Source organism: Perca flavescens, chromosome 17 (genome assembly GCF_004354835.1).
Source record: "Perca flavescens isolate YP-PL-M2 chromosome 17, PFLA_1.0, whole genome shotgun sequence".
NCBI classification, from domain to species: Eukaryota; Metazoa; Chordata; class Actinopteri; order Perciformes; family Percidae; genus Perca; species Perca flavescens.
Genome location: NC_041347.1, coordinates 15,896,775 through 16,031,526, shown reverse-complemented (window position 1 = coordinate 16,031,526; position 134,752 = coordinate 15,896,775). Strand labels below are relative to the sequence as shown.

Here is a 134,752-nt window from a genome sequence, read left to right as displayed (position 1 = left end):
GACATCTTTGACGCAGAAGGGGCCGTCCGCAAACACTGCAGTGACGTGAGCAGTCACAACTTTCAGAGATTCATCTGTGGACACTGCCCCCAGAAGTTCTTTAAAGAGTCCACCGTACGTAGACACTGTACGAATGAGCACAACGGGCAGATAAAGAGCTTTCACTTCTGCGGCCTCTGCGACAGCATGCAGTTTGAATCTGAGGGCGAGTTCTTGGAACACTACAAGAGTCTTCACAGTAAGGACTACTACTGTATGGATGATGTTGAAGTTGTTCAGCCTGCTGTTGCTGAAAGCACCAGTCAGCGTATATGCCCATGCATGGGTTCAGAAAAGAGCAAAGAGGAGATGAAAGCTACATATACACAATGCATGAGGAATCTGTCCGCTGAAGGAAAATGTCAGTATGTGTGCGCCCCTTGCAGCGTATCTGTGCCTTCCTTTGCACAGATGAAGACTCACGTCCACACAAAGCACGCAGCCTTGAACCTGGACAAGACCTTTGACGTGGAATGCAAAGCTTGCCAGGAGAGTTTCTCGGGTGTTCCAAGTTTCCATAAACACTATCACTCTCGACACTGTACACTGGAACCTTGCATGAGCTCCAGGACCTGTAGTAAAGACATGAAAGCACAAGCCACCACTGTAAAAGTACTCAATGCTGTGGAGATCACACCAGACACTAATGGTAAGTCAGTTGCAATCTTTGACATTTATTATCTACATTTGCATGCAGCATGTAATCCTGTTTTTATATATTGTCATTTCAGAGATTGAAGATGAAACACTGGTGAAGTTTCTGAACATGGGTCAGTCCAACAAAGAGAGTGAAGCATGTGAAAGTAAGCAATAAACGATACATAACCACTGTCACTTACGCCACATAAGAGAAGAGATAAGCAAGCAAAATGCACGGTGTAGCTATAGTTTACATACTGTATATGCAAGTTATATTACGTCACATTTTTGTACTTTGATTGACTTAAAGTATGTCAGCTGCTCATTTATTGTGATCTATTACAGATGTATCGGATGACGAGATGAACCATGAACCGTCTTTGAATGCTGCAGAAGAAGAGAGAGAGTCAGCAGGTATGTGTTTATGTGGCTGAGCACGTAATCCTTGTTTCCCCTGAGAGAAGTGTATAACTCACTGACGACTGAGTCTACCGTATGTTCCTTTGTGTAGCAGCGAAATATCCACACAAAGCTGGACAAATCCAACCTTTAAGGACACAAATTTTCTTTGTGAATGAATAATGTATCGTCAATAAATAAATGTTCTTCCTTAAAATACAGGGGGCATATGTATTGACACCCCTTTGTTAAATTTCCATAGAAGCAGGCAGATTTTTTTTTTTTTTTTTTTAAAGGCCAGTTATTTCATGGATCCAGGATACTATGAAATAACCTAAAAATAATTTGGGAATTTAATATAGGGGTGTACTTACTTATGCCCCCTGTATTTTAAGGAAGAACATTTATTTATTTACGATACATTATTCATTCACAAAGAAAATTTGTGTTCTCAAAGGTTGGATTTTTCCTAATTCTTTAATTAAGGCATTAAGATCAATTTCCAAAAGATGATATATATATTTTTTTTTTTTATTCCTCTTTTTAGTCAACTTTAGCATGGGTTCCTATACTCATGAGCAGCACTGTAGCTTAGTTGGTAGAGCCTGCGGCCATATATAGAGGTTTACTCCTCGACGCAGCGGGCACGGGTTTGACTCCGACCTGCGGCCCTTTGCTGCATGTCATTCCCCCTAGAGCTTAGATCAGGCCCAAAAAATCAAGCCCGTGCACGTTGTGTTCGAGCCCGGCCCGACACGTTAACTGTAATTATGAGCCTGATTTAAACCTGACAATTTTTTAATACGTGGGCCGTTATAACTGACGTTCTCAACTAGAATTCTGAGTTGTTTGAACTACAGAAATCTGTTTAGAATTATCTTAATGAATAATGCAACAAGAACGAAGCATGTAAAAAAAGAAAATTGTTTATTCAGAATGGAATGGATCCGAATGAAGAAACGTAAAAAAAATAAAAAACTTGACCCTCGCTCCCTCAGCCGAATAGTGTGGGAAACAGATCAAGGCAGCAACATAATCAAAGCCCTGGAACCATATAGGAGACTTTTTTTTTGTCTCGATCACCTAATTAATACTATCCTTCGCCCCGGTCTGCATGCTGACGCACTGGCCAACAACAGTGCTACAGATGGGGGAGACACGATGTAGCACAGTTTACCTCACACTCAAGTCAGTGCAGGACATATACCCAGAGCTACAGGAGAAGCTGGAGAGGCATAGCTTTCTCTTCCAAATTAGGCTAATAAAGTCATGACTAAAAAAACAAACAAAATGCTTGATCAAGGGCCCGGCCCGGCCCGAGGATAGCGGCAGAAATTATCGGTCCGGGCTTGGGCAGAGAATCTAAACTCTAATTCCCCCCCTCTCTCCCCTTTCATGTCTTCAGCTGTCCTGTCAGATAAAGGCCTAAAAATGCCCCCCCAAAAAATCTTTAAATAGACTAAACTAGAGTGAATAAGTTTAGTTTTTGTAGTGACATGTATGTGAATGTGGAGCTGTTAAAAGATACAGTAGATAAAAAGCAATAAAATGAAATGCAAACAATTATTAGGTTCATATCATATCATCTAGCATAGTTATGATGTTGCAATTTGCAGTTTTATTTGGACATACTGGGGCCTGTTTCACAAAAGCAGAATATAAATCCAGGATAACTGATAAAGCGAGGCTTGACCTAGTCTAATCTGTGCATCCTGGCTTGGTGCGTTTCACGAAGGTCGAGCCAGGCTGAGGAGGAGCGACTAGGTCGAGCCAGGCTGAACTAATTCAGATAGATGCGCGTCCACGGATTTCCTCATAAGACCGCGAGGTCCAGCACAGATTTACTGATGCCAAAATGGAGAATACGCATTGTAGATAGGCTACTTTATACAGAGTGAGCAGCAGCTTCTTGTGGAAGTAGGATGACGTGAAACACATTATTTGTATAAAAAGAAAAGAAAAACGGCCGCTGTAATGAAACCGCGAGAGAAAGCGTAGCAGATGATCACGGACCGACTGAATTCGTAATTGTAGCCTAAATAACTGACCACGGCAGTGAATTGAAGCCATCATAATCCTACCATTCAAGGATTAGGCTACTAATCATTTGCACAAATTAATAGTTGTACTCTTTGCCTTAAAAGTAAGTAGAAGATAAGATTATTCAGGAAATTTACCATGAAGATCAATTTTCTACAACGCTAGAATATGATGCGTAAATATGTCTTTCACTCTACTCCTCTCCCTCTCTTTCATGGGCTAAAATATAAATGTCATATTAACTTCCACTGCTCGCTTTTAATGCAAAGTGCACAACTGTTCGTTTTTGCAAATGACAGTGACTCATTGAATGGTTTCAATTAAGAGCAGTAGTTCATAAATGTATATTTTTAGATATATCATTCAGTCTGTCCGCTATTATATGCCACACTTTTTCTCACGTTTTTTTTGAATGAATGGAACAGAGTATATTCATCAGTTATACCCCCCCAGCAAAATATAAGGTCAAAAACCATTGGGGTGTCCTCTCCCTGTTGTTACATGAATGTACAGTAGCATACATCACTATATAGTTACTGGTCCAGTGAACTAAGACTATCATTTGGGAGGATACAAATAGGATATGTTCTTAAAATTGTACAATCCTCCCAAATTATAGTCCCAGTTTACTGGACAACACAAATTGTGTGCTAAGAATGCGAAATACAATGCACATGGAAGCGGAACAAACATGATCCTTATTGTCAAAGAATTAAAAAAAAAATGAATCAACTAAAACAATTCAAGGTGCATTGTTCAACTATAGAAACACATGTACAGCATTGTGTGTATTGCCCTTAGTATCACTTCATTTAAAACACATTTGATTTTTTTTTTTATTTCATGCAGCAATATAACGGTAGCAATGAAAAAATAATGGTCACAACTTTAAATAATTAAATGAACAGCAATATGTACCTGTTGTATTTTAATCCAGGCTGATAACAATAGGGTAAAAACACTGCTGGGTGATCAGAAAAGGCTCCAGGATTAAATAAATCCTGGCTGTTAGCCTGGTCGGGAGCAGGCTAGCTGCACAGAATAAATCTCCATGGTGATTTATGTGCCTCCGCTTTCGTGAAACCGAGTCAAGGCTAAATTCATCCAGGATAACTGGAAAATCCCGGCTTAATCCCTTATCTTGGTTTTGTGAAACAGGCCCCTGGAACTTTAATAATAATAATATTATTATTAATAATAATAATAATAATAATTCCGTCTGCTTCTTTTTTACAGAGTTGGAAGAAGCTCTTAAACGAAGTCTTCTGGAGTTTTGAGGACGTGATGTGAACAGTTTTTTTGTGACACAGTACATTGAAATTATATTGAGATGTTTTGAACGAGGTATTTGTGTTTAGAATCTATTAAATAAATATTAGTTGCTATTTTACTTTTTCTGTGTTTAAGTTATTTTGTTATTGTATCAATAAATGATTACATAATATAGGGCATTTCCATCATGGGGAACTGCCCATATTATACTGCAGTTGGCAGAAAGTTGGTTTGTGGTTGTGGATTTATGTCCTCTGTTGTGAAGAAACATTTGTATAGATGGCATCGATGACACAGCAAAATGCCGAAGCTGAACTTGTGACCACTGTGCTAACTCGATCTCCAATTGCAATCTCTATTTTCATGGCAGACTTCAAATCTAGTGTATTGTATGCACTGTAAAGAGCAGAGCCAACCCTTGTATGTGTAACAGTTTCAGTCTCACCTCAACGTCTGTCTTTACGTCATAGGCTATAAGACCATAAAGTAGAAAGAGTGGAAGTCCTGTTTAACAGAAGCTACAATTCTGGCAACAGCTCTTTGGGCTCCATTAGTTTCCTCATGTTGTCTTCAAAATCATTAGAAGGTGACTGACCAATTCCTTTTAAAGTGGAGTCCCACTACAGATTAGCATTCATGTGTATTTTTTAATGTTACTGCCTTTGTAATTAGGATCTACAAATATATTTTCCGAATAAGTTTCTTTTACTTTTTCTTCTCACCATTTTTGTCACTTGTCCATTGCATACTTTGTGATTATTGCAAGCTGAGGACAGATGTGTGGCACTAAAGAGTTATAACACCCTAAAACATTAACCACAATTAACACTCACACACACAGGTGCACATAGCCACATATATACAGTACAACATACAATAGCCTGTTTTTTTTTTCTGTTCATTTCCATCATTATGCTGCTCTCATGCCATGTGCCTTTGCCCTTTTATCTTATTTGCCAGTTTTGTCAAAAATTAACCAGTTAAAATAAAAACAATTCCCAGCCAGGGTTCCCAGAATTCTAATGAGTACCCATTTTCTAAATCTTTAAGAAAACCTCACCTACGGATATTTGTTAAATGTAGAAATAGCAAAACCCTAATATTTACGCATCTGAAAATGTGTATGAACTAAATTTGCTTCTTGCCGGGACCCGCTGGAGCTTCTCAGAGACCTGTAGGGGTCCACGGACCCGACATTGGCAACCACTGTTAAATTCTCGGGAACCTTCTGTGAGGACTGAGCTAAAGGAAGTTGCAGTCCATGTTAGGAAATGTTCTCCCTGGGGCGCTGCTCCAGTCAGCTGGACAGCTTAGTTGATCGCACACAGGATTTCTCTCCGGGACGGATCATAATAATCAGCATAATTCACCATCATGGCTCAAGCTAAAATACAGGCGAAAACCAACGAAGCTACGTGCAGCAAGTTCAGCAGGACGCTGTCCATGGCAGATCGCTCCGGACAACTCCTGGAAAGTTTGGATCAGCTGGAGATGAGGTACGGTTCAGTAGCAGGCCGTACCATGTGCGTTACAGTGCACTTGAGTTTTTTTTTTTAGGGAATTCCGTTACTGCTCTCAAATTTTATAATTAGGCTAAATAATAGCCTATAAATGCAATCTTAACTAAAAGAGCGCAAACGGATGCAGCCAATCGCGTCTAATTCAAATGGTTTGAAAAAAAAAAATACAATACCCTAGGTGGGTATCTAAATTAGTAGGATAATACAAGTTAATATTCCTATCCCTTTACAACAGCTCGTTATTTTTCCAGAGAAAGGATGTGGTTTTAAATGGGTGGCAGTGGTCAGCCTTTGTTGTCTGTCTGTCAGGGTGGAGACTTTACGCGAAACAGCATCGGCCATGGAGCATGAAAGGGAGTGCATCCTGGAACTGATCCAGTCCATACAGAACGGCCAGGAACTGCGAAACATCTGTCCTGGTGAGACACAATTTGACTGTGTTTTTAACATTGACATATAGTCAAGGTAGACTCTGTAACAGCTTTTTTTTTCTGTAAAGTTACAGAAAAAGCTATTAAAGAGTCTACCTTGTTTGACTGTATAGTTCTTAATAATGTGCTTTTGATCCACTTTTAATCCATGTTTGCAGCTGCTCTGATTTCACTGTAACATTGTGATGCGATGAGGTGATGCTTTGAATGCTACATTGCAGTTGGGTGGTGTTGTTCAAGAAGCTCAGGGGATTTAAGAAGGAGCAAGGCAACGGGATAGTTGTTGCATCCCAGCCAAGGGAAGAGAGATAGAGTTTGTTTCCCTACCAAACCTGATATTAGAGGATATACACAAAGGGTTAATACATTCCAATTATCATACACTATTTCCTCCTCATCTCCAATATTAAGTCCACCTTACATCAATACACTTGGACATTACATGAACACTGTGTACTCTGATACAATGCAGTGACCCTGTCATAAATGCCACCCTTTTGACTTTATAATGTATATGCATCAATTGTGTGGAGGCTGTAGATTGCACTGTTGTATTTCCCCCTGCTGAACAAAATAAATAATACAATATAACATTTACGTCTTGCTTTGTCAGCTGCATTAAAAAAAACAAAAAAAACAATGTCATCTAATTCCAAAACACCTTTCTGTCTGAAAAATTAACTTTATGTTCCTTGTTGGATTACATTGCATCAAATTTGGGCTAGAGCCACAATGCATTAATACAAACACATTCACATGATGTCTTTGGATGTTGGAGGAGGCTGGAACACAAACATGGGAACTCCACACAGTAGAGACAAGGGCAAGGAGTTGGAACCAGAATATTTGTGCCATGAGGTGACACTGAGCCAATGTCTTACACTACAGGTGTTCTTATTATTGTGTCCACCACTGTATAGACAGTGAATTATGCTCTTTAAAGATGCAACACTTTTTTCTCGTTTTGTATTGTCTAGGGGAGAGAGAAGAGTTAAGTTTAACGGCAAACCGTCTAATGGGCCGGACGCTGTCTGTGGAGATCAGGGTTGGCACAATCAGAAACTCTCAGCAGGAGGAGGCGCTGCACAAGGCCACATCTGTAATCGATGAAATAGTGAAAAAGTTGCTGGATGACATGGACAGTGGGCGGCAGCAGCTGCGGGCCCTGCACGCGGCCTGTGTAACCGAGGCCCCGCCCGTCCCCATCGACCAGAAGTTTCAGGCCATAGTCATCAGCTGTGCTCTGGAGGACCAGAAGAACATCAAGCGGAGGCTGGAGACTTTGTTGAGGAATGTTGAAAATGCTGAAAAGAACATCAAGATTATGGATCACCAAAAACTGGAGGGCCCAAAAGCGAACGGCTGTCAATAAGACCCGTCACCCAAACACAAAATGTCTTTAATGCCACTAACCTCACCAAGAACTGTCGTATTCCTGTACTAACTTTAGGAGGGACTCTATATGTAGCAGCAAGACCAGTCTCTATGGGAAGATTACAATGATGCTGACCCTTAGGGCCAAGAATACAGTAAAGCACAACAGAAGAAATATTACAGTGACTTTTGGGCATAATCAAGTTTTACCTTCAAATTGTTGTAATTTACACCGACTTACTTAATATGGATTGCTAATGTAGATACAGAGTACACGTGCATGTGTTCACATATGCACTTCAGACAGAAAACGATTGCGTGGCGTAGTGCTGCTCCATTGGATGTTTGGTCACAGTTTATTGTTAAATCCAGTTCTTGACTAACAATTAATCTATTGATGAAGTATCTTTTTTTCTGATAGCCTCACCTTTTAAATCAGACACTTGGTAATGATTTTAGATGTGTATTCACTACCTCCTTGTGTGAAGGCAACACCAATCACATTAAGCTGTGGATTTTAGTTCATTTTTGCACAAAGCAGGTTTGATGTCAGATTAAGTGTCACAAAATAAATAAATAAAAACACATTGTCTAATAAGTGTTAAGGAGATAAGTCTTCTATTAAGGATGGCCTATTGCCGTATGACATAAACATAGTCGATGAAGCAGGTACCTTTATTTTATTCAGGTTGGTCTTAATCCTGTTGGTATGAAATATATTTAAATGAGACCTAGCCATAACAATTGTTGACTTTATGAAGTTATAGACAAGGCAACGTTCACTGTGCTGTACATAGTTATGCTAGTCAGCTATAAACATTAGTAAGTTCGACAATAACATCTTAACTCAAGGTCTACTTACTAGCTTTTTCAGGAGCTTTCAACATCTATTGGCTTTTGTCCGGTTAACTTGTTCTGACCAATGACAGCTAAGCAAACATGTTTTAATGTAAAGCCTGACTTACAGGATTGTATTGGCAGAGCAATATTGTCATTTGAAATTACACACTGGATGCTCAAGAAAAAGGTAGTTTTATTCATGTCAAATAATAACCATCAACCCCCCCAAAAAAAAAAACATAACATCAAGTGCACAGTTGTGAGCCACACTTAATGTTGTGATACATGTTTTTTACTGTTAAAAACAAAACTCCAACAATAAGTGTTGTTTTTGTCAGAAAGCATACATACGTTGGTTTGTCTATTTAAATGTGTGAAATCGATGTATGAAGTCCGGTGTGGAAAAAGTAGAGTAACAGTTAAGACACAAAGATTATTACAACACCTGAGTGACAGCACATAAGTATGGTTAGTTTTAACTTATGGTTCTTTAAGATTATATGCCATCTTAATGATAAAGTGCACTAAATCCATTCAGTCAAAATGCTAAAGTAAGCACAATGTTACAAATGAGAGAACGCTCGTGAAATAATTATTTACAGATTTACTGTGCAGGCAATTTTAAACAAACAGCAAGATACGGGGTTAAAAAACTGCTTACTGGGGGGTCAATAGGGCGAGAATGTAAACAAGGACAAGGCATTGTGGAAACAAGGCGTGCATGCATTACAGTTATGCTACACTTCAAAAAAAGCACACAACCAAATGAGAAAGCTGAAATGTGACACAAGCTTAGTACCAATAGTAGAACTGGAACATATTTAAGCACCTTTTGGTATTTTCACAGCAGTCCCATCTGAACATCATTGAGAATAAAGTTCATTTAAATCTAGGAAAAGCTTCTAATAGAAATCTGGGACCAGTTAAATAACTTTTAGAAAAGACTAAAATGTGCATGCACATGTATTCCCAGATGTCTTATGTGATGTATTCTAATTACATGTAAAATACTGGGGTTGTAACTTTTGAATAAGGAAATGTTAATAACTTCAGATAGACTTTTCCTTATCGCCACATATCTGTTTGTGCTTAATAAACCGGGGTCTCTCAAATAATTAGTTTTGGAAAAACAAATGTAAAAAGGCTTGATGCAGACAAGGCAGTAATACACATTTCACAGCTAGCTGTGTTGAAGACTGAGCATTAGTTAGGGAGATCTTTTTAGAGTACCTTCACGTACTAAGAAGAAACTGAATTTTCTTGCATATTCAGACACAACAAAGCAAAAACATCCCGTCCTAATGGTCAGCTCTTTGTATCTTCAGAGAGCCAGGGTGTGCATTCTGCTTAAGGCTCCAAACCATATTGACAGATGCTACTGACATATGAATGGTATTTAAAAAAATAGAAACTGATTAGATACTATAGAAGCCAAACCAAGAAATAAAAACCAAAATTTTGCACCATGTTTAGTTTAGTGAAATGTTAGAAATATAGTCCCATCAGCGCAACTTCAGAACGTTAGCATGTGTCAGATTTAACGTCCCTCTCGCTCCCAATGGCCTTTCGCTGGCTCGATCCGAGCCACTCTGTGTTTCCCGTTTGCAGAGCCAGGGCTGTGTACGAACACTGGAATTTTTGTATCATCGCACACGCAGAACGGACAGCATGCAGATCGTGAGGAGATATTTGCTGAATTTGACAAAAAGTGTATTGGATTAGAACAACAGACTCCACTTTTAAAGAAAAGCACCGTTAAATATGTAAAATGTAACAACTGCAATCAAAAACATAGTGCTATAACTGACTGAGACTTCATGTTTTAGATCGCAAAGTCCTAAACTTTGTGAAAGTCTTAATTAACAAATCCGTAAATAAGTGGAGTGTAAGCAGACACATAGAGTACTATTCTGGGTCGAAAGTTGTTTGTGTCTTATTTGGTTATACATAAAATCACATTCTATTAATTTCATTTAACACGATATCACTGCAGTGTTAATATTTAACTACAGCTCAGAAAGTGAAAACACTTAAGTGAAAATATCACTCAACACTGTTGTGATTCGTACAAAAATACTTCTGCACAGAGAATTACCTCTGGATTCGATAGTGTTTCGTCCACAATAAACAGTATAGTTTGAACCATATTATGCTGAGAGAAAAATATGGAACAAAATGATCTGTGTATCTTCTACAATACATGCAAAGATATTGCACAATTTTAATGTCAAACAAATCGGTGACTGTAAAAATCATATATAGGAGTTTTCACAGAGCAAGGGTGCAACCTTTGCTGTTACATATTTGTTCCCTTATATTTGATAAGAGGACTGTGTTTCAAGTCATATCTAAGCAGCACACATGTACTGTAGCTGCAGCTGTTGCTGTTACTTAAGGCAACCCACAAAGACAGGTTTTGTGTGCAGATCATTGATGGAGATCCAAGGCTGAATCAAAGAAAATCCAACCATCAATGTGGGGAAACGACTTAGGATACAGGTTAAACATTAGGTTATTAAAGTAGTATAGGGTAGTATTTCCCAGTCTGTTTGGGCTTTGGTCTCTAAATGTGGCTACCTCCACAAAATACAACAATGACCAATTTGAAACAATAGTCAGTCACTAAAGCTAAAGGATTTTTATCTAGAGTAGGCTGCAGCTTCCAAAAGGATTTTTACTCTTCTTGGTCCTTTGTTTGTTAGGTCGCAAAGTGATGACTTCTCTTCCGTTGCTGGAGCTCTGGTTGCAGACGTTACTACTTGTGGTATTAAAAACACCTTTGGGGGGGAAAAAAAACAAACAAAAACATATTATGAGTAATGTCACCATACTGAAGAATACAAATTTAAATGCAACATAAAAAAAAAAGATGTACAAAAAGCCTCCTCACCTATTTTATTGCTTGTTGTATGGAGTACCTCGGTCTCCTCCGCCGTTTGCTGTTTGAGTCGCTGAAGATACTTCTCAGCTAAGTACTTAAAAACTGAAAAGAGAGCAGAAATGTTACGATAGTAAGACCCAGAATGAGACTGTTGCACTTGCATTAGACCAGTGGTCCAAATGTTGAACAACCCACCCTCGTTGACATTTAGGTCCTCTTTTACTGAAGCTCGATAAAATCTCAGCTTGAGTCTTTTAGCCAAAGCTTCTGCCTCCTCGCTACAATCCAAGTAAAGGAAATACAAGTCACAGTCATTAGCATTTGGCCTTAACATTCAACTGGTTCACTGTTCCAGTGTCATTTTTGCATGAAAGAAACAACTACTTACTTTTTTATAAGGGTCTCTTCCAGGAGGTCAATTTTGTTCTGCACTAGAACTGTGGGAATGTCTCCGACCTCTGCCTCCACCTTCTCCCTCCAGCTGTCAATAGCCTGAAACGACTCCCTGTCTGTGGTAGAGAAGACTAGCACACATGCCTGGGCGCCTGGAATGCAAGGCAACACACCAACAGTTCATGTTTTTAAGCTGTTCATTCTTTTAAAAATGACCTCAAAATGATACATAATTCATACTCCTCGACGAGGACTTGAAAACACTGGCTCCACTTCGGGAACAGCCCCACTGGAGATTCACTTTTGGTTCAAAAACATGTTGGCAGTGCTGTGTGTGCCGGTGCATGTGCTTTGGTTCAATGCTGTGTCGCCAGTAAACCATAAAATCTGTGACAAATCTAAACTTAACCTCGGTGGTCAGGGGAGGTCAGTTACCCAAAGCAGCAGTGTTATATTTGTCACGGTGGTGTTGGTGGTGGTGGTGGTGGTGGTGGTGGTGGGGGGGTCTTACCACGGTAGTAGGCCTTAGTAATAGCATCAAACTCCTCCTGTCCAGCGGTGTCCCACAGCATTAGTCGGACCTCTTCGTCATTTACACTACAACAATGAGCAGGTCATGAGTATAACGCAAAATATCGGCTAGAATTGACAGAGGAACGTAAACGCCTGTGGTACAAGTTGCTTACAGTATCTGCCTTTCCAGGAAGTCCACTCCAATGGTCTTTTTGTAGTCCTTAGTGAAGATGCCCTTGCAGTAGCGTTGGATCATACTGGACTTCCCGACGGCTCCATTTCCCACCACGACCGCCTTGATGGCCACTTCCATGTCCTCCTCCAACATGGCGCCGACGCCGGGCTGGTTTACTCAGTTCCCCTCTGCCTGGGTAGCTTCAGTGATGTGACACAAACACATACACCTGAAAGTGTCAAAATAAACTAAACATCACATGTATGAAACATGTTTAAGATACAATAAGTGAAATACATCCAGCAGAAACAGCAACCTGGGGGTAACTCAAATGTTCTCCTGCGATTCAACACATGCTGATCTAGTTTACATTCAAAGCGCTGGTGTCAGCGGCAGTTCTCTATCCAGTAGGTCAGCCAATGCGCTCCACTTTAAGTTGGAGTAGAATGGTTAGGTTAGACCTAGAAGTTGGTTTACTGTACCAAGGATTAGAATTATCATCAGACCTTTATTCAAAATTTGGGGATTCAAATCAATTAACGGTCTGCCCTCTGTTAGTAAAAACTATACTTAATGCTACTTTAATTTTCTATTAAAATCCAATAAAATAAATATAACTAAAAATACTAAGCTGTGAATATGAAATAGTTCCTATCCACTAATCTGATTTATAATAACTGATATTTGACATATCAATATTACAGATTACATTTGAATGCATCCTAGCATGGGGTTTTCCCCACCTAATAATAGTTTTAATTCAATTGGTTAGATACAGGTAGTAAGTAGTCAACTTTTATTCAATGACATATTATCACACAAAACAGTCAGATCTGGCAGTAATATAAAAACCTATTTCTTGTTGTGTACAACCAAAACTTTAGAAGATACAGACACCTTTATATAACAAGTTACTAGGGCTGCAACGGTTTGTTATTTATTGTTTTTTTTTTTATTATTAGTCATCTTTTTGTATGTGTCAAACATAATGGATCCCAAAATCCCAGAGATTAGCAATTACTTATTACGTTTGGCCAACAGTCAAAAGCATCCATTTTCATTTGTTGTTTGTCAAATTCAAAATTGAATTACCCTCAGCGCCACTTGTTACCACATAATTTAATTAGGGAAGGAGAGCACTCCGGTAAAGTGATTTCTACACAATATCTGGAATTTTCCTTTAAACTGTTACGGGTGCTCGAATTGAACTAACATTTTACAAGGAACGTGTTTGCAGAGACAGAGCAATGTGTTTATTCTTCCATTAGCACTGAGAGCAGCAGACTCCACATAGCAACTGGGTATTCCACAGATACATGCGAGTAGCTGCTGAGTGATATGCTAAACAACATATTGTGGGAAAGCTGTTCCCAGTGGATACTGACAACCTACTGTGTGACTGTGGTGTCCAACAGCCTGTCTCGATTTGAGTCACAATGTGTATTGCAGTCAACGATATTATTCATCAACTCTAATTCAGCTGTATGACGCAGCAGTTGTTATAACATGCAGGCAAAACATGGCTTAAAATAGACAGCCTGCTCTTTATTTGTACACTTATTAAATTACGTGAATTTTCAAATGAGTTTACAGCTAAATGTAAATTTGGGATTAGATTTCACCTCAGCAATCTCTTAAATTGATCCAACTCATGTTAAGTGAAGATTCTAGACCTCCTTTCTTTCAAGTTTTATTCACAAATAAAGTTACACATTTGCAGTTCTCTCATCTGTCAGTGTAATGATTTCTCAATGCGTTGTTTATATTAGTTTTAGGGTCACATAAACTGAGTCATTGTGGGGGGTTATGAAGCTGGTTATGCACTTTCAATAGGCTGTTGCTTTGTGTCCCCACCTGTAGACCACAGGACAACATTATATCTATATTTGGAGAAGAGTTGACCAATGGTCTTAGAAAGTCTGCTCACACACAATGACAAATGATCATGCTGTCAACATCAATAATAGGGTTGGGCAATTCATTAGTAATGGCCATTATTTATCACTGTGATCACGTTTCATATCTTGAATATTCTAAACAAAGTGTGGTTCAATCTGAAAATATCAAAAATAAACAAGTGATTTTCCTGCACAGACAACTATCTTATCTTTATTGCGGGTCTTGGTTAAGCTATCATGGTATTTTTCTACCAACCAACGAGACAATTACCCCATTCGTACTATACATATTTTTATTTCATTACAGAGAATCTGAAATGTATAGGCAACACATATGTTTACATAGCATGTTAGCAGGGTATCCTATGCATTACAAAGCACATATAAATTAACTTTCATAAGTATGTAGAAGATAATACACCTCCCATCCTGGGCAGTGAGTCATCTTTACAGACTCACCATTACTTAAATCTGGCCTCGAGGCGGGGCGCTGTTAAAGCAAATATTTTAGGGCACGAAGAGAATACAAATATTATAATGCCATACAATGTAACTTACGTTACTCATTTTTTGTTAAAGTTTGCTGTTGCTGTGGTGGCATTTCCAAAGTTTTCGAGTGGAATTAAGTATTTAACTAGTCAACTTTTAATTCTGCTTTATTTCCTCAAATCAAAATCCTTTGCCTTGGTCAAGTTATAACCTGTTGAACACCTGGCAGGAGGATCTTCAGGGACCATGCAGCTGCGTTAGAGCTGACTGAAGGATTGACTCACTGTGCTGGTGAGGAAGGATGTAAAGCTAGCAAACCCAATATAGTTGGCAATTTCTTACCTGTAAAATCCCGTTTCAACTCATCCAGTGTCCGTCAACATTAGCTAGATGAGCTAACCAGCCAGCGTATCCACAATCACATATCTACAGCCTCCCTCTGCTCTTCTCTGCGGCAAGAGGAGACGCTAGTGACTCCGGTAGTAAAGGTTATCGTTACCTAGCTAGCTAACGTAAGGTTAGCTACACTTTTTTCCAGAGAAAAGAACCTTCTGCTCCGCCTGGTAACGTAAATGATATCTAACGTTAGCTAATGACTGCACAAATCGAATGTTCTCCGCTTCAAAACGAAAGGTAACGTTTAATTAACGTCGACAATAGGCTTAATACCAACGGCTTTATGAGTACAATCTGTGACATTTAGCTAGCTACTTGATGAAAATGCATTGCTATCAATCCGCGAGCCTTCGTCTCAGCTAACTACGTTGCGCATACTAACCAGGCAACTGGCTAGCTCCTTAATGTACTTTACTGTCTATGGCTAGCTCGCTAATGTTTGTTGCTAAGCAGCGGACACTTCTTCTACTATTTCTTGATGTGTTTTGGCGAAAAACGAAATATCGCCTCCAAGTGGTTTGAAGTGTTGATCGGCACCATCGGGACTCTAAATTATTTAAATTAAAATATTGCCATGCGTACATTGCATTTTAATGTCTTAAATTAGATATAGCTACTGTAGTTTTAACTATTGTACTGTTAGGTATCTATATCAAGCTCCTGGTGTTTTTTTTAACCTGGAATCTTAATCTGAAATGTAACTAGCAACTATTGATTTTTTAAGTATAGTGGAGTATATAGTATAATAATTCTCTCTGAAATATAATAGAGAATCTATCAATATTTGCATAGTAGAGGTGGGGGTGAAATCATTGGGTGAAATCTGCATTTTAGTTTATGGGTAAACCACGTGTTCTGGGTGCGTTTGTTATGTAGTACAGATGCCCCCGACATTTCGTGTTGCCACCCACGTCCACGTCGAAAAAAGAAGATACACATTACACAATATGTAAACCATTTTTTATTTTAAATCTCGGCTACATGACTAGTTGATAATTATCATACAACATTGTTGGAAGTCTTCTCTTGTCTTATATTACCATATAAGTCAGTCACCATGGACGGGTCGTGCGGAACAACGAAACGAGCGCCCACATATTACGACACGGTTTCTCTTCCTGGGATGGCTAAAATCGTCATCATTTACCCGCGTTAGTTGAACAACCCACTTTGTTTGGCGGGATTGAGCAGAAAAGAGGCAAATCCATCGTTTAATCGGTATGCAATACAACATTAAAATGTCGTTCCAGCATTTGCCGTATGTCGTGTGATAAATTGCTGAGATTATTTTAGTCGTTCGTCTTCGACCCTATTTCCACGGTAGTTCACTGTATGTAACGTTAGCTTCCACCACGAAGACGTTGAAATGTGTTGTTGTTGACTAACATTAACATTAAGTTAACGCTAGAGATACAGTATAGTTAACGTTAGCTTTAGCGAAACTGTTATAAGCTAAGTTAAGTTTCGCGGTGACAGCTGGTGTTATGTGAAGAGCGATACAACTTATTTTATTAGGGCTGTAGGACCCATTGTAGGAACGTGATCGTTAGACCCACTGTAACGTAACGTCGTTAACGCTAATAACGTTACATCTCTAGCAAGTGTCACCAGGTTAACGTTAGTTCAGTTGTCTCTCTAGTGGGTCACTGTTGCCTTGCTAAGTTTTGTATCTCTTCTGGAACCATTTTCATAATAGACCTTAACGTTACCGAGTTTAGTAAAGGCAGCTTTCTAGCAAAATTATTGCAGATAAAAAACACATTTTGACAGGGAGAAAGTGATTTCTTCACACTATCATTATGTATAGATTACCGGTAGCTTACAGTTGGACTATGATTTGTGCTTTTGGAACACATTTGTATTTCTCTGTCCAAGGGCACAAGTATATGATGACACATCTGCACATGTTTGAATTACACAACGCTATTAACAGAGGTTAGGCAGTGATTTAATTTAATGATTTTGATTTGTAAAGAGAATTGCAGCATCCTTTTGATTTTTCAGACCACCTATGGTCAGTTGACTCACTAATTTTTGACAAGGGGTACCTTATATATTAAGTCTTTAATATATACTTTTTATTTATTACAGAAAATATAGCTTGATCTGTTTATAAGCTAAAATAAAGCACAGACAGTGCATTGGAGAAGATGCAACTTCCTTTTCATGAACTTGCACACAACTCACACTGGTCGCGCCAAATACAGTATACCAGCATGGTGACTACTAGTAGCCTATTATCTGGTGATACATTATTGTTCTATTATTGAAAACCTTCTTGTGTTCCCCTACCATCAGGAAATATGCAGTTTTCTAGCAGAAGAAAGAAGTACAACACCAACTCTCAGACAGAGCTCTACCTACATCCTCTGCAGTTCTATGGCCAGCCTCCTCTTGAAAACATCTCTCTCTCTGAGTTTGAGGCATTTGCTGTGGACAGACTGAAATGTAAGTCCTGGTTCTCATGACAGTGTAATTATATTTTAATCCTGACATTTTCTTTAAAGGTCCCATGGCATGAAAATGTCACTTTATGAGGTTTTTTAACATTAATATGAGTTCCCCCAGCCTGCCTATGGACCCCCAGTGGCTAGAAATGGCGATAGGTATAAACAGAGTCCTGGGTATCCTGCTCTGCCTTTGAGAAAATGAAAGCTCAGATGGTCCGATCTGGAAGGTTACCTCCCCTTTCTCTGCTTTGCTCGCCCAGAGAATTTGGCCCACCCATGAGAGAGAGACATCATGGCTTTCAAACGAGCAAAGTGGCAGTTGGTCAAGTGAGCTGCGTGCTGCAGCGTGACATCTGCTGCAGCGCTAATTATGAAATGCCAGGTGGAATGTCTGGGACTTGTCTTCTGAAAATCTAGGCAACCCTTATATAATCAATGTTTTATGGAAATCTATAGGGCTGGTCCTAATACCATTTTTTGAGCTTCGAAGCTTCGGTAGTAATGAGCATCGAATATTCGAAGCTTCGGAGAGAGGGGGCTGAACATATTATCTCTAATAATGGCAGGAATCTCTGTGTCTGTTTGTTTGCATTTTGATTATTTTGAGAACCTTTCATCCAAACGACTTCACAAGGGAGTGCAGTGTCGTATTTGGTGCGATATAGATAGACAGGCCAGACGCGTTCAGAATTAATAAACTTTTAACTTCTCAAGGATCACCGTCTCGTCAACGGGACACTTTGTGACTGGGGCGTCGCTGTAACCTCGATAAAACTTCCACTCATGAGCGTTTTATAACTTTAAAGCATTACATCTTTAAAATATACAGCCATGTACACAACTGTTACAAAGTAAAAGAAAATAAAACAATTTAGCCGTAATCTGCGCAGCCGAGAGTGCATGCATACCTGTTGTCGTTGTCCTTTCAGCAACAAAGTGGTATTTTGACCAAAACTTGATTTTCATAAATCCCCAAGAGTCCAAGGAAATGTAATATCCAAGCTTTATATTCCAAAACGATCTCTTCGCCTCACAATGTTGAAGTTTCTGGCCGAATCACAACAGAAAAACGCGAAACAAACGTTTTCCATTTCCGCACTTGTTATCGCCGCTAACTTCTCTGCCCAGTGGGCGTCATCGTGTACCGACAGTATCTTCTTCTTCTTCTTTGTAGTTTATTGGCGGTTGGCAAACCAACTTAAATGTGCATTACCGCCACCAACTGGACTGGAGTGTGAACGAGAGATAAATGCAGAAAATAAATAAACCAAAATAAAATTAAAAAAAAAATTTGAATACCAACCCACCAAACGAATATTCAAATATTTGGGTCCAGCCCTAGAAATCTATTATACAAACTAACAAAATATGCTTAAGTAAACCATTGAATGATTTCTAAACCATTACGTTATCGAAATCCATGCTGTGCCTGTTGAGGATGTGTAAGAGGCTGCAAACGGGAATAATCACTCAAAGTTAACCAAATACAAATACGCCTTATAAACCGGTCACACAACTTGCACTGAGCTGTTTTATTGTCCGGTCTTTCAAAATGCTCCCAAACAAAGCTGGCCGCAGACATCATTAACAGAGTTAGGTAGCCCAGCTGTGTACTAGTGCATACTGCGTAACAAACTTCTTCTTCTTCTTCTTTAATGAATGAATGTATTGAGCCTGTGTAATGATTTAGGGAGCCTGTATTACCGTAGCTACCGTCGCCTGCATCAACGTTACCGTATGATGATAATAGACATGTACTCCTTGCCTTTTTTTATTTTATTTTATTTCCCGTTTCCCGTCATAACATTTCCCGGGAAACGGGAAATGGTTTTAATCAGATTTCCCGGGAATCCCGTTTCCCGGGATTAAACCCTAATAGCTACATGCACAGGAATTGCACATACTAAGGAAAGCTCATTGTGGGACTCGCTCTAGTGGCTGTAATTCTGCACCAAGGCTGAATTTCGGGAAAGAGACTTCAGATACAGTATTAGGGGACCACTAAGGCCTATATAAAAGCATCCAAAGAGCACCATGTCATGGGACCTTTAATCAGTCTTGTCTCTGCTGTTGTAAAATACATTTGTAATGCATTTTTAAAAAAAGGCCTGATATTTACAATGTCTTCTTTTAACGCCATTGCAGTGTTGAAGACAATTGAGAATTTGGGAGTGAGCTATGTGAAACTGTCAGAGCAGTACAAAAAGAAACTGGAGTCTGAGTCTAAAGCCCTGAACTTTCTTTACAGACCAGATGCTGTGAGTATTTTTAGCTTGACACACATCAGAGTTTTACAAACAAGGTCAAATTGACTTGTTAGCATTTTGAGACTGTCAAATTATTTAGTAATGAAAAAGAATGTCATTTAAAAATACTGTACTTCCTGTAACCTTTTTTAAGGATGACCGAAAATCTAGTGGACCAACTGAATACGAGAAACGAAGAAAGGACCATATCTCCCACTTCATTCTCAGACTCGCCTACTGCCAAACGTAAGTCTGTTGTTTTTGTAGAATGTTTGTTGTCAAATAAAAAAAATGCTATGCAACTGATTAAATGTTTGCTTCCAATGGCATCTTAAAGGGAGGATCTGAGACGGTGGTTTATACAACAGGAAGTTGATCTTTTCCGATACCGCTTCAATGAGCTGCATCCAAAACAAAAGCTTGAATTTCTTCACAGAAATAATCTGCAATATGACACTGTAAGTTTATTTTTGTTTAAATATTTTGAAAGCCTACTTTCTACTTTATTTAGATAAATACTGTAACTCAAAGGGTTCATTCTTGCATAAAAAAAAAACTAAAGTATTTTTGTTTTGTTACCCGAGGCTTACTTACACCTCCGGGACTCTTATTGGTTATCCACATCTGTGAATCTAAAGTAGTTTGGACTGATTTGAATGTGCATTTCTATACAACCTTCAAAGTTGAACCAGACTGTGTTTAGACACTAAAAGTAATGAGCACAGCTTAGGTTTTATATCAGCAGAAATGATATCCATTGATGTTATAAATGACAAATACTGTACAGTACTTGTCTCCCCTGACTTTGTAGGGTCCTGTAGTAATTGTAGAATGATTGACAAATAAGACTGACTAAGAAGCTGACACAGAAACTCATTTATTAGTCACTATTAGGAAAGGAAAACCACAAAACAGGGCAGGGAAAGTATCATTTGTGCTCAGTTGTATTTTCACTAGATGGAGCTGTTTGATCACTGTAACAGCACCCATGGATGTTAAGGGTTTCCTTGAAAGGTGATGAAAAAGTTTCAATGTTGAGATTTTTTAGTTTGGTAGAATTTTTCTTTGTGAACAAATTATATTTCAAATGTGATACATGTACATACATGCTATTATTTTTAACAGTCACAGTAATCCTAATCAAATGTGAATAGCAACAGTGTGTTTAGTTTCTTTTTGACTTTGAAGTGCTTCTTTAGACCCACTTAAGAGCACTGTGGCAGGTTTTCATAAAATGGAGGTGAATACTTTCAATAACTCACTATTTCATAATTCATCCACGCATAATGTGTCAAGCAAGGGTGAAAATGGTGTATTCATCTGATAAATGATGTTTGGTTTCCATGAACCTCAGCCTTCAATGTAATGGCACATTTCTGTCTGTCCAGCGCTTCTCTGAAATTCATCATTCTCATCAATAACTTTAGATCAGTGTCGAGGAGAAGAAGGCTCTGCAGGATAAACTTGTCAACTCCAGTTACGCCGTCAGTGGAATCACTGTGGAGGATCAGGACTTCTACAAAGTGAGTTTCTCATTACTCTCTCCATTGAGACCACTAAGAATGTTAAATGCTTATGTCTCCATAAAACACATTTTTATATGCAGTATTATTCTACAAATTATATTCCTTTAACTCTCACATAGTGAATTAAGAAGCAAGCCATCTAGACATAGAACCATTAACCCTGTTCTGTATTCTAAATGTCAGAGCTTTAATAAAGAAATGACAGTATAAACATGAATATGTTAACAGACAATGTTATTTTGTAAAAATCACCCTCCTCACTGTAATTATCTTTAAAGTAATTCTGCCATTTACTATCAAAAGCTCCAGTGTTTACCCCATGAGTCCATTATTAGGCTACTTGGTCAATTTGATGTAATTTTGAGTTGTTGCTCAGTTTGACAAAGAAGTATGGATTTCCATGTTAAAGGAGCACTCCACCAGTTTAACACATGAAGACATGGTTACTCGTCGTTATGAGGGGAACTACGCAGCCTTTGTAAACTTTAGACGGAGAACTCCTAATTTGAAAGAATACCCTTATGATGTTTACCAATCAGGGAAGGCCTAACAAAAGATGCTTATGGGAAATGTAAGATCCAGTGGGTTTGGAGATTGACCCATACTAAGGACTAAAAGTCAGAATAGCTTGGGCTCTGCTGCTTTAATTTTGACTATTCCTTTTTTAAATCTGTCTTTTGTGAGTCTCCCAGCTTTATGGAAGTGCAATGCTAAATTACTGCAGTACCCTTTTAAGACCATTACAAACTAATGTATAACAGGTTCGATGATAACTTGGATAAATGAACCCTCGGTCTACATAATTTGGGTCCCATTCAGACGTGTCTTTAAGATATCAGCCGCTGCTACATGTAACAACTCAGATCACACACTTTGCAATCTTCCACAATGACCTATAGTGTCAAATAAGATGGGTAGAATTGACCCTAAAACCTATCCTTTTGACAAATGTAATTGGGTTTGCTTTGGTTTGTAGTAACTTCTGCCCTTTTGTCCAATGTTAGAATTTGACTAATTAACACTCAAGCTGTCTCATGTGTGTCACCTGTACTGTGTAATCCTAACATGCCCAAAAGTATCAGTCAAGCAGGGCAGTGAATTGCCTGTAAAACACTGAGTTGTCTGCTTAGATCTATTTGTTTTCTTTAGCTACCATGCCCTATTGCCTATATTTTGTCAGATGGAGACAGATCATCTTATGATATGAAATAAACGTGTAAATATCAACTTATTGGAGAATTCATCTTCTCCCAAATGTAGAATTTCCCCTCTGCAGTATCTTCTTGTGCCTTCTAAAGAACATAGTTACAGTATGTTGAATCACTAAATATTCACATAGTGGAGAAATCTCTTAAATCAGTGTAGATGGACAGCCCAAAAAATAATTGGCTGATTGACAGATCACCTTTACATCCTTTCATAGCTGAATGGCTTTAAGTCTACAGTTGTCTGTTCTCAAATGTGGAAAGGAAAGGGGAAAATGTCATGGCCAGCTGCTTGACTTTAAATTTTTTGTTGCTGACATTCTTGTTTGTTGAGAGAATGTAAATCGTCACACTCCCAAGTGTACGTCCTCGTAACATAGCCAAAATTACGAAAGTGTTGGCCTAACAGTCACTATGCATGCAAACGAAATATTAACATCTATATCTTTTTGAATGCATTAATTATTCAAAATGTTTTTTACTTTCCAACTCTTGTTTTATTTTAAAGGTTCCATTTCAAGATGCCCTGGATCTAGTGCGAACAAGGAAAGTGTACCTCAAAGCAGGCTACGTATTCATCCCTCACCAGGACATTGTCACCATTGTTCTCAACGATTTCCGCACAAGGCTATCTAAAGCTCTCGCAGTAAGTGTTCCCAGCTCTTCACTGTTTTATAAAAATGAATAATGAGTTATGTAATGCTACAGAAAGCTCAAGATGAATGAGAATTTCTATTTGAAACATGACAAGTACTTCTCTGCAGTTCATGGTAAAAGCATGTAGCACAAATTCCCCTTTATATATAGTATGTGTATGTACAGGGCTGTACATCAATAATAGAATACAACACCAACAAGTCTAACCTAAATAATCAACACCTTTCTGACACAATTAGAAACGCACAACACAGCTTCCTTTGCATTATATTGTTTTTATGTCCCCACCCATTATATGTAGTTTATGTAAATATATGTTGTGTATACAGAAAGTCTGGTTCTGTAAGGAAAATTATGAAATTGTGAACATGGTTGTTCCCTTCAGTGCCCTGAGGAAAACTGGAGAAATGCAGGGTTCAAATGAGTGGAATAAGTATGCACACATGACATAAAATGTCTGGGGGGGGAAGACTGGAGACAGCTAGTATGATTGTGCTCATTATCCCTACGGCCATGATGTTTTTCAAAGGCTGTGGAAGGGGGTCTGTGAAGGCGCAATATCGGCATGTTTATGCATTGCGCTGAATGCCCTGAGGGACATGGTGTTTTGGGGTCCAGAGGCATTCTTTTTAATACATGTGATGAGACAACTAAGATTCAGTTACATAGTGGTGAGGGTTCCTGACTAGGGAACAGGCACAAGCATGCTCAACAACCATAGTATACTCAGCAACAAAAGAAACGTCCTGTCACTTTCAACTGCTTTTATATTTTAAGCAAACTTAACCTTAAAAGATTTACATTACATGTCATTTAGCTGACGCTTTTATCCAAAGCAACTTACAATTGCTATATATGTCAGAGGTTGCACGCCTCTGGAGCAACTAGAGGTTAAGTGTCTTACTCAACAATTTTCACAGACATGTAATATATAACAGAAATGGAATAATGTGTCCCTGAACAAAGGGGGGCTCCAAATCAAAAGTAGCCCTCAGTATCTGTGTGGCCCACACACCTGTGGACTGCAGTGCATCTCCTCCTCATGTACAGCATCAGACTGGCCAGTTATTGCGGTTGTTGTTGCCATCCTGTACCTGTCCCGCAGGTGTGATATTCGGATGTACCGATCCTATGCAGGTGTTGTTACACGTGGTCTGCCACTGCGAGGACGATCAGCTGTGACCCTGGGCGTCTTTCTTTTCGTGTTTTTCAGAGTCAGTAGAAAGGTCTCTTAACTGTGACCTTAATTGCCTACCGCCCTTAAGCTGTTTTTGTCTTTTCGACTGTTCAACAGGTGCATGTTCATTAATTGTTTATGGTTCATTGAACAAGCATGGAAAACATTGTTTAAACCTTTTACAATGAAGATCTCTAAAGTTATTTAGATTTTTACAAAAGTATCTTTTAAAATACAGTGTCCTGGTGTTTCTTTTTTGCTGAGTTTATATGGTTTATGAATAGACTTTTCTATTAATGAGGTGCAAGAAATCTACAATATAGGTGACTCACAGCCACAGAGAAGAAATGATTTACATATGCCAATGTAAAGACCTGCAAATCATTACTTTTCTGATTGGAATCTCAACACCCTAATCTACATAAATTTATGTAGATTGTATGTGGTATCAGCCATCAATATGTGTCAATTCTATTCCTCAAGTAATCGTCCAAGCTTTACGATTTTTATTGTGATGCAGAGTAGTGATAATAGATGGATACAGTTTCCTCAATCTGATCCATGTTGCGTTCAAAATCAAGATAAGAAATAGGAAGTATACATAGGGCTCTGAAGAAAACGTCATGCGTGAAAATACTTTTGAATTTGTATAGTATAGTGGAGGAGATATGGGATTGATATTTGGGGAAAATTGTATGAATCTTTTTTTTTTACCAATTTACCTAAATATTCTCTCTTTATGCGGAACTGCTGACGGCGACTACATAATATCTGTTTCCAGCAAAACCGCGAAAGCAGTTAATACAGACAATAAATGTTAGATACTTTTTTACAAATGAAATAAATGTCAGACTGACTGACGTGATGTGCATTCTTCTTAGAAAACAATTTGTTTTTAGAGAGTTTTCATAATATATAGTCTCTAGATGTGTATTCTTCTTAGAAAACAATTTGTTTTTAGAGAGTTTTCATAATATATAGTCTCTAGATGTGTATTATTCAACTTTTGTATTTGTTAAAGGAGGAAAAGGAAATCGCAATATTATCGAATCGCAATAAATAAAATATCGCAATACAAATCATATCATCATATCGTCCCAGCCCTAATTGATATGAGGGATCAGCGTTTGCATAATTGCGTCCATCTTCTGCTGAAAATGGGCCCGTAGTTTTTGGTTGTTACACAGCCGTAATTATTAGACCTGATCACTCTGATAAGATGGCTGCCATCATGCGTCCTGCTTTAGTTTGCTTTTTCCAACTAAAACACATTCTGTCAAGAGATACTAGTTGCAGTTCCTTTCCAAAGCAGCTGTTTGAGTCGACCTTAGAACTGGCAGTTCGTTGCTTTTGTTCATAGAAAAATAATTTGGCAGTTTGAACAAAAGTTTATTTTCGTTCAGTGGTTTTGCCCCTTGCGTGTAGCAAAAATAGTATAAATTATAGATGTTTTCCCCTTGACATCACCCATAGGTTTCCAAAGAGCAGAGTGGGGAGCTCCCTTTGGCTCTGGCCGTCGCCATATTGGCCGTGCCTAATGTTGGCTGTTCCAAAAATGGGCAAAGAGGTAGAGCTGGACGGCGCCTGGTTGAATGAATTCTACAGTATATGATCGCCTCCTGTGACAGCAGGCCACCTGTCACTCAAAGCGGAACACCCTTAATTATTCATAAAGTTTACATTGAAGGGGGAACTCCGCTATAGAGACCAAAATCAGTTCTTTTTTTAAAATTTTAGGAGTTCATTTTTTTTGGGGGGGGGATTTTCCCTTTTTTCTATACAGTGACAGTGGATAGACTGGAAATGGGGAGAGAGATGGGGCACGACACGCAGCATAGGGCAACAGGTCGGATTTGAACCCGCGCCACTGCAGGACTCAGTCAACATTGGGCAAACGCTCTTACTGGGTGAGCTAGAGGCCACCACCCAGGCTGTAAACATGTTTAATTCTGCTGTAAAGTTGGGCATTTGTTGGATTGACTCCCTTTTTCAGAGCCAGTCTCATGTGGCCACTCGATGAACTGCAGTTTTGGGCACTTCTGCAGTGTACAGTGTAGTCGCCTGTGTTCATGGCAAAGGGTGGGCTTTGTTTAGCCAGTAATCTAAAATGCCTTTTTGGCAAATTGGAGAACTCCTCTAAATCTCACTACTGGCCCACTGGAATGTGCTTAATTAACAGATTTACACAATAGTGATTTCTGAGAGTAGTTTTCATGTAGTTTACTAAACTCAGAATGCATGCAGAGTCACTTAACACCAAATTGCCAAATCATGATTGGGCACTAGATTGTGTGTTGTCGAGGTAGTTTAGAAAGTTATTGCCTCTGTATTATTGTTGGCATAGTAGGCCACATGCACTTAAATTGCTTAAACATGTCCTGCATCATGGGACAGGCAAGACAATCTTTTCCAAATGACAAAAGGGGAAAAACAAATAAAAAGAGCAACTTGGTCCAGTTCCGCCATTCTCCCATTTTCTGATAATTATCCGGACCACTAACTGTTGGAATGGAATGATGCTCCAAAACTATTTTTCTTGAAACTGTGCCATTGTGACTGTTTCTGCGTTACTATTATGGTTATTCTCTTCCACTGGGGATGACAAGGGGACATCGCAGAAAATGTGACATTAAAAAGGCATGAAATTGAAAGCTCCAGTTATTGGTTTGATGTTCAAATGAACATCAAACAACCGATATATAATATATTAAGCTATTTGTTGTGTACGTGTAAGTCCTTGAAATGTTTTAGACTGTGGACTCTTGCTTGTTTGCTGATTTAAGTAATGTTCATGTAGCAATTAGACTAAGTAAAGCTTTTTGTTTGGGAGGGATGTGCATACTGTCAGACTCATAGCTAAAAAAGTTCACATCTAGCTGATCTATATGTGTTCAGACTGAGACAGGATGTCAAAACCAAATGTCAGGAGTAGAGGGCGGGTTGTAAGGAATAACCTAACAGTTGTTTTATATGCTACTGATGTTTTAAGATGGTGTCACTATGTGTGAGATGTATGATCATTTGCTCCAGTCAGAAAATGGTAGCCTGTTTTACAGCTAAGGGAATTTTAACATTATCACTTTAAAGGCCCCTCGCTTTCTAGTACCGCCGTCAATTATTCAGTTACATTTCATATTTAAAGTTTAAGTAAAAATTCTTTAAATGAACTCAAATGCAGTTTATTTAACTTGCTTAAATTACTAAGCGGTGGCCTTGTCTTTTATTTACCGTTCTGTGTAGTACTTAATATTTGCACTTAACTTGTGATATTAATCTGTAGTGACCGACACGATTTACCATTACTCATGTGATGTTGATCTCATCTGCAGTTGACAGCCCGCTCACTACCAGCAGTGCATTCTGATGAACGGCTCCAACCGCTCCTTAACCACCTCAGGTAAGCAGCAGCAGCAGCAGCAGCAGCAGGATTAATAACGTTGCTGCCACTTTGCCAGAACTCCGTTGAAAAAGAGATTTAGCACGATTGATCTTTGGCACCAAAGAACATTGGGGGCTTGTGGCTGGTCTGAGTAAACCCAATCTGTCCCTGTAGATAAGTCCAGATGTTTTGGGAACTTGGGGTGCCTGACTGTGTGTGTGTATCATCATATCCCTATTGTTAAAGTTACTCAGTCTTGAAGTAATTGGGACTATATGCAACTTGTGCACTGTTTCTCCTACAAGATCTCATGCACTGTACTGTATCTCTGTATTGGGGATACTAGGGCCATGTTTTCCCCCAGTAGTTATATTTGGGATAAATTACTTAATTGATTTATAATAACTGTAGGTTTTGTACAAAGGTGCATTTCAATGGTGATAATAATGGATTAAACAGCTCCGTATGCACACTGCATAAACAAAATTCCATATGGTTTGGATACATACTTTCTGTTTAGCAACTGATCAGAGCCAGTGATGTGTGTGCAAATGGTTTTCCATGAAACCGGAATGGTGCTGTAAAAGCTGTTGCTTATCATGATTTGTTAGAGGGTTAGGTCTCACCCAAAATGCAATCCTGCTGCTTCATCTAAGTACTTCACTAAAACTGCATCTTCTTTTATCAGTCCTCCATTGCAATATTTTAAATTGTACACATCTGTAAAATAAAAAAGCACCTAAGTTGTCCATAAAGTTATCATGTTTGATCAACCAATAGAACTGCCGCTATCTCACCATTGAAAATTAATTTCAATCAGCACCAACACGGGTTTGCATTAAATAGTGGCTTAATAGCAGCAGCGTTCATTTCAGCTTCAGTAGCAAAGGAGAGCAGCTCAGAACCCAATGAGGGTGTTTATCTTACTTTAGATAAAAGCAAAAACATGAATATAGGGGTGTAAGAAGTCGTGTTGCCTGATTGTTGATGGGGATTAGTGGGCAGGTTGTTGAGATTAGTGGGCAGGCCACTAATCTCTATGGTAGGGGGAACAATGTGATGTAAAGCACTGCTATACAGGACTTAATGGTTTGCCAAAGTCATTGACTTAAAATCTACTGATAGGAGCTTAGCAGTTAACTTTTTTTTTTGGCATGAGGTTACAGTGTTTTATATTTACTTTTATTTTAAATGATGGTTTCCAGTCTTTAGTGTCATGTCTTATTTTCTTTCAAAAAAAAACAAATAGTATCAGATTTCATGGCAGCCCTGACTGCTTCTAAAATTGTATTAACATTGCTTATTTGTCACAGTCCTGATATGTTTTTAAATATTTTTCTTATTTTAGTCATGCCTATGTGGGACAGGATTACAGCATCCAGAAGAATGTTGGAAAAATCTCCCTGGAACAAATTGATTCAGTAAGTTGCATTGACCATCTACTCTTTAAATGTCAAGTTCAAGGTGCCATTTTGCCTGGAAATGGCTGGTGTAAAAGGGGGAGAAATGAGGTTTGTATATTTATATCTGGTGGCCCAGAGCTAGAATGAATAAAGTCTATTTAGTGCAACTTCAGTTTTTGATCAGTCAGGTCACATTATGTAACATGTGCACCATAGAAAAGGAAGATATGAAATAAAATATAAGAAGAAAAATCAAGCGAGAATAAAAACATTTACAGGTACAGGTAAATTATAGTAGTCCATATCTGCATATTGGCTCATTAACTGTTGTCTGACGCCAGCTTTCAGGGAAGTCATTCCCACTCTGCATGAGGCAGCTCCACCAGTCCCTCAGAGAGAACCACCATCTCCGCCATGGTGGTCGCATGCAGTACGGCCTGTTCCTCAAAGGCATCGGCCTCTCTCTGGAGCAAGCACTGCAGTTCTGGAGGTCTGAGTTCATAAGAGGCAAAGTGGATGCAGACAAGGTAATGTTGACATGAATTCTTTTATATTTATATTTATATATATATATATATATATATATATATATATATATATATATATATATATATATATATATATATATATATATATATATATCTCTATCTCACACAACCTATTTTAAACCTTTTTAAAGTTACATTTGTTGTAAATCCAAACTCAATTTTCTTTTAACTGTTGATGTGGGCTGTCCTCTCACCCAAATGCCACTGCAACTTTTAGTAAGAGGAGGTGTTTATGGGATGTATTGTTATATTAATCCAACATTTCTTTATTGGTATTTTTGCACAGAATTACAGTGCAACAGCGTGAGGAAGTTCTGTGCTATTGTACCAGCCCCACCCACCCCATAACCCCTCTCACCATACAGTCATACATTTACGTAATTTAGTACATATTTGCAAAACATTTTGTCCTTTTAAACTTAAAGTGAATAGTGCTGACAAATATATATGCATACATACAAACACAGGCACACATTAAAACAAAGAGGGTGATAAATGATTAATGAAATGGTATTTTTTATAATAAAATCATAACTAAATGTTCGATAAAAGAACTGCATCACAATTATGCAATAACCCAGTGACATTGCCGGATGCCACTGTTTTTACTTTACATTATTTTCAAAATTGTATTGTTCTTTTTGACTTTTACCAAATAGTTTGTTGTAAAAGGTCATTTGGTTTTAAAGGCTTTTCCAAATGTTATACAACCTGATACAATACCCAGAGAGTTTTTTTTGTTCATTTTTTGAAAGATTATCCTCTAACGCCAGATTCAATATAGGACAGCGGTCTTCATCTCTGAATGCCTCTCCAGAGTGCTATTCAACACTTAAATGGGTGTTGCTGTTTGATTGGTGATGAAGTGACCCCATCAAGGCTGTATTGATAATAATAAAGTTAACTGTGTTGAGGCAAATGAAGACTTTAAGTGGTTGTGGGTTCAGATATTTTGTCTCTCAATAGAAGACAGAGACACAGGAAAGACATTGAAATGAGTTCTGCGTGAAGAGAACCACTACTCTTTATGCGAATAAGAGACAACTGTGTCAGCAGCCTCCACATGATGGAACCGTTTGGACAGAACAGACAGAATTTCATGCTGTGTATTCTTGTTGTAATGCTTTAAATATTAATGTATTTAAAATGAGCCTGGACTAGTTCTGACATGTTGTTAACATTCCAAAGTGTCGGATTGCTGCAGAAATGTTGTTACAGTGTGTCTGACTTATTCAATAAGAAATTGCATCAACATTTATAAGGATAGATGTCTGAACCATGTACTCAAGCTAAGCTGTCAAGAAAATAACTGCCTGTAAATGGATAACTGCTCGGATTGTATTGATTTGCTTTTACAGATAGGACTGTACAGCATACACTAAAGATTGTTAGACCGTCGCTGTATGCCTCGCCTCAAGGCTGGCCTTTCTAAGTGAGATACAGAGGATTCAAACTTCACTGTTTTAGGAATTTTTTGACGAGATGATATCATGTCTCTTACTAGATGCACTCTAAAGTCAATTCAAGTGAGTTAACTTTATTCTGTGCTATGGTCTATCGAAGTAAAAACTAAATTTAAATATTTAAAAAAACATCTTAAAGTTACAATTTATGGATTTTCACTAGAGCTTAAGAAATTAGTCAATTGACAGAAGATTCATCTGCAACTATTTTGATAATCTTTTAAGCATTTTTTTTCTGACATTTTTTTTTAACCAAACGAATAATAGATTGTGATAATAATCAATATGCCTCGCTCTCCCAAAAAAATTCCAGTGATTTTGTTCTCAAAGTTTCCCTGAATATAAATATGGGCAAATCACACAATATTTAAACCATCTTCAAGTTCATAATCATAAAAACATATTCTAAGATGTTCTCCACTTGCTTCTTTATTTTAATGATTACTGAATTTAAATAAACATGTTTACAAATACTGCTCCAGCTTGGACCAGCATGCTCTGATTGCACTGACACAATGAGAGACCTTTCAGCCATGTAAGCTGTTTTTATAATTATGTTATATTTTGTAACTTAACAGATACTGTCCATCTGACCTCAACTGATAACTACCGCTTAATCTCACACATAAGTGTGTTCCGTTTTTTTGGGTGTTCGTCAAACGATTCAGTATTAACCGGGTGCAAGGTGAGTGCCAAGTAATCATTAAATTAGAGTTAAAAAAAAAACGTGTGCGGCTATCTGGCACAGTACTGCGTGTGGTGAGCCTTTATCCCCGAGGCATGTTGTCTTTCGATAATGATTCGTAGTAGTAGTAGATCACATGGCTGGCATGTCACTTCATGTAGTCTTTCCAGTCTGGGGACATGTGTTGCATCAGCCAGACAAAGCGTCCTAGCATGTTGCGGAGAGATCTTGAGCCCCTGTTTCCTGCTGGTGCCACAGTTTCAGTTATAATGAGAAGTTGCATCAAAGAATTCGGACCAGACTTTGATGCAAAAAGATAAACAGAGAGTCCTTCTTGTTTTTTTTCTGCTGTTCAAAAATCGCCTGTAAGGTTTTTCATCTTCATCACCTTTTGTGCAGCTTTGTCACGGGCACCCGTTAAAGCATGTTTTTAGACTAAAAAATGAGGTGTCTGTCTATCCTTCCTCCAGTCTCTCCTGCCCTTGTATCTCTGCTATTGGCTCTCAGTAAGAGCCTCATGGCAACTACAGTACACTGTGTCCATTTCTAAAGGTGGCTTGGTTCCCATGTACACGCTTCCAGAGAAAGTGTGATGGGCTGTGCACAAAGCCCAGCTCTTGTTGCACAGCAGAAGCAGCAGAATGGTGCTGGCCAGATCACAGCTCTCACAATGATGTATGTGTTGAAGTCAGGGACTGCACTTTGTGGCATGCTGCACAAAGCCCGCTCATTAGTATGCGACTGGCACCGAGGAAAAAGATGGGAGGCAGCGATGCCAAGAGGGAGGCCTGGAGGACAAGGCAATGTAATGTTAGACTAGAGGGAGTGAGAAAATTGATGAAATCAACTTGATCTATCCATTTTTATTGCCATAGAAGTTAGCCTATTCATTTGAAGGAGGGTCTATTTGAACCACATTTTAGTGTGTTGTATTGCCTTGGGGGGTGGGACTGCTTTTGAACTGCTTGTTTTACAGATGTTAACTTCAGGTTAATTAATTTCCACCAACTGACACCATTTTTTCACATTATAGTTTTGATTCGCTCTGGGGTCTTTCCCAACAAAGGTTAGACTTTCATTAGATGACTTTATATTAACTGGTCGTAAAGTTTGGTTCCAAATGTACACCATGTTATTTTTTTATGGTTTCTTTCAACACATTTAAAAGTAGTTGCCAGCTCATTCTGCAACCCTGTATACAAATATATCCTGATTCTTTTCTTCACTTTTGTCTTGAACATACCTGCAAACTATTCGCTTTTCGGCGAAAATCGCTGTTTTGAATGGGAAAATGTCATCCACGTGAATCGTGTAGAGACAAAGAGTTTTTATTTTGGGGGGGTCCAAGACCCAGAGCTAACACGGCACCGGTGCCTTAACGACCGTTCTCTACCGGACCAAAAAGCAACGCGGATTTCGGTGCCTTATTTAGGTGCTACTTAAATGGTGCTACTTAAATGTCACCTTTTTCAGACCTCCTGAGTTTGCAGGTATGCTTGAAGCGATGTAAGCGAGACTATTTTGTGTTTAGTTTTTTGTGCTTTTTTCCTTTTCATAAAGATTATAATGTACAAGACAACAATGTTAACTAGATACTGTAGTAGGGACATTCTTTTATTAGGATTTAGGGAACTCCTACTAAGGCCTTGTGTCATTTATCTTCATAGTGAGTGGCTTGAAGAATGGTGCTACTATTTGAACAACCTGACGTTCATGATCCCAAACCTTAAATAAACAGAATGTCGACCAATACGTTACGTTATCTGATATAAATTATTTGAAAATAAAAAGTCTAAAAAATTGCAGTGCTGATGCCAAATATAAAAGTTGTAGTGGCATTTGCTTTCAGTGAGAAATACACACTAAGACCAGGCTGATACATAGCTGATCACAGATACTATATCGACATCGCTGAATGTGTAGGCTGACTAGTAACAGAAATTTCAGGACAGACAAAGAGCACTGATGTTTTTGCAGTCTTTCTGTAATTATGTGACAACAGGTACAACTTATAAAACAAAACTAAATTATTAGAATTTTAACAAAAAAAGTTTTCAATGGCATAAAGATCTTTTACTCTTTGAGATGCAATGTGCAGCTTTTAGGGTTTGCAGCAGGCTTGTCACACTGTTATAGAGACTTTGCAGTTCTAATTTGTCTCCATTGGCTCTTAGTTTAAAATTCTGCTTGTGCATTATGTGTAAATGACCTTTTCAAAAGCCTATCAACAGCTTCGCTTGTTACCTTGTGCACACTTGGAAGTGTTTTATAGTCCCGTACCTTTTTTTATTGTTTTTAGGTTCTGAAAAGCCTGCAGTACAGATTTGAAATGGGAAGTATTTTAATGGTATTACATATACAAGGAATTGGAGCTGCAGGCACATCAGTCACTATGGACTGAGCCTAAGAAGCCATGCCAAGTTTACACACATGCACGCACACACGTACGTAATCCCTTTGATTGTGTCCTATTTCTCTGTCTCCATCGCCGCAGGTTTTTGTGAATGTGTCCTAGAGTGTGGGGGGATGTTCCAGTGATGTAGCCCCAAGAGCCAAAATGTGAACTAGAAGAGCTGTGGCTCTGCTCCTTTAATGCAGCTTTTGTGCTTGTGTTTAGACTTCTGAATTCTCTCCGTTTGGAGGTCAGCCGTGTTAAGAGTATATGCAGGATGATCTGAAGTGTGGGCTGAAGTGTGGGAACACAGTTGGTGATTAAAAGGAAGACTGGAAATGTATTATATTTAGAAGAGTTGCGTTTTATGTGTAACAAATAGGACTGCAAGCTGCTTTGTACAACTATCTGATGCCAAGGGGGATCTGAATACTGTTTTTGAGGACAAATCAAATGTTTTTAGAAAATGGCAAGTCGAAAAAATGCTCAATCAGATCTGCTGTTTGTGGTTGATCCCAGCATTTAAGAAAGAGTTGACGTATAATCTTTTGGTCTTGTGAAGTTATATCTTTAATCACCATCTCACCTAGAAGAAGTGAAAGTTTAATATCCTATCATTTCTAAGTCTTAGCATCACTTTTTTTTAGCCAACCTAGGATCTTTTTATGTCCTAATTATTTCACATAATACATATTAAACACACTTTAGTGCCAGTGGAGTTCCAAGATCCGTTTTTTTAATAGAGTAGGGGGGTCTTAAATCAGGAAACAGCCTCCTGAATCCTTCGAAGCTCTACATAATTAATATTTGATTTATTCTACTTGAAGATTTTTATGGATTTGTGAATTGCTGCTGCAGCTTGTCACATTAGCAAGCTCAAGGGTTTTATTGCAACATTAATGTGTTATGATGGGAGCAGTCATGATTGTGTTCTGCCACTGTCGAAGCACACTGTATGCATTTTTACTGTTTACGGTTTTTAGAGGCTGGGTTCCAGTAAATCATTTTTAATAGTGTCACATGAACTATGTACACATAAAAGGAGTTCACTGTGAAGATTGTGTAGAAGGACCCTGATTTAAAAAAAAATTTTGGGTTCGGAACAAGCTGGACAGAAGATGGTGTGAACATTTGCAGACTTCTGGCACTGTATAGTTTTATTGATTCAGTCACTTGTGACCTTGGCATTGATGTGTTGCTTTTTTAGAGATCATATAAAGATTTTTCCAGCTATTAAATCCGTAGTTCACATAGTTTAATTGAATTCAAGTCTGGTGGTTCCCAACCAAAGGGTCCACCCCTCTGATGGGTCACAAAATAAATCCGAGTCGTGACGTGGAAAAGGAAAGACAACTGAAGTTCTGAAATCTGTTTCTATTTTTTTGGACCTTTCTCTAGTCTTTGCTTATGTTGAGAAATAATGGATTATTGTATCTCTTTGGGCCTCAGAAAGTTGATTAAATTGATCACCAGAGATGTTTAGATTGGAAATATCTCTTTGGTGAAAGTGATACCAATTTAAGGACATCTGAAATGTGACAAGGAGCTGCAACTTTACACTGCTTTTTTGTAATTTATATACATTATACATATATTTCTATAGCTATAATGTCCATATACATTTAGTTTTTTTTTTAGGTAGGAATAGTGGACACATTGTACGGAATAGCGGTGCATTGTATTGGGAGTTACTACACGTATTCTTTTATTTAAAAATATTTTTCATATTTTATCAAAGTACTCTGCCAGACAAAGGGCAAAAGCAATGAGAAGTAAAGATGGCCATTCAACGAAATCCATAATTCGGCTATCTCGAGTGTGACGACATCTCTACAGCAGGTTCTCTCTAATAGCTCTATATTTCATTGAGGAAAACACCCTGTCAAAACTGACATGATGTATGCAATGTCTCTTTTCACCCCAACCTTGTCCCTCTTACACTCTCATCCTCACTAATGCCTTCTCTTTCTCTTCCCCTTTCTCTCTCTCTCTCTCTCTCTCTCTCTCTCTCTCTCTCTAGTTTGACAAAGCATATGCCTACAGCGTCCGCCACATGTTTGGCAAAGAAGGCAAGCGAACAGACTACACCCCCTACAGTTGCATGAAGGTGATTTTATCAAACCCACCCAGCCAAGGCGACCATCATGGTGAGTTGATGGCTATTGGAAGAAGCCATTACCCATGAGATGAGCCACTCAACTGCCATTATCAGGCTTTGTACTTTGCTTGGAAATAGTGACACAACTGACTGTGGACATTGGGCCTCATTCACCAATATCTTCCTAAGTTTTCTCTTAAATATGTTCTTAAAGTCCCTAAGAAAACTCTACGTTGGATTCATGACGTGTTATTAAACAGCAGAATTGTTCGCACCTGTGTTCTTAGGATTGAGGAATCCCACGTCTTCGTAATTGAAAGCGTGTGCCAGTTGTTCCCAATTAGCATAAGAAAACGTCCCGCAAATTCCCATATTAGGACATGACACTTCCTGTGCACTTCCTGGGAAGCGCTGAGATGGTTGTCGGAGTCGCAGATGACTTGTACATTGCAGTGTTGTACTGAATCTCAGTACTTAAGTAAAAGTACAAATAACCACAGACCTATTTACTTTAGTAAAAGTAGAAGTATCACAATGACAACCCTACTTAAGTAAAAAGTACTTGATTTTAAATGTACTTTAAATATTAAAAGTACTTTCATAACGAGTTATTCTCTTAATCTTATTTGCATATTACCATTTTAAATGGGTAATATGTCCACTACCACAAACAAGGCCTGGCTTTTGAAAAAAGTTCCTATCCTAACCAGCATAAAATGGAAAAATGTTGTTGAAATCGGAATGTGGTTGGTTTTATTCATGGATTTATTTAAAGATGGTTTTATTTTCTATAACCATGGAAGCGTAAACAAATAAAGTGTGTGAAGCAGTGGGAATGGGGAGGCAATGTGAAGAGGTCCAGCCAAATAAATAAGATATGAACGCGTCTTACGCACCCTGGCGTAGGAGTAAATGACGCTATGTAGAGAAATAGATAGCAACTATGATTTAAAAAAAAAAAAAAGGGAATAATAAAAAACTAACATTTTCACTTTTACCGGAGGCTGTATTAGCCCGGGCTCTGGAGCGCCGGAGCCAGCTTGGAAGCCGATGAAGGTTCGGCGGTGCCCCATATCTATGGCAACCAAACTTCACTGGTGAGACAAACGTGTGACGGTCAAGAAGACGGTTTGGCAGGAAAAACTGATCAGAAAATGTAACTGAACGTTTTATAAATGTAGTGGAGTAGAAAATATAACATGAATATAGATAATTGCTGCAAAATGTAACGAAGTAAAAGTCAAAAGTATGCACTATTGATTCTACTTAAGTAAAGTACAGATACGTGAAAAATGTACTTAAGTACAGTAACAAAGTATTTGAACTTCATTACATTCCACCACTGCATTTTGGCCCTATAAATGGCGCAATCAATCACCAAATAACGCAGGATTTAATCATTTTAATTGCTGATGCAAATTGCAGTGTTTGTTTCTTTGCATACTATTTTATGTTTGTTTTCACTCAAATGTGTGTAAGAGTGCTCTTGAGTGTTTGTAGATTTTGTTCTTAGCTAAGAACAAATCCAAGATAAGAAAACATTAGTGAATGTCAGAATCTACTTAAACAGTGCGTAAGTGGGGTTTAAGAACACATTTCTTCGTAAGAACAGTTGGTGAATGAGGCCCAGAGCTATTACCAAAATCTCTGCATATATAGTTTTCACATGCTGAGTATTTCAGTCTCCTCCCATCAGTGAAACATGTAACATGCTATATTAATTGGTAATTTTTATATCCATTAAAAAAACAAAAACATTTTGTGTTTGTAGGATGTCCTTTCCGTCACAGTGAGTCAGAGCTGTTGAAGCAGAAGCTTCAGTTCTACAAGGTGTCTCCCAGTGGGATCAGTCAGGTGGGTGCCGTCCTGTCTACAGTAGGCCTCTCAAACAGCCTTCTAGCAATCGTTATCTGCCTCTAACTGGGGACATTTCTCCCCTGATCTCGTGGAACTCAGCAAATATAAATTTGATTTTCTCAGTGGGTTGTAAAATCTGTGTAGAATAAAACATTCATTCAGACAGCTGGCAAATGGTACCACTCACCCGGCCAGCAGTTGGTCTGAGAAGTCGAGTCTTACGAACGTTTCATTTACAATATCTACATATAGCAAAAACGCAGGAATATACAGGACATTCTATATCTCAGGATAAGTGAAACGTTGACCTGCTGCTGTCAAAGCTGCTAGATGAAAAGTCAGGATCACCAAAGTGATTAGGATTAATCTATGAACGTCTCTACAGAATGCATGTCAATCTTCGAAATTGAATACCCAATGAAAGAATAGTCGAATATTTGGGTCCAGCCCTAATTCCATTAAACCAAAATAATTAAAACTGCATTGTCTGGCAGAAACTAAGAAACAGCTCCTCACTGATCTAATACCTGCCCCGGCGTTGAGCATGCTTGTGGCAGTATCACGCTGGAGGCTGCTTTCGGGAATAGAGGGGAATAATGAAGGAGCCAAATACAGGCAGAGTCCTCAGAGAGGTCTCTCTTATGGCGCTTACCCACTGCTAGCAGCAGCTCTACTCTGCTCGGCTCAACTTGGCCTCGTTGCCGCTGCAGGAAACTGCCGTGACCTAACACCTCACGCACACAGAACATCAAAGGTGTGTTGTTTTTGACTCTCGGCATGTGGCTGTTGCCACAGCCAGAAGACACATTTTGTTTCAAAAGAAGTTGGAGGCAGCAAAAAAAAAAACCGCTGGCTAAACTATTTAAAAACGGCGTGTTTGTTCAGGACACCCCCGTCTGTCGCTAGCAATGATGACGCGGTGATTAGTGACAATTCTCTCCGACCAATCAGTAGTCTGCAGGTTTTCACGTCACCTTTTGGTATCGCCTCAGCTCGCTTGGAACCTCGAAGGAGGTGATACTAAAAAACAAAAAGTACATGTTGGCTAGTACCAGGTACTTTTTTTTTTTTTTCATAATGGAAAACCAAAAAAGTTGAGTCAAGTCGAGCAGGTACCATGTAATGGAAAAAAAACGCCATCAGTGAGTGCTGAAGACCTTGGATTTCTTTTTTAGCAGGTCAGTCACCCTGAGTCACGCTAACACTGCAGTGCTTTTAGCACAAGAATGTGAAAGCTCTTATGTGACCCAGCCAAAGACTGGGGTTCAAAATATCTGCTTACATCTTCTCTTTTCAACTTTGCAGAGCTTTAGAAAACAGAAAGTAAAAAATAAATAGAAAATCCCAGAATTGAGATGCAGCCTACCAGAAGGTGTAATCATTGCCAACGGTTATTCTACAAAGAGTTGACTCAGGGCATGAATATTAAAATTAGCCCAAATAAGCCTGTGTTCTGTTTTCATTGCATTTGCAAATATCTCCTTAAGGATGTATTCACTGCTGTCATTATGATTCATGAGGAATGTTTGTGTAGGTAGTTGACTGAAAGCCAATTAAAACAATTTTGAATATGGGGCTGCAACAACATAAAATGTTGACAATATCTTCTGTCAATGTACTGTGTCAGTATCTATGGTTTAACAGTGTAACAAAAGAGTCCCATTTGAACCTTAGCTGCCATCTTCTCTTTTTCTATCCTCTAACCTTTTTTGTTGCAGATCCTGGAGCTGGTTAAAGGGATGCACTATCAGCTGGCGTGCCAGAAGTACTTTGAGCTGACACACAATGTAAGTGCAGATTTAATTTGAAGCGGGGTGTAATTGCCCATGTCAGGGGCAGGGCTTTGGTCCTTGCATCTCATGCATGAAGGCTCAGGAGAAACCCAGAACTGTCATCCCCTCCATCATTAGCTGGCTGTCATAGGAACTTAATTTCTATTTACTTATTTACTTTATTATAGCATTTTCATCTATTTTGTCCCCTGTGGATACTTATTTCATTTAATCTGTTTTAGTTTGGATGCTTGAGTCATCATCCCTTTCAGTCACACTCAAAGTCCTGGTTTTAGAGAAAAGCAGAGATTGAAAAAGAGATCTTAAACTTTTTTTGGGACTTTAAATACATGAGATTCAGCTTAGTTGACAGTTTAGTTGTTGACAAAGGTCTGCTTTTTACATGGCATTACATGTTTACTGTAATAAGTGTACTGAAATACACTTATTTGCTTTCTTGCTGAGAGTTGGATGAGAAGAATCCATTCAACCATATGTCTGTACACTAAGTATGAAGCTAGATGACGATTAGATTAGCATAGCATGAAGACTAAAAATGGTACAAAACAAAACTATATTGCCAGTACCTCTAAAGGTCACTAAATAACCAGTGGCGATTTCTTTAAGACTGCAAGGGAAGCTCAGCTTCCCCTAAAATGTCTAAAATTTAAATGGTCAAATATGTACTATTGTGTTAACATTTTATTGACTAAAATGCGTTTAGAATACGTTCATCTCGAAGACGAGTTGGTTCAGAATTGGCTGACTCGATTTCCTTCTCATACATTCCCGTAGCGTCTCAGTGCGTTTCCCCGTTGAAGCCTAGCGTCCGTTGACTTCAATGGGGCTGCTCTGAGCAGTTTTTTTCAGCGCTTCGAAACTAGACGGTCATTGGATAAATGCTGCGATTATGTCCCGCCCACGGACGCTCGGCGTCTCTGGGGGTCAATGGAGCAGTGGGCTGGGCTTCTGCGTGATGATCGGAGGGTCTGTCGAAGGACTGTATCTCCTTTTGATTGACAGCGATATATATATATATATATATATATATATATATATATATATATAAAAGACGAACTGCTGCAACCTGTTTCTTGGTATTTGCCTGGCGAAATTGCTAGCCAATTTTCATCATTTCATTCAATTATACACCACATTCCTTGTTTCAGTTTAACCTAATTCCCACATTTCCTCCTTCGAGTTTAATATCGTTTTGTTAGATCGTTTGTTCATTCATTCATTCATACAGTAGGCTAGGCTAGTGTTGTAGGGGTGAGCTAGCCAGCTAGCAAACTGCACACGTTGGCAGACACTGCTAATATTGTCGACCTGATTTTGGCGAAGCCATTTGAAAGTCTTCCTTATGAGGAGAAACTTAGAATTAAACAGCAGGGTTAGATCAACACTTAAGATTGATTTAGTGCAAAAGACAGGGCAAAGTAACAGGTCTGTTCAGCTCTCCTGGTATGACAAAGTTAGCTGGCTGTGCTGTGACAAAGAATATGTACTGCTGGCCATTCCTCTTGATGAAACCTTCCCATGGATATTATAAACTATTATAATAATTTATATTATGTATTATTATTATATAATTAAATTATTGCATTACTATTTTTATATATATATATATATATATATATATATATATATATATATATATATTATATTATATTATAATATTAACATAAATAAATGGGCAATTTGTGTGATGTAAGCCAAAAATGAGCTTCCCCCCTTTGAATGACCAGCAGCCGCCACTGTAAATAACACATTGTGTCTCATTCCTTTCATTCATACACAAACCTAAATGTAAAAATGACAAGTTGTGGTTTTAAAGGAAGTTAAGGAGCTAAATTAAGCTATTCCACTCCTGGCTCCAGCTTTAACGTACATACCAACTTTCAACAAGAAAGCGAATAAGCTTTTTCACAAAATGTCAAACTTTTCCTTTTAATTCCTTTTAACCCTACTGTGGGAAATACACAGTTTTAATCCTGGGCTACATGGCTTGCTTGTTATTGACTTTGAATGAATTTGCTTCACAGGACAATTTATACACATAAAATTCAGATTCTTATGGGGCTACTAGGTGACAAAAAAAAGATTTAACAGAAGTGTGACGTGTATTGTTATGTATTGTGTGTATTGATCAATAACCCTTTCAGCCCCATGCAGATACATTAAAATAAAAAATGTTAAGCTGTAAAACACCCACATAGTAATTATTACGTCAACATTTCTTAGAAAAATCTTTTCTTCGCGCTAGTTGTTCAACAGCAAAGTGAAATGTCTCCTTACCGACTTTGATATGGCACATGGGAGACGCTGAGACTGTTGTGTACAAATCTATCATTGTAATATGAACAGTTTGGAAAATCACAATTACATGAATGCTTAAAAATGATGGAAAAGGTCTTAGGAAGAGCATTTGAGAAAGAGCTCGAACTTCATCTGTTAATTGATCCATAGGTTTTAACTCACCATGAGTGATTTTTGACATTTAATTTCCTGAAAGGGCATTTCATCTTTTCACTGAATTAGCTCGCTAATTTAGCCATGAAAGCCCGCTGTCCTCATAATTGTTAATAAATTAGTGAATTGTTAGTAAATTAGCAAACCATTCCACATCCTCCCCAATGAAGCAGCTGTTTCATGGCCATCTCGTAAAAGGTGGCATAACATTGAATCAATCCGTATGCTACCAACCTGCCACTTCTGTGAAAGCTGCCACTGCTGTTCTTATTTCTCTTCTCCTTCCTCACCTGTGTTTTCTGTGTTTTGTTGGGCAGATCGAGGATGCCAATTTCTCGCTCAATCACCCCAACCAGTACTTTATAGAGAGCCAGAAAGTTTTGGGGGGAGGCAAGGACATGAAGCGAGAGATGGACATCCCACAGAAGTCGCAAGAAAACTCTGCCACCAAAGGACCCAGCACAGCTCCAGAGGCAGCAGCTAACGCGCCCGAGGAACTGGCCGAGATGACTGAGGAACTAGACTCTTTCTTTCAAGATGCCTGATTTTTTTTATCTAAATATACGGAGGTTGGGGGTGGTATATATTCTAACTTGAATAGAGTATTTTAAAAGTCCCTGTACATGACGTTAAGAATTCAAGTTGCATATCAGTAATTTCTCCACAACTTGTTAGTCTGTTCTCAACAGAGCAGACTTTTAGTTAGCTACGACTGGACATTATTCAAACTTCAACATCAGACCAAAGCAGAGTTTTCTACCTTAAAATTCTTTATGTTAGTGACACGCTGTCATTAATTTAACTGTTTAGGTCAAGTGTCAGAGTAGTCGGTTATTCTTTCCTTGTTTTCACTCTGGGCACTGAAACTGGCTTTTCTGAGTTCAGACCAGTGTTTTGGCAGGGACGTGGTTGTGGGGGTGATGACTAGAACATTTCCCAGCTGTCTCAGAAACAATGTCATTGTATTTGCTGGCAGGAGTGTGGATGAATGGTGGCAGGGGGATGGATGAAAATAAACAATTTTCACAGTTGTATTATGCTGCCTTGGAATATTGCCTCATAGTGCACAATGCAATTTATTCAAAGCATACGTGGTCAGGAGATATTTCCTCTTTTCTCGAACTTCTTTCTGCAATAATTTGTGAAAGGTGGTTGCTATCTGAGAGTCGGGAACCTTTTCACTGGTGTGGCATCACAGGCTGCTCCTCTGATCACAGTTCTTTGAGGTACTGTCCAGTTGTGTGCTCTTATCTCTACTCTTTCTATAAGATTACTAACTTTAGATCCAATTGGAGGCACTGAACAGGCATCCCTGAATTACATGAATACAGATGTGTTTTCCAGGAGGCCAAGGGAAATATTGAATGTATGAATGAAATGCCCTTTCTGTAATTTAATGATTGTGAATTTTAAATCAAATTTTATCTCCCCAAGGGTGTCAAAAGTTTAAAAAAAAAAAAAAAAAAAAATCATCGGACTTGTCATTTGCTCTGCAGGCTTTTCTGTTTGAAGTCTTTTTGACACTCACCCCACAGTTCATCACTGTCTCATGCTTGTAACGTCAGAGCAGAAACACGGCCTGCACCAGAGCTGCACGTAGCTGGAATTAAATTAGGTCTTAAAATCCAAGCATGGTGCTCGACACAGAGAGGATTTATCCAGTATAATAAGGCAACTGGATAACCGTGCGCAGCCGGGCGGCTGTCAGCAAGACATCCTTGATGTTTAATATATAATTGTGCATGACTATGTTTGACAAAGCTGGCACTTTCTTAGACTGTGGGCAGGCAGTTGACTATGACGGTGTTTATCTCCTCCGAATGGATTTACGATCATTAGTCATGAACTTGCTTGCTTTCATCATGCTTTCTTCCCGTGCTAATTACATGGGCGAGATAGGTGTTCTGGGGATGGTGCATTATAGGAAAGGGCAAGAAATGTATTCCAAGACCAAACCGCAACATTTGTTCCATGAGCTTCATATGGAAGCTGACATACAGGGTGAGTCTGTATTCAGGGATGTGCTGTGTAGCTGGAGGGAAGCTTTGTAAATGTGTTGCAATCTGGAGCTAGTAAATGCTGCAAGCATAACATCAAGTTCATTTGCATTGCATCCAAAAACGGGTAATATCAATTCCAATATAAAAAAACATTGAATACTCAACATTGACTCCATTGTACATTTCTAGTCCCAGCATGATGTTTTTCTTTATCCTCTTTCTAATATAATTTCACCCAGGGGACAACGTGTGCAGCAGTTTGAGTCGTTATTCAGTATGCCCCACCAGAAGCGGCTCTGGTTAATTTGCGGGATTTGGTACATTGTTTTTTCCTTATTCCTAAAGGATTAGATAACATCCCATAACGCATACTTGTACATCTCCCCTTCAAGCTTTATAAAAATGAGCACAATTTATGTGGTAACTGTCTCCTTCCTCATTTCAGATCTCATAAAGGTTGTGCAGTCATAATGGAGTATTAGCGTTTCAGTGGGAGGAAGAGCAGATTATTTTTGGATCTTGTCAAATTAGCTGCACTGCAGTCACAAACTTTATCCTCACTGCGCTGGAATCACTGCCACACTTGGGAGGAACTTTTTTTTTCTTTTCAAGGTAATCAAAAGTTTGAGCAGATCTGCAGCAAAGCCTGATGGAGGTTAAATTAGTAACAACCTCTAGAGTTAAACTGGAGTTTGGAGCACATTGCTTAGTTTTTGTGGAGGAATTCAAATTATGTATATGGGAATATCTCATCTCTTGAAGCAAAAGCTAATTTTAGATGTAAATGTTGATGTGATCACAGGCATCAAAGTTAAGATGTGAATTGGCAGTATAGGCATTTGATATTTGTATGTGCTTGGAAGCACCAGAGAACAAAATAACACCCCAAATCCTAGAAAAGGTGATTTCTTTTTTTCATAATATGGGCACTTTATGGTTCTAGTTATTTTGTTTCACTTCGTTTCACTGTCAAAGTAGTATTTAAAGGTAATGGCAAGGGGGTGAAACTTTGTTTCTTCATTCTCCAGATTCACCGAAATGTCATGCATGATTATATTTCCCTCTACAAGCCAAAGTCCCATTGGGATGTATTAAACACACAGTATGTTTACTTTGCTTGCAAAGAAAGCAGGGCAACTATTTGACAGTGGAAAACATAGCTCTTATCTGCTAACAACAGCCTGAAGATTGTATTTGGAAAATGATGTAAAATAACAAAAACGTGGCCTTGCCACACGAACAATCGGAAATGTATTTTTCACTTTTAACAATTTCAATTTCCCCTGAGCACTCCCATGACTCACTAGAAATTGTGACAAATGTATTAAATAAATTGTCCAGGGATATTACTTTGCAAAGGTCAAGACTGATAATGGAAATTATATTTCATATTTCTAAGCACTTCTTTGTTTCCACCATTTATATTTAATTTCCTCTTTATAATGGCAATCAACTACAGCAACATGGCATTTTATTGTGTCCCAAACATCTGAAATCCATTACTTAAAAGCATGTAGATGCATTAGGAAAGTTAACACTGTATTCACGGTACTTAATTTGGTGCTCTTACTTTCTTTAATTAATTATCTGATTAATATTACTATAATTGTTGACTTAATGCATCATTTGTTGGTGTATAAAATAAACCAAATGAAAAGTCATGCAGTACCTTTTATTTACCTTCTTGTTCTTGGCCATATTAACTAATTGTTGGGTTTATTTGACTTGCTTTTGTGATGTGGAAGGAAAACCAATACAAACGGAAGGTGAACATGCAAACTCTAAGTTGCTGGGAATTTTTGTTTTGTTCTTGCTGTTAGGCAACAGTGATGCTGCCTTTGGCTTAAAATATAAAAGTGAATTTAGCAGGAAAGTCAGTCACTACAATTCAGAGAAACCGTCTTAGCCTGTGTCCTTCCTACCAGTTGGCATCGTTCCATTGTTCTAAATCTGGAGATCTACGAGTGTCTATTACTGTCTCTTGACGATGTTGTTTGGTATTGACTGTAACAGCAGATGGAAGCATCGATTACACTCCCATCAGCATTTTGTCCGATTCGTGTGAAACCTGGCAGTTGTTATGATGCCGAACGTTAACCCTCATGTCTTTGGGTCAAATTTGACCCGTTTTTAAAGTTTCTGTAGCAGAAATTTGGATTTCTTTCAACTAAACGGATGGTTCCATGAAAATGTACGGATCAGTTCACTACTATCACTGACTTATGGGTGTTTTATTCAATTTTATAGCATTATTCTGACTAAACTTTGACAGTCTGTGATTATCCATCAACATCCTCTGATCTTAAATATTAGTCAAAATAATTCATACTTTCTGCTTTTTTTAACTCAAAAGTTAGATATAATTTCATAGGCTATATAAGGTTTTGCGACCAGAAATTCCAAAAATAGTGGTAATAAGTTAGTGTACAGTGGTGGTAGTGGGGGGCGGTGAAAGCACAGAAAACATCGAACAATGCTACAAAAATGTTGAAAAAAAAAGTTTTAAAAAACCCAAAATAAGTGATAAAAACGTCAAAGATGTCAAAAAAAAGTGTTCCATTTTCAATGTTGACCCGGAAGGACAACACAAGGGTTAAATTAAAAAGAAATCTGTCTGTTTTGTCAGACAATACATTTATCTTCAAGTCCTCTCTCCAAACACAAAATGATCCAGGAGATGTGACCACCCTGGAAAATGGAGGCAAACGTCCTGCAGCTGTATGTAAACTCCTGATTATTCCCCCTGGCTCCTGTGCTTAACTTTGCTCACAAACCCTTCACTCTCTCACCTGCAGCCATGCTGTCGCTTCATGTTACACTTTATGGTGGACGAAACCTGTAGAGGACAATTATGTGCTAAAAACATCCCTGCTCCTGCTTTGCTTTGGTAAACAGGTTTTATTTCTGCGCCACAAAGTTGTTGTTTTTTTAGCCTTCTTCACATCGTTGTGGATCAAACTGCTTTGAAAATTGCAACAATGCAATCAAATTAAGGATTACATTCTTACAGGGTAGGGTTAACATTATTTTACCTCGGCATAGTTAAATAAAAAAATAAAAAAAGATTGCATCTCCCTAAATTAATCACTCATATAATGCACCACTTGGCGAGCATGCTAAGAGACCAAAATCAAACACACCCACAACACGCCTTTTGCTGGCTCTAGCTAAATGCTAACATTCTCATGGTGGATCCTACAGCAGTTACTTCTGCGTTCTCTGAGAAACTTTAACCTTCAGTAAGGTGTGTGAGGACTGTCTGGTGTTTGGGACTATAGGCTAATGTCTGATGTGACTGAAGAGCCTCATTCAGTTCAAAATAATTGAAAACGTTGAAGAGCACAGTGGGACAGAGAGGCTGAGCGGACGAGCAAAGGAGTTGAACTTGGAGCAGATTGTGGAGGACTCCACGGTGAACAAGACTCACATAAAGCCATTCATACAGGTGAGTAAAAAGACACTCATTAAACTCTCTCCAAATGAGAGGGTCAACAACCAGTGCGCACGCTACGCAGTGTGTAAAAACTGTGCACTCTCCTTTGCTTTAAAGTGCTCATATTATGCTCATTTCAGTAGTTAGTTAAGGACTGCTAGCTAGACAGTTGCAGAGTATGAGGGCGTGAAACGCTAGCAGCTAGGTGAGCATTATAATGTGCGTTACAAACGGCGTTACTAACAGCGTTATTTTTTCAGTAACGGAGTAATCTAATTAATTACTTTTCCCCTCGTTGCAACGCCGTTATCGTTACTGAGAATGTAAAGTGGCGCGTTACTACAATTTGGTTGAATGAAGCACGAGGTGAAGGTGTCAGGCTTTGGCTGCACACCAGCTGCCTGGAGAAAGCAGGGGGGGGATGATGACACCGTTGCAAATGCGATGATGATTGGCTGGGTGGGCGGATGCCCTGCTCATGCTGTCTCACTGCACGCTCTGACTACCACTAAACACAAGACAGTGACAGTGGCGACGAGCCAGGGAAATTCAAAGGTAGCGTTCTCGAACTGGAATTACCGGCACTACTTCCCGCTCATTGAAATTAAAGGCAAGAATGTTTATGTAACATGCACGCTATGCCCAGGAAAAAAGACTTTATCCACGTCTGCCTCAAGCAACTCAAATCTTATGAAGCATCTCACATCAACACATGCTAACACGACACTTGTTGCTGCTGCTAACCCAAAGCAATGCTCGATTTTTCGGGTCAGCAACATATTTGACGTTAAAGATGTTATAGAACGTAATAGCGTTATAGAACATAGAAAATAACGTCACAGTTACTAGTAACTCAATTACTTTTTGGGAGAAGTAATTTGTGACTGTAACTAATTACTTTTTTAAAGTAAGATGACCAACACTGGTTACAAAGTGACTCACGGTCGTCACGGAAGTAAATGCTGGACTACAATAGACCGGTTTGAGCAGTTTGTGAACAGGGTTTTCTGTTGGAGATGGTAAGTCCCTTTGGGTGGACTTTGGGCTTTTTTTTAACTTTGTAAACCTATAACATGCACAAAAAAGATATATAACACAATAAAGGAAAGGGAAAAAGCCAAAAAGCACAATATGAGCACTTTTTTATATGTGTGTTTGCGGCTGCAGTCATTGTGGAGTTTATATTGTTTATACATCTCTGTGTTGTCTGCTTTGGTGATGTTTTATTCTGCTTTTAATTCTATAAGAAATGTCCGACTACCTATGGGTCTCAATGATTGTTGCACCCACCGCAGTGTCCATAGACTTTTTATTTATTGTTGGTTATTTTTGTTTTATTTAAATAGTTTTGTCTCTTTTCTGGTTTATTCTAGTGAGGCTACACTGTGGAAGGCAGTTGTATATTTCTAACTGATAATCAGTTGTATGCTCAGGCTGCAAAGTGCCCTTCTATTAAAAAAAAAAATGTATTCTTGGTTTGGGCTCTTATTGCTGAAGTTCTGCTAGTGAATAGGTTGACATTTAATGCAATTTATTTGTATTTAATTGTACAGTAGTATCATAAATCACCATACCTAACTTACAATTTTAACACAGTTTACTCAGAGTACATTTTGACCTACTTTTTACTTTTTTTCTAAGTATACTTTTACACAAGTACTTTTATTTTTGTAAAATGTCTTTAAAGTAATAGTACTTTTACTTGAGTACAATATGCTTGTACTCTTTCCATCTACAAGTTGTAGCTTACAGTGTCTACAAGACTCCAGGAAGTGACTGCGCCCAGCCAAGAAATAGTCCAGCACATAACCCCCCTCCCCCCCCACCACCACCAGCTGTTCCCGCTGTTTTCAGTCTTTGTGCTAAACTAAGCGAACCAGCTGCTGGCTGTTTCTTCATATTTAACTGATAGATATGAGAGGTATATCGATCATCTCATTTAGACTCTCAGCCATAATGCAAATAACCGTATTTCCCAAAATGTTTAACACTTCCTTTAATAGTACAGCAGATTAGTAAAAAAATCGTTCACTTTGGTATACAAGCATGAAATTTGGCACAGATACTCTCTAAGGGCCACTATTTTGGAAAAAGGCATTGGCCACTCAAAAATTCAATATGGCTGCCATTTTTCAAGATGGCCGCCATTGCTATTCAATGCTTCAAGCAGTTATCCAAGCATAAAATTTGATACAAATACTCGCTAAAGGACATGTTAATGGAAATAGATGCTTGTCCCTCAAAAATTCAAAATGGCCGCCATTTTTAAAGATGGCCACCGTTCCTGTCTAATATTAATTATTTCAATTGTTCATATGGTGATGCAATTATAAAATTAGGCAGCAATACTCTTCAAAGAACACTCTTTTGGAAAAAGGTATGTGCCACTCAAAAATTAAGAGAGTATTTTCACAAAATGTTATGCCTACATCACTGTTTGAACGATTGACATAATGAGCATTTGACAGAAATAGCGGCTATCTTGAAAAAATGGCCGCCATGTTGAATTTTTGGGTGGCCAATGCCTTTTTCCCAAAAAGTGATCCTTAGAGAGTATCTGTGCCAAATTTCATGCTTCTATACCAATTTGAACGATTCTCTTGAAATATGCCATTAATCTGCTGTACTATAAGTAAAAACACAGAATATCTGTTAGGAGCCGATCTATTCAGATTTGTCCCTCGTGTGTGCAACTTTGTTGATTATATTTATGGCTGCCTCTCTGATGATGATTCATCTATAATTAATTGTGGTTTAACGTAACACTCAGTAACAGACTAGAATGCAAATGCAACGTTGGCATTTAAAGGCTACTCCACAGAGAAAAAAGTCTTCTCACTTCTTCTCACTACCAGTTAAGTGGATTCAGTCACACATATTAAAAACAAGTCTGCAGCAGCGTGACACATCAAAGGGGAAGTGGAAAGCAAAGCCCCTTGTTAATGGAGGGAATTGTGGAAGCGAGGACTGTGCGATGTTGGGGGGGACATAATGGCCCTGACAATCAACCAGCTGAGTGCCTGTCCTTTTTTCCCTGCAGGGAGTGTCAGTGGAGACAGAGCGCTGGAGCTTGTTGATGGTTCAGTGTGTCAGCTCGGAACAGACAGGAGATAAGAATTCGAAAGTGAAGTGTTTAGGAAGCAATCCCTTAGATTTCCTCTTTGACGTTGATAAATTGATGAGCCGGAGCTCTCAGCGATCCACCAGATTGCACCCTTGAGAATGATGGATATAAAATAAGTGTTTTCCCCCTTTGTATTTTCAATGTTGACACCCTCCTAAAGAGGTACATCTTGGTACATACTAGCCAGATAAAAGGCTGTGAAAGTGCATTTGGTCTCACACCCACCATTCCAATTGGAAGCCAACATTTAGATAAATAATGTCCCTGATATTTTTTGTTTAGAGCTCATGAGTTGCTATTACTAGTACAGAGCCAGAGCGTGTAGCTATAGTTTTATACAGTCCATGGTGTAGCTGCTTCAATTGTCATCTCTGAAAACTGTTATCAGGCAAATTCTGCCAAATGCAATAACAAATGAATGCAAATCTTGTAGGCATGACCATTAAACATGCCTAGTGACAAAAAGAATATCATAAAATTAAATGTCAGTGTTTTGTTTAAATGCATCATTTTCGTAGCTTTTCTGCTTTTGTTCTTTCAAAAGCACTGGATTTATTATTGTGACAACAAACCTTTATTTGGGCCCTTCAAGTTGACACAAATTATTTGCTCCATTAAATCACACCTGTCATGGAACAAATAAAAAAGAAATAATTTTAGAAATGATGTGTGTGAGAGGGAGAGCGGGGGAGAACAGGGAGCTCACCTCTCTCTCACGGCTGCATTGGTTAATCTCTTTCTTGTGGTTCATAGCTTCAGCAGCTTCAGGAGCTGGGGCTTTTCAATACGGGCATACATTTTTCATCTTCACAGGGTCTCCAGCAGCACTCACTATAGAAAACTGCAGTTTTCCCAAGCCCCATAATTGTCTCTAGTTTGATATCTTAGCTGTGGTAGGCCGCACATGTGTGCACATTTGAGCCAGCAACTTCTGATCGAGCTGCAAAAAGACTTATTTTTGTTTTCAGAATTACATCAGTGGGACCCTGCAGCATAATGTCAACACCTCACAGGGCTTTAAACGGTATACACACTGACTGATGACTCATTCTGTTTTTTTTTTAATCTTGTTTCATATAGGGTTGCGCCCTTGAGCAACATAATCTTTTTTGGCCTCAGCCCTTACGCGGAGGATGAAAATTTGTACAACACAATCAAATCAGGCAACAAGAGACCTGCAAAATTGACATTTTAAAATAATCTATCAATGTATTGCATTTACATTAAAACATTTCCTTTTAAATGCCTATTAACATTGTCTACCCATTCACACAAGGAAGGACTTTAAGAAGTGTTAATTAGAAGATGTCAGAGTGGCTCTGTACGCCGTTCTTGCATAGTTGGTTTTTATCCGATCCTGAAAATGACGCGGACTACTTTCACTTGAGACAAAGCGCTAATACAGCCCCACGGGTTGCCACACTGATAAGGTGAGGTCAATGTAAGCTCGTAATCGACTTCAACAGCTTACTGCAGCAACCCTTTGGGCATTTTATCAAAGAAACAAAGCAGCAGTGGAGTGATGAATCAGTAATGTCTGAACTGTGGCGGTGGAGTGTTGTTGCTGTTACTGATGCTGTAGAAGAATTTTAGCTGCTGTGGAGCCCCAAAACTGACAACATTTAGACAAGTCAGAAATATAGCTGAATAGATAAATAAATAATATTGTTTATTAAATAATTTAAATGGAGTGTAAAAAGAAACGCTTGTACTTTTCCTTTAACTTAAAATATTGGTTTAAAAAAAAAAGCAAGAAGTGTTTAATTTGTTTCCCTTTCCCTATTGCCAATCACTTATGGAAATTAAGGCTCAATTCATTTTACACTTCAGTTTATCTTTTTTAGCTAATTTTATTTTAATTTTTTTGGTGGTCTCCACACATTTCATCATTTGTAAACTGCCACTGTATCACTGCGACACTGTATGAATTCTTTTAACATAGCTAAAGCATTCTAGTCAGCAAGCAAAGGCTAATAAAGTTGGCTAGCTAATGTTACTTATGGGGACATCTGTACATTTTCCCGGCACTATGTTGAGTGTTTTAATAAACCGGTTACTCTTATCTCTGACTCGTAAGTGGAACATTACAGTGAGCGTGTGTATTCAGAACTGTGAATAAATGGATAGCCAAATCCAAAGTTATACAGAGCAATGGACATTGGTTCATTTTTAGCTCAGAAAACGCATCTGAAACAAGTTCAGCTGTAAGCCCCTGGGGCGTAGTTTTGTCACTACAGAAATGAGTACATTATTTTGACCGTGTGTGTGTATGTTTCTGACTCTTCTGCTTTTATGATCAGCTTCATGAGAGCTGCAACGATGATTGTGTAAACCCCGGCCTCCTGGCTGGTATTTGAAATGCTGTGTGGTAGGCTAATCAGAGTTTTATGGTGGTGTTGTATCGTAACATTATTGAAAACAAAAACGAAAAAAAAAACATGAATCAATCCCTCTCAGAGCTATTGCTCTAGTGCAGGTGCTTCTTGTGCATACTATGAAATAGAATTCTACTGGTGCCACTCTCCTAATTGCATGCTGCGTGTTAGGGCCTATGTTAGCATAGAGTGTCCTTTTTATTATATGTGAAAAGCATGTGCAAAGTGTCCTCTGCAGAGATGAGACAGGTCCAAGTAGTTTCACTTGTTCTGCAGTAAAGGGTTCCGTATAGAAAATGCAGACTCTTGTCATATGCTCATCATTAAAGTACCCGGGGACAAAATACTCAAACATGACTGCAATCAATGGATGAATCAATAGCCCATTGTTTTGATGTGGGCTAGACAGATGACTTTGCCCTCTGAGGTTATAGTTGCTGTAGGTCTGTTTGTCATCCAGAGTGAAATCAACAACTGTGTATCATTTCCTTAGCTGTGAAAAAAATATACAATCTAGGCAAAACAAAAAGGTTTCATTGGGGACGTCCGTGACAGCTACATCACAGTCTTGCCTGTCAGAGGCATTTATCTGACATAGCATCTGGCACTGTAACACATGGGAGTATGTACAGCGGAAAAGAGCTGACAGACGAGAGGTACTGTCATCTTTTACAACAATCTTAGATGTAGTTTGTAAAGCCGATTAGACTTTTGGATTTCCATGATTGGAATACCTCACCTCAAATGAAGTTTACAATGTGAAACAGTATGTACGAAGTTCAGTCGGTTGTATACTGAGGCTGTAACAAGCCGTAGTGAAGGAGACAGAAAAGCATACAGAATGTGAGAGGGTCCATCTAACAGTAAAGAACTGCTGCGGGGCATAGTTGTGTCAATAAAGTAATGACAAATTCAAAAACAACCTGCAGATAAAATTAAAGAACAAATGTCACAATTGTATCCATACATTTACAGTTTTAGACCAGAGCTTTTTGTGTTCTATTATGTGTAGTTTAGAAATGAATGACACTTCCTCTATAATCATAAAGTAGATTTTCAAAACAAGTCCGCTGCGTAAGTGCTGTTTTATGTTTTGTCCATAATAAATTGCTTACATTTAAATAGATAGTCAATACTTTGTCAATGGCTAATAATTGTTTTCTAAACCATAGACATTATTTGGATGGCTAGTATGGTTGCAACTAATGCGGATAATAGTTAATGATTTATAATACATCTAGTAACATTGATTTGGCCCCATTAAATCTTTTTCTATCTAGATGATTATTTGTGCACTGATAATAGCTATTTATATGTTTATAAATGCAAAGTAGAAAGTATTTATTAACTATGAACACAGTATTATAATCATCAGTTGCAACTTTATGATAACTGTCCAAATAATGTTTGACGGTCGACAAACGATTTCTTAAAGGTTTAAAAAAAAATTGTAATCATTAACAAATACTTAATACAAGTGCAATGATGAACTGTTGTATTAACAAATATAACACAACTAAATATAACATTCCAATAATTATTAAACATTATTAGGCCTTTATAATTTCTTTGTTTGTTAACAGAAAAATAACTATCAAACCAAGTTTAAATAACTATCAATTCACCATTTATTAGTGGTGGTTATTATAAAGTGCTACCAAATTATGTATAGTCAATATTTTACAGACTAGGGACAGCATCACATAAATGACCTTTGGTATTGGATGAGGGTAAATAACAGACTATATGTAGCACTAATATCACACTAAATCTGATCAGGATTTAGTGTCTGATCCTGTTTTAGATTTGGTGGAAAATAATAAGCTTTGGATTTTCTACCATCATTAGCATGGATTATGTGGCATATAAAGACCTTATCCTGTTTACTTCTGCCTTTTGTGGTCTTCAGAAGCTCAATTGCCAAGGAAATATTATGTTTATTCATAAATAGATAGTTGTAATCTGAATATGGAGATGTATTTAGCAGCTTGTATCTGCATTATGCATGAAAACACTTTCAATGGGAAGAGACTCAGACTCCAGTGTTTGAAGACATTATTCAGGGAGATTAGGTTTACTTTTCCTTGAGAGAGACTCATGCAAACTCACACCTTGAGCCGAAGCAGTTATGATAATGGATGTCGATTTTGTCTTTTCAGGTGGAATATTGTCTTTCTTATTAGGGATATGGACATGTTTAAAAAACAAAAAACAGGCTTAACCAAACAAGCTCTATATTTGTGAAGACATTTTGTATAATACGTGACTTCATCAGTAGAAAACATAGTTAGCCCAGTTCACTTGCTGCTTAGTTTATCCACAGGCACAAAGCAACACAACAAGTCAAAACTCATCCTCTCTCCAAAAATAGCTATAATGAGCTGGAGGGGGCTGGCTTTTGTGCAAAAGGGAGCTAAGATCATGTACGTATAGTAGTCTGTCTACAGTAGCACACAACTTTTCAAAACTGCAGCTCAAGCTATCCTCACCCTCTGTCACCTGGCTTAGATCCCAGCCTGCTGTCGCAACAAGAAAATCATCAAAACACATCAAGGACTCTGACTCTGCACACCATTTCATCACAAGGGCTATGCCGGTAAAGAGGCCCTTTTAGACTCGGGTGATTATAAGCCCTCGTTTTCTATTCTGGCTCATCAACCAGCTGTCTAAACAGAGCTGAGTTTGCTCAGGTACCCATCCCTGGCACAGGGAAATGCTTTGTGTTGGAGTTATAACCATGCACTGTTTTGCATCATTGAACATGTCTGGGTACTCGCCTAGATCCTGACCCACTTTGGTGTCTTTGTGTTTGCAATATTTAGATCAAGTGGTATCGAGGAAGATAAATGCTGTGCTGTCTGACAGGCTGTGTGGAGTGTACGTCATGGAACAAATTAATTAAACAAATGCCAGAATCAGGGGTGGATGTTTTGATGAAATGAGTCTGCTAAACAATTGAGCATATTCTTGAAATCCCTTTCCACCCAAAAAAGATAAGCGATGGATGATCTTCTGCATCAAATGTGACTCGTGGGCCCTGCAAGCTGTTCAAGTTGAACATGTTGCGAGAAGCTGAGATGTGCCTATGAGGCTATCGATTTATTAATATGACCAAACAAATTCAGAAAAAAAGACATTCATGAACATTTATTCGGACAGTGGGGTGCTTGTATTGCTTCTATCAATCTCAAGTGTTAATTACTGTGCACCATATGTAGAGCTGCAGACGGCACCATTCATTATGACTGCCACTCAGAAAATGACACGAGGTGTGAGCTGTGTCTGGCTGCTGTAGTGTATATTCCGGCGGCACTGATGGGTTGGGCTCGTTAAATAGCTTTGACAGTTGGCCACAACGCCAGCAGTGGGCTCGACTTGCTTAATGAACTAACATGTTCATGTTGGCAGAACTAAGTGAACCATTTATTAGAGCGCTGGGAACGGACACAGGGTGCACTCAGGTTGGTAATGACAGCAGCCGCCAGATGACAACATGGCTGAAATAAGGCGCACTCATGTTGAGATTTGCTTATAAGTTCGTTTTTTTACTTTAGGCCATAACACAAAATAGTGTTATGATAAAATTGGACAGAAGTGACACATTTCTAAAATCAGAAGCAAGTGTTTTTTTTTCTGCTGCAAGGGTGTGGATTTTGGTTGAAATAAAAATGTGTTAACCTGAAGACATTTTTACATGTAAAACAAATTTAACACTTAGGTCCTTTTAGCACAAGTAAAAAAAAAATTGTCCACCAGAAATGTGGCTCGTCTCGTTGTTGTCTTTCGTATCACTCACCAACCTGCAACACAAAAAATAAAAAGAGAAACACACTATACTTAAAGGCAAAAGGAGTGGGAGCAAAATAAATGCATATATTTAATAGGGAGACATACATATATATATATACACAAATATATATATATATATATACACACAAAAAACGTGTAAAAACAACAATTGGGAGTTTTATGGATGGCTATGACTATTTCTTGACTATTCTCTATGATAAGCTAAGCTAACTGTCTCCTGGCAGGAGCTTCAAATTTTAAGGTCAGATATAATATTAGAATGGTATCAATTTTCTCATCTAACTCTTAGCAAGAAAGCAAGTAGGTCCAAAATGTCGAGCTATACAATAATCTGTAGAATTATTCCAGCCTGGTCGCGAAGAATTCCGTGAAATGATCACGAATTGTTAACAGCGCATTGTGTGGTGGTGGCATGGAATGTGTGACAAGTCTGTGTGGCCACCACGGAAAACAATGCCAGTGTGAAGTCAATGAAAAGATGACGAAGCATTAGGAGCGACTACGGTAGCGAGTACTATGTAAAGCCGAAGTCGCTTTCTTCTTTTCCGTCCCGTTGTTGTCGCGTGTCACGGAACCGTAAGCCCACCCGTGACCTTTTTCTTAACTTAAGGGGCCGTGTTTATTTAACGGAATTCTTCCGTGGGCCCATCACGGAATGTTTTGCGATTCCATGAAACTGCCACAGATTTTGAGTTAAGGGGCCGTGCTCATTTCACGGAATTCTGTGAGATCAGGTTGAATTATTCATGTGACAGGCATGTTGTCATCTGTCGGAATTGATTCTGAGGATGTATGACAAATGACACTGTGTCCTTGTGCAGCAGTTTGTATACGCAGCAAGCTTTTTAGCCCAGAGTCTGACATTTTGGCTGGGTGTGCAGCAAATGCAGTACAGAAATTCCCCTCGATCCACCACCGGCTGTCTCTTTATGAATCCCCCAGTTATAATCTGTCAACACACGTCTGACATCCAGAGTGATGTTCTGTATGGAGATGCAGCTTTCAGCCAGAGACAATCAGCTTGTCCTTGAGATGGAGATGGAGGAAGATAGACCTCCTCACTCTCACCTCAACCTTTTGAAATGAGCTTTTATTGTCTTGTTAAGAACAAATAGGTGCAATTATTCTAGAAAATAAGGCTAAGCTGAGAGTTGGCAACCATCACTTATTTGTTCACACAGCCGTTGGCTAAATTAGCGAGTACAGCGTGTTGCATATCTTAGGATGTTTGTCTCTCTTTCAGCCAGTCTGAACCCACAAGCAGATGGTATCATTACATGACTGCAGAATGAGTTGGTGTCAACTTGAGTATAACCTCTACTTTCAATCAGGGTGCGAACTACGGGGGCGCTAGAGGGAGCTGGGCTCCCCTGAAAACGTGATTTGTGAAATTTTGGGGGTCTCTAAAAATATTGACAATGTGTCATTTTGACGTGCAATTTCAGTTTTGTGTAATATGATCATCGTGGATTATTATGTGTAAAACTGCAAAAATATCATTCATGTCAGCGATTTGAATTCACTTTACTATAGTATACATACTATATACTATACTATACATGCTATTCTTGTTATGAGCATCAAGGCGTGGTGGCGCAGCAGTGCAAATTCAACTCATGTTTAGTGCATGTTAACTCAAAGATTCGTAGAAAAAATATAAACATGGAGGCCATTAATCGGCGCGCAAAGTCCTTGAAATCCATTCTGCAGTAAGCATCATATAGCCATGGCAAAAAGAAAACAAGGCAGTTTAATTCATTTTGGTTTTACTAAGAAATTGTGCAGCGATGACGTTAATAGCACGACTAATTCACCTGTTGCAAGCCCTGTTAGTTAGCACACCTCCCCCCGGGGTGACAACGCAAGGAGAAGCTGAAGAAATAATGTCCTCTCTGGCTGAAGATGATCCTAACCCCTCTTGCCTCTCTCTCCCGTTAAATTGGAACAGCCAGCAGTGGCGAGACTGCAAGAGCTGATATACATGGCTGTTTGTTAAGGAATGGAAGCTGGGGTGCGTTGCTAAGGTCTAATTGAACGGAGGAATTATGGTATTCTTCGGTAGCCTGAGTAACTTTAACCATTGTTCATGTGAAATCTCTTAAGACAGCCCAATGCATTGTTTATAGACTATTTGTGGCTGTTTGCAGTTTGACCTATCTATTCCTGTATAAAGTATAATAGGGTAAATCCTTTAGTGCATACACTTGTAGCTGTTATGTATCTTTGTAAGTCATTGTAAGTCGCAAGCGCACAACCCCCATGTGGAAAAAAGCGGGCTCCCCCGAAGGCCACGGTATAGTTCGAACACTGCTTTCAATCGTATATATATATATATATATATATCATTACTAAGTCAGTGACAACACTAGGAAAGTAAGATTTAGACCTATTCATCTAACTTGAGTTTAAGTAGAACGCTAGAGCCAGTCTAGCTGTTTCCTCCTGTTTCCAGTCTTTCTGCTGAGCTAAACTATCGGCTGCTGGCTGTAGCTTCATAGCTACAGTACTATATAGACACAAGAGCGGTTTAAGGTTTAACCTGTGTGAAAAAGCTTTGTTAACAGTAGAGATGTTCCAATACCGATACTGCCTAAAACGATGGTATCGGGAAGTACTGGAGTTTATACACCGATCCGATACCACGTAATAAAGCCCTAAAGAAAATCTACGTTGAAGTAGTTTATTTATGTTCTTTTTACATTATAACTGACATAATAAAATAATAAAAGAAAGTTCTGTGGCATTCATTGTTTGTGTTTGTTCATGTTTCACAAAGAGTTTAACCTGTACCAGACCGACAACGAAATAATATCACATACTACTATCCACATACAGGGATAGTAGTATACAGTTGTTAAAACATAATGAAATATATGACACACTGGTATCGGATCGGTACTCGGTATTGGCCGATACGCAAGTTCAGGTATCAGAATCGGTATCGGAAGCAAAAAATGGTATTGGGCCATCTCTAGTTAACATTGGGATGTGAAACATGACCAAATAGAAGCTATTAAGACATTTAGGTGGTCCAAAAGAAGAAAAGGAAGTTTTTGTTGTGTTGTAAAAAGTCTTGTATTTATTTGGCTCCACTGGACTGGGTAGTAAACATGCTGAAGCAGAGCTCTCAAGCATATTCACAAAAACAGTAAGAGTCAGACAGCTTTTTTTAAATGCAGAGCAAATCAATTGGAAATACATAGACACATATTTATTGCATGTATGTTCACAGTGAAAAGTAACAGCTGATACACAATCAACTCCTCACCTGTGAGTCATTTGTCTTTGCCATCATGTTTCATGTTCCATCACCGTTCCTCTCATCTCTGTGTGTAACACATAAAAGTTAACACAAACAGATTGAATCTTTATTTTATTTTTTTACACAGGAACAGATGCATTAAACAGTGAGTTTTCACTAAAAAAGACTAATGTGTATTATATTAAGAGGGCTGTGGCTGCATAAACATGGTTGCCAAAGGAGATAAACTTGGCAAACCAAAAAACAGCTGCCAGTTTTTTTATTGCGCCCGAGGCTGCAGCCCGACTGCCTAATGGACAAGAATCACTGTGGATGCATGTGTGGACTAATGTCAAATAGATGTGAAGACAGCTGCAAAGTCTTCGGGCACCTTAGACTCCATTATTTGTGCAAAACAAGAAATACGTACAATGAGTAATGGATTTTTTTTGTGTGTGTAATCCTTTTTGTAATCTGAATGTGCGAGTTTTATCAGTGGCATAAACTTTAAGAAACGCATTAACACCCGTAGCAGGCTTTGGGATTTTGGGCTCTTGGCTGGTTTCGAGCTGGCAGCAGGCTTGTTATGAAAATGGATCTGAGAGCACTTCTGGCAAAGGCTGCACGAACATCACTGGTATACACAGAGTATCCAGCAGCACTGATCACTTCCAACTCATAGGTGCAAATAAACACCAGAGTTGGTTTTAGGAAAGGACGGGGACAGGTTGAAAATAGGGAAGTATTCAATTATTTAATTATTGTTTATTTATAACAGAACTGGTCTTGGGTTTAATCAACAATCATCCCTGAATGACATGAATCTCCAGTTATTTTCCTTGAGCATGTTTTCTTCATATTTATTTTGTAAACAGCTCATTGCTGATTTACAATCATGTATCCTGAGAAAACAGCCTTTACTAAATATATTGCATGACAATGTGATCTTTTTTTGTGCATCTTTTTGCATTAGGTTGACACAGCAATTCTTCATGTAACCTCAACAACTAATCATTTTCCAAACTCAGTACTAAGGGAAAGTGTAGGCAGCTTTATAGTTAGATGCTTTATGTTGAATGACTTATATACGTACCAAGCTACTTTCCTGACTGATGAAATACCCGAACATGTCTGATGACTGAGTACAATCTTCACTCCTCTGGGAGCAGATTCCTGTGCCTTCTGCTCTAGAAAGAAGCACAAGTAGAAAATGCTATTTTCCAGAAAAGCAAAGGGAGCATGATGTAAGCCGTGTTACAGTACTGCAGAGTTAGACTGTCTGATAATTGTACAATACAACTGAACAGCACAGTTTGAATGCAGTATTTGTTTGAAGTTTTGATGAAAGTTCCTTCATTAAATCTACAGTTTTGTTCAGACAAAACCAGATTGTTTCTCTTGAACTTGTTCATTAATTAAAGTTATTTTGCAGAAAGGAATCTCTTCTGTTTTAGTTCCTCTTCTGACACATCCATCCATCAATCCATCCATCTTCATCCGCTTATACGGGTCGGGTTGCGGGGGGCATCAGCTCCCTTTCCTGAGCTACATTAACCAGCTCTGACTGGGGGATCCCGAGGCGTTCCCAAGCCAGGTCGGAGATATAATCCCTCCACCTAGTCCTGGGTCTTCCCCGAGGCCTCCTCCTAGCTGGACGTGCCTAGAACACCTCCCTAAGGAGGCGCCCAGGGGGCATCCTTGCCAGATGCCCAAACCACCTCAACTGGCTCCTTTCAACGCAAAGGAGCAGCGGCTCTACTCCGAGCTCCTCACGGATGACTGAGCTTCTCACCCTATCTCTAAGGGAGACGCCAGCCACCCTCCTGAGGAAACCCATTTCGGTTGCTTGTACCCTGAGACACATGAAACTGTAAAATGTTAATGTTTGCGACTGACTATTGGCTGACCTTTTGTTCTGTATTTCAGTGAAGCCTGCTCTAACAACAAAATCCTAAGCTCTAGATTTGTAAGCATGCATTCTACATTTTCATTTTAATAAGGCTATTATGATAAAAAAAAGATCAGAAGCTATTTAAAATTGAATTGTTTGAAAAGAAATAACTTTAGCTCTGAAAGTTGTCTTGCATAGCCCAAATCATTATATTAATATGCTTTGCAGTCATGACTACAGCACATTAAGAGTGATGACAATTTGGTGTCAATGTGGTAAAAATCAACAAATTTGTTATATTACAGTGGAATTAAAATCATTTTAAGAAACATCATATGTTTGTACTTATTGCAGTCTCACATGAGAAGTCTATCTTTTAACAAATAACACCAATAAAACAGCTATTAGTGCTGTATCTTGCACTTCTGGGTCAGCTTTGTTCATAACTCGTGTTATGCATTAACAGCACAAGTGTGCAATTAAGGTGTTATGCCTGTGAATACATTTTCAAAAAGTATTGCACCTTTAAGAACACTTCAGAAGAAGAGCATGAATTATGAATAGGCCAGCAGGTATCTGTCCATGGGGATTAAGTGTAGCTGTATTAGCACTGCTGTAAAACACAGGTTGGAGTAAAAAATACACACAAATAAGATGTATTGCAGAAACAGCAGAAAGAAAAGATGCAAATAAGTGGTGCAGAAGAAAAAAAAAGACACTTGTTTGAAAGAAAAGATGGTATATACTAATAGGTCATGTAGGAACAGTAGCCTAGAATTTTTGTTCACTAAATTAGTTCTTCAGTTTGGTTTTCTACATGTATAATTAGTCTTAAAGTCTACCCAACCACATTTCATACCAGCCTCATATTGTCACTACTCTGCTGTTCTACTAATCAGATGATTAATTATTTCTAATCATACTGCCGTTTTAGTTTTTTTTTTTTTTATCCTCTTTGTTCCCATTATTTTAATTGCATGTCTGTGCTTCATTGTGTTTTTAATAAGATGTCAGAGTTATAAAAGCTGTGTACTGTAACACTTGTAGTTGATGTAAATGAGCTTTAATGGTGGATTCATGAGAATGGGCAGCGAGGTGGAAATTATATTTCAATCTATTGACAGTGTGCACACAGTGAGACTCAAGGAAATAGTACTTGTAATCACAAAACCTAAGTGGACAAGTTCAGTTGTAAAGTATGATTTAGTATTAAAACAAATTCTTACTCATTAACTGTTTTCGCAAAAAAGTATTTGCTAATTAGTTGTAAAAAAAATCAACCAAGGAGGCCAAATGAGCTAAACCTGCTGCAGTTTTGTGAACTATGTCAAATTAAATGTTTAAAAGTAATTGATTTCAACATGCCTGACAACAAGTGTAGCTTGCATACAATGTTACAGGGTAACAACATATCTGGTGAATATTTCCACTCACCTGTTACATTCGTCTCTGTTTTGACCAAATCGCACAGTACTGTGTTTCCTCAGCTATAGAGAAAAACAAAACAATATGATAAGGAATGTGTCACATCCATGTATCATTAATAATAAACATGTGTAGACTGACAGACTGCATGCAATGTAATATTTATGCAATACATAGCACAGAACAATCATTACATTCCATCACTGTGAAAAAAGTAAACCAATTCAAGGTGGTATAAATATCATGACATTTTATGTGAAGTGTTGGAAATGTTTGGAATTTATTTATATCACTGATGTGATGTTTAGTGTGCCGGACATTATTATAGCGTCTTTTATTATTATTTCTTTTATCACAGTTTAGCTGAATTCCTTATGGACTGTTTAGTTAGTGATATGAAGGGATTTTATTTGGGGTTAAAAAGGGCAGGTTTACTTTTTTTAAGTGGAAGCTAGCATTTGCATTATTATTAGGGTTACCTGCTTAGTGTTTAGTCTTCCTTTCAGTCCCGTGATCTACACTCTTAATGAGGGCCAGGCTTCAGGTGTACTAATCACAAAAGAGAATTCAAATCGCTAAAATGGACTTCAGCTTTGATGTTTAAAGCACGGAAAATTACAGTGCATGTACAGCTTTCTCAGGTTAAATGACAGAAATGAAAAAGGAGGTTAGCAGAGACATTGATGAGTCGCAGATAAAAGACACAGCACACTGAGTGCATACTATCAGACGGTGAATACCAAGATCTACATCCTGTATGGCCCATTATGCTTTTTCACGAGCCAGCTTCAAACACCGAGCGTATTATTATGATAATATATGAGGACTTCTTACCTCTTTTAACTCCATATCATTCTCAGAGTCAAACAGTATCTGTTTAATGATGTAAAACTTCACAGAATGGATTGAGGAAAGACATTTATTAATTCCAAATAAGAAGGTGATCAAAGATTCAAGGACGATTGTGCAGGAATATAAATTATTTAACAAATGAGTCATTTGGGACAGGTTGGTGGGCTTTCTTTATGAAACGAGTTAGCTGTTACCTGAAAGCAGATATTAATGTTAACAAACTGCAGGAAAATTACCAATTTTTATCTCCATATCCTCCTATTTAGAGAGTCTTACACACTGTGTTGAGGTTTATGTTGTTTTTATTAAATGCTTTATGTACAAATACAGATTACACACAGAACAAAGCACGCATTATAAATGACACACTGTACATTGTTCATTGCTTTCAACCCAAGCACAAAAAAGTATTTTGCATGATAACGATCTCACATCTTGTATCATTTAAAGTCACAATATAACTTAGGCTAACTTTAGTCTGTGGTAACAACTCAGTTTTACCATGAAGTCATCAGGTTCATATGGCAATCAGTTATAGGGAAACTTGAGGTTTGATTTAGATTTATGAACATTAAGAAATGTCATTTAGTCAGTTGGCATTCAGGTCTTCAATTCTGGAAAAGGTTAGGTTTCCATCTGTTGCCTTTAATGGAGTGGATCGGGTCATTTGTGTTCAGAGCAGCGTGTGGTTCTCTGTCTGTTACCATAATAATGATGTTAGCAAATGATGCAACACGTTAAAGCCACAGTTGGAATCAAACAGGAAGTGAAGCGTCTGCAGACACAACACAGACCTGCAGACGTGTCAAGAGACTACCACAAAACTGCTCTTGATTTTTTTTTTTATTGATTTGTCTTGAATCTCACAAGTTTTGCCATAAGGTGTAAGTCTGGAAAATATCCACTTAAACCACACTGAGCCCACAGCCAGACCAATCAGTGAACTGTGGAGAAAGGTGATGGAGGTTGAAAAAGCTCATTTTAAATTTGAATTCACATTTTCACCATGGCTCTGGCTGGTTCAAGGTCCCATGGCATGAAAATGTCACTTTATGAGGTTTTTTAACATTAATATGAGTTCCCCCAGCCTGCCTATGGTCCCCCAGTGGCTAGAAATGGTGATAGGTGTAAACCGAGCCCTGGGTATCCTGCTCTGCCTTTGAGAAAATGAAAGCTCAGATGGGCCAATCTGGAATGTTCCATTTATGACGTCATAAGGGGAAAGGTTACCTCCCCTTTCTCTGCTTTGCCCGCCCAGAGAATTTGGCCCACCCATGAGAAAGAGAGAGACATCATGGCTTGCAAACAAGCGAAACATGGCAGTTGGTCAAGGCCACACCCCTACCCTCCACCTTGCCCCCCCCCCCCCCCCCCTCTCCTTCTTAATAGCATTTAAAGCTACAGACACAGAAATGGCATGTCCTAAAGAAAGCTCATTGTGGGAATGGCTCTAGTGGCTGTAATTCTGCACCAAGGCTGAATTTCAGGAAAGAGTCTTCAGATACAGTACTAGGGGACCACAAGGTCTTTATAAAAGCATCCAAAGAACACCATGTCATGGGACCTTTAAAGACTCATCCCAGACATAGTTGAAGATAGGATTGAGTCGAATGCTCTCAACGCATTGTTTGGTGTGTCCTCCTTTGTACCTTCCCTATCAAAATCTAATTGAGATGTTATTGCCTTTGTCACCTCATTAGCGAGAAGACTAATTTTAACTAAATGGAAATTAAGAACCCCCCCCTTGTCATGCACGCTGGTTGGTGGATGTCCTTTATTTCCTTCAATTAGAACAAATTAGACTTTCTACAAGGAGTTCTTCTCAACAATTTTGGAAGGTATGGGGCCAATTTCTTTCTATATTTTGAGAATATAGTTTCTCACATATTCCTGACTAAGACTAGATTGGCCTACACCTGGCAATATGTCCTATTTTGTACTCTGTTAGGGTGACTATCTATTGTAGTGTTTTGCTGAATTTGTATCCTGTGTATGTGTCTGTATTTTTGTATTGAATCCTTATTACTGACTGTGGGGGGTTGTTGTGTTTTGGGTTGCTTTGATTTGTTGTTTATTTTATTTTGTTTATGTAGGCAAAAAAGGAAAGTTGTTTTTACACATATATTTTTCAACTGCTTTTGTATTGCTGTTTTGAAATTAATAAACAAACCTGGAAAAAAAAGAATCATCCTGCCTGAAAAGTCATCTTGGGTGACCCACAATGAGCTAAACCAGGTTTGTGCGCTGTTTTCTTATACCATGAAAAATTAGGAAAAACTATCAATATGTTTGTTTTAATAAATATTAAAGAAACGTAGTAGTATCTCTCTACTTTTCACCCTTACAGGTACTAGGGAATTGGTTGAAGATCAGGGGCAACTTATAATATTTTCACATATCATGTCATATGTCATAGTGGAAGACAACGGGATGTCTTGCAATGTCATGACAAAAAGACAAGGGTGTCAGAATCCTGGTCTGACAACTTGGACCCTGTGTTCGATGACACTGAACCATGGGAACATAGAAATTATGACTCTCTGATTGTCTAATCTGAGCATCTCGAAAGGCAAAATTATTGTTATCCTGGCAATACAGGCGTTGGCTAGTAAACCACGATAAACACTGCAATAAAGGCAATGAATGGAAAGTAATTTGTTAAAATGCTTTTTTTTTTTTTTGGAGTTGGAATGAAGTGCCTTTCTGTATATGGATGAGCGTGGATGGTCTCTTTTCATCTCCTCTCCTGAATGAATAACACAATTGGAATACTGCAATAGTTAAGTTTGTGGATTTATGGGCTTTATGGGGTTATTTTTATTTAATTTTCTGAAGAAGACAAACAAAAAAGCAATTTTTACAACAATTTATGAGGAATTTAAAAAAAAGTATATAAAAAGTTTGAAATTGGAGGTCACATATCTGGAGCACCTTCAGTATCTACCATAGGGATGTTTTCTGTAGCCCCCTCTTGTCAGCCGTAAAACTGGGGCTTTGAGATTGGGACGGGTGGTCGCCCACTCCTCCTCTGCAAAAACAGTTAAACACACATTGTAGAAAGCTGCTGCATTCACTGTGCACAAAATCAAACTGGAAGCTCGGGTCTGGTATACTTTCCTCTCACAACACATTTAACAAAGACAAGAAAATTCAAGCGAGCAAATTCTACTATAAAGGCTTCCTCCACAGAAAATTAATTCCATAAGCACTTTGCCCTCTGTTGGACCAATACGGAATTCTGACTGTCAGCAGCTCCTTCCTTAGAGCCAAATTGCATAAAGATGGCCACCACAGCTGCATGCCACATTGCACTGCTTCCAAATAAGAAAGTGTTTATGGAGCAGAAAATCAAATCATTGCCCCCTTGGTTTTTGGTTTGGTCCGACCTCAACACACCAGTGCACAATTCATTGTGCTGAAAATGAATGAGCCTGCAAACCCGCTGTGGCAACCAGCTTATTGCTGCATGTTTTCATGCAAAAACCTTGTAACTCCACTTTTGGTGATTTTAACATTTTTGCTTAAATTAAAGCTTTACATGTTTGAGAAAATATAAATAATCTTTTGCTTAGGAAACCTAAAACATCATTTGGAGGAATGTTGGTGTTTCTGAGATAGAAGATTGTTTGGTTACACTTTACTTGAAGGTATCTACATAACAGTGACGTGACACTGTCATGAACATGTCATAAACATAAACAAGTCATAAACGTTTATGACATAACGCTTCTTTTAGTAAGTGTCATTCGATTTTTGTCATGACAAGTTAGGGTTAGAGTTAGGGTTCATGTGTCATGACTGTGTCTTACTTGAAGGTATCTACATAAGAGTGACATGACAGTGTCATTCATGACACTGTCATGTCACTCTTATGTAGATACCTTCAAGTAAAGTGTTACCAATTGTTTTTATCTGACAGCAGTGTTGTGTGCACAGTGGAGGTTACTAAGCCAATAGTAGCAGCTTTCCTGGAATAAGCCCACGGGGCACAAATCCAAAAGGCTAAACACTCCACCTTTACAATGGACATCAGTTAGCCCCCTGAGCTTCCATTGGCACATTTACTGTTCTAGTCAAAAGCAGCCCATAGCCAGGGAGGTAGAAGTGGTGGTGTACGCAGGAGCGGCCCCCTGGGTGAGGACTGGGCTTTTCCCTTTGTTTCTCTGCTTTGCAACATGTTTTAAATATCAGTGCAGCAGCATCCAGGATTGTGTGGCCAAGACTTTTTTTCTTGTCAGGAATGAGTTTAATAGGGTCCAAGGATGCTTCTTAAAAAAGTAAAAAAATGATACACTACAAATGACTACAAATTTGACTAATTACATTTAACCAAAGATAGAAATTACTGTTGTGAAATGTTACTGGCTTAAAGTCAGTTACAAGGATAGCACTGGAAAAACACTTCAGGAGAACAGTTGTTATTGAACATGGTTTGCAGATATTGCTATAATTACTGTATACTGATGTTACTAGATATTGTAAAAACAAAAAAAAAAATAACAACTGAAAAGCCGGAACCAGTGAATGTTTGGCATTTTTGTTTATAAAAGATAAATGATAAATCAAGTAGCCAAATAATTTCCTGTGGATCGACTTATCAAATAATTAACTTATTGTTTAAGGTCTAAAGTGTGACTATGACCATTGCACTTTTGCTACATTAAACAACTGACAGTGTGAGCAAGTAGAGAGAGAAGGGACGACACACGAAAAAGATGTCTCATATTTGGATCGATGTTCAGCTCACAAAAACAGTTCTGCTGTGAACAAAATAAGCGGTACTTACCATAGTTGTTGTAGGATTCATCACTGGTTCCATGTCCATATTCATAATATTCTGAGATGCTAAAACAGACAGAGCGGAAACATCAGTCAAAACATAGAACAACACGCAGTGTTTGTTAACAATTTTCTGAAATAAGAAAAGATGGTAATGTTTTGTTCAGTTAAAAAATATCTATAGTACCATAGGTTGGCACCATTTATAATTTTCTTATTATCAACAATAATATATATATATATATATATATATATATAGTATATATTTACTATAAAAGGCTACTAATTTCCTGGAACAGTGGGGCACTGGAGTTTTTAGCAAACGTGTTTTACTTAAACAGGTGTAAATAGTGCATGTGTTGGGGACTATTTTCAGCTGCGGATTAATACACATTACACATACTCTAGTGAGTATTTACCTCAGCAGGATGGCGTATGTGGCATTAACTACAGTGCCCATGTTCCTCACTGATGTGTTTTTAATTGGACGGCAGTGGAGCTCTATTGCACAGAGGACTTATATAGAATATTTAGGATATATCAGGTTTTGGACCTACAGACAATACTTGTTAGTAGGAAAAATCCATTGTTTTTGTTTTATTGGTTTAATTATTTAATGGGATTTGTTAACAATAAGAAAAATATCTGATAGTATCAGTTATCCCTTATCAATTTAAAGATACAAGGAGCTAATTCATGGTTCAGGCTAAATGCTCTGCGTAAACAAAGCAAGTTAAGTGGAGGTCTTAATAATGAACAATATGTAATGCTGAAACGTACAGCAGTGATGCCCCATAAATAGACAGCTGGTCACAGTGGACCTTCCACATGCTGTATTGTAAGTAACAATAGACAGGATTTACATGTGTATGTAAACATCACCTCTTTGACTGATTGCTGTAGTTATCGTCATAGGCTTCGTAACTCTCGTCATCATATTCTCCACCATACCCATCATCGTAGCCCTGCGAGGAAACACGCAGTTAGCATTAAAGTCAACTTGTCTCCTCGTCACTATCCTGTCTGACTGGTTAGAGGTGAATATAAAAACAATCAATACTTGGCTCCACAGGCAAAGTCCATTACTTTGTGTCCATAATAAGAGAGGCAAAAGAAAAAAATCATGTCCAACAGAGACTATTGATTAAGGCTTGCAGGGGAGCATGTCTCACTAGTGAAGCCTAATAGACACCTTCTGAGTCTAAAACGGCAACATGGATCTCAAGCCAGCAAGCAACTATTGTCATGTTCAATAACAATAAAATGCCTAAACAGCATGCAGCAAACAGTAAAGATTTCCTAATTGTGTAGTTGTATAAAGGCTTTGCAAAATGTCTTTCCTCCATCATCATTTCCTCCTGTAAGTATTGGTAACCAGTGCCACATAAAAAAAATAAATAAAAGAACCCATTCTCTGCAGCTGTAAAGCAAGAAAAACACCTATACACTACATTACTCTTGTTTGTATATTTATCATAAGCACATTGACATGAGCACTGTTATTCTCTCCCAAAAAAAGACGAAAGATCCTCTGTTGTTTTTGATGAGGAAACTGTCATTATCAGTATTGCATTGTAATGTAATTATCTACAATACATGACAATAAGCTGTCAACATGCAGTTTATTTTCTTGTCAAAGGAACAGAATCCCGTTAGTGACGGTTTACATCCACAGAGGACTCAACTAAGGTTTTGGAACAATTTAAGTAAACATTATAACTCGTTTAGAAGAAGAAACGACAGCGGGGCTGGCTAAGAAGCTTCTAATATCAAGTACTTTAATATTAAATTGACTGCTGTGGCATGTAAACATCTCACTTCTTTCACTTTGGTGTGTTGTCACCTGCATAAATTCACATAATATCACCAGGATCATCAGCTCTTTGCCATGTATTAGACACTAAGAAGGTTGCTGCTCCTTTTCATCAATTTTATTTTCTTTATTACTGGTAGAAATGCACTGATTACAATTTTCTAGGCCAATTACAATTTCAGATTTTTTACGACTTTATGACATTTCATAAACAGCTGATTGAGCGGCAGCGCGCCGCTGCTGCATGCGTATAGCGGAAACCCTGCATGTGTACGTGTGGTGCTGATTATGCGGGATGTAAATCATGCGGAGCCCAAGTGAATTTGACTGGCATAAAATCGGCATATGTCAGACTGACCGGCAGGTCGCCGGTCATGGCCGATGACATGAAAATCGGCCAATTCCAGTCACCAGCCGGTCAATCGGTGCATCTCTAATTACTGGTGAACTCAAGGGTGTCCTCTTCACTGGGGACAGGGTGGACATGTCCCCCTCACTTTTCAAGATCTTATTTTTGTCCATGTCACTTTAACAGTTTCAGTTGATTCACTCCTAAAATCTCCCTAAACAGACAGATATCTTTTTACAGGTCAGACAGCAGAGGAGTTGATACGCTTAACAGAGTTGCGTTCAATTAAGAATCAGCAACTAAGGTTTTTTTAAAGACTATTTTTTGGGGGGTTTTTTCCCTTTATTTGTGACATTGGATAGACAGGAAAGGTGGGAGGGAGATGGGGGATGACACGCAGCAAAGGGCCGCAGGTCGGACTTGAAACCGGGCTGCTGCCTACATGGGGCGCACGCTCTTACTGTGTGAGCTAGAGGTCGCCCCAGCAACTAAGGTTTTGAGCAGAAATTAGTGCTCTTGGGCTTTATGCCCTGACTGGAGTTTTTTTCAGAGCTAAAAAATAATGTATTCTATGTTTTTATTCATAGTTAATACTCTCCTAAAAATATTGTAGAATTGAACATTAATCAAAGATAAAGCACTAAAAGACACATACTTGTAGTATAAAGATGGAACATTATTTATCATTAAAAAAACATCATCAGGTCTCTAACAAGGAAACTAGAATGTGTTATTAGTTAGTTCAATAATGAAGTAGCGATGTACAAAACATTTGTAATTTCCATCTATTTTTGCATACTGCTGTCATTATTATGGAAAGCACGATAACCAATTCCATCATCATTTGTTAGACACTACAGTAGATTGATATAAATGCAGGAAACAGCAAACACCTCTGACTTCATGCGGTTCCCTTCTGAAACCAAACCTATGCTCTTGTGTACACTGATCTGTCTGAAGAAAGTACTCCACATAATATTCTGTTAAATGGTTTATTCATGACAGTGGGGATAATAAATCTCAGCGGAAAGGGCAAAGGTGCACGTAAACAGCTTAACCTGAATAACACCTTAACTGGAGTCGGGCCAAAGTGTGTGAAGGACAGTAAACTTAGCTATTGTCTGCTATTGTAATTGTTGGATTATTTATTGGCGTTTAAAGTGCTTATGTTTCTTATTCATCATTATCTAATCTCTTCTAATCCTTTCCAAGCTTGCTATTTCAAATCAAGCTCTACCATGATGCATACAAGTGTTCAGTTCCTTTTAGAGATGGAATACATTTTAAATCAGCAGAATGAAATGTGTTGATAGCTTCAAGCTGGTTAATGCCAGACGTGGCCTCAACTGTGCATTATTCCTGTCTGTCTGTAACAATAGAGTAATATCATCTTGCTTTAGGTGTGGCTGCTTTTGTTAATGCTTTGTGACACCAAAGCCGACACATCAGTGCGAAGGACATCAAGTGCAGCAACACAAAACAAATTACATTTAAGGTACTTGTACACACACTCTCCTTCTCCTGTCGGGTAACGCTGATTCAAACAGCTCTGATTCCTGTGTGGCTTTATTTGTGTGAACATGAATTTGACTAAATTAAAGTTAGGGATTATGTTAGGGATTAAGTTGTTCAGGGGATCCAATTCTTCTCCCTTTCTTGCATGAGTCTTTGCCCACAAAGGCCGAGTCAGAGACCTGCCTATCTCAGTAATTGACTGTTCCCATATGACAAATTGCCCCACACTGGACTGTGAATGTAAAGTGATCGGTGGATTAATTTCAGTCAAATGTGTTATAAAAATAAACCTTCAGTCATGATAAAGAATTACAGAAATGAGAAGTCACGTAAAACTTGATTTCTTTGCAGTATATTTATTAAAAGGGTGATTTTTATCACTGAACTGTAATAATATTTGTGCTGCCTTCAGACATAAAAAAAATTTCAGTATTGTTCCAAGCAGTCACATCCACCGCTGCACACACACCTGGCCAAATGGGTGGCTCATTTTCTATAACGACCTAGCCAGTTTTCCTTGAAAAACAGTATATTCATAATCGTTTCTGCTATTTTGCATGTGCAATGCGTGTGCTACTGCAGTGACATAACTGTGACATCCACTCCCAATTTAGTCTTTAAGTGGTGCATGATTGAGCGTAAGACTTTTGAAGCAGACTTTTTGTTTTGCATCCATTTTTTTTAAAATATTTATTTATATTAATATTTCAAATTAACTATAGATGTATGTGTTTAGAATTGTGTGATAACATGAGCTATCTCCATCACAACCAAGCATATCCACTGACGAAGACAATGCGGTTGAAAGCTCTGGAAAAAGCTAAGTCATGTTTTTTTGGGGTCTATACATGCGTGTTTCTAGATGACAGGATTCACATACAAAGCTATGACTATTTGTTTATTTATTCATTCTTTAAATAATCTAAAAGGGACAATGCAGATAAGCGTTGTTAGGGAGAAGCAATGCAACACATGTAATGCATAATGAAGCCTTTAATTCAGTGTCAGCTCAAAGAAAACAACAAATTCTTCATTACACTCTGAATATATCTGCTGACCTGAGTATTAGTTTGACCCCCACCTTGCTGCATTCAGATTCACTAAGGTGCTATGTGTAAATTGTCCGTCCCCTAATTAATGATGCTTGATTCCTCGAGTTTGACTCTCATCTGTAAAAATAATTAACACTGGTCCTTTTTAAACGAGGCAGAAGAAATAAATCAAATGTTAACACAAGGGTGGAGAGTCCTCGCTCAGTGTAATTAGGACAGCAAGAACCTAAAGGCCCTTAGCACTGTGCTTCATTATCAATTGACAACCTGTATGTCCACTGACAGTGACTGATCTTCATAGGGAGCTGCCTGTGAATGCCTCTCCACACTGCAGAATGGGGAGGAAAATGAGATTTGCAGCCTTTTGTCTCAGTGAATAGATGCTGCTCTTCACTGCTTTCTACCTGTGCAAATGTAATCAGCATGCACCTTTTGTCGGTTACACACTTAAAGTAAGACTTTTGAATATATTTCCTCAACGTGTGTCATGGTCAAATTTGAGATAATGGTAATTTCTCCACTTGATATAATTTAGATTGATCCTTGATTACTTTGAAGAATAGTGACAGTAAACATAATGTATGTCATATCGGCTGAACAGAGACTCAACAACTAAATAAACAGACAAGTATTTGTCAGTCTTCAGATGGTATTGTAGTACTTTGTGTGCTTGTTTAGCATTAAATGTAACTGCATATGTCTGCTTCTTCATCACACAGGGCTTCAGTCCCTGATGATACAACTGAGACCATTATACATTCTACCTGAGTTTTTCTTCTATTAAACAATCGAGTGGAAGTGTGTGTCATACATCTGTTTTAATAAACAGGAGAGGTCTGCATGAAGAATTTCCATAATTAATCTAACAAATGTGAACTCAGCAGTGTATCTGAACCCATTGTTAAAAGCAATTAGATGTGCATAAAGGTGGCCTGAGAAACCGCTCTCCTTGAAGAAATATACAAAATCTCATGTATCTTTTATGTTCATGAAATAGATGATATGGGGAGAACGTTTCCCCCATTTCAAAAGGGTGTCCTTTTGCTTTTTCCACAGTAGATAGATTAGACTTTTTCTTCAAAGCCTCCCAAAGCTCTGTGTTTAATCACATTATGGCATGTCCTGCACTGCCTTGATATGGTTGCAGGGCTAAGGTTTAAAAACCAAGCTATGAGCTTCAATTTTTACCAGCAATTTGTACAATTCATGGTCTGCTGTCAGGAACAGAATCCTGCATCACTCTCCAGATTTCTCTCTTCTATCATCAGCGCTGACATTAAAAGATAAGATTTGATCCAGATGGGATTTGATCTTCAACAATAAACTGAGGCCATGGTCCCAGTCTATACAAAATATCATCAATCACATCTTTAATCTCCTTCTGCTCTCGCTTTGCACTTTTCTCACGGAGAAACTTATACTGATTACAGGGAAATGTCTCACTGCTCTTCTTTCTAGGGGATTAGAAACTACATTTTAACACTTAAGCTGCAACTGAAATTGTACACAGCTGAAGACCTATACCTATTCAAACTGTGCTTTATGTGGAAACCATAAAACACACATCAAAAAAATCATAATCTGAAACATCAGATCACATACTCTACTATAAGAGCTCAATTTTCTCTGGTAAAATTGATAATACAATTAATAATACAATTTTACACAGAAGACAGGCTGATTGCTGAACTATCAAAGAACTTATAACTGGAAAACAGGCCTCTTTTCACTGAATGACAGATCCACATTTTAAGCACTTTTCCTGTCAGAAAGCTAGAAACAGCATTGTACTTAGGTGGAACAACCTATTTTTATGAATATATGATGTGCTTTGAATTTTTTTTAATGATCAAATGGTCTTGATAAATAAGTGAGGAACATTTGACCTTAAAGGACCTATAATCAATTGATCCTTTATGGATTACTGAATCACTAAAAGGGCTTATCAATGTATGATATGATGCCAAAAGCATACTGGCAATGCACTGTATGAGACACAGATATCTGCCAGACACTCAGCAGATGATTTGGTGGCCCTGCTGCAATATGTTAACATCTTTTCTCAAAATTGAAAGCCTGACGATTATCAGTCTCTGGATTAGGAGGATTTTGTATGACAACATTAAAAACTCTGTTACAAAAGTGTATCAGCCCTGAACAATGAAACTAACACAATAATGCTGACTTTGACTTGTAAAAATATTTGTAGCTCATTGCATGGAGGTGATAGCTTAATTTATACAGACTGAACCCCCCTGCAATGCACTTCACTTCTGAATCGTTGCTATCCTTTAAAGTGCCCATATTATGCTAATTTCAGGTTAATAATTTAATTGTATTTTGAGGTTGTACCAGAATAGGTTTACATGGTTTAATTTTCAAAAAACACCATATTTTGTTGTACTGCACATTGCTGCAGATCCTCTTTTCACCCTGTGTGTTCAGGCCTCTGTTTTAGCTACAGAGTGAGGCATCACACTTCTCTCCCATCTTTGTTGGGAGGCGCACATGCACAGTAGCTAGGTAAGGATCACATCACCTCGCTGTTTGTTTCTGCAACTTCAGTTAAGGCAGGATTAGCCGGGAGACTACTTCTAAACGAGAGCGCACTTCCAACTTTGCGTGGAATACTTGCAGAATAGGGACATGTAAGTAGTTATTTTGTAGATTATGGTGAACTAGTGTGTGTTGTAGCAGTGTTTTGAAATTGAGAACGAGCTAGCATGCTACGGTTAGCCACCTCGTCTCGGCTACTGACGTAGAAAGCCCTGCAGATTTTGAACAGCTCACCCGGAGACTGAAGGCACAAGACATTCAGAAACCCGTATCTGCACACTCGACCCACACTAAGATGACACAGAGCTGGTTTAAAATTGTCAAATTATCCCTTTAAATGCCACGCTTGCTTGTGATTATGTCAAGTCAAGCAGATGCATGGTTTGTCGCCTTTAAAGGATATGGCTGGGATTATTCTATTTTTTCCCTTATTGTCAAGAAATCCAAAAGAAAGACCAATACCAACAATTCACTAATATGTTTCTCAATAGTTTGTGACTTCCCTACAATATATGTGGTTCTCCTGTAACCCCAAGGTCATTGGTTTTTACTGAAGACGTAAATCTTTAAAAATGTATACTGTCATTTTATTAATGGCTAAACAATTTACTAAAACAGCTGAGCACTGTTTCTTAGCAAATGTCACACAAACGGGAGTAAATTGTGTTTTTGTTGAGGACTGTTTTAAGCTGTGAATAAATAGACATTTGGTGCTCTAATAAGTTTATACAGAAGCAATGGAATCGACTCAAAATAAACTACAGTGCCCACGTTCATTACAACAGAGGAACTGTTCTTGACTGCACCAGTGTGGCTCATTGATGTGATTTTAAGACAACAATGGAGCTCTGTGGAATAGAGGAATACAATATAACAGGCTTTGGCTCTACAGACGATACTTGTTAGTATTACGTATTAATTTGTTGTTGGTTTTGGTTTTTCAACAGGATTTGTTGACAACAACATAAATATATGTAGCGTGGGTGGTGAATTTGTTGTAACACCCCCGTTACATTTATTTCTGGTTTGTTTCAGTATGTATTTTGTGTTCTAAAAATTAAAGAAATGTGCATATGTTTGTTTGCTGTCAGAAGGTCAATGTTTAGTTAGTTATTCCAGCCACTAGGTCGAGGTGTCACGTGCCAAGAGTTGCGCGGTTTCTCTTGGCCGCTCTCTTTTTCTTTCGGGCTGGTCAGAGAAGCAGCACAATGGAGAATGCCGGAGTACATTGTGTGAAATAAATAGATAAATATTGCATAACTAGTTAAAAACATGTATGTACAAAAAGGTTAAAATTATATCTGTGTTCATCTTTTAACTGGATGATATGTTATAGATGAGATTGACTTTGGATGGATGTCGATGAATTTCATGTGTAGCAACCGACGCTAGTGTTTCCATGTGTTAGCATGCATAAAGCCTCACCTATGCTATTGTATGTGGTTATTAGTAAAGTATAACAACTGTTTGTGTTTAATTGTATTTAGGCATCAGAAGTTGTGCGCTCCCTGGTGAAGCCCCTTTTTCAGAGTCTGTATTCTGTGAAATGTAAGTGTTTTCTAAGTCAAACTGTACATTTAAGAATCAACTGGAGTTTATTGTGAAGGTATATTTATATTGTTTTATTTTGTTTTCTATGTCAGTGTCCTAAGCCCACTGCTGTATGTTTTGGATTATTTTATCTTAATTATTTTCGGGTTTTGACCTTTCTGTCAAATTGCAAGGAACTGCCAATGTTACAGAAATAAACGAACCCCAAAAAAGTTACTGTGTCCTGTGTGGGTCTAGGTGCAGCAGGCTACATATAAAATACCAACATCCTTACCCTTAAAAATGGAGATCTCAGTCATTTTGGCCTTGAATTATTTCACAGTGTAATGTCAACAACAACAATCTGTTTTTGCTTTTGACAGGTCTGCTTTATATGGTTTCGGCAAGTGTTGGACAAGTGAAGTATTGCAACATTTTCTACACCTGAATGGTAAAACTAACTTGAGTCATTGCAAAACAACTTCCCTCTGGGAAGAATTGAGAAAACTAAAAAAGAAGAGTGCTGATACAGGATAAAAAAGGTAGCAAGGGGAGATTTGTGGGAGAAAGATAACATATTAAGTTAATAAATTATAAAGCAAAAATGATACAGTACATGATAACTACCAGCCTCCTAATGCTTTCCATTGAAGTTCTAAATCAATACCACCATCGATTAGATACAATTATGGATATTCTCACAGTATCACTTTTATGAGACAGACTGACAGTTTGACAGAGTCCATCAGTCAATGGTCTCTGGAGAATTCTAAAATGATACCAAAATACACAACAACATTTTTTCCCGAAGACATATACAGGATGTAGCAACAAAGACGCATCTACTGCTGCTGATCTATTATTGTGTTTCAGCAGATTGTACAGTGCAGGATTCTTGTAGCGGGATAACAACAAGCAGTACAGCATTTTGTAAGCTCAGGGATTTAAAAAGCAAACGAACCTGGACCTTTTGTATGAAGATGTAGTGCTACATATTAGAAACATGCTCAGAGAAAATTGTGTAATGTAGTAGAAAAAAAATAACAAAGTGAGATATGAGGGAAGAAAATGTTCAGGACAAATTCATCTTTCCATAATCCCCTAGTCTCTGCGCTCCCACCCTTCTTTCCAACCTCCAATTACAAAGAGAAGAAATGCCTCGCTTTTTACTCCTCAGAAATACAGAGGCTCTACATCAGAACTCAATTTGGTTTGGTAATGAGACTGCGCTTGTGCATTTCCCCATGCAGACAGCCCAATCTTCAATTGCCAGCACACACAGGGGCTTTGCTTAGCAGGAAAGCTCTGAGGAAATAGATTGGTAAAAGTGTTGCCTTTTTTCATTTGGATGAAACTTGGAGCTTTCCTTAGTGTAGTCTTTTCAAGATGACCTTGAAAAATACCCAAGATCTGAGGACAAGCGTACTTTCTACTAGGGCCATGAGTATTTTTTGATATAGATCGCAGCATTATTTCAAGGGATGTGAACAAAGATTGTATAGGCCACTGGTAAAAGCACTACCTACACCTCCAAGTGGAGTACTTTATGACACTTTTCCTTAAAAGGAACACGCCGACTTATTGGGACTTTAGCTTATTCACCGTATCCCCCAGAGTTCGATAAGTCCATACATACCTTTCTCATCTCGGTGCGTGTCATAACTCTGTCTGAGGCACTCACCGCTAGCCTATCTTAGCCCAGATCCTGGAGGTAACCGGCTCCATCTAGCCTATTTTTTTTAAGTGACAAAATAATTCCAACATTTTCCTATTTACATGTTGTGATTTGTATAGTCACAACGTGTACAAATAACAAGGTCACATGAGACACAGCCATCTTCTAACTGTATATAAGGTAAGGTAAGGTAAGGTAACTTTATTAATACCCGAAGGTAGATTTGGCTTACAGTGGTGGTTGGGTGGGTCAGCCTCCTTTTTACACACACACACAATCGGCAGCAGACTATAGGACATAACGTAACAAAGGAGACATTATTGTTAATAAAATACAATAAATCAATAGTTCCGCAGGCACAATATAATAATAATAAAAAAGAAACAAAATGCAGCAGATCTGAATTGCTACTACTTATTTAATATACATATAGCCGTTGGGACAAAGCTGTTTTTATATCGCTTAGTTTTACAGGCTGGTACTTTATACCTGCGTCCCGACGGTCGAAGCTGAAATTCACCATATAAAGGGTGGAAATGGTCTTTCAAAATAGTTCCAGCAATCCTCTGTAACTGTTTAGAATACAGGGATTCTGGGTTGAGCAGTGGCTTTCCTATCAGCTTACTGGACCACTTCACAATTTGATTCAGACGATTTCTATTTTTAAAAGACAAATTCCCAAACCACAACACAAGGCAAAAGACAAAACAGATTCAATGAAAGCATGATAAAATAGAGTCATCAAGGTTCTATCAATGTGGAAGTAGGAAAGTTTTCTCAGACAAAACAATTGCTGGTTTACCTTTTATTAACACTGTCGCAGTTTGCTGTCAATAATCGTTCCAAGATATTTGTAGGTTTCAGCACACTCCACCATTTGACCCTTTATGGTGGTGACTTCTTGTGCCTGAGGGAGTTTTTTTCGAAAATCAATAGCCATGTCTTTTGTTTTGGAGATATTAATCTGAAGGAAGGATTTTTCACACCATTCGACAAAGTCCTGAATGACTGGACCATGGCCAGTTTCATGGTCTTGCAGCAGAGTAACAATTACAGAGTCATCTCTGTACTTTAAAATAGTTATATTTTGTCTATTACTGCGACACATATTTGTGTAGAGGATGAACAAGAGAGGGGACAGCACACAGCCTTGTGGGGAGCCAGTGGAGGAGCATACCTCATCAGACAGTCTTCTGTTCACTCTCACCCTTTGTGTTCTGTTAATTAAAAAGTCCAGAATCCAACCAACAATATTATGACTTAGATCAAATTGTTCTAAAAGTCTCTCTGTTAAAATGTGGGGTTGAATTGTATTGAATGCGGATGAAAAGTCGATAAATAAAAGCCTGGCATGTGTTCCCCTTCCTTCCAGATGTTTAAGAATGGCTGTCATACTTGACCAGGCGGAGCCATGGTTATTTGAAGCCATCTCATTTTCCAATTTAAATTTATAGTTATGTTTTGCTCTCAACATCTCTATTTTCAATTCCTTGGTGGCTATTGCAACCCAGAGGCTGCTCCATGTTTAAAAGCAAGTTTCTTAGCATGTATGGCAGATTTAACAGACTTATTGACCCAAGGTTTATTATTTGGGTACATTTTAACCCGCTTACATGTTATGATCATGTCCCTGCAGAAGGCAGCATAAGAACATGTGACATCAGTAAGTTCATCCAAATCCTCACCACATGATTCTATAAACATATTCAGTGCACTGGGAACTATATTCTCAGAAGGGGAAGCGCTGCTACTTCTGCTAGGGATTTGCTCGCAGCACCTGAGAAGCGCTGTGGTGAGGAGCAGAGAGTAACAACGGTGCTTTTCAGCTGTTGCGCTAATCACTCTGCCCAAGCAGTGCTTCACCTTCTGAGAATATAGTTCCCAGTATGTATACGGTTAGAAGATGGCTATGTCTCATGTGACCTTGTTATTTGTACATGCTGTGACTATACAAATCACAACATGTAAATAGGAAAAAGTTGGAATTATTTTGTCACTTATTGGGAGCAGTAGGCTAGATGGAGCCGGTTAGCTCCAGGATCTGTGCTAAGCTAGGCTAGCGGTGGGTGTGTCAGACAGAGTTATGACACGCACGGAGATGAGAAGGGTATGTATGGACTTATCTAACTATGGGGAATACGGTGAATAAGCTAAAGTCCCAATAAGTCGGCGTGTTCCCTTAAGACCTAGTGATGTTACCTATAGCACATGTTACATGTTATGTTTTTAATATATTTGTAAAGTACATTTACTTTATTGCAGTTGCTACTTTTCAGGCAGCCATATTTATCCATTTATTTCACCACAGAATAAAAATCTACTAGCTGCAAGCAGGCACTGATTTAAAAGCTCTACCCAGGCATGGACATCTGGTGCAGGCACATTTTTAATGCAGAAGTAACCAGATTCACAGAATATCAAAACATGTTTGCTTATCACTTGCCCTATGGAGTTGACTTACTGACATCAGAATGTCAATGCTTTCTGGCATTAACCCTTTGTAGACTGTTACTGTAATTCACTAAATGGTTGTTTTTTATACCTTCTTTTTACAGTCACTGGTTTTACCACATCAAAAAAGTGAGGTAACATTTACATTAACTGCATTACATATATTATCTTTTCAAACGCAGCAATAAACATTCAGATCACCAAATAAAAATGCTGTTAAATATACAACTACAGTCAAACCTGATATTCTGCTTGAGGACAATGCCAAAATAAGAGTTTCTGCGTGGCACTTAGAAAAACTGCCATCAACACAGATGTGGGAACCTGAGACAAGTGAAATAACTACAATCTATGTACAGTGAAGGATGTTTGGTGGACGGCTTTTCTTGGACAGAAAAAGCTAGTTGTACAGAATGCTTCATCTGTGGGGCAAAAGTGGCAATTGTGACAAGTTAGCTCAAGAGTAAAAAAAAACATCTCTGTAGAAAGCAAAGGCAGTTCGAGTCACTATGAGTAAATTAAAAACAGGGTCAATGCATAATGTGTGTGCATGTTTTTTTTATCCCTGAAAACCTCAAATCAGAGCTAATTTTACTTTTGAACATAATTAAAAAAATGAATTTAACCAATTAACATAACTAATTGTTATTCATTGTTTGTGCAATATTTATCTGCAAATCTGCACAGCAACATAAATCGGATGCCTTTGTTTTTCTCCGAGACATTAATTAATTTCATTGCTGTGAAAAGAAAATCTATGGTTTAAAAAGGTTTGGGAACAGAGGAAGAGAAAATGGTCTCAGTGCATTGTCTCAATGATACCATAACTTACTAACAAAAGATGACTATTAGGTCAAGCAAGTTGATTTTAATACTATGCTTATATAAATGGAAACCAAGGGCTGCCTAGAAGATCCAAAAAAAAGTATGCTATTCCTTCAGAACCCTAAAGGATCGTCGTTGACCCCAAACGGCACCTCTGATTCATATTTAGATAATTTAATAACTGTAAAACATAGCTTCTTACCGATTTTTTCCTGCTAAAAGCTAAGGAATTAGCCATCACGGGGGTGTCTTTCTAGCCTTTATAGAAGGTTTTCTATCCAGCCTGGAACTTGTGCCTTTTTTCTGAGTTGTTGAGCAATAAATCCAAACTCTTACATCCAAGATTTATCCACTTGATGTCCATAATTTATCACGTTTTCGGTCATTTCTGCCGCTAGCTCCGTGCTACCGTCTAGTATAAATCTCCCATGATGCTTTGCGAGAGTGTGTTGACATTTTTCAACCAATGGGAAGGCAGGTCCGTCACACAAAGACTACTGGTGTGTCTCAAATCGCGCACTTCTGTACTTATACTAGCTATTTGAGTACACTCAAAGTGTCACTCGTCGAAGTGTGGTCAATGCAGTGCACTACGATTACCCGGTCAAAAAGTTGAGTGTGGATCGATGGACACTTTCCACACTCAACGGTCGCCATCGTGGCTACGTAGCGGAAGGTGTGGAGTTAACAAAAGGTGAAAAACTTTCGATAATGGCGGCCGTATACGCGACAGCGAGACCCACAGAGTATTACAAATGTAAGTTGAACATTAGTCTTTTTGCTATACTTGTATAACATATAAGCCACCTGTTTATGTATATTTGGTTAATTTTGCAGTCGGTGATGATTTTTGTACCGTGAATTACAACATTTATTTGTACCATAATTTGACGTGCTATCAAGCTAGCTTTAGCTAACCTTAGCTAGCTAACAGCGGCACAGTTTAACCAAAGAGTATAGATGTTACCGGTACTTCTATACTCTTTGGTTTAACCACTGGCAAATAAGTTATAACCTAGCTAACGTTACATGTGTTAAACTATCGTCCTCACTGTACACGATTTTAGCGTTAGATGCGTGATCTTGTAAATATACATTAAGCTGCGAGCGTTAGTAGTAATGTTACAGTACGTTAATGTATGCTATGTTATATCGTATTAACAGTGCTGTTTCTGTCCTGATCTGACTTATATAATCGTTAGGGACATGGACGTGGCAGCCGTCAATGCTGCCAACTTGAATCGATGTAGTGGAAAAGATAGTTCACTCCAGGGAATCCGAGCGAGAACAAAGAGTAAAGTGAAAAAGAGAGATAACGCCGGTCTATTACCGTTCTACAGAGAAGAATGTAATCACTGTTTAGATATTTGGGATACATTTGGGCTTTTTTTGAAGAAATGTAAATAGTTTATCAATTATATGAGTTATAAAGTTCATTTTGTTTATTTTTGCACTGGATGACTCCAAATAAGTAGGAGAACTGTTTTACACAAATGCTTGTGTAGCAATGCTGTGTGTGTGATATCGATAAATATGACATTATTATTTTGATTATTGGCATAAGTGAATGTCATGAGGGCAAAAGCGTCTGGACTTTTTTTTTTTTTTAAATGTATATATTTTGTCAGCTGTATAAGTTATAATGTTTATTTCTTCACAGTTTGACACCCAAGACATATGAGAAGTGTTTGAGACAGGAGATTGGCTTAGCTTGTATTGCTCTGTGTGTGATATCAGTACATATCTGTGAGATTCATGTTCCGTTTTATTTATTTATTTGTCTTTAAGGTCATACAACCGTTTTTTACATTCAAGTGACCTCACTAAAGCACAAATATTCTAATAGCCCAGTTTTTCCTGAAAATAATGATGTACATAGATTGACTGTAGACAACAGGGTTAATGTTTTACAAGCTTTTTTAGAAAATAAAACCAGACGGACAATGAATTGTAAAAATGGCCTCAGGGTTATAAGCGTTGAAAAATTGAAGTTAATTAAATACAATTATATTGAAGTAATGTCCTGCTTGCCCTAATGTTTAAAATACATTCCCTGAATGCCCTACCTCTCCATGCAAAGCAAGACTCATCCAGATCACATGAAAGGGGGATTAAACCAAGTCTGATTCACACACAGTTCAAGTAAAATGATCAGCTATACTTTTCAGCGTGTGCAGAGAGGATTGGACTTACATAGTCGTCGTATGATTCATGTGTGACTGCTAACAGTGAGGGCCTGTATCCTGCACTCCCTGCTGCCCCCCTGGCTCTCGGGGCTTGTACCTCCCTCGTTAAAACAGTTGTGGGAAGTTTGCTGTGTGCCACTGCCGCTGTCCCCCGAGGTGCTGCTGCACTCCTTCCTGTGCCTCTGTGGCCCCTGGGAAAGCAAACAAGCAGACAAACATGGCATCATTTTGCCTAAAGATTGCTGAAGTGATTTCAGTGAAAAAGTGGAGTTAAGACATCAAGAAATCTGTTAACTCCCTCTTATCGCTGCTTATGTGCAGGCTGCCTCAGTTGGTGGTTGTCGTACAGTGTGCTCGGGATAAGATATAGATAGATAAGCATAATCTCCGCTGGCACTGAGGTAGATCTTGTAATGATCAGAGGGCTCAAGAGTGTCACTTTGTGTCTTTCACAGCTCTGCAAACATGTCTGTGGGACGTAGCGTGGTTATTTCAATAACACGATGAAACAGTGTTTGTACAAAATCACACCTCCATCACCTGAAGCTGCAGAATACACTCAGGTTGTAGACATACAAAGACTTATTCAACTCTGTCCTGTAGAGAGACATTAAAGGGCAGGCATGAAGGATTGAAGGTGGATTGTTTCTTTTATGGAGGTGGGACCGTCCAGTAGAAGAGCTACATGAACTGCGCAGGGATTGAAGGGTGGATTTAGCATTGCAAAGCTGTCTATTGTCTGCTAACTTAGCATTTTAACAACAGTATGATGTAGGTGGGCTAGGATACCCTTTCTTTCTCTGGCACTTATTCTCTTCACTAGGTAGCAGCCCATTGTGATCCAAAAATACAGACACTCAAATGGGAATTACTGGAGCATATTTTTCATGGAGATTTACTATAATGGCTTATCGTTGCGCCAAAGAAATCTAGGTTGGGAAGTGGTGGGGTTGACTTTAAATTGGAAGCGTCCCATGTTACTGCAGGATTTAGCTCATCTACATGTGCTGCCCGAAGCAGGCCATGCTGTCATTACAAACCTTGGTTGGTACCTGGTTACTCCTGAACGACGGTCACGGCTTGGGTAGATTACGGACAATTTAAAGGAGTATGGAAGAGGAAGGTGTTTCACACGAGCAGCTGCATGCATGGCTAAGCCAATCAAATGCTCTCTAACATTAAATGCCTGCATCCTAAAATCCCCTTGAGCTACAGTACATGGAAATCAGCTAATATTTAAGTTGAAGAGGACATAATTGGAATTCTTAAAAAAAAAAAAAGTTAATGTTCTTGAAAAAGTTTGGCCAGTCTGAAAATTCACCATGAAGGTAGCTACTTCCTTCTTTTTTATTAAAATTTGTGTTTGTCATTTACGACACGGCAGACCAACAGCCATATAATGTAATATGTGGCTCTGAAGGGAGCTTTTTTTATCCCCCTTCTTCTCAACTTTAGAGAAACACATCATTAGCAATAACAGTAACCAGAGGGATGTATCTCCATGAAAACATTTAAAAAACGAGCACATATCAATGCTTTGATGTTTGATTTTATCAACAGGTAACAAAAAAATGGTTTTGAGTTTGCATATTTAGACTTTCATTAAATACATTTCTTGTTGCATATCTTTATCATAATCGAGCACAGAAACAAAGTAAAACATCCGGTTAATTTTCAAAATAAAACACACCGTGCTTGCGGCAAATCATATTTCAGCAGGTCAGCACAGAGTTGTTTCCCCTCTACTCCTCTGGATGGAAACAAACTGTTGTTGGTTTTGTGGTTCTGTTTATAGAAACTACATCCTGTTATATTGCGCAATCATACGTGAATTTGCAAGATCTCCTGGGTCCTTGTGACTTCAGCTGTCAGTCATGGCCGCAGCTGTTCCACAACAAATCCGTACCTGGTGGGTATTGAAGGACAGCGGAGCCCGTCTGCAACCTTTCCGCGGTTGGTGGAAATTGCGGTTAAGGGAGCTATCTAAAGTCTTGGAAAATAACTGATGATGTGGAATACCCCTTTAAGTTATTACCAATATGTGAAGTGTACATATTGCAACTGTAAGAATACATTATAAGTCTTAACATGTAAGACAAAAAACAAAAAGCGTTGAGTATGAAATTCAGCTTTTACAGCAGAAGTGTTCTGAAATGAAGACTGCCCCATTTTCTCAAAAATCTTTTCTAATAATAGTAACCTTCAGAAATTCATAACTTTAAGAAGCCCTGATTATTGTATTTGAATGAATACTCAACTTCTTTCAGAGCCCCTTTCTTTTAAACAACTGTACTAAGTACTTTACCCTGTGGATATTGTGGTTGCTGGTCGTACACTCCTTCCTTGTGCACTTCTCCCTCTGCTCGACTCGTCTGAGCCGTTCAACAGGGAGAGCTCTCTCAGTTGCTCCTGTCTGATCTCGTCATTGTAGTCCTGCGGGGAACAAAATACAGCATGTTTAAAAAACAAGGACATTTGTCTTCTGACTGCAACAGATGCTCGCAAATGTCATCTGATCAAAATTATCTTGACACACACAGGAAACACATGGCGTTGCCGAGCATTGAATACTCAATGAAGAATGTTTTCTTCAAAATGCAGGGGAAAGATTAGCAGTGTAAGACATTAAATATTGCTCAAAACAGCTGTGGATATATATTGTTAGCAGTATGTTAGTATGATTAAAAAAATGGAAAAGGGGCAGAATTAGTGTTGAGATTTTGACAACAAATGGCCTTCTGGATTAGCCTGGTCCTACCAGACTCTCGTACATGTCATTTGTACAGAGAGTCTGGCCACTCTCCATTGACAAGTGTTAACTTCCTTGAAGGCGGGTACTCTGTTGAAATTTAAAACTATTGGATCTGCCCAGAGCCACTCTGGATCTGCCATAACCAATCTTTAATGTTTGGTCGTGACGTCGGCTTAGCATCGCTCCTTCACCAACTCCTTCACCAACTCCCTACACCACTAACGGAGCGAGCTGGAAAATCTAACTTTTCCCGAAGGCCACAACATTATGGCCACCAAAAAAACTCATCAAAGATTGTTCTTGCTCAAGCTTTAACTTCTGTATATTCGGCAGCGTTGCCACAACGGACCGAATGGCTTCGCTCGCATCTTTCTCCACCACCATTACGGAACTACAACTCAAACTAGCGCACAACCTCAACGTCATCGTTCTCAGCCACTCCCTCTGTTCGCTGATTGGACAGGTAAAGATTGGCCAGAGAAAACCTGCAAATATACTGAAGGAAAATGAAAATTGAGTACGTAGGAGGGCGGAGCCAGGCTACTTCTAATAAATCAGATGTTCCAAATAATTTCCCAAACCTGTACGTGGAGAAGAATGAGGACATAGTAAAAAAAAACTTAAAAGCAACAGAAAAATATTGCTTATTTTGTCAGCACACACAGCCCGTAATGACAGTTTCAACAACTTTGTGTGAAATATCATTATCTTGTGATTCTGAACCATTTTTCTCAACCCGTTATCAAACATGATACAGGTCATTATGCAGCACATAAGGAAGTGGACAAAGCAGTATTCATTATCTTGTCATTGCTGACAGATAAACAGGCTTATTTGTCAGAAACACATAAGCAAAGCCCACAAGATTTGGTACCCCAGGCAAAATGTTTTTGTAATGACACCAAAGCAATGGAGGCAGCAACAGATTTCTTTGGTCCTCAGTGTTTTCGACAGCCACTTTTGGTAACTTTGTTGGGTCTTTCTGACTGTATGACTGGGTGTCTGGCACTGGAAGCAGAGCAATAAAGCCCCCAAACCACAAAGTTAATTATGTTATTTATTATTATGAAATTTTAAAATAAATAGAGGTCATTACGACAAAGTAAGACCAACAACTTGGACCCAGTTTGCAAAAAGTAGTTTCCAGAAATGTGAGACAGTTCAAAACAATTTCTGTTAAAACACAAGAGTGATTGGTATTGCTATACAACAGTATGGTAGGCTATAGCATTTTTTTTAAAGTGCCCATATTATGAAAAGAATCTCTGTGTTATTTTGTGTCTCTGGTGCTTCCACACACATACAAACTTTGAAAAAAAAAAACATCCATGCTGTTCTGAGGGTTTCTGAATGTGTCCTGCCTTCAGTCTCCAGGTGAGCTGGTCAAAATCTGCATGGCTTTCTACGTCACTAGCCGAGATGAGAGGCCTAGGGGGCTAACCGTTTGCATGCTAGCGCTAGCATGCTAGCTCGTTCTCAATGGCAAAACACTGCTACAACACACACAAATTCACCCTAATCTACAAAATAAATTGTATAGAACTACTTACATGTCCCTGTTCTGCAGGTATTCCACGCAAAGTTGGAAGTGCGCCCTTGTTTAGAAGAAGTCTCCCAGCTAAGCGTGACTTGTACTGGCGAAGTTGGAGCTAGCTCATGTAATCCTTATCTAGCTACTGCGCATGTGCGACTGACAACAGCGATGTTACAGAAATTAAGAGGTCTCACTCTGTAGCTAAAACAGAGACCTGAGACACTGGGAAACGAGCAGCTGCAGCAATGTGCAGTACTGCTGCGTTCATGCCACCTGGGAATAACAGGGACCGCCCCTGTGATTACGTTAGGCTCGTTCGAGATGAACTGCGCCTCGCCTGTGAAGTGGACGAGAGCAGGCGGCAGCACCCAGGGGTGGTGACAAAAATCCGCTCTCAAGTTAGACAGTTTTCCAGCCGTTTCCAGCAGTCTTCAGGCTGAACAGGAAGTGACAAATACACTGTGTTCCGATTCCAATTTAATAAAGTGTTATCAGCCCCATATATAAGCTTGTACACAGTCTCCAGTTGTTTTAATTATGACAGAGTAGCTTTCAAAATGCTCTACATGCGATCTGTTGCTGATTTTAAATAATAACACATTGTAGATGATCCATAATCTGAACAGATTTAGTCTCTCTGACTTCTAAACATAACTATCAGCCACACAACATGTGTTCTATACAGAATAAGCTTTTAAATCAGAGAAACCACAGTTAAAATCCCTCCAATTCAAAATCAATAAAAAGTTTATATAAAACGTCATCATGTTGAGTCGATTCTGAACCAATCAGCTGTTAGATCAGCTGAGACGGCGGGCGTTTCCCAGCATGCCCTAGGTCCGCCTGGGTCTTGCAGTCAGTGGAGAGCAACTGCGGCGCCTGGCTCTAAAAACTGTGGCCGCCTTGATCTCGTGAGATTATCGTTGCCCACGTGTGCATGACGTCAGAGCAAGTCGGGATCAAGTCGGACACAAATCTAACCGGCATGCATTGGGCGGTGATCACCGGTGATTGATTCTGCGCAGATCTAGCTCATCTCGAACGAGCCTAATGTTTTTCCGACTGCCAGCGTTCACATGGTCGGGATGCATGTTCTTCTTCTTCAGTTATACTGGCATTTGGAATAACAACTTGTTGCATGACTGCCACCGGTAGGGTGTAGCCTAGAGCATCAGGTGTGTGAAAACATGGAGGCAACAGTAACAAAAGATTTGCTGCTGTTTTCTTATGCGAGCATACAAACAGCACATCGACAGGTGTTTGTTATCTGTGTTATCTGCAGGACATCGAACGGAAAAGGACACGGATAAGGTGTTGTTTTTTTATACATGGGCCTATTATGAATAATTTGAAACATATTATGTCTGTGTATGTTTCTTTGCAGAGGCGTTTGTCCACAATAAACAGTTTATTGTCATTGAAATATGTTCAGTGAACCAAAGTTGCCTACATCAAACGTCAGTTGTCAACAACGCGTCACCAACTGGGAAACTCAGCTAGCAAAATCTAGCCCGAGTTTCCCACCTCTGATTCCCACAGGAAGTGACGTGAATGCTGACGTTTTCACTCGGAAAAATGTTTTTCCGATGTCTATGAACGCAACAAAAATATGGCGTTTTTTGAAAATTATACCATGTAAACCTATTCTGATACAATCTCAAATTACAATTTTGAACCTGAAAATGAGCATAATATGGCCACTTAAAATAATTTATTTAGGCCTTTAGTTGACAGGACAGCTTAGACTTGAAAGGGGAGAGAGAGAGAGAGAGAATATAACATGGAGTAAAGGGTCGCAGGGCAGAATTGAACCCGCGACCGCTGCGGCGAGGACCAAGCCTCTGTATGTGGGGTGCATGCTCTACCAGGTAAGCTGCCCAGTTGCCCCAGGTGTTGCTATACAACAGTAAATGAACTGCACATTCATTCATGAGATATAATTTTGTGTAGAGTGCATTAATATGAAAAGGACAGACCATTAATGGGTGTGCAGGCTCTGTGCAAGTGAGATTACAGCTCATACACACAGTATAATCTAGTATTCTGGTGGATTGCGTCACCGTTGACAGATATTTCACCTTCTTTTCATGCTACACTATATTTCCATTATCTATAAGCCCACCTCCATCACATTAAGTCCTGAGGATATTACAGCAGAGTGTTTTTTGACACTAAATGTAATCACATTTTTAACAAAAGCCTATTATTAGATTTAAATGATTCTGTGTGAAAGGCAAACACTGTGAAACTCAATAGACAATTTGACAATAAATGTCTAAATGTGTGTACAGTAAAAAATATTGTGGACTCATTATCAGCCAAATGTGCAATCACACACAAAAAAAAAAAAAATCATAAGCTTGATAATGTTGGTGGGTCTTTTCAGCATCAATTTATCAATATGTCAGAAGAGGAAAAGCTCCTCTGTGGTTACCTTAAATCTGAGAATAAGACGTGTGACATCACAACTAGTTTGGCAGCCAATCATTGTCCAATATGCAACTTACACAAGTGTGAAACTCGTCTCCAGTGCACCATATAGTGAAAATGTATTTTTAGTGAAGTAGGAAACATCTTGTATCCAACAGTTAAAGGTTCTCTGTGGAGTTCTTGACCACTATTAACGCTATGGAGCAACGCTTTTGTGTGGGTCCCCGCTACCCCGTCAAAAACATTGAGAAATAAGTTTGAAAAACCAGTAAACACAGATGTAAACAATACAGGTTTTTAACTATTATGAAAAATCGGCTTTCCAAATGTTTTATCAGGAAGGAAACACACTCAACATGTTTCTTTAAACCTCAAAGAGACACACAATGTATTTTGGTGAGTAACACTTAATGTAAACAGAAACTTTGTTTGTTTACAAGAATCCTCCACAGGGCCCCTTTAAAATTTGCATATTCATAGATTATGCATAGTTTAATGAGGGAGAAGGAGTAGATATATATATATATATATTTTTAAGTTTATTTTTTAGGGCATTTTCAGCCTTTATTGTTGACAGGACAGCTGAAGACATGAAAGGGGAGAGAGAGGGGGGAATGACATGCAGCAAAGGGCCGCAGGTCGGAGTCAAAGCCCTAGTTGTAGTGAACTTTTTTTGTGAAGAAACTATATCAGACACAAATTGTTTCAAGCAGATTAATTTCAAGCAGAGTACTTTTATATGTCTTAAAACATGTCTAAAGGGGATCTTTAAGATCCTGAGCTAGATGATACCAGAACACATGTTTGGATCTTTAACCATTGATTTAGAAATGTATGTGTTACAGTTCAATGTGTCGCTTTATGACCATAGGCAGATACAGTAGATATTCTCCTACGCAGAGGTTCAGTGATGCCAAATTATTTAGATACTGATAAAGGAAAACACAAAAAGTACCACTTCATAAAACCGCAGAATATTTTGTCACACGTAAGCATTGAATATTTTGAATATTAAATGAATTATGACATGCAACAAAGGTCCCCAGCTGGAACGAATTGAGGACAAACGGCCCAACAATTGCATATTTGTCCACCTTGCACACCTCATAACACAAAAACACCATGTAAAACCAAACTTCAGCATCATTTTCCTCAATTTGATGTCACATTGTCTAAGCTCTCCATTTAAGGTAATAGGATGTGTCATACAGACAGGGACCATATGATGCACACATTTTGACTCCCACATGTCACAGGAGGAGTAGAAAAAAGAAATTCTCATGGTAGATTTCACTTGACACACCGCACACATGTGCTTCTCTTGTTAATGAATTAATAAGGCCTACACCACTCTGATGATTTGAAGGAGACTGGTAGGGATTTTAATTGGAAAGCTGGCAGCTTATCCAAAGCACAACAAATCTGCCAGAGCTTGTAAAAGTTAACTGTTGACAGAGGCGTTAACATGAGTATACAGAGATAAACCCCACTCTGAGGCTTCTCGGGTCAGACTGTTTGCTCACTGAGATTAACTCTGACCATGCATGATCCTGTGCACACACACCATGCCCTTCACAGAGCTTAAGTTAGACTTTAAGGGGTCAGAAAACGAAGCGTGGTGATACCAATCACTCTTGTGTTTTTGTCTACCTGCTACATGTTTCTGTTGCTGGCTGTGTTGACTGATTTATTGCCCTATGCATTTGGCATTTTGCATCTTATATCTCAGTGATATGAGTCAGTCTGCTGACTGCAGGATAATTCATGAAAGAACTGCTCCTGTAGTCTTGGACATTTTTCTGGCAAACAATACCAGATAAAAATTAATTCAGCATTTTTGGATAAACAATCTCAGTGGATCTTTAATTACAAAGAGATGTTGTCCTCCTCTGAGTCTTGAGGCATCTAGTGACATGATTTTAATGAGTAAATACATTTTCTCCAACAGAAAAAAAATAACAAATTAATCCCAGCTTTTGAGTCTTTTTTGGATAACTAATATAATTATCTAAAGGTAGCTACAGGGACTATTTGATCTATACTATTAACACCACTATAATGAGATTACTATTATAACATTTGAAGATGTCAGATGATGTATGTCAGAAGATGCATTAGCTTCTTTTGATGACAGAGCTAAGAATTCAGTGGTAATATACAGCATATTCAGAGATTCAGATTTATGGCACAGAGTGATGTGAATGAACCAATTTCAATTTCCAAGAGCTAACGTCTGCTTATGTGTATCTCATGATTGATCAGCTGACGCAAAGAACTCTTACCATCTCCATCCATCAAGATGACTGCACAACCCCCTCATATTTGGTGAATGGGATGTTTCAGAAACAGCTCTCACAGAAACAGCTTTCTCTCACAAAGTGTTGTGTCTGCAGTGCTAGATGCACAGAAGTTAAATGTGTGCTACATCATGTTCCCTTACACAGCAGGCACACAGGTCAATTTGCAGGAACGTATGGTTCTACAAACATGCACTCATATTGCAGAAATGGCACCCTCGGAGAATTAATTTGTTTCAATTTACAAAAATAAATGTCATCTGTGTGTTAAAAGCAGTGGAAAGGAGTTGAGTGGATTTTTTTTAGGCTGTGGTTTGCAATAAGATCAATGGTAAAATCCGACTTTACATCTTAGAGAGAACTTAAATCCCTACAGTGCACAGCACGTGCTGTGTGCAAATACCATCTTTTTCAACTAAAGGTCTGAAAAACCAAGCTGTCTGGCATAACAACCTACTGAAAGATGTTCTTGTCCTACCATAGCACATAAGGCCACTTGATCCAGAGGCACAGAAGGAGCTGTTCTTAATCATTTGCATCTTGATATGATGTTTGTTAAGTTTTGTACTGTGTGTCCATACGTTTTTCAGCATGAGTTGCTCATTTTTAGTTTCTAACAAAAAAACTGGGTGTAGTCAGATTTAAACCTTAATTCCTAATTTGGTGATTTGTGCTTGTGCGTCTCACTTTATTGTGCTGCTTCATGACCATGGGTACTTTCGTGGTCCTAATGCAGCAAAGCATGAGTAAACCACAATGTGAAACCTGAAATTTGTTTATACTTACAGTACCAGTCAAAAGTTTGGACACACTTTCTCATTCACTTGAATGGGAAAGCCTATATTAGACTGCACAAACCACCCCCTTCACGCTGAGTTTGTAATACTCCCATCAGGTCGCAGATTTAGAGTACCTCGGTTTAAGACCAATAGGGGTAAAAACTCCTTTGTCCCATGTTCAATAACTCAGCTTAATTTGCACATGTAATGTAGTGCTTGTCTTGTTTTTAGAGATTGTTCCAGTGGTGATAAATTGTGTTGTGTGCAGGAAATCTTTTTTGTATTCATGTCTTGTATTGTTGCCTCTATTTGTATGTTGCTTGAATGTGTTTCTTTTTATCTTTCACTCCTGACTGCATATCAAGTTTCCTGTTTGGGATAATAAAGTGACTGAACTGAACTGTCCAAACTTTTGACTGGTACTGTATATATAGTGCGCTATTATAGAACACAATCTATGTTAATAAACAGTGTTGGGCAAGTTACTTCCAAAATGTAATACATTATAGATTACTAGTTACTGTCATTTGAGAGTAATTAGTTATATTACAATATTACTGTCTCTGAATTGTAATGCTTTACACTACTTTTGCATTACTTTTGAGTTACTTTCACCAAAATAAAAGCGGAAGTTTGACTTGGCAGGTAGCTTGTGAATTTCACCAAGGCATCAACAAAGTCTCATCTTTATCCACTATATACATCATAATTTATTCATATTATTTTGTATTATTAATCTGAATCTGCAAAATAACTAAAGCTATAAAATAAATAGTTAAGTAAATCGTACAATAGCCTACTTGACTCTGAATTATGGTGGACTAGTAAGAAGTAGCCTAATAAGTAGGAGAAAATGAAAAATACTCAATTAAAAGCACATTACAATTGAATCGAAGTAGCCTATAGTATAGTTACTTTCCACCGCTGATAAAATGTAATGATATTATGTGTAGCAAGACTAAACATTAATTCCCGACATGTTGTTATCTGTCAGTTGCTTGGTCACATTGCTGTCGGCACTGACAGGACAGCTCGCTTCAATGCAGTGTAAAAAACTCCTGAAAATATTGTCCATCTCGCAAATGTATCTGTCTCTGTAGTCATTTCAACCATTGAATCCAGCAACAGGAAATCACACTCGCAGACTCTTTTTTTCTGTGAAGAAATGTTTTGCGGTGTTGGTGAATTCTTAAAAAAACAAAAGCCACTAAATGATGCGTTAAAATGCGTTGTAACTCGCGTTACTGAGATAGTAACGGGTATATTACCGTCATTTTGTAATGACGTTGTATTACTGCGTTACAGCAAAAAGGAATACATTACTGTAATTACGTTACTTTTGTAACGCGTTACTCCCATCACTGTTAATAAATGTCAAGTTCTTTAAAGTTAACTCAACACAAATTGCACCTCTCTCATTTCCACAGCAAAATTGGACCTGCATTGTTAAGAACACCTGCGCAGTCTGGATCTTTGCTGAAGATAATAATGCAGACGACTTTGCATAAGTGCCTATGCAACATCAGGCCAATCCTCAGTGTTGGTGATCAGGCTCATTCTCACATGGATGAAATAGATTATATAAAATGCAAACACAAAACAGTCACGTTTTAATATGTACTGTATATTTTAGTTTGACTTCACATTTGACTTCATGCTAAAACAAATTACTCCCACATATCTTGTTCAAGCATCTGTGCCACCCTCCGTCTGCCAAAATGCAGTTTGGCCCGAGATGAAGGCCACAAGCTTATCCAGCTGAGAGCAGGAGCTCCTATCCTTCTCCAGTGCTTGTCGCTCTCAGTCTGTATCTACAATATTCCACTGATTAATGTTCCTGTTTGAATTTCTTTTCTAGGGTGCATAACTGTGAGCTGACAGCACTGACAGCATTTCTGTAGTTAGATTTTGCTTCACAGCAGATCTGAGGGCTCCCGTTCAGACAAGCTTGCTCTCCTGATAAAGCTCACATTCAGACAAACTGTACTTCTTGGCAGCCTGTGTGTTCTATTTCTGCTCAGGACTAAATTATTTACACAGCATAATGCATGTAAATTGTAATTGGAAATTGTCTACTGTTCATGTGAATGTGTTTTGTTAATTGTGATTCATATCAGAAGATACACACAGTTTTTTTATATCAGAATAAAATAATTTATATACATTTGTCCTGTTTTGTAGATAGGAGCGCAGAAGGAAGCAGGATTAGAAAGTAGAAAAAGGTGTACACACTCTGGCTACATATGCATTTCTATTTCATTCAGATGACGTTTCGGTCCTTCCGGCTTTCTGCAAGATCAACAATTATCATTTTGAAGAAGGTCTGAGAGCCAAGTGTCATCTGAACAAAAAAGAAATGCACATGGATTCAGTGTGTGCATGTTTTTTTCCTACTTTTAAGTCTCCTTCTAGTGATCAGCAACTCACTATAACCCTGAGCATTACCTTTCTGTATTATAAATTACAGGGCTATTTATTTTCAGACATCATGGGGATGATGCCACATTACAATGGATTTTTACTTTGGTAGACGATAGAGCACATTTGAGTTTTTGTTTAAAGATAGATGAGAGGAAAGAGGAGTACAAGTGAAGGGAAAAAATGATAATGAGTGACTCACCTAAGCTCACATGCTGTGATAGATTGTCAGCTGTAACCAGCAGCACAAGTCACTTAACTACACATGTGGCATTGTGGGAGACAGCTACACGTCTCTGTGATCCCGCCTGCTGCATCACTTTGAGTTGAGATTGGTCTCTGAAGCATAATGGCACATAAGCAGGTGTTGATTGGCCAATAGAGAAGTACTAGTTTTCCTGTTGGGCCAGCAGTGAGAAACAATGGTGTTGTACACCAGCTGGCTCGATCATGCATGTTTGTAACTGGCTCATAAATTTAGTGAATTTTTTCTCCTGAGCCAGCTTGTATTTGGTGCATTCTACATTTTACATGCTGAGCTGACAACAAACTGATGTAGTCCACCAATTTAGAATTGCTCTCCAGTTTGAAGCAAAACAAACCAAATTAATTCTCCCTCCTTTTCAGACCTGGCGTATATATTACCCAGAATGCAACTCGACCGCTGACAGTTTGATTGGAGATTTGGGTATGTAATGCTAGTAGTGGCTAATACAGCCTCGAGCTTCAAGCAGAGATGAGCATTGGACAACAGAGGTCTGTTAAGCTCACTTCTTTCTAACACCACACCTTTATATTTTCATGCTGATTTTTTTCAACCAAACCCATCCCGAATAGCAATTCACTTGAAGTTGCACTCACAACAACAACAACAACAACAACAACAACAACAACAACAACAACACAGTAACCATATTTGTTAATACACAGTGAAGCAATAAAAACAAGATAAACAGCAGGACGCACTTTCCACTCTCCACCAGAGGCAGGAAACATCTGTCACTGGATACTGACAGATGCCTGTTGTGTCACATTATGTGCAGTTCATTTGCAAATCCTTTGTCAAGATCTCTGAAGCAGCAAGTATGTGCTATAAAATCATTGGTATGGTCTTAATTCTTTCATGTTTTTCTATTTTTTTATTTATTTTATTGATTATTGAATTTCAGGACAAAGTGATGTTTTCCCCCTTTCTAACTTCTCTTAATATTCTGGGGTTTCATTCATACTCACGATGAAAAGACAATGAAAGGAAGGAAATAATGATTAAGAAGCAAGATATAACTTAATCTTAAATTAATGTTTTTCTCTAGTATTCAAAACCCATCCTTTCAGTTTGGATTAGCATTTATAACTAGAAAAGGCATTTCCTGCAGAAAATGCATTAAAAAAAAGTCATAGTATGGTATGTTGAGAAAAATATTTTAAAGTTTAGGTATAGTATGTCGAGAAAAGTGTCACGACAAGGGTTAGCCCGGACTGGGTATCTAACCTGGGTCAGAGTCTGTGACTACTTGCTGGTTTGCTGTTGGAGCAGTGCTCTCCACTGTGCCACCAAATAATTTATGTTGAAAACAGTCATAGCATAGTATGTAAAAAAATAAATAAATTCAAAAGTCAAAGTATGGTATGTAAAAAAAAAATCAAAGCATAGTATGTCGAAAAAAACATTATGACAAGGGCCAGTCCAGACTTGGTATTGAACCTGGGTCAGAGACCACAGGGACTACTAAAAAATGTCAGGTAATGACTAGGGCAGGGGTCGGCAACCTTTTTGATATGAAGTGCCCTTTTCAAAATTTCTTGTTTATTAGTGTGCCATGTCAACATTAAGTTTAATTATGACATCACATCAAAATGTAATATCCAGGGAATCTGTAATTTTATTCCATAGCAACATTTGATAACATTTATTTCTCATAATAAGGACCTTGTAATTATTATTATTGTATATTATTATTATGATTATGGAAACATTTTAGTATGCAGCGTCCTTATTGGTGGAAAATGGGCTGACAAAAATATCACTGTCAAAGAGCCTGAAGCAAAAGTTGAGTGGAAAAGCCCAGCTTTAATGATGAATGGTAAGCATGGGAATAAGCAGGTCCTGTATGCCTCATTTTCAATGAAACGATGCTGTGGCAAAAATAATAATAACACAACCAGCATCATTATCAAGAATGAAGTAGGCTACACGAACATAACGATTGCGTCATTCACGTGCATATTAAGTAGCCACATGTATTTGTTTTGGTCTTATAATGCATCCATATTTACCGCTCCAGCGGAAAGGATGGTTTCTTCAGCCAGCTTAAGTTTATAAGAATTTGTCCAAATTTCAAAATTCCCTGCAAACTAAGATAAACAGACTACAAACCGACAGCTTTTGTTTGAGCTTGTTTTGTAAAAATTTGCTATTTGCAGAGTAGAGCTGTGTTTGCGTAAAACAGCGCGGTGGACAAGAGTGTAGCCTACTGAGCAGACAGAGCAGATTGAAATATCACTTTCTACATGTTTATGCTGGTCTACATAGGTGAGTGCATTGATAAGTATTGACTTTTAACTCACGAAGGTTTTAATGTAGCCTACCAACTCAACTAGTGTTAGTTCATCTGCCCCAGCGGCCGTTGGTAATCCTCTTTGTATTGCTCCCAGTCAGAGATATGAGTCAATCAAACTACCGTAAATAACAGGTCGCGGCGTCGCCGCGACCTGTGATTTAAGTGATTTAAGTGATTTAAAAGTCATAGTATATTATATCGAAAAAAGTGATGAAAACGTCATAGTATAGTTTGTTGAAAAAAGTCATCATATAGAATGTTAAAAAAAATCCTAGTATAGAATAAAAAATGTCAAATAAAAAGCCATTATGTCAAAATAAATCAAAGTATAGTATGTCAATAAAAACATCATGACAAGGAAAGACTAGGTATTGAACCAGGGTCAGAGTCTGCAGTGACTACTTGCTGGTTTGCTGTTGGAGCAGTGGTATCCATTGTGCCACAAATGAACTTGAAAACAATCATAGCATACTATTTCGAAAGGTCAAAGTATAGTATGTTAAAAAAAGTGATAAAAAAGTCCCAGTATGTATGCCAAAAAAAGTCATAGTATTATATGTCGGATAAAGTCTGCGTGCATGCAAATCTTCTCCTCGGATTTCTGGTGACTACTTGCTGGTTCGCTGTTGGAGCAGTGCTATCCACTGTGCCACCAAAGAATTTATGATGAAAACAGTCATAGTATAGTATGTTGAAAAAAGCCATTTAAAAGCCATAGTATAGTATGTTGAAAAAAGCAATTATGGTATGTAAAAAAAAATGTCTTGACAAGGGCCAGCCAAGCCTGGTATCGAAGCTGAGTCTGCAGTGATTACTTTCTGATTTGCTGTTGGAACAACGGTATACACTGTGCCTACGAAGAATTTATGTTGACAACAGTCATAGTATGGTATGTCGAAAAAAATCATAGTATAGTATTTCTCAAATGAATATACTGTACTACTATACAATACTGTGAATGCTGCTGAATCAGCATTTACACAATAATCAATCATCATTGGAGATAGCATTGTCCACTCCCACTTGCAACTAACTAACATTCTATGTGCATTCTCATCTACAGTAATGATTTTCAGCCTTTATGTCACTTAGTTAAATCTTCCTGAAATGGTTCTTGATTTTCACAAACTATTGTATAGCCTAAACTGCCTGTGCTTATTGAATGTGTGCACCTATTAAAAAAGAAATGTATTACAGCCAATCCTGTGTGTACACTAATTAGAAAATGTTAACTAATTTAGAATACATAATACCTCATCTTTTCTCAAGGCATTGCAATAAAGCAAGAGCTGAGGCTCTGTCAGCAATTTATATTCTTGGAAAGACTGTGTGGCAGTAAAGCATCATATTTACTGCAGTTTGTACAGTGACCACAACCCACAACCAAATATGTTTAGCTTTTACTTGACTTCCTATGAAATATTTGCCATCCTTTGAAGAACTGTTTGAAGACAAAAGACCTGTATGACATGGGAGACATGTCCAGTGATTTATTTTGAGTGAGTGTTTTTCCTGAATGTGAACACACAGAAACATCAGGTGCAGATTAATAACCCTGTATTCCTTTACTTGTTTTTTGGCAGACAGTGTTACGTAATTTGTATTTGGAAGGCTTTGAACTGCTCGGTGCAGATGCAGTATCATCATCCTCTTGGCTCAGTGAGCAGACATGCTTGTAAATACATTGGCTCAGTATAGGACGAAGCATGAACTCCATAAAGTAGACTCATGCAGCACGATTCCTCAATTAGGCTTGTCATATTTGCAAAGCTTGATTAATATTTACAGCTTAGACTCAGCAAGAGTACACAACATGCACATTAATTATTGCTAAGTTCTCCAGGCTATAAGTTGCTGGAGTCTTGCTGAAGTTTTTCCCATACTGCACTTTAATTGCTGAATACATTGTTTTTCATTTATAAGTAAGGGCAGTGTAGGGCAGTGGTTGTAATGCATATGCAGCTTCACACTTATATCTTACTCTTATGTTAACAAATCCTGGATACTGTAAACTCTTTGTTGTTAATAAGCCTGGTGGAGAAATTATCAAGTCAGCATGACTGATGTTTATATACCACACAGGAATGAAAATTAGCTGGAAAAAATAGAATAGTATTAAACTTACTGGAACTAGGAATTTTTTTATCTCCTCCAAGGCATGACTCATGCGGGAATAGGCCTCTCCAGGTGGAGCAAAGACTTCAATTAAAACATGAAGATCATTACTCAGATGGGCGTATTTGGCCTCCCCACTTTTCCTTAATTCTTCTTCCTGTGACAAAAAGAGAACAAGTGAAGGATTTTTACTCATTAAAGAGAACACAAAATTCTATTCATCTATAATACAAAAACTAGCCAAATGAAGTATTCCTGCTCTAAAATAATAAAAAAATAAATAAAGAGGTTTTGCTTTGACACACAACTCCACCTATTTTTCCTTTCATCACAAGCATCTCTTACAAAGGCACAGGCTACAACCCACAGCTACATTTATGTCCAAGACAAGGAGACACTTGAGCAATCACTACATTCATCACTAGGAAGACACTTATACCACACACATTGACATTTCTAAATGAAATGGGACTTTTTCCTCACTTGTGTAAGGAATAACAGAAATAACATCTAGAGAATAATTACTGCTCATCTGACAACTACAGAAAAAAAGGACTGTTTTTTTTCCCGATAGAAATTGCATTTTGTGATTTGTTGTGAAGAAAACTCTGCAGGCTCCAAAAAAGCTCCCAGAAATGATTAAATTAATTGACATCTCGTGACCCAGACGTGACATATAGTTCAATTCATCTTGATGGTCAGTAAATGAATCGGCAAATGCTTGTGCTAAATGGATGTGAGGTTCTTCAAGAGGAAAAATCAAGGAACAAAATGAAAGAAATAGTGTCCTTCAAAAAGGCAAAAAAAGGGACAAAAAATTATACTGATAACTGTATCAGAAATTTATATCACATACAGATTGAGGAGGACAGATATATTCAAAAGGGTCTTAGTGTTCATACAGTCATCCACAGACAGGAAAAAAAAGATTAAAAAGGTAAAGAGGTGCAGCTGGGGAGGCAGCAAATTAGCAGATGAGGGACAGGTGTGCCAGGCCGGAAAACACACTGAGGACACCTGGTGGACAGGTGAGGCATGACAAGGGCTACGTTCAGACTGCAGGCAAAAGTGGCCCAAATCAGATTTTTTGGGGGGTCAAGTGACGAGGTCAGACTTCTTCAGAAGTAGTGTGAACACTCAAATCTTGCCCAGATCAGATTTGACGTTTGCCACAATTATGCGCTGGATGGAGTCTTGAGGAGAGGCACTGACAGAGATAATCAAAAGTTGCCCTCGACATCCAAAAGTTTTGAATAAACTGCGTCTCTGTGAAGCTATTCATAGCACAGTCCCACCGCTCCTGGCTTTGTCTCTGCATCCACACAGACCTCTGTAGTGAATTTGCAGCCATAACAACGCAAAATGCCAAAATAGCCAATTTGGCTCTCTTTCTCTTCATTCTTCTCCTCCTCAGCACCTGCTCATTAATGTTACGGTTGCCATTACACAAACCTTTTGAAATAAAAGCAAAAATACTTCCTCCATAATCTCCCTAACTTTAGTGCAACAGTGTGCTGCGTCTGATATCGTTGTTATTGTTCTTTTGCGCATGCAGGTCAGTTCGAAAACGCAAACAGTTCACAATGGAATGTGATATAGGCCATATTTTAAAAGGTAATGTGAACAACCAAACAAAAAATCCGAAGGAAGCATTAAGACTTGCGGTGTGAACATAGCCAAGTTGACACACAGACATCCCTCTGTCTATGTGGGAGAATGGATAGGGAAATGATGCAGGTGTCACCATGACAGAGACAAACAGCCGGTACAGTGTGATTTCTGTTTCTACATTATATATATGATTACTCCCTCTACATCCCAGGAACATAAGAATCAAGAAAAAGTTTGGCAAGGTTTCCAGGTTTGGAGATTCTATTATTGTCATGATAAATGGCACTAACCAACAAAAAAATATTATATTAAAAATTACACATTCAAAAAAGTGTTTCTGACTAGTTGAACGTCCATCACGTTGCTGGATTAATGTTTTAGTGTAGCTAGCAACTCCACAGCCTGACTGCTGTCTGAGATAAAGGAAACATGTGGCCACATGTGGCCACAGACAAAGAGATCGGGGCCTACACATAATTCTGACAGCCTGGAGATTTCACACTCCAACATGAAAAAGTCCCCAAAATAGTTGAAAGTCTAAGAACTACAGGCGTGTAGTTCACACACCTTCAAGAACACTCTGAATTCCCATTGGTCAGCATACTTTGAATGCCGCATCCGGTGACCGGGGAAATAAATACTCTGATTACACATCTTCTCAATAGGCTTGTTTGAGATGAGCCAGGTCTGTGCAGAAAAGCAACTGCGTGGGCAACAATAACCTCACGAGATCAAGGCGGCTGCAGTTCTGAGACGCAGGCAGCGTAGTTGCTTTTCTTTTTTATAAAGATTTTAGGCCTTTATTTCCATAGGACAGATGAAGACATGAAAGGGGAGAGAGAGGGGGAATGACATGCAGCAAAGGGCCCAGGTCAGAGTGGAACCTGCGGCCACTGCGTCGAGGAGTAAACCTCTATATATGTGCACCTGTTCTACCAGCTGAGCTAACCCGGGCACAGCACAGTTGCTTTTCACCGACTGCAAGACCCAGGCGGACCCAGTGCATGCTGGGAAACGCCAACCTCTCAGCTGATCTAACAACTGATTGGTTCAGAATCGACTCAACATGATGACGTTTTATATAAACTTTTTATTGATTTTGAATTGGAGGGATTTTAACTGCTATTTGTCTGATTTAAAGGCTTATTCTGTACAGAACACCTGTTGTGTGGCTGATAATTATGTTTAGAAGTCAGAGAGACTAAATCCGTTCAGATTATGGATCATCTACAGTGTGTTATTTAAAATCAGCAACAGATCGCACGTAGAGCATTTTGACAGCTACTCTGTCATAATTAAAACGACTGGAGACTGTGTAAGCTGATATATGGGTCTGATAACATTTTATTAAATCGGAATCAGACCACAGTGTTTCTGTGACTTCCTGTTCAGCCTGAAGGCTGCTGGAAGCGGCTGGAAACTGTCCGACTTGACAGCAGATTTTTGTCACCACCCCCGGCTGCTCTTGCCTGCTCTCGTCCACTTTACAGGCGAGGCGCAGTTTATCTCGAACGAGGCTATTGTCTTCCATTGCAACCCCGTTGCTGCAGGGAGCACGCAGGCGTCTGTGCTAAACTGCTTCATTTTCCGAAAAGTGGACTATGTTGGTGCTCTGGACGCACCATTGGATCCTATGAAAACACACACCAGTGTTTTCATATCTGCAGAAGAGGAAAACAACGTTTTTCTTCTCAAAGTCGACTGAGACTTGTTCCCTGCTGCCATAGGAAGGAACAAGCTTTTCCGTGCATTGCTGACGAGCAGCCGGATTTTGTTCTGTTTTACCGTGGAAATCTATGGACAAAACGAACGGACTGCACATAGTAAGAGGCTTAAGGTTTCTGGGCAGAGAATACATGTGTGTTTATTAATGTCAGTAATGCTAATGCTGCAATTGTTATGACATTTGAATGTGATTTGATTAATACTTGTGCTACTGGTGCGCGTTTGATTATTAATCTGATTTAGGACCACCGAGTCCAGTCTATTTCTGTGAAAGCACCACTGATCATTGTGCATGGTTAAAATGTTGTGTTGAATAATGTAGTCTGTGTGAAACTGTAAATGCTACATTGCTATCTCCCGCGCGGAGAACTAGGTTACTGTAACTTCGCGTTAGACCAGAGTCTGAGTAAACGAGGAGAGTGATTATCATCTTCAGAACCTCAAGACTCAAGACTCCAAGTGCTTTTCCTTTCTCTAAAATGTGCTTTCCTTTCCTCTTTTACACACAAACCGAACACACACACACACACACACACACACACACAACATGTCTGTTTGTTTTGCTTCGTTGTAGTTTGTAACAAGTATATAGGTTTATTAATTGAAGAACTATTGATTGACAATTAAAGTGATGGTTCAAAGTAATTTCACCCTATAGGGTCCTTTGCACCATGACCAACTGCAGCCAAGGTTTCACCCAGGTGAAAAAAAGCTTCTGGGGGAGTGTTTGGCTCGAGGTCATGGTGCAAAGGACCCTAGGGTGAAATTACTACGAACCATCACTTTAATGATTTGAAAGTTAAATAAATTATATTATACTTTACATAGCAGTTGTGATTATTTGTGTATTTGTTGTAATAACTGCTGGTTAAACAGGTCTGTGCTCGAATTTCACCCTTTTTGTTCCTTCAAAGATACCAGATAAATTGATCAAATTAATTAAGATCTGCATTTTAAAGGGAACACCACCTATGAGACTGTTTCACAGCTCAGTTATTGGTCCCTGATTCCAGGGTGGTGCCCCGTTTTGATTGTTTGTCAATTCTGTACCCATACCAATTCCCAACACTCCTCAGTGTGTTTCAGGGACCACACAACATCAGTTGTAAAGTATGAATCCTTAAAGCAAGAGAGCTACACAGGATAAATGGTGAAAAACGCTGGGGGAAAAATTAGGAATGCAAAGAGGTGTTCAGTTTGTATAGGGGGCATTGAGTTAAAGCAAGTCTACAAGAAGGCACTGATGTAAACAGCAGATGTCAATCCAAGCTCCTAATGTAAACTGTTCCAAAGTCTGATGACAAGAAAAGCCCAATCACCTTTCAGTGTTTAGCCAGACCCTGAGAGGCCCCTGCCTGAGGCATTACTACGGCTTTAACGACTTAAAAGATCTGTAAGATAGTTTGGGTTTTTTAAAGAAACCAGTTAAATTGTAAAATTGATTCTACACTGAACAAATAATCTGAAGTGGAGACGTTTTGTCTACTTGTATGAGTTACAAATGTGGCTGCTACATACTTAATAATGTAGTGATTATTATTATAACAAAATATAATTTATATTCTTTTGACTTGTTTTCATTCATCCTGCTCTGAAAAAGTTGGGTGTTGAGTGCTTCGCTCAAGGACACCTCAATGGTGGCTGTTAAGAGAAGCAAGAATGCCAGACAATCTGGGGATTCAAACTTTTTGTCCTTGCATCACAGGGCTGTTCTCTACCCTAGAGGAGAAATCAGCTTTAATTAAAAAAAACACTCCTAAAATTTCAGCAGGCCTCACATTCACTGGCAGAGAGAATAAGTCATTATGGATCAGATCAAAATGTGCATGTGGGGAGGATTATCTTGTCTCTGAGTTGCTTCAATAGTTTGTCACTGAAATGTTTGGGAGAGTATTACAGCAAGAGCAACACACACAGCTTTACATTAGTTACCGTGACTGCAGTATGCCAATATTATATGTTTGCACTGCTATAAGGATTGCAACTGCGAAATAAAATGATCTCTAACCTTGAAGTGTTTGCTTATACTGTACAGTCTAGAGTAAGATATGTGAAATGAGGACTCTCTGCTTTAGCCCTATGACTCAGCACCATGTTAACCAGGCTAATATCTGTGCACAGGGTGTTGTATTGACCATATGGTCTAATATGTGTGGGTGGGCTGCTCTGATTCAAAATTTCCAAACCTGAGATAATACCCTACGGCGATACAGATGCACCCTACTGATGAACTGGATGAGATGGCAGAAATGTGTGATGACAACTTTTGCTTGTAATTGGACTTTTGCTATGTCTGTACCACACTGCCTTGTAACCAGCTGCCTCGAGTGGCAGACAGCCTTTCAGTCACAACCTTTAGGTGTCAGTCTCATCACAGTGTCCTTCAGACTTGCCCAGACTGTACACAAAATGAATATGGCACACAGAAAACACCAAGCGAAATCAGATCGTCACATAGCCGGCCTTTGGTCAGAAACAAACTGTTAGGGGTCTATTATTTTTCTTTTGTGGTGCACACGGCACCATGAATCTCCCTTAAAGTGAAACAAACAAATGCACCATGATAGTGATACTGATGGAACATAGAAATTGATTTATTACATAATAAAAAGTCACATTGCTTTCTGTACTGTGCAGTGCAGTATCACAACCTATTACTGCATGTATGCCATTATTTTACATTTTAGCACCTCTTTACTTAATTTTACACACTGCAGACAAGTTAATGCAGCACGAGCAGCATGAGTAAACTGAATGGACTTAGTGGCAGGAAGCCAAAGTTTTAAATGAACTCCTACACTGGCCAAGGCACATTCAAAAAGGTGATGGCAAAGACACGTCTCAGTGCCTTTAGCCTTCATCAGAGTGAAGACTTTCAGCCTTTTTTTCAGCCACAATTAAAATGGAAATCAATGCAAAAAGGTTTTACCGGTAATTTCTAATTACAAAGCCATACTGTGGTTAAAGAATTTGGGGCTTTATTACGTTTACTAAAGCTTAGTCATACAGAAGATTACGTGGTTAAAATTTCACTTTTTACAGGCACATATAAGTAAAAGAATTGGATGCTGGAAAAGATTTATTACTACAGTATATAGCAAATACAGTAATAAACTACAGTACTTTATTACTGCACCTGCTACTGTATTACTGCACCTGCCATGCATATCCATGAAAACTGGGCAACTCTATCTGCTCAAGGAAGTTGTTCCAGTATGATCAAAAGCTCCTACTGAATGCATCTTGTAATGACATTTCTTTTGTATTCTGCTGATCCCAAAGTCAAGAATTAATATCCAATCCCACTTATTCATCAATTAAAATGGTGTTTCTTACTTTTGAGGCTTGTTCTGTGTTTTGTTTTACAAAGTGTCAAAGATCGAAATAAGGGATATATATACTCCAGGATAGCTAATAAATGGACTTTGAGGTGAGATTGTTTTCTCAAATAAACTGCATTTAATATGCACAACCACTAGAATCACAAATATTTGTTTAAACCTTGGTGACCTAAGGGCAACTGAAACAAGTTGTAAACTCAACACTGACATATCAATCATTAGCTTTTATTTGGAGTTGTATTTCTGGCCACCTGATGAACGTCCAATGTTCACTCTCATTTACCTCTGTTTTTGGTCTCTACCAACTCAGCTGCTAAATGATACACTGCAAGTATTTTGTTTTGTCATGGCTATAGATGAATCCGAGGCTGTGCAGTAATAATAGCGATGTAACTCTATAGCAGCACACTGAGACCTGCGTGAACACCAGATCCAGCAGACTGTCTTTGTACACGCTCGGATAAGTTTGGCTCCAGGGGACCACAAGTCAGCAGGATAAATGACTTTGGCAAAGATATTCATTACTTTGCATTTATAATTGACTATTACAGAATATGCTATTAAACAACACACAGAAACACAATCCCATTTCATCCTACATATGTTTGTCAACTGAAAGCTATTAATTCTACTCTGAGTGTTATTCATCTCAGTTACAGCTCAGATGTTGGTTAGAATATTGTTCTGTGCTTTAGTGAAATTTCAAGCACGTTGTTCCTGTAAATATTTCTGTTTTATCCATATCTTGGACCAGCCCAACAACTATATTTCAACATAAATCAATATCTTACCTTGCCTTTATCCCTCATGGACCCTTTGCCGAGGATGGACATCTTCACTCCCGTCTCCTCTTGTAATCGTTTCATTGAATTTCCCCGTGGTCCCAGCAGCTTTCCGACAAAATTAAACTGTGACACAGGAGGAAAAAAAGCAATCAGACACCTTATCAATGCTTCTTACACATGCAGGAAAAGGACAAATAATGAAAAAGCTGACTTATATGTAAAGACAACTGTTTCTGAAGCAGTCTTTTTGTATTGGATGTTAAAGGAAGTTCATCCATTTGGAGAAAAGGTTATCCATAAAATATGTTGTTTGGCCATTAGTCATCCATTATCAATATAATCTCACATTCCATTCCCCATTCATCATGTGAGAAAAAGCTGTAATGCAGCCTGTGATAAATCAATAGAATTGTGCTCTGTATGTAGCACATTAAAGGTGAATGGGTGCGGTCCAGCATAATGTAGGCATCCCTCCATTTGCTTGAACTGTGCCCATCATGAGTCATTTATCTTATTGGCATTTAGGGTCATCCATGTCGTGCCTACAAAAAAATAAAATGGAACATGGGCTCAAACCAATAATGTTCCAGAGACTGTTCCAGAGGTCAGTGCTGAAATAATGTCAGAAATAATGAGTTTCTTCCCAGTGGGAAATTAAGTAATACTATCCAGATGACAAACTATCAGATTCAAGCCTCGGGCTCTGACTATCATTTCCCTCTCGCTGTGCACCAGCTAGTGTTCATATTGAGAGAAGTAGCTCTGGGTTGTTGAAGTGCTGAGATTAGCGGTGATTAATCCGAGAGGTGAAACTCACAGCTGTAGTCAAATGGGTCGTTTCTGAAAAAAATATGAGCATAAGACCATTTAAAAAACAGGAGAATCTTTTACTACTTGAAATAAGCCCTTTAAAAACTACTTATGCTCTCTCAAACATTATTTCTTTAATTGTAATAAATGGTTCAACCTTAAATTGTTTGCTGCCAGATGAGATGATAAGAGACCACCTCCAGAGCTGAACAGGTGGTCAGCCGCCCACCACAACATACTCTGGCCAACCCTAAAATGATATTAACCTTTTCACGAAGCAGCTTCTCCCACTGTGGCTGAGCGGATAATAACTTCAGTGCCAGCTGTGTGGCTGCTGCAACTCAACTCTGACAACTGCACACTCAGCTTATTTCATGAACATCATTAACATCATGGGTGAATGCTACATCTCAGGTTAGGGAGGTGTCAGGGGATGCAGAGATGAGACCATCTTTAAAAAAAATACATCCCTACTGTCCTTGCCTGTCCTCTGATATGAATGATTAAGGAACCTTCATGGATGCCTTTCTTCACAGGGGTTTCTTTGACAGGACTATCCTATAGCTGGCAGGGAGCTTGAGAGCAGATGGTTGTTGCGGCTAAGTCGAGAGTGCGCTCGCTGGGCGGTAGGAGAGTGGCCTGTTTTCATTAAGCTAATGAATGTCTGGAGCCACTCTGCTGCTCCATGGCGAGCAATTTGGGCTTTAGAAAGGGGCACCGTTCTGTGTTAAATGAGGTTTGAAATGATGCAATGTGCCCCCTGTAGTCTCAACACTGACAACTATGCAGATATTGGAAGCGAGGGTGTTGTGAATACAACAATTACGCACAAAGACATTTGAGATGTTGAATAAATAGTGGTAAAATGGGTGCAAGATCTACTTATTTGTACTTCACAGTGTCATTGCTACACAAAGGACAAACATTATTTGAGAGCTTTTGTGCAGGATGTATCTAATATGTTAATCTCCATATTTATTCTGACAAGTCATTTTTATAAAGTTCTGTGTTGTACAAGTCTACAGGGCTTAAGGCAGGAGGTGAAGGTTGAGTCATGTAACACTAATGTGAATCTGCAAAGCCACTTATTCAGCTGAGCAAAGCACTTTTCACAACAACCTCAGTGACTGAGGCCTGTTCCTAGTCCTGTACTTTTGAAAAGGATTACAATGATTAAAAAAAAAGAAATCTCCTCACAACTGACAGGCATGGTGGCCTTGAAAGCTGCAAAGCGAATGCAGAAAACACAACTAAATACAGAAATGGTCTGCTAATACAGAGAATACAAGCAAATATTTACACAAAACCATTCACCCTCACACCTACAAGCAATTTAGAGTCGCTACCAAATCTGCATGTATCTTTGTCATGTGGGAGGAAATCAGAAAAAAATGCTCCACACATAAAGGCCCCAGCCGGCTAGCAGGTTCAAACCCAGAACCTTTTTTATTGGCAACAGGGAGGCAACAGTGGCACAGTGCTACAAGAGTGTAATAATAATTCGGTGGAGTACTTGTTTAAGGTGCAGTACATTGAGCGCCACCGTAGACAGGACCTATACACTTGAAAAACATGAACCTGTCGTTATACATAATTCATATGAATTATCCTATTTTTATTTGGTTATCCTGGTGTCTGGTTTCATAAATGAGGTCAGTTCAGTGATCGACTTTTGTACAACTATGTTTAAAATGAGGTAAAGGTACAGGTAAATTATCTAAAAATGTATTGTTCCCTTTTTACAAATAGTGCAGTGTAACATAATGTAAGTCCTTTCCCAAGCTCGATACTGTATGTAGACAACAGCTCTCTTCCGATACTTAATGGTGGAAAATGTTGAAGCACACTGACTGATCTTTTTGAAACAACCTGTAAAGCACCACAATATCCCTAAACATAAAGTTGTTAATATTCATAGATAATATTCATAAATTCAAGAGGATTTATGTATTGATGAAAGAACACTTTTACTGCTGCAGGCTGTAGCATGTTATCTTTATTTCATACCACGTCACTACTGTTCCCTACAAGACCTGAGATCTACCAGCTGGGTGTCAGAGCACCACACAAGAATATTTTACAACACAAAATAATGAGAAATGTCTTTAAACTCTCAAGACCCTGATTCATAAATGCTGTCAAATTTAAAGTAATAAAAATGATTAGATGAAAAGAGCTAAGCCACGCACTGCGCACCGTCAGACTGGCTGACTGGCTGACTGGCTGACTGGCTGACTGGCTGACTAAATCTCCCTGGACTCTTCCTATGTGTTGCATGGCGAGTACTACTGCCCTCCGGAAGGCACTATAGGGTCCCAGATTGCAGAAAGAACAAATATAAACATGAATTTGTTCCCTTGTCAATATCTTTGCTTAACGGACAATAAAGTTCCACGGAAGGCATGAAATTATAGAAATGTTACAACTTGTCAAGGTGCTGTAGCACAGCAGATCCAATAACACAAAAACCTTTTTGGCTTTTAAGTTGGAAAATGTGCACGGTGGCCGCCTTTTAATGCAGTTCACTGGGGCCAGGCAAGATTTGCAGATGTCCTGAGGCACTTATTGCTAGGTTAGCGAGCTGTGCTATTGGGGAAGTCCAGGTCCTGTCTGATAGAAGGATTAAAGCCTCAGGTAGAGGTTTATGCTTTAATGACAGCTATGGATGACTGGGCTGTGAGTGTGTCAGAAGAGTGTGTCCTATCAGCTCCACAGACATTAAAGGAAGCAGATGAGTGGTTGTTTGATGGGAGAGGATTTACTGTTCACCTGGTTTAGTAGTATCAGATAGGCCATTAAGGTATGACTTTACATTACAACTGTTAGTTAAAGATGTTGTCTTGTTCAAAACATTATTAAAACAACTTCAGGACACTGAATGTTCAAAATATTCACAGTTCCAATGCATTTCACAGAGAAAAGAATAATTGTGTGTTTGTTTGCACAATTGCACATTTGCGTTCCTACCCTTTAATCTTCATCACAACAAACAGGAGCTGAAAAATGTAACAACTCCCATTAATATGCAAACCCTTAACTGTCGCCCAGATGGCCTGCACACACACAGACAGTAAACACAACAAATATCGTGAGTCCTGTATATTTTTTTTAACAGGTGCCAAACAACTTCAGCCAAGATCAATACAGACGAGCAGCCAGCAATGCCAAAGTGACGCAACGCTACAAAAGCTGTCTAAGACCATGAAACTGTTCCAGACAAGCTGTGTTTTGCTGTCAGAGCAGCAGCTACATTGCTTTCCTGTTGGAGCAAAAAAAAAAAAATCAATCCACACAATGTTTTCTTACAAGCTATGGCCTTTAAATGACTAACAACAAATGCCACTTTTTTATTAAATTGAATCCCTTCCACTTTTACATTATAGTATGTAGAAATTGTCATGTTTGGCAGTTAATATACAGGAAATTAACGTACTTTTCACAAGGGTAAATTAAACTGTGACTATGAAAAACTACTTACATCAATTTATTTTTTTACCACTCTAGGACAGCAGAAAAAAAGCTGTAAATATGACATTAGCATATCACAGGGGAGTCATGTTTTTGTCCATCTGATGAATGTAAGTCCAATGTTGATTATCATTTTTTGCTTTGATCTGGTCTCCACCAACTCCTGAGAAAGACACCTGGCTCTTTAGCTGATAATTGCCTCACTATGTTTACTAGCTAGTCTCTAACTTTGTCTGCTGTTTGGCACTAGGCAAGTAGCATAGAGTGGGTTTATCAACTGCCTGTTGCTGCTAGAAATAAGGTTGATGAGAGCGGTGAGTGAACCAAAAGGTAATGTTGCAGGCTGTAAAACCAAAACAATAAGCTGCAAAACACAAAACGCTCCATAGAGCTGAAGGGAACTACAGAGTCGGTGATAATTCTCTTTGTTCATTACGAACTACGAACTACATTGTAGTCATTTGATATAGAGCTGGGTTACTGTATATGTGGAGCAATTTTAAACATGGGAAGGCATTTTATCTTTATTATATCTCATTGTGGCAGACAAAGTCATCTCACAAACACTAATTCAGTGGAATCCCAGAGTGGAACTGTGATGCTATCGTACACATGCTTAATTTTAATCCACACTCTGCTCCCTCTACTGTATTCAGCACTTATCTACGCAAAACACCTTTCCACATGATAGGCCTTTCTTTGGGACACCGACATCTCTGGGCAGACAAAACTGAAATTCCTCTTTGGGTTGAGCAAAGCTGCTTCACTATTTAAAGGTCACAATACACCAAGACTGATAAGCTCATAATTGTGGCTCCCACAAGGAAAAAAAATACAATTCAATGTGTTTTGTGCAGCCTGTGTACTGTACTGAAAGTACCTGCAGAATGGATAGTTAAAGCAAATACCCCACAGAGGTAACACTTTAAAAAAAAAGCTTGTTTAAATGTGACACAAGCGGAAATATGTCCATTTGGTTTCTATCCAAATCAAAGTGATACTAATTAAAAGGGGAGAAATCATTTTACATTCTCATACACACATGCAGATTAGTCCCAGCACTGGACTGAGACAAGCAGACAGTATCAGCCATTGGAAATCCATTTCATGCCCCAAGGTTATGAGATGCTAATCAAGCTGTCTCATTAAACAGCAGAGGATAAATTCAAGTTAAGCGATAATGAAAATGACTATGCTGCTTAATCATTTTTTTGCTGAGTAAATATCTCAGTGTACAATTTTGAACCTTCCATAAACACGCTGTGAGTGTATGATTTGTTTACATGTCAAAACAGGACAGGTAAAGATGTACCTCCTCTTCTCCCGTAAACTGAGATCAACCCTGTTTTCAAGGTTTCGGCCCTTTTTTAAAGGAGATTAAAGAAAGTGGTAGTAAGGTCACTGGAGCAATGCACCATGGCCATCTTTCTTTATCTTGACAGGCTATAAAACAACAACAAACCTAATGTAGATTTTACAGAGAGCGGTGCACAAAACACACAAGTCGTCCCCTGTGAATGATGCATACAACTGGGACGGTCTGTAACAACATCCCTGCAGGTTTAATCCAGCCGCTGCAGCTTTACCAATTCTGAAATTTCAACTTAGTATCCAATCAACCAAACAAAAAAAACACACTTTATAAACACAAAACTAACTTAAAACAATAAACTTTTAGTTATGTAAATACTAATATATAGAAATTGTGGGTTGGGTTAAGCATTAGTCCTATTTTGAATTAAATATGTTCCTTTTTCAGCTCTCTAGCAAACATGATGCTGACAGCTGAAAGTGAATTTTTCATTAAGTGCGGAAGTGTGGGACTTGTACAATATACTATTGATTAACATATGCTTTGTAGTTGATTTTCCCTGTCAGCTGCAGGAATTTATTATACTATTCTTTTGCCTATTGTATTATAAAATAATATATTATTATGATCATACAAACAATGATTTATACTCTAAAACTGTCTATTAGTATAGGGTTAGGGTTTGGGTTATTGTTATAATTATTATTTATTATTATTTATTTGAATCAAACTGTTGCTGGTAGCCCCTGCCCAAAGACCAGAGACACGTTTTGCCTATTGGTGCTTGACCCTGCTAAATAATTAAAATACAATATGCTGTGTTAGCACTGACTCAATGATTTTGTCTGGTGATGTCAAATTAAAATTATATTTTAATAAACTGCTTTTATATTTTTAAATATACACTACCGGTCAAAAGTTTGGGGTCACTTAGAAATTTCCATTCCACTCCATTCCAGACACAATACCTGCTGAGATCAGTTGTATTGTTTTTTTTAACCAGGGCAGCAGTTTTCAGATTACATTATTTGCTTACATAATTGCAAAAGGGTTCTCGACTGTTGTAGAAAGAAGTGGCCGAAGAAACACTTGAAATTCATGCTTTTTGGTCTAAACGTCATACCCAAATTAAAAGTGATACAGCTCCCATATACTTTGACACTCAGGGGTGTGCCTGATATCATTGGAAAGGAAACATTCTCAAGTTTTTGTTACAAGTGTCAGGGCGATTCTAGGCCTTACTGACACAGAGTTACAGAGGCTAGAATGGAGATTTTTTATTTCTGTCCAAGTTATAAATCTGTAAAATTATTAAAATACACTGCTGTAAACACATCTGACAGGTGACAGACAACACAGCATTAGCCACGTCTCAGCTTACTACAGAAAAAATTTAGAAGCTAAAAGACTCAAAAATGGATTTTATATGAATTCTTTTCTACAAATATGTCTGTGCGTTTTTTTATGTCTATTTGAAAAGTTCAAATAAAAAACCAAAAAACTACAAAATACAACACTTCTCAAATACACAAACAAACCCAATCAATCAATCACCTTTCCAATGATATCAGGCACACCCCTGAGTGTCAAAGTATATGGGAGCTGTACCACTTTAAATTTGGGTATGACGTTTAGACCAATTTCAAGTGTTTCTTCAGCCACTTCTTTCTACAACAGTCGAGAACCCTTTTGCAATTATGTAAGCAAATAATGTAATCTGAAAACTGCTGCCCTGGTTAAAAAAAACAATACAACTGATCTCAGCAGGTATTGTGTCTGGAATGGAGTGGAATGGAAATTTCTAAGTGACCCCAAACTTTTGACCGGTAGTGTATCCTAGTAGCTGTGTATCCAATTATACACATAATATGTGATGTCATAGTAGTTCTTCTCTTTCTGTGACTCAAAGCTTGACAAAGTTTCAGTCACTTTGCAACGGTACGTGTCTGTCAGTGCACCATAAAAAATGATTTCATCAGCACTGGTTGTTTCACTGTTGGACAACATTAATCTTCTATGTGTCACATCGTCAAATCCAAAAACATGCGAAGGAATTCTCCCAAGTAATCATTTAATTACTTTGCATTTAATTACATTGCAGCAAGATGGCAGCTGTAAGCATGAATGAGCACTGTTAGACTGCCGGAACGTGAACAAACTGATTTATGACTTTTTATACTTTGCCATCACTAACAGAAAGTAGACTGGGCATTACTGAATAGTAGACATGGAAAAAAAGCTGTGACACAAAGTGAGATTCCAATGTGAAGTTGAACAAAACCAATTTGTTTGTGCCTCTCAGTAGTGCCGGTGTTGTCAGAGTGAAAGGTCGTATTGGTCAGTTTTTGTCAAGTCTTTGTCAGGTATTTGCTGCGTGCTCCATTTCACTCATCTTTCCAAGCTCTGCATTATTTTTCTCTTTTTTTTTCTCATCCTCTTTGCAGGCTGATGTGCACTCGATCAAAGAGTTGCTTCATGTGGCTAATTACCAATAACTGAAAGTGCAGTGTTACCAAGATGTTTAAGATAGTGACACTGCAGTGTCTTGTGGGGTGCTGACTGTGCAATTAGGTCACAGAAGTTGTTGTTGGACAACTGCGACGTCCCTCTGGACTGTACTGCTTACTTTGCAGAACTGGCACTATTACATTCATTAGAACCAGCATTTTGAGCCTGTGTGTGTCCTTTTTTTTGTTTACGATCTTAAGTATATTGTTTCACAATACATTTTTTAAATCTATCTCAGTGGTTCTCAGGTTTTTTGAGTCCAAGCTCCACTGATTTTCATTAACCAGGAGCTAGCTCACAGCTGGGACACCAGATGAATGCCAGCGGATACGAAAGAAAACCAGTACTCTATGTACAATCATTTCATTTTACTCCCTATTTGTAGTCTCCAAGAGGAAAGTGTTTCCATAGAATCAGTATGCTTGAAATTATTTGCGAGAGAAGATATTGACGCTTAATTTGAGTCTCAAGTTGTTGAACTGATAGACGCCTGTCTGTGTGTATACTACTTCACATCTATCCTAACCCGACTCTCCTAAGAGTATGTATGAGTATGTACCATACTCTACAAACATTGCTACAAAAATGTTTATTCCTAGATTTACATACAGAGTGTGTGCCGTAAGTTCAATGCTTGCAATTATAAAATACTATTGAATGAAAAATAGGATAACTTTTGGGCAGAAAAGGCACTTAATGAGGCAGAAACACAACAACAGAAAGATATCCTTGAGTCATTGTGGGTCTTCTGTTCCCAAGAAACTGTCCCATTTTTTTTTTTTTTTTATAGATTTGAAATCTATTTAATAGAGTGAGGAATTCCTGAACACAGCTTAATTACTTGTTCAACACTGATCCTGAGGAGGAAACAGCAAATTGATTTCTATGGAGTGTCCTGAGGGGCTCGCTGGACACAGCACACACACACACACAAACTAAAGCACAGCGCCTGTGCTCCTGAGGCACAGTGAAATGTTGCTCTGACATCCTCTTTTCCTCTAGTCCTTCTCTAATGTGGCAGACAAAATCAGTGATCTAGATTTAAAACATAATAAATGAAGTAGCTGTGGGATCATGTAACAAGACGTTGGGGCAAGATTTAAGACAGAAAGGAACTTTACTTGAGAGTGTTGCAGGACAAAGACAGAAAAATGGACAGAGTCAGTGTTTTGTTGAGGATCTCTTTCCCATAACTCCATTACTGAGCACTCAAACCTGCAGCGACAAAAAAAAGGAAAAGTGACCTGAAGTGATTCATTTCAAAGTGCTTGGAGACAAAAAGTGTCACAGAGAGTGTGGAAGCAGAGAGCTGAGCACCGGTCGACCATGTATGCTTGAGATTTGAGGAGAAGAGAGCGCTGATGATGATGATGATGATGATGATAGCAATATTGTTGCAAACTGACAGCGAAGAACAGACCCTGCAGGTTTTATATGATGGGAGGCCCTGGCAAGGTCACACCAAAACATATGATCACATTTGCTGGACAAAAGTTTTAAAGGGTTTGCACCATCCAAAACAACATACATCAGTAAAATGACTTCTTTTTGACATTTGTTTGGCATACAGAAAATTCCACACAGTGAAACACTACACCAAGTGACTCGACAAAACAACACAGGAGTGGCAGTTTTGTTTTATGGTAACCTACTTAGCTACTATTGGATGCCAAGTATCCTATATCACCATATAGCCTTATTTTCATTGGACGACCATGTAATGAAAAGCAGTTGCTATTCTGACAAATCGTCATATATCTCAAAATCATATACAGTACAGGCCAAAAGTTTGGACACACCTTCTCATTCAATGCGTTTCCTTTTTATTTTCATGACTATTTACATTGCAGATTCTCACTGAAGGCATCAAAACTATGAATGAACACATATGGAATTATGTACTTAAAAAAAAGTGTGAAATAACTGAAAACATGTCTTATATTTTAGATTCTTCAAAGTAGCCATGTAAATAGTAAATAGTCATGAAAATAAAGAAACACACTGAATGAGAAGGTGTGTCCAAACTTTTGGCCTGTACTGTATTTTCAGATAATATTTTGAATGGTTTCATTTACATTATTTTGCCACATTGCAACACAGCTAGACACTGATATATTGCATTTAAAAGAAGAAAATATATACAGACAAGAAAAAAAGCATAAAATTATTTACAGAAAAGAAAACGACTCCCTAGTTATCCATCCGTCTATCTACAGCAGCAACATGAGTGCAGTATATACTGTATTAGCAGAGCGGGACAAATAATCAATATCGACATATGTTCTGTTTCAATCTGTGATGCTACGCTGATGCCATTATTCTTAGCTGCCTGTTGCATGAATGTATAAACGCAAACTCAGCGGAGCAGGCTTCCTTGATTACAGTGGCAGTAAAGCCTTTTGGTTCTCCACGAGCAGCTGCGTGTTGTTGCTTAGCTGCCTGATGGAGCAGCCTCATTAGGCTACACTTCAAACTTTGTCACTACTGACATTTCATAAGTCAGAAAAAGGCATAGTGTGTCACACTGATTTATGGTCATTGTTCTTCACTGTACCCTTGAGTGCTTTTGTGCAGACATTTTTTTGATGACTACATCAAAATAAGCAGACACTTCCTGGTGACTTTCTATTAGCCTGTTTGAGGCTCAGTGGGATTTTCAGTGCAAAAAGTAAGCTGTTTGTGCAAAGAGGTAAATCAACCCACCACCGATTGACAACTAAAATTAATTATTAATTAATATCACACACACACACACACACACACACACACACACACACACACACACACACACACACACACACACACACAGTATTTTTCAAATGTCTATCTTGCAGTTTGACTGTTGAAAATTACTGCAATTCAATTTCTGGTCAGTTTCTTTTCAAAGGAAAAACAAAATAGGACCTTAAATATGTGCAGTGTGTCTCTTACCTTTGGATACTGTTGGATTGGAATGAGAACTCTTTCGGAGAGCTTGATATTTTTATTGCTGATGATATCTAGGTATTTCTTTGTGTCACCATCTTTTCTCAATTCATCTCCGTCATTCTTCTCAATCTCTGCAGAAAAACAAATAAAACATAAGAAGATAATTTAGTTTGTTATGTAACTGAAAAAGCATCAGTCGACATCATCAAGTCTGCTTTAGAGCCAACTGCGGCATGACAAACAAAAACAGGCTGGGGACACATTAGGAGAAATCTAACTATGCATTGCATTACACAGTGAATATTTTGCAGATTATTTTGTGTCTCAGCTGTAAATATGCTCACATTGCAAACTTTAATAATATGAGATTATCCCGCTGACTCCTGATACGTCCTTTTACATCGGGCCCTGTAATCTCATGATCCAATATTTCCAATCAAAATAACAACAGAGGCAAACAGTCACACTCAGCTCGCTGTGCCTTACTTCGATGGAAACTGAGCTCTTGAGGGCTGTCAACAGTTTAAGATCCCCACACAGCACAGGACTTAAACATAAAAAATGCTTGATGTTATCGGTTAAAAGTCAATTGGGGTGGAACTGTGGACTCTCATATTAAGATCAAATTTGCAGATTGTTGGTTCCAATCAAACTGCACTATTCAGCCTAATAATTTACAAGATGGGAAAATCTAGTGCAAAATGGCCCAATAGTGTTCTTGCATGTCCCCAGCCCTAATGCAATAAGATGAGAGATGAGAGGTGGATATTAACTGTCTGGTTCAGCTTAACAGGAACACCCTGAACAGTGCTATTTCTTGATTGATGCATTTTATACCACTTGAGCTGAACCACTTGCAATAAATTAAGTGTTCTCAAAATGAAACTATCTGTTGTCCACCTAGCAGGAATCCTCCTCTGTCGCTAATTAATCCCCATTGGAATTACAATTATCAGTCTGCAACACATTGGCTGGACTATAAAAGATGTTCCTGAACAAGACCGAGAACGAGTCACAGAGCGCTCCTGAGCTGCTGTGTTGAAACTCAAAGCTGTCACCAGCCAGAGGACAAAGCTATGAGTTTAAAAACAGCTTGAGCCAAGTGGACGTGTCATTACGGAGCAGAACTTTGAACAAATAAATGGCTGAAATATTTTATCCCTGAACAACGTATTCAATTTGAATGAATGCATTTTTCTGTTTTTTTTGTTCTCTAAGCAAGGAGATTGACTACAGACAGGAATACATCCTCAATCTGCTGAATCTACCTTACAATCCATCTTAAACATCTAAGAATGTGACGAGTTTGTGTGGAAACAATATTGCCTTGTTGGAAAACTGTTCCAGTTTATGTTCCCAGCGAAGGGTCCTTCTGAGGCTATTCCTTGACATGACAACTCCAGCTTAATGATCCCTCTGTTCCTGGCAGTTACAATATTCACTCACTGCAGTTCCTAATGGCCAGTGGTTTCAGTTTTACTTCCAGTGTGACACAATCTTTCTGATGGTGCCTGATTGTCCGAGGAAGATCGTTTGAATTGGAACGTGCTGGTTCTTTTGCGGTTTCTCTCTGAGAAAATCCCTCTGCCTAAAAGTTAGAGGTCCAAAAAATAGCAATGAATATTAATTGAAGAAATAGTTTTGTTCATTTTGGAGCCACTGAAAGAGACTATACTTTAATTAAATCATTCAGGCTTATGTCAAAATAAGAAGTGTATTTTCATGTCCCACAATGAGGCTGTAATTGAAAGGACTGTGTCAGGTATACTCAGTGAACTCTGTGAACAGGTAATGCTCACTCAAATACCACCATCGCCTGCCTCTGGGTACAGACTGTGCCTGAAACCTTTTGCTGAATTACAGGTAAACAGATTGAAAGACCCCTTCAACCTTTTACTCCCATCAACACGGTTGATTCACACCTGCTTATTATACACTTTACACAAGACAGGTGTCCCGGCATGGCAGGAGCCTACAAAATGTGCCTTTTAAAAATAGCATCTATGTATTCTTGCCTGAGGAGATAAATTAACACAACCTGTAGTGTGCAAACACAAGCATATTTAGCTCTGCTTTATATACAATAGACATGCTACTGTATAGTGAAAGCTGAAAATGTGAAATACAGTAGCCTATATTTACATGAGCAGAATGTGTATTAAGCCACGCTAGTGATGGGGCTCTGGGGACGTCAAAGATCAGAGGGTCCACCACAGACTGAAATATCTCAACAACTATTGGATGGATTGTCATGACATTTGGTATAGGCATTCATGGCCCCCAGATGATGAGATTGGTGATCCCTTAGTCTTACACTTCCAGACCTTCCTCCACAGCGCTGTGAAGGAGGGTCTGGCTAGTCCACACAGCATTCTGGGATGGGAGAAAAACGTGTTCTGGTTTATTGACATTTCTTTAAAAGAATCACAATCATCTTGGACGGTGCTAAGCGCCGGACAGAGCAACGGTGCCTCTGCGGTAAGGAACTTGTTTGGGTAGAACATGTGTACGTTCAAAGTTGTTTTAGTCGTTTACAGAAAACTCAGATTCAACATGATGGGCCCTATCTTGCACTCAGCGCAATTGACTTTGTACACCGACGCATGTATCATTCCTATTTTGCACCCGACGCGCATCGGACTTTTCCCTCCACAGACGCACGTCGGTAAATTTAAATTATGAATTTGCGCTCCAGCGGGCAGTTCAGCAAAAAGAGGAGGCGTGTTCCGGCGCAAACGTTCCCTGGTGCTATTTTGCAGTTTCAGAAACAATTCCGCCACAGACCAGGAAAAACCTGGTCTAAAGTCAGCGGCGCTAGTCTAAAGTCAGTGGCGCGTTATTCAGATGCTATTTTAGAGGCGCATGCTTGGCCATAATGTAGCCAAGGTGTGCACAACGCGCATACACCTTGCTTCCCTCATCTACACAGATGCAGCAGTTTCCATTTTTTGCAAACCATACATAATTACAAGGAAAAATATTACTGAAAATGCGCTTCAGGTGTTTGGATAGGTCAGGAGGCCCTTTACAGTACAGTCCTCAAAAAGTCGCAGCATTCTTTGTGGCTTGTTGTGTTTTACACAACACTTCCATGAATCATGGATGTGTTGATGACATAAATGAGGAAATATTAGAGGACTTAAGGAGACGTGATGTTGAACTATGGTGGGATTGGACACTTGAGGGTCCGGGAGTGTGCTCCTGAGATGTGCTCCTGATGGAGCGGGTGGACGGAGATGGAGTTGGGGGAGGAGGAAGGGGCCCAACAGGAGCAGGTGGTACGTTTGGAGGCCCAATCCTCTCCAGACTTGAGGAGATGTGCCCGAGAGGCCACAGCAACATCGCCACCTGGACAAGATGGGCATTTATTACTTTGCCGCATCCTGGACAGCTCCCGCTGGCATGCGCCAGGCAAATCCGCTGTCATAATAGCAATCTGCCATGGAACAAGCGCGCCTGCTCTTAAAGGAAATGTGAGATGACACTCTGATTGGTTATTTTCACGTTACACCCAAACCACACCTATCTACTTCAGACCAACCCATTTTAGATTTGCGTCAGGCGCAAGACTCAACAGCGCCCGAGATCCGCCCACAAAGCTGCTTGCATTTCACGTTTGACACTTGTGTTTCAGATCGTTAAAATAGGGCCCATAGTCTAGCTGTCTGGATTTACCCTGCAGAGATCTGAGGACCAGTTAACCACAGTTTTAACCACAGAGTTTAGAATGCCAACTCAAAGAAAGCAAAAGGAGTCGGATATCCGGCCTAAAAAGAGGGACATCCGGCGGAATTTCTGACGGCACCTGAACAATCCCAGAACAATCCTGGTGCCATTATCAGTTTAAAATTGGTATGCGTCTAATACATTGATTTGTGACTAAATATCTGCAAAACTATTGACTCTTATTAACCTCAGCTGTACTTTGTGTATATTGCTAATTAGTAAATTATAGTGTGCATTTTAGCATGATGCCATAAGCATTTAGCTCAAAGCACCGCTGTGTTTAAACACAGCCTCAAAGAGCCGCTAGCATGGCTGTAGATGAGACTGTCCTCTCAAGATGAACGAGTCGTTTCAACACCTAGAAACATGCTTTCATGTTCAAGTGACAAAGCCATCCAGCAGCAGAATTATCAGCAAGACCACAGCGTCCACATACAGTACAGAAAAGGGGTCAACAAAACATTGGACCAGATCAGAAAAAGCTTCTGTGTATCATTGTGTGTGTGTGTGTGTGTGTGTGTGTGTGTGTGTGTGTGTGTGTGTGTGTGTGTTTTTATTTATTTTTTTATTTCAAAGGCTTGTTGCTTGCTTGTTAAAGTTATGTTTATTTGAGTACATTTTCATGTGTGTTTGTTAGTCGTACCATAAAATAAAACTCATTTGAATTTTACCTAATTTTAGTGGTTAATGTTAAGTCCCGGATCCAACTTTCATCAAGCATTTGTTTATTGATATACTGAAAGATTAGTTCTGGTCTTCTGTATGTGGGAGATCATTTATTTTGGGATTTGTTTTCATTGTGGGCATTCTGTTCATTTCATTTTAGTAAAGTAATGATGTTTTTCTGGCCCATGAAGATGATTATACTCTGCTACAGTGCATAATAGAAAACACCTTTATTCTGGTCTGCAGCCTGCCAGTGAACTCAGAAGAAGATTGTGTGAGAGAAAGAGAGAGAGATAGAGAGAGAAAGAGAGAGAGAGAGAGAGAGAGAGAGAGAGAGAGAGAGAGAGAGAGAGAGAGAGAGAGAGAGAGAGAGAGAGAGAATGAGATATATGGAAAGGGATAGAAAAACAGGGAAATGAGCTTACAATATATAAATCTGGGGAAATGTTCACACCAGTATCATGGTTGTGAAATATGTGGCAGGGAGTGACGGGAGCCTAAAGATCAGAGGAGCGAGAATGTGCTTTGAAGGTCACTGGTTTCAGTCCTCACACAGGAAGAAAGAAATCTCATTGGGAGTAAAACACTCTCAGCGACTGTTCTGGTGCTCTTGATCCCCTCTGTTGTGCTTCCCAAACTGCTTCAGTGGAGCTGCTCATCAGCCAAGAATGAAAAAAAGCAACTGTGGTTTAACTGGCCAGCTACCAGATAAATGTGTGCTGTAGAGTTGCTAAAAAAGAGAAATGTGCCATAAGCCTGCCATGGCTTAAGGTTAAATACATCTGATTTGTTCTGTATGCAGCAACACAGAGCATCAGCAATGACTGAGGAACAGTTTGAAGTTAATTCACTCTGGACACCAGTACCATGTCAATAAATACACACAAAACTGTATTGATAATTACAGTAAATTAGTTTCTATTAGAAATTTAGATCACATCAGATTTGGTAGCATTTTTGATTCACTTTTAACAAAAGAGGGCTCACTGCTTTTAGCAACTAGTTGCCCTCAGTAAAACAGCTGCACCACCGGAAAATATTTAGGTACTAAACAAGATATTCTTGCTGAGCATAAAAAGATAATTTTGCCGATGATTAAATAAAATCTTTCATGAACTATCTAAAATTCTCAAGAAGCTCTAGTATAGTTTGCTAAAAAAGAAAAGAAACATGCCCTGCAGGGTGTGAGCTACTATCAGTAGAGAATAACATGTATGCAATTCAATAACATCAGAAGAAGGGGGAATGGGAGCTGCATCATTGCTTGGAGATAATATATTTACTGCTTACCCTCACAATCATAGCGTTATTGGATTTCAGTTGTTGTTTGCCATACAGTCCACACTACTAAAGCATACACTTTGTTCTACTGCTTAATAGGGCGCTTTTACGCATTCAACTCTGAGATGATATTGGTGTGATCAAATTGTCCCTTACTACACTGCTCTGGGTTTGATGTTGTTTTTCTCTGATGGGTCAACAGAGAAACGTGGATCCAGAGAAAACTCAGACTAAAACACAGTCATACAGTGATAAAACAGGTCACTATAATAAACCCAATCAAAATGACTTCTTCCAACATAGGTGTGATTAGTTCTCACATTGTTAAACAGTCATGCCACAGAGGAATTTGATGAGACAAAAGCAAACTCAGGATGTCCTGATATCTGTGCTCTGTGTAGACAAGTAATGCACACAGTAAGCATCCTTCCCTTTTCCACTCGGCTCACCTTTTATTTTGCAAAGCTGGCTGAAATACTGGAGACCTTGAATAACCTGCAAACTGATGGACGAGCATTAAAGTAAAAACTGCAGATAGTGAATTGCTAGAAAAAAACATTTGAACTCCCCACTTCTATCAGGTTTAGATGCTGCTGGGAGTTGTATTTTGGCTGTACATCGCAATAACAGCTGAACAGCACTTATGCTTTCAAAAAAATCTCTAAAATCTGTTAAAACAGCCAATTACTGCTGGTTGTTATTAAAATATGCACTGCTGAACCAATCAATACTGATTTGAGTGATTATTACTTTATGCTTTATTGTACTGTAGGCTGTTACACCAACTGCAGTAAGAGGTCCAAACACAAAGGGGTTGTTGAGTGCTGCCATTAGTCTGTAGACAGCTAAATTATTCACTAATTTCTGAACTTCTGAATAGTATATCTACAATAACGACTTCACAATGGGAAAAGAAAATGAATCAAGCTAATCACTCTCCGATACCTAATTGCTTGTTCACATCAAACACAGAAAGAGGTAGTAATAGCGCTCCATTTCACAGAGTGGATCTGGTGGGGAGAATGGACCATGAGACGTGCAATTAGCTTTGTCTTTTTTCACTCTGGACTCATGAATGTAAATGCATATATGGTTGGAAATATGCGCCACTGTTTGGCCACATGCTGTTTATGGGTTTTTAACTGAGCTGCACTGAGGCAAATCGCATTCAGCCTGTTGACACATTCAATCTAATTATAATGCCATCTTTAAAATCTCTGCTGAATGTGCAATGGAAAGTGAAGTGAAAAACGAATTAATATACATACAAATTAAAAAAATGTATACAAATTAAAAAGCAAGCAAATTAAACACATTTTAATCAGAATGGTGTTTCAATAATCCTCTATTTATTACAACTACTTACAAGCCGGACAGGATGCAAAACATTCTGCAAAAATACATACACTATATACATATAGGATCTGTTTCTTTTTATTATATGTGTACTATAGGGTCTTTTTCTATCTTTTATATGTACAGTGTGATGTTATTATGCATGTTATATATTGTGTAACTTATATATAATATACACCTGTAAATTAACAGGTATGATTTATTATATCTGAGGATACATAATTGAATACAGTGTGGTATTTATGTTATTATGCCACATTCTACACACATTTTATTAACGTGGATATAACTTCCAGGTATATTGTATATTTGCTCTAATGTTTGTGCAAAAACTGTACAGTAATGATTGAGCGATTTATTCTTTGATTGATTGATTGATTGATTGATTGATTGATTGATTGATTTGTTGCTTCATGATCAGTATTTATATACCGGTATATATGTGGTTGCGGTTCGGTGGGCTGGGGATCTCATCGCTGCTCTTTGCAGATGATGTGGTCCTGATGGCATCATCGGCCTGCGACCTTCAGCACTCACTGGATCGGTTCGCAGCCGAGAGTGAAGCGGTTGGGATGAGGATCAGCACCTCTAAATCTGAGGCCATGGTTCTCAGCAGGAAACCAATGGAGTGCCTACTCCAGGTAGGGAATGAGTCCTTACCCCAAGTGAAGGAGTTCAAGTACCTTGGGGTTTTGTTCGCAAGTGAGGGGACAATGGAGCGGGAGATTGGTCGGAGAATCGGCGCAGCGGGTGCGGTATTACATTCAATTTATCGCACCGTTGTGACAAGAAGAGAGCTGAGCCAGAAGGCAAAGCTCTCGATCTACCGGCCAGTTTTCGTTCCAACCCTCACCTATGGTCATGAAGGCTGGGTCATGACCGAAAGAACGAGATCCAGGGTACAAGCGGCCAAAATGGGTTTCCTCAGGAGGGTGGCTGGCGTCTCCCTTAGAGATAGGGTGAGAAGCTCAGTCATCCGTGAGGAGCTCGGAGTAGAGCCGCTGCTCCTTCGCGTCGGAAGGAGCCAGTTGAGGTGGTTCGGGCATCTGGTAAGGATGCCCCCTGGGTGCCTCCCTAGGGAGGTGTTCCAGGCACGGCCAGCTGGGAGGAGGCCTCGGGGAAGACCCAGGACTAGGTGGAGGGATTATATCTCCAACCTGGCCTGGGAACATCTCAGGATCCCCAGTCGGAGCTGGTTAATGTTGCTCGGGAAAGGGAAGTTTGGGGTCCCCTGCTGGAGCTGCTCCCCCCGCGACCCGACACCGGATAAGCGGACGAAGATGAGATGAGATAAGATGATAAAGTATGTGGCACAGAATTTACCCTCACATATGCAATGTGTGCAAGCAGAAACTAGCCAATACTGTAATTAACTGCTGGTAGCTTTCTCTCTTTCTTAGAACATTCACTCCTGTGTGTAAACATGAGAACCACAACAAAGTGCAGCTTATTAGTGCTTGAGTAAAAACTTGTGCTCAAGGCGTGTCCTCTAGCTAAGCTCACCCAGTAAGAGCGTTGGCCCCAAGTTGGCTGAGTCCTGCAGCGGCGCAGGTTCAAATCCGACCTCTGCCCTTTGCTGCATGTCATCCTCCATCTCTCTCCCCCTTTCGTGTCTATCCACTGTCACTGTCTAAATAAAGGGAAACCCCCCCAAAAAAATTAACAAATTAACGTGCTACACATAAAGAAATTGACTTTCATCTGTCAATCTGAGCAATCATTAGATTCTTGTTAATGAAAGCTTTGTGATGACGATCACATCAAAAAAGAAATAGTATACTATAAAGTTTTTGTCAATCATGGGTAATGTTTAAATGTTTTAACTGTGCTTTATTCGCGTATTTTATCTCTCAGTTCTTTAAATTCTTATACTGCACTGTAAAATGTATTCTTGTCTTTTAAATTGTTTTTAATTGTGTTTTAACTGCTCTTTAATGTTTTATGTAAAGCACTTTTAATTGCCCTGTTGCTGAAATGTGCTATATAAATAAAGCTGCCTTGCCTTGCCTTGCCTTAATTTGAAATAAGATGGCTTTGTGACCAAGAAGGAACTACTATTGGGGAAAGTGGGACGACTGGTTAACAACTAATATAAAGTGTTATACATGTTGTATTTAATGTATATTATTCAAAGTAATTCAAATAATCTTCACTTGTTTTATCATTACTTTCACTATCAAAGGAAACAAACAGCTCCCACTCTGCTCTGAAGTAGAATTATCCCCACCCACCCTCTGGAAGAGCTTTGTCCCAAACAGCATTAAATCTGCCAAAGAGAGACAAATGATTTTAGAGGTAACATAATTTAAACACATTTTCACTTCATAAATATGGAGCTGTTAACTGAGCCCATGGTAATTCCATGCTATGCTGTTTATTGGGCGTGATGTGAATAATTCTGGATTACATGCTTTGCTATTCACCAATAAATAGCTGTGAATCTATAAATCTGTAAACGGCAGTTTATCTTGCTGTCCACAGATGATTATTGAGTTGACAATACAAGACTGTCTGAACGGACAGTTTATTATAGTGATTCTCCACTATTGTATCATGCATGCTGTGTGTTGACCTTGCAAACTGGATGCATGTTATTATATTGCAATGTATTATTATTTATTGCAGTGTACTGCATTTTTGTTTACAGTATTATACTATATTGTAGTAGAATCTATTGTATTGTAAATTATGGGGAACTGCATGTGTATCTGTATCTGTTCCCAAAAACTGCTTTAACTGAAAATAAATAAATAACACCATTTTAACATGCAAGTTGCTGTTTACTACAGCGGATTTGATTAAGACATTTTGTGTTCGTGTCCTGGCTATGGCTAGTCAGCCTTGAGTAAATTTGGCAAAGTGTACTGTGTGACAGATGATCCCATCTGCATCACAGTTAGCGACAAGAGCAGGACTGTCAGGTGTCTCATCAACACATTTCAACAGAAAAGCTCAAGGGGCAGAAAACACCGGAGCACAAACACACTGTCCATATTAATTTAACATACAGGTTGACTTTACCACCTTTAACAACAATGTCAAAAACTCTTATAAACGCTCAAGCAGGATTTGGGTATTTTATTTGGGCACAAAGTAAGAAATAATGAATTACTTAAATCAATGGGGTCAGATGTTGCAGGAATATATATTATCTATCTGATATACTATTTTCATACAAGGGTACAGTACCAAGTTCTGTCCTGCTTGTTTTCTTGCCTCTGTATGTAATGCAAGTGTCCTGTAAGCCCATGTGGGCTGAGCTCCTTTGGGTCTATGAAACCAGAATAAAAGTATATCCTTTCATCCAATCATCCACAAAAGCACATCACTCAACCCTTCAGAGCATGTTGTCTGGATTTGCTGTGGAAAAATGCAAAAGGTACATCTGTGAACCGAATGAGCTGAGTTCTATATTTTGCTATAAATGTTAGACATGCTGCAACATTAAATAATTAGAAAGACTGTAGAACATATGTCCCAATTAAGTCCCATATGTGACCTTGATGACAGTTATCAGTTATTATAAGTAGTAGGTATAAAGAGAAGGTTCATCTCATGCATGGTGTATTAAACCGTTTTCTTTGCTATATTAGAATGTGACACTTACATTTCAGCATGACTATGTCTTAGGTAGAGTTCTTAAAAGTATCAGACTGATGCTGTGGCTAAATCTGAATCAAGAAAACTCAAGGAGGATGTCACTTTTGCTGTCTTTTCTGACAACATGCAGCTTGTTTTGGTCTGGACATTGCAATCCTGATCTTACTCTATGCTGAAATGACATCAGCTGGCAATACACTGTACATACCCTAAAATGAACAACACATTTTAAATCCAGTCAATCATACAATTAGTCTTTTCACCCTTTTAATCCTGAGAACTGCTCTGCCAACTGTTTTAGTTAATTTTCTGGATGTTGGATGCCAGAGGGCAGTGGGTTAGAATAAGAGGGGATAACTCTCACACACTTTACTTTCTGTGCTCACTGCATTTCTTCCCTCCATCGTAGAAAATCTCAGAAAAGTTCTGCACTGGAGCCAAAGAGCAGCTTCCTCCATTAAACACACAGCACAGTGAATTCATAGCCTTCAAGCAAGCATAAAGAGTCAATGGGCAATGTGTTTAAAATAAGCTTAAATTAGGTCACTACCTCCCCAAAATGCAATGCAATGGTGTTTTCAGTTGCGGAGAACAGGGTGAATGCCTCTGACAAATAACTGTGCAAAGCTCAAAGTAGATCAGACTTGAAAAATACCTGACTTACCTTCTGCAAGCAGGCGCAACGCATGCACAAAGGAGGGGTCCAAGCTGTTTTTCTCGGCCACCAGTTCAGGTACGTACTTATCTGGATGCATTATTACCACAGCGGACCTGTTCTCCGGCCAGGCAGGTGAGGCGACAGGCGTGCTGAGCGTCGGAATGCAACTATAAACCTTCCCGCTCCTGCTTTAGCTTCAGTCTACCAGTCTTTATGAGCGCCACAAGCGAAACCCCTCGAAAAAAAGAAAAAAATAGTCGCCTCGGGTCTTCGAATGAAGGTTGAGATATGATTCAGAGGTGTGAGCGACTGGAGGTTGACTTGTGATTCAGAAGTGTGAGCCCATCTCCGCCACCGCTGCCTGCTACCTCTCCTGGGCACCCAGCCAGACTCTCAGACTCAGTGGGTCTGCAGACCGCGCTGCTCCCCGCCCCTCAGCATCATTATTGGCCATATTCTGGGACTGGCGCTGCTGGAAAACAAAGACGATCCCCGCTGAGCGCATACCAATTGGGCGACGTGCTTGGAGGTAATGGAGAAAAAAAAAGTTGACGTTGCGCTAGGTCGGGGCTGACACTCATCCCTGTTATAATCTCACCTAAAATGGGAGATTCAGTTGGTTTATTGAAAGTGTTATGTAAGTTATGTTGCAAATAGTGCCTTATTAAAAATGAAGTATTCTAATACTTCTATTACTATACATTTTAGAATACTATGCAATAACACTACAAATTTATTGTGGCTACGAAAACAGAAATATGCCTACACCATCATAGGTCACTGTAAACTCGTAAGTCAGTGCCAGCCACACTGTAAATCCCTATAAGAGCTGTTAGTGGAGCCAGAATCATAGCAGATACAATATGATATATGTTTAATTATTGCTAAGCCAGTAATGGCATACTAGAGATAGTACCTTAATTATTTTCTCGATTGAGCTGTGACCTGTGAGTTTCTATTAGAGTTTCCAAAGTTCTCTAGAGTAGCTTGTACCTGTAGAAAAGTTTTTATACTGTTTACTAGCAGTTTAACCTGAAGGAATAAAAGACAGGTCTCTGTGTCGCTGTCCATGGTGCTGAACACTGCCTGCATCGCTGAGTTTTCTCTGGATTGTTTTGCACATGTGGAGAAGCTATTCTTTTATTAATTATTATTGTAATAACATGCACTTTAAATAAAAGTGTATCATGAGAACAAAGAACATAAAGTCATCTATTTCTTCAGTTGTGCTCCCTAGTCATTTATGCTGCCTCTAGCCAAATGGTTTACTGCTCTTGTGTCGTTTATCGTGTTTTGGGGTTGGGTTTGGGGTTAGGGTTAGGTGCCTTGAAGTCAACGGTCGCAGCGCTGCCGTGAAGTCAATTAGGTAATGGTTATGGTTAGGGTTAGGGTTAGGGTTAGGTGCCTTGGAGGCAGCGGTCGCAGCATTGCCTGGAAGCACCAAAAAAACACCATCGAGCGTGTCTTGTAGGCCTTTAGAGATGAAAATTTTGCACCCTGAAGGATTACAAGACTTGCTCTACTCCAACATCTCTGTTAAACAAAAAGAAACCAGACGGTCTTATTATGGAGTAAATCACTGTTTGGCATCTTACTTAAAAAGCTCTGCAAAATTCTGACCAACTATTTTCTTTTTTTAATTGAATTAATGGCTTATGGGAAGAGAAGGGCGCATCATCAATCACAGGATACCCCCAGGATCCTCCAACTCATCTCTCCTGTTATCCTCAAATTTACTAACATCTGTTTCCTTGGGGTCAATTTAACCCCAGGATTTTAAACCTCCAGAAAATGTTGGTAATTAAAAAACTTTTACCAAATTTTTATGTTGATAGCCTAAACTGGCAACTAGTTAATGTTGGAAGGTAACGTGTCTGCTGGTGGTTGAGAGACAACAGAAGGGTCAACCCCAAAAGTCTCATTTTCTTCAGAGGAGGATGCCTTATAATCAGGGTCCTCCTCAACATTATCTTCTCCCATTATGTCTCGGACATATTCTTCTCTATGTCACTTTCAGTGTCAAAGAGCTGTGACAAAACTTCACTGACAGAAAACCATTTCAAATGAAAGTGAGTGTACAGAGAGAGCATATCGCACACCAAGAGAAATGGTTTAGAAGGCAGCGGTGCCTGCGTGTGAGCTTTTATATGTTCGCCCCTCCCCTGTGTATCATGTGATACAAACCATCCCTGCGAGAACCATATTTTCCCTCCCTCAGAGTGCGGGAACAATATCTTCCCTCCCTCAGAGTGCGGAAACAATATTTTCCCTCTCTCATAGTGCGGGAACAATATTTTTCCTCCGTCACAGAGGGTGGTGCGTGTATGCGTGTCTGGGGTGGGGGGAGTGGAATTGAAGATTGTGAAATTGCACAACCTGCATGTGAAAGTGACCTCAATAACAGCCAAAACAATCTCAGCATATGTGTGTAAAATGTTCATATTTTCTATGTTTTTTACAGCTTAAACAGCCTGGGGTCAAATTGACCCTAAGGAACACCGATGTGTACAAAATGCATACAGGACATTGAAAATATATCATCATGTTAATTTTATGTTTACCCAGTTGTCCCCATTAAAT

The 134,752-nt window shown here is 38.7% G+C and overlaps 5 protein-coding genes across 13 annotated transcripts in view; 3 read left to right on the top strand and 2 right to left on the bottom strand.

The window, feature by feature from the left end:
- znf451 (zinc finger protein 451) overlaps positions 1-4,507 on the top strand; it is a 10,113-nt gene extending 5,606 nt beyond the window's left edge. For all 4 annotated transcript variants that reach the window (XM_028603658.1, XM_028603660.1, XM_028603657.1 and 1 more), the window contains exons 10-13: positions 1-688; positions 771-842; positions 1,024-1,092; positions 4,354-4,507. The exon at positions 1-688 is cut by the window's left edge and continues 802 nt beyond it. In XM_028603658.1, coding sequence (XP_028459459.1) covers positions 1-688; positions 771-842; positions 1,024-1,092; positions 4,354-4,394 — 870 coding nt within the window. In that variant the 3' untranslated portion in view covers positions 4,395-4,507. The remainder of the gene's footprint in view (positions 689-770; positions 843-1,023; positions 1,093-4,353) is intronic.
- A 1,087-nt stretch (positions 4,508-5,594) lies between these two features.
- Positions 5,595-8,319, top strand: bag2 (BCL2 associated athanogene 2). Its single transcript, XM_028602707.1, has 3 exons — positions 5,595-5,885; positions 6,219-6,328; positions 7,318-8,319. The coding sequence occupies exons 1-3, from the start codon at positions 5,764-5,766 to the stop codon at positions 7,710-7,712; spliced, it is 627 nt and encodes a 208-aa protein (XP_028458508.1). The 5' UTR covers positions 5,595-5,763; the 3' UTR covers positions 7,713-8,319.
- Positions 8,320-10,861: 2,542 nt separating this feature from the next.
- Positions 10,862-15,863, bottom strand: rab23 (RAB23, member RAS oncogene family). 2 transcript variants are annotated; one of them, XM_028602705.1, is made up of 7 exons: positions 15,246-15,863; positions 12,515-12,745; positions 12,340-12,425; positions 11,824-11,980; positions 11,631-11,713; positions 11,445-11,537; positions 10,862-11,331 (listed from the first exon to the last, which is right to left on the bottom strand). In XM_028602705.1, exons 2-7 carry the CDS (start codon positions 12,667-12,669, stop codon positions 11,198-11,200), a joined length of 708 nt encoding a protein of 235 aa, XP_028458506.1. In that variant the 5' UTR covers positions 12,670-12,745; positions 15,246-15,863; the 3' UTR covers positions 10,862-11,197. The 2 variants fall into 2 exon arrangements, with proteins under 2 accessions (XP_028458506.1, XP_028458507.1); XM_028602706.1 differs by having other exon boundaries at positions 12,515-12,716.
- Positions 15,099-44,793, top strand: prim2 (DNA primase subunit 2). 5 transcript variants are annotated; one of them, XM_028602700.1, is made up of 14 exons: positions 15,099-15,194; positions 17,598-17,747; positions 19,895-20,007; positions 20,150-20,241; positions 20,333-20,453; positions 21,423-21,518; positions 23,235-23,372; positions 27,890-27,957; positions 29,288-29,360; positions 29,684-29,869; positions 36,451-36,577; positions 38,300-38,382; positions 40,104-40,172; positions 42,947-44,793. In XM_028602700.1, the coding sequence occupies exons 2-14, from the start codon at positions 17,603-17,605 to the stop codon at positions 43,172-43,174; spliced, it is 1,539 nt and encodes a 512-aa protein (XP_028458501.1). In that variant the 5' UTR covers positions 15,099-15,194; positions 17,598-17,602; the 3' UTR covers positions 43,175-44,793. The 5 variants fall into 5 exon arrangements, with proteins under 5 accessions (XP_028458501.1, XP_028458502.1, XP_028458500.1 ...); XM_028602701.1 differs by lacking the exon at positions 15,099-15,194 and adding an exon at positions 15,257-15,536; XM_028602699.1 differs by lacking the exon at positions 15,099-15,194 and adding an exon at positions 16,401-16,517.
- Positions 44,794-67,713: 22,920 nt separating this feature from the next.
- khdrbs2 (KH domain containing, RNA binding, signal transduction associated 2) lies at positions 67,714-132,680 on the bottom strand. Its single transcript, XM_028604151.1, has 10 exons — positions 132,179-132,680; positions 120,889-121,016; positions 109,866-109,982; positions 102,408-102,554; positions 87,817-87,944; positions 85,519-85,702; positions 70,442-70,524; positions 69,567-69,625; positions 69,143-69,145; positions 67,714-67,808 (listed from the first exon to the last, which is right to left on the bottom strand). Exons 1-10 carry the CDS (start codon positions 132,267-132,269, stop codon positions 67,714-67,716), a joined length of 1,035 nt encoding a protein of 344 aa, XP_028459952.1. The 5' UTR covers positions 132,270-132,680.
- Positions 132,681-134,752: the final 2,072 nt, after the last annotated feature.

Coding starts and splice junctions, on each gene's coding strand:
- bag2 (XM_028602707.1), top strand. CDS start 5,764: ATGGCTCAAGCTAAAATACAGGCGAAAACCAACGAAGCTACGTGCAGC. Junction 5,886..6,218: donor TTGGATCAGCTGGAGATGAG/GTACGGTTCAGT, acceptor TCTGTCTGTCAG/GGTGGAGACTTTACGCGAAA. Junction 6,329..7,317: donor ACTGCGAAACATCTGTCCTG/GTGAGACACAAT, acceptor TGTATTGTCTAG/GGGAGAGAGAAGAGTTAAGT.
- rab23 (XM_028602705.1), bottom strand. CDS start 12,669: ATGTTGGAGGAGGACATGGAAGTGGCCATCAAGGCGGTCGTGGTGGGA. Junction 11,714..11,823: donor GAAGAGACCCTTATAAAAAA/GTAAGTAGTTGT, acceptor CTTGGATTGTAG/CGAGGAGGCAGAAGCTTTGG. Junction 11,332..11,444: donor TACAACAAGCAATAAAATAG/GTGAGGAGGCTT, acceptor TCCCCCCCAAAG/GTGTTTTTAATACCACAAGT.
- prim2 (XM_028602700.1), top strand. CDS start 17,603: ATGCAGTTTTCTAGCAGAAGAAAGAAGTACAACACCAACTCTCAGACA. Junction 17,748..19,894: donor TGCTGTGGACAGACTGAAAT/GTAAGTCCTGGT, acceptor ACGCCATTGCAG/TGTTGAAGACAATTGAGAAT. Junction 20,454..21,422: donor ATAATCTGCAATATGACACT/GTAAGTTTATTT, acceptor CAATAACTTTAG/ATCAGTGTCGAGGAGAAGAA.
- khdrbs2 (XM_028604151.1), bottom strand. CDS start 132,269: ATGCATCCAGATAAGTACGTACCTGAACTGGTGGCCGAGAAAAACAGC. Junction 121,017..132,178: donor GTTGCGCCTGCTTGCAGAAG/GTAAGTCAGGTA, acceptor GTTTTTCTGCAG/AGATTGAGAAGAATGACGGA. Junction 102,555..109,865: donor CCATGAGGGATAAAGGCAAG/GTAAGATATTGA, acceptor TTTTTGTCACAG/GAAGAAGAATTAAGGAAAAG.